Source organism: Pseudophryne corroboree, chromosome 9, assembly GCF_028390025.1.
Source record: "Pseudophryne corroboree isolate aPseCor3 chromosome 9, aPseCor3.hap2, whole genome shotgun sequence".
NCBI lineage: Eukaryota > Metazoa > Chordata > Amphibia > Anura > Myobatrachidae > Pseudophryne > Pseudophryne corroboree.
The window spans coordinates 51,668,296-51,778,032 of record NC_086452.1 but is presented as its reverse complement, the minus strand read 5'-3'; the positions used below and the strand labels follow the sequence as shown (position 1 = coordinate 51,778,032).

Below are 109,737 nucleotides of genomic sequence, written 5' to 3'. Positions count from 1 at the left end.
CTAGGGTCTGTATGTTTAAGGGAAAGAAACCTGAGGTGACGTTTCCTCCCTCTCATGAACTGAACGCTCTTTTTCAAAAAGCTTGGGAAATCCTGACAAGAAGTTACAGGTTCCCAGGAGAATTCCGGTGGCATATCCGTTCCCCTCTGGGGACAGGGAAAAGTGGGAGTCAACCCCCACGGTGGACAAAGCTCTATCGCGTCTGTCTAAAAAGGTGGCGCTTCCGTCTCCTGACACGGCAGCCCTAAAGGATCCTGCGGATCGTAAGCAGGAAAATACACTAAAATCCATTTATGTCGCTACAGGTGCGCTGCTCAGGCCTGCCGTTGCATTGGCATGGGTGAATAGCGCTATTGAAAAGTGGGCAAATAATTTGTCATCTGATATAGATGCCCTGGATAGGGATAGCGTTCTTTTGACACTGGGTCATATCAAGGATGCTGCAGCCTATCTAAAGGAAGCTGCGAGGGATATTGGCCTTTTGGGATCAAGGGCCAATGCCATGGCAGTCTCGGCTAGGAGGGCATTGTGGATTAATCAATGGAATGCTGATGCTGACACTAAGAAGGCTATGGAGTCTCTGCCGTATAAAGGTGGTGTCTTGTTTGGTGACGGCCTCGCTGACCTGGTATCTACGGCTACCGCGGGTAAGTCATCGTTTCTACCTTATGTCCCTGCACAACAAAAGAAAACGCCACACTATCAGATGCAGTCCTTTCGGCCCAATAAATACAAAAAAGGACGAGGGTCTTCCTTCCTTGCTGCAAAAGGAAGAGGAAGGGGAAAAAGGTCACAGGCTGTGGCAAGTTTCCAAGAGCAGAAGTCCTCCCCGGCTTCTACCAAATCCACCGCATGACGCTGGGGATCCTCTGCGGGAGTCCGCACCGGTGGGGGCACGTCTCCGACTCTTCAGTCAGGTCTGGGTTCGCTCGGCCCTGGATCCTTGGGTATTGGAAATAGTAGCCCAAGGGTATAAATTGGAGTTTCAAGACGTGCCCCCTCACCGATTTTTCAAATCGGCCTTGCCAGCTTCTCTTCCAGAAAGGGAGGTAGTATGCGCTGCAATGTTAAAGCTGTGTCAAAATCAAGTCATTGTCACGGTACCCCCGTCTCAACAGGGGGAAGGCTTTTATTCGAGCCTGTTTGTGGTCCCGAAGACGGATGGCTCAGTCAGACCAATTCTGAACCTAAAATCCCTCAATTTCTGTCTAAAAAAATTCAAATTCAAGAAGGTATCTATCCGAGCGGTGATCTCCAGTCTGGAGGAGGGGGATTTTATGGTGTCGGTCGACATAAAGGATGCCTACTTACACCTCCCCATATATCCTCCACATCAGGCTTATCTGAGGTTTGCTGTTCAGGATTGTTATTACCAATTTCAGACGTTGCCGTTTGGTCTGCCCACAGCTCCGAGGATTTTCACCAAAGTTATGGCGGAAATTATGGTTCTCCTGCGCAAGCAGGGAATCACAATTATCCCGTACTTGGACGATCTCCTGATAAAGGCGAGATCCAAGGAGCAATTACTGAAAAACGTTACGCTCTCCCTGACAATTCTGCAACAACATGGTTGGCTCCTAAACTTGCCAAAATCACAGTTGGTTCCGACAACACGGCTGTCATTCTTGGGTATGATTCTGGATACAGAATTACAGAGAGTCTTTCTTCTGGTGGAAAAGGCTCTGGAAATACAGAACATGGTCAAACTGTCACGATCCGGGTATCTGGACGCCATTTCTTACCCATCAGATGCCTCCTAAGGCTGGCTCAGCGCTCCAGGACCGGATCCCATCTGTTATCCTAATGTTCACATTCCTGCATCCTCTCCTGTCTCTCTGAGACGCTGTCACAGTAACGCCTTATTACATCTGGCATGGCGTCTCCCGCGGCCTCCGCCGCCGTCCCTGAGCTTCTGCATGCAGAGTGTCAGAGTGGCGATTACGTCAGCCGCGGCCTCCGCTGTGTCCGCGTGGTTGGATGTGCACTTGTCAGCCTGGCGTCTCCTGTCTCCAGTGGCCGGCGCCGCCATTACTGTTTTCATTACCACATGGATTACAAACCAAACTTCCCTCCAAGTGTCTGCATGGGCGCAGCCATCTTGGATTCTGTCAGCTGATCATTTCCTCCAATCTGTTGTCAGTATTTTTAATCTGCATAATTGCCAAGCCAATCCCTTCCTTGCTGCAGGTATAAATACACTGTGCCTGAGCAAGGAAGGCGTCAGTGCTTTGGTTGTCAAACCTAGTTCCTGTTTGTCTCTCTCCTGTGATTGTCTTCCAGGTTCCAGCTCCTGTCTCAAGACTTCCACCATAGAGACCCGCACCAGCATTCCACCTGCGGTGTAGCCTGACTCTCCAATCCATTGTGGATTCATCTGTTTCCAGCTACAACATTACCTGCTTCCAGCTCAGCTTCCAGCAGAGTACAGCTTCCCTTAAAGGGCCGGTGTCCTTTCTACACTTTACCACTCTCCACCGGTATTATTATTTCTCCGCTCTCAAGTTCTACATTTCAGTTCATATTTCATCGCTCCCAAGTTCATTTATTATTTAACTGGTTCCAGCCAGTGTCCACTCCGTGCTAGCAACGGTCTGGTTCCAGCCAGTATCCACAGCAGCTGTTTTATCTTCAGCAACCCAGCTTTTCCTGGAACACCAGCTGGCACAATCCTGGGTTATCTCCATTGCTACAGTCGGGCCTGGTAAGGACTTTCCATCTAGAAGATCATAAGAACTATCTCACACTACCAGTGCTCTGTGGCTCCTGCCATCCTGTAGTACCCAGGAACTGTATTTATTCTTTGCTGACTTTTACGTTTTCTTTTACTGCTGCTGTGTTGCGGAGTTGTCATAATAAACATCATTGACTTTTATCCATGTTGTCGTGGTCACGCCTTCGGGCAGTTATTATTCATCTTACTTACATGTCCAGGGGTCTGATACAACCTCCCAGGTTCCGGTACATCTCAGCCCCTACAACTGAGGCTGCCTCCCGTCAGCTCAGGCCCTCAGTTGTGACAGTAAGCACTGACCTAATGAATCCAGCCGGAGACCAGGATCAAGCGGCCAGGCCGATGCAAGAACTGGCAGCCCGACTAGAACATCAGGAGGCTGCACAGGGCCACATCATTCGCTGTCTCCAGGATCTCTCTACTCGGCTGGATGGGATTCAGACAACTCTCCGTGGATCAGGCGCGTCTGGTGCGTCAACCACAGTGACTCCAGCTATAACCCCACCCACCTTACCCATTTCTGCTCCACGTCTTCATCTTCCAACGCCAGCAAAATTTGACGGATCTCCAAGATTCTGCAGGGGATTTCTCAACCAGTGTGAGATTCAGTTTGAGCTACAACCTGGCAATTTTCCCAGTGACCGTACAAAAATTGCCTACATTATTTCTCTTCTCAGTGGCTCAGCCCTTGATTGGGCATCACCGTTATGGGAGAGGTCCGACACCCTGCTATCTTCCTACACTGCCTTCGTGTCAACATTCAGGCGCATCTTCGACGAGCCAGGCCGGGTAACCTCAGCTTCATCCGAGATTCTCCGTTTACGCCAGGGGTCACGTACTGTAGGACAATATCTGATACAGTTCCAGATCCTGGCATCCGAACTGGCATGGAACGACGAGGCCCTGTATGCTGCATTCTGGCATGGCTTATCTGAGCGTATTAAAGATGAGTTAGCTACCAGAGACTTACCTTTTAAGTTAGATGAGCTAATCTCACTCTGCACGAAAGTTGATTTACGTTTCAGAGAGAGAGCAACTGAGCGTGGAAGATCATCTGCTCCAAAATCTTCTGCTCCTCCTCCTCGTCAACTGTCACCATCTAAAGATGAGCCCATGCAACTTGGCCGTTCCCGTTTAACTCCTGCTGAGCGCCGAAGACGTCTCTCCGAGTTTCTCTGTCTCTATTGTGCAGCTCCGTCTCACACCATTAATGCCTGTCCCAAACGTCCGGGAAACTCCAAATCCTAGCTCGCCAAGGAGAGGGCCGGCTAGGAGTAATGATCTCCTCTCCATCTCCTCAAGATTGTAATCTCCCAGTCTCGCTTCAAGTTGCTCAACGTTATCGGAACGTCATTGCCCTCCTTGATTCCGTAGCGGCTGGGAACTTTATTACCGAAGCCTATGTTAAACGGTGGTCCCTACCCACCGAGAGACTTCCTTCGTCCATTTCTTTAACTGCCGTGGATGGCAGCAAAATTTTTGATGCAGTTATTTCTTTAAGGACTCTACCAGTTCGTCTGAGAGTGGGAGTTCTTCATTCCGAACTTATTTCTTTTTTAGTGATTCCAAGAGCCACACATCCTGTGGTCCTGGGCCTTCCATGGCTCCGTCTTCACAATCCTACAATTGATTGGACGACTACGCAAATCCTGGCATGGGGTTCCTCCTGTGCTGAGACATGTTTGTTTAAAGTATTGCCTGTCTGTTCTTCCTCCCCCAGGTCGTCTGATGTTCCACCTCCTCCATATCAAGATTTCACGGATGTGTTCAGTAAAGCTTCTGCTGATATCCTTCCTCCTCATAGAGAATGGGACTGTCCGATTGATCTCGTTCCAGGGAAGGTTCCACCTCGAGGCCGAACTTATCCGTTGTCTCTGCCTGAGACGCATTCTATGGAGGAATATATTAAAGAGAACCTAGCAAAGGGGTTCATTCGACCTTCTTCTTCTCCAGCCGGCGCAGGCTTCTTTTTTGTAAAAAAGAAAGATGGTGGTCTGCGGCCGTGCATCGACTACAGAGGGTTGAACGACATTACCATCAAGAACCGTTATCCTTTACCCCTGATTACTGAGCTCTTTGACAGAGTTAGCGGAGCTACCATCTTTACAAAGCTGGACTTGCGAGGTGCATACAATCTCATCCGGATCCGTGAGGGTGACGAGTGGAAAACCGCCTTTAACACCCATGACGGACACTATGAGTACCTCGTCATGCCCTTCGGATTGAGCAATGCTCCAGCTGTCTTCCAGCATTTTGTCAATGAGATCTTCAGAGACATTCTATACCGTCATGTCGTGGTCTATCTAGACGATATCCTCATTTTTGCCAACGATTTAGAGGAACATCGTTTTTGGGTTAAAGAGGTTCTGTCCCGTCTCCGTGTCAATCATCTTTATTGCAAATTAGAAAAATGCGTCTTTGAAGTCAAGTCCATTCCGTTTCTAGGGTACATTGTGTCCGGTTCCGGACTAGAGATGGATCCTGAGAAACTACAAGCAATCCAAAATTGGCCGGTACCCTTAACCCTCAAAGGGGTCCAGAGGTTCTTAGGGTTCGCCAACTATTACCGAAAGTTTATACGAGACTTTTCCACCATTGTGGCGCCTATTACTGCTTTCACTAAGAAGGGTGCTAACCCGTCCAAGTGGTCTGAAGAAGCCATGCAAGCATTTCATCTTTTAAAACAAAGGTTCATCTCTGCGCCTGTTCTGAAACAGCCTGACATCGACTCTCCTTTCATCTTAGAGGTGGATGCCTCCTCCGTTGGAGTAGGAGCGGTGTTATCTCAGAGGGCTAAAGATGGCCATTTACACCCTTGCAGTTTCTTCTCCCGGAAGTTCTCCCCAGCTGAGCGCAACTATGCCATTGGCGACCAGGAGTTGCTAGCCATCAAGCTCGCTCTAGAAGAGTGGAGGTATCTGTTGGAGGGAGCTTCTCATTCAATCACCATACTTACAGACCACAAGAACCTTTTATACCTGAAGGGCGCACAATGTCTCAACCCTCGTCAGGCCAGATGGGCACTTTTCTTTTCCAGGTTCGACTTTAAACTCCAGTTCTGTCCGGGCTCTCAGAATCGCAAGGCCGATGCCCTTTCCCGCTCATGGGAGCAAGAAAATGAGTCAGAGTCTTCAGACAAGCATCCTATTATAAATCCGTTGGCATTCTCCACGGTAGGGATGGACTCTACGCCCCCATCAGGGAAAAGTTTTGTGAAGCCGATGCTAAGGAAGAAGCTCATGCATTGGGCCCATGCTTCCCGTTTTGCCGGACATACAGGTATCCAAAAAACCCTGGAGTTTATCTCTAGGTCCTATTGGTGGCCAACTCTGAAAAAGGACGTCTTGGAGTTTATTGCATCTTGCCCAAAGTGTGCCCAACATAAAGTATCCCGCCAGTCGCCTGCGGGGCAACTGGTTCCACTATCCGTTCCCCGTCGACCATGGACCCACTTGTCGATGGATTTCATTACAGACTTACCCATGTGCAACAAGTTCAATACCATCTGGGTGGTAGTTGACCGGTTCACCAAGATGGCACACTTCATTCCTCTCACCGGTCTTCCGTCAGCTTCCAAGCTGGCTCAAGTATTCATACAAGAGATCTTCCGACTCCACGGTCTTCCTGAAGAAATTATCTCAGATCGAGGAGTTCAATTCACAGCCAAATTCTGGCGAAGTTTATGTCAAGTCCTCCAAGTCAAGCTAAAGTTTTCCACGGCTTACCATCCTCAGACCAATGGTCAAACCGAGAGGGTGAATCAGGACTTGGAGGCCTTCCTCCGCATCTATGTGTCCTCCTCTCAAGATGACTGGGTTCAATTACTTCCCTGGGCCGAGTTCTGTCATAACAACCAGTATCATTCTTCATCTGCTTCAACACCATTCTTCACTAACTTTGGATTCCACCCTAAAGTCCCTGAGTTACAACCGCTTCCAGCAACTTCTGTTCCTGCAGTGGATATCACCTTGCATCAGTTTGCCAATATCTGGAAGAGCGTACGATCAGCTCTGCTCAAGGCATCGTTCAGGTACAAGAAGTTTGCGGATAAGAAGCGTCGAGCAGTTCCTGCTCTCAAGGTGGGTGATCGGGTATGGTTATCCACGAAGAATTTGAGGTTAAGAGTTCCCAGTATGAAGTTTGCACCTCGCTATATCGGTCCTTTCAAGATTGAACAAGTCATCAATCCTGTTGCTTACAGACTCCAGTTGCCTCCCTTCTTAAAAATACCCAGGACATTCCATGTTTCCCTGTTGAAACCGCTGATCTTGAATCGGTTTCATTCCTCACTTCCTCCAACTCCGAAAGTCCAAACTCAACGAGGCGTTGAGTATGAAGTGGCCAAGATCCTGGACTCACGTCACCGTTACGGTCAACTACAATATCTTATTGACTGGAAAGGTTATGGTCCTGAGGAACGTTCATGGACCAATGCTTCTGATGTCCATGCTCCTGCCTTGGTCCGGAGATTCCATTCCAAGTTTCCTCAAAAGCCAAAGAAGTGTCCTGGGGCCACTCCTAAAGGGGGGGGTGCTGTCACGATCCGGGTATCTGGACGCCATTTCTTACCCATCAGATGCCTCCTAAGGCTGGCTCAGCGCTCCAGGACCGGATCCCATCTGTTATCCTAATGTTCACATTCCTGCATCCTCTCCTGTCTCTCTGAGACGCTGTCACAGTAACGCCTTATTACATCTGGCATGGCGTCTCCCGCGGCCTCCGCCGCCGTCCCTGAGCTTCTGCATGCAGAGTGTCAGAGTGGCGATTACGTCAGCCGCGGCCTCCGCTGTGTCCGCGTGGTTGGATGTGCACTTGTCAGCCTGGCGTCTCCTGTCTCCAGTGGCCGGCGCCGCCATTACTGTTTTCATTACCACATGGATTACAAACCAAACTTCCCTCCAAGTGTCTGCATGGGCGCAGCCATCTTGGATTCTGTCAGCTGATCATTTCCTCCAATCTGTTGTCAGTATTTTTAATCTGCATAATTGCCAAGCCAATCCCTTCCTTGCTGCAGGTATAAATACACTGTGCCTGAGCAAGGAAGGCGTCAGTGCTTTGGTTGTCAAACCTAGTTCCTGTTTGTCTCTCTCCTGTGATTGTCTTCCAGGTTCCAGCTCCTGTCTCAAGACTTCCACCATAGAGACCCGCACCAGCATTCCACCTGCGGTGTAGCCTGACTCTCCAATCCATTGTGGATTCATCTGTTTCCAGCTACAACATTACCTGCTTCCAGCTCAGCTTCCAGCAGAGTACAGCTTCCCTTAAAGGGCCGGTGTCCTTTCTACACTTTACCACTCTCCACCGGTATTATTATTTCTCCGCTCTCAAGTTCTACATTTCAGTTCATATTTCATCGCTCCCAAGTTCATTTATTATTTAACTGGTTCCAGCCAGTGTCCACTCCGTGCTAGCAACGGTCTGGTTCCAGCCAGTATCCACAGCAGCTGTTTTATCTTCAGCAACCCAGCTTTTCCTGGAACACCAGCTGGCACAATCCTGGGTTATCTCCATTGCTACAGTCGGGCCTGGTAAGGACTTTCCATCTAGAAGATCATAAGAACTATCTCACACTACCAGTGCTCTGTGGCTCCTGCCATCCTGTAGTACCCAGGAACTGTATTTATTCTTTGCTGACTTTTACGTTTTCTTTTACTGCTGCTGTGTTGCGGAGTTGTCATAATAAACATCATTGACTTTTATCCAAGTTGTCGTGGTCACGCCTTCGGGCAGTTATTATTCATGTTACTTACATGTCCAGGGGTCTGATACAACCTCCCAGGTTCCGGTACATCTCAGCCCCTACAACTGAGGCTGCCTCCCATCAGCTCAGGCCCTCAGTTGTGACACAAACAGATTCTGAAACCGGCAAGAGTGTTGATTCTTCAATGCACTCGGTTGCTGGGGAAGATAGTGGCGGCCTACGAGGCCATTCAGTTTGGCAGGTTCCATGCCAGGGAATTTCAGTGGGACCTGTTGGACAAGTGGTCCGGGTCTCACCTGTACATGCACCAGAAAATAATCCTATCTTCCAGGACCAGAATCTCTCTCCTGTGGTGGCTGCACAGTTCTCACCTCCTAGAGGGACGCAGGTTCGGGATTCAGGATTGGATCCTGGTGACCACAGATGCAAGTCTCCGAGGCTGGGGAGCAGTCACACAGGGGGAAAATTTCCAGGGAAAATGGTCAAGCCAGGAAGCTTGTCTGCACATAATCATTCTGGAATTAAGGGCCATTTACAACGGCCTTCTGCAAGCGGAACATCTCTTCGCGGTCTGCCCGTCTTGATTCAGTCAGACAACATAACAGCAGTGGCGTACATAAACCGCCAGGGTGGAACAAAGAGCAGAGCGGCGATGGCGGAGGACACAAAAGTTTTTCGCTGGGCGGAGAAACATGCAAGCGCTCTGTCAGCAGTCTTCATTCCAGGAGTGGACAACTGGGAAGCAGACTTCCTCAGCAGACACGATCTCCATCCAGGAGAGTGGGGTCTTCATCAAGAGGTCTTTGCAGAAGTGACAAATCGTTGGGGAATTCCTCAAATAGACATGATGGCGTCTCGCCTTAACAAGAAACTTCAGTGATATTGTTCCAGGTCGAGGGACCCTCAAGCAATAGCGGTGGACACCCTGGTGACACTGTGGGTGTTTCCGTCGGTCTATGTGTTCCCTCCACTTCCACTCATTCCAAAGGTGATAAAGATCATAAGAAGAACAAGGGTTCAGGCGATACTCATTGTTCCAGACTGGCCAAGGAGGGCCTGGTATCCGGATCTTCAAGAATTACTCATAGAAGATCCCTGGCCTCTTCCTCTACGAGAGGACCTGTTTCAGCAAGGACCGTGCGTGTATCAAGACTTACCGTGGCTGCGTTTGACGGCATGGCGGTTGAACGCCAGATCCTAGCCCGAAAGGGTATTCCCAGTGAAGTCATTCCCACACTACTTCAGGCTAGAAAAGCAGTAACGGCAAAGCATTACCACTGTATTTGGAGAAAATATGTGTCTTGGTGTGAATCCAAGAAAGCTCCTACGGAATAATTTCAGCTGGGGCGTTTGCTCCATTTTTTGCAAGCAGGTGTGGATGTGGGCTTAAAGTTAGGCTCCATTAAAGTACAAATTTCGGCCTTATCAATTTTCTTTCAGAAAGAATCGGCCTCCCTTCCAGAAGTTCAGACCTTCGTGAAAGGCGTGCTGCACATCCAACCTCCCTTTGTGCCCCCAGTGGCACCATGGGATCTTAATGTGGTGTTGCAGTTCCTGCAATCTCATTGGTTTGAACCTTTACTTAAGGTTGAGTTGAAATTCCTTACTTGGAAAGTAGTCATGCTGTTGGCCTTGGCATCCGCAAGGCGGGTGTCTGAATTGGCGGCTTTGTCTGACAAAAGCCCCTATTTAATCTTCCATGCTGATAGAGCGGAGTTGAGAACTCGTCAGCAATTTCAAGTGGTTTCATCGTTTCACGTAAACCAGCTTATTGTGGTGCCAGTGACTACCGACGCCTTGGCGGAATCGAAGTCTCTTGATGTGGTCACAGCTTTGAAAATCTATGTCGCCAGAATGGCTCAGATTAGGAAAACAGAGGCTCTGTTTGTCCTGTGGGCTCCCAACAAGATTGGGGTTCCTGCTTCCAAGCAGACTATTGCGTGCTGGATCTGTAATACGATTCAGCAGGCTCATTCTACGGCGGGATTGCCGTTACCGAAATCGGTGAAGGCCCATTCTACCAGAAAGGTGGGCTCATCCTGGGCGGCTGCCTGAGAGGTCTCGGCATTACAGTTTTGCCGAGCTGTTGCTTGGTCGGGATCAAACACCTTTGCGAAGTTTTACAAGTTTGATACCCTGGCTGAGGAGGACCTCTTGTTTGGTCAATCGGTACTGCAGAGTCATCCGCACTCTCACGCCCGTTCTGGAGCTTTGGTATAAACCCCATGGTTCTTGAAGCATCCCCAGCATCCTCTAGGACGTATAAGAGAAAATAGGATTTTAATACCTACGGTAAATCCTTTTCTCTTAGTCCGTAGAGGATGCTGGGCACCCGTCCCTGTGCGGACACTATCTGCAGTACTTGTTTAATAGTTATTGCTTGTGTTACACAAAGGTTGTGTTTCGGTTATGGTCAGCCTGTTGCTGATTTTGTTCATGCCGTTGACTGGACATTTGCTAATGCCATGTTGTACGGCGTGTTTGTGGTGGGAGCTGGTATGTATCTCACCCTTAGTTTAACAATAAATCCTTTTCCTCGAAATGTCCATCTCCCTGGGCACAGTTCCTATAACTGGAGTCTGGAGGAGGGGCATAGAGGGAAGAGCCAGTTCACACCCATTTAAAGTCTTAAAGTGCCCATGTCTCCTGCGGATCCCGTCTATACCCCATGGTTCTTAAAGCATCCCCAGCATCCTCTACGGACTAAGAGAAAAGGATTTACCGGTAGGTATTAAAATCCTATTATCTATATAAAAATTCTGTACGGTCTGCCTCATGCATGGCGAGGGAGTGCTGTCTCCCCAACAGCTCCCACTACTGGTGTGGTAGTCCAGGGAATGGGACCCTGCGTGTGACCGGACAGGAGGTGGAGCCTCAGGAAAATGGGGCAGAGCTTCATTGCATCCCCATTCCCGTCATTGTGAGTGCGTGCCCAGGACTCTCCGAAACGCTGTGCTGTGCTCAGGCTCTCACCCTACTCGTCTGTGTCTTCAGGTGTTTATGCTTCCCAACTTCTTCAGAAATTCCTTTGGAAATTTCCACTAAAGCCTTTTGAGGGATGTTCGGTGCCCACTCCTAGAGGGGTGTAATGTCGCAGCATATAGGAAATGGGCTCTCACTTACCGGGTCCGGGTCTTCATTTTCTGCAGTGGGTCCACAGGCAGGCGTACCCAGAAGAAATTGCCACCCCCTCCCTGCCCCCAAACGGAAGCAGACTGTCAGTCGCTGACAGTCTGCTTCCAGACTGCGTCCGACGTCACACAGCCGTACTACACATACATTGTATGGGTCCGGCACATGCACAAAGTACCGAACATGACAGAGACTGTATTAAGAGAGGAGGGGGCCCATGTGCAGTCTCTGTCCTTGCTCCCTGACAATGACTCTGAGCACTAGGTGGTGTGCAGGTCTCCAGGAAAATGGCGCTCTGCCCATTTTCCTGGTGCTGAGCGGTCTGCAACGGAATTGGAATAAAGTCCCAGATAAAGCGGAACGATACATAGCGCAAACAATACATAGCGCAAAGCAGGATGCGGCTCACTCGTATTGAATTCTGTCTTTTGCCTATTTACCCAAGTTAGCATCTGAGTCACAGACAGCATCTGCATGCAGCGCCAGAGTCAGGGTACCTGATCATTGTCATTTTGTGGCATTGGCGATGTGACACATAAAAAAGTATATGGTGAGTCACATGGCATGGCTTAGTCACAAAGTCGATGGCGTGAGAAACTGGGCTACCTGACACGATTGGAGGATAGGTGTATATGGACACGTCTGTGTTTGGAATCTAGAACTATTTCTCTGTATCGACTGGCAGTTTCAGACTCAGTTGGATCCGCACCCCAGAAACTGTACCTCTATATGAGTATTGACCCACCATGCCAGGAGGGTCAGCAAGCAAGACCTGAGCCATGGAAAGAAGAGTTACAGCAGCTCTGAGCAGACAGTGTGCACACTACACACCTACCAATGCCACATGTAAACCAGGGGAGGGGGCAACAGAGGAGGTAAGGTCGACAAGTACAAAAGGTCACATGACCATGATCGACACAAGTTTTTTTAAATTTTGTTCAAATTTGCTTCATTTACCATTCACATGGACTATGATTGGGAATAGTAGCCTGCTTAAAGTGAGGTGAGCGAAGCGAGCCCGTAAGGGTCTACGTTTTCACGAATCATGATCACAGACTGTGAAATGGACACAATTTGAGCAATAGACCCCTCCTTGTGTCAACCTTTATTTGTATCGACCATTTTATGTCAACCTTTAACCATATCAACCATAGACAGTTTTCCTTTTCCCTGTCCACCTTTTGACCATGTCGATCTTGTGCATGTCGACCATAAGGGGTTGACCTAATGACTGTATATCTATTTGATGTTATGTAGATATATCCCACAACCACCCACTTGCTGCTGCTGCATACTATTCTCTTTATTTTCAGGTTACACATCTGCAGTCCTGGGTCCAGGACTATACATGCTAAAACATTGTTTATATCTTATATTGATGAGCTTTGACCAGGTGGTTGTATATCATAGATATCAGGATATAGGTAGTTCAGCGCTCACCTTTGTTTGCATTGGCTCAACATAAATATATAAAAAACACCCTTGTGTGCTGGAATCTATTTTAGCCAATAAATATGAGTAAACAGAGTAAATTCACAAAATCCGTATTTTATTGATAAAATAAATAATAGGTTTTTATTAAAAAGAGAGGAAATTAATGTATATATACCGGTATATCACTTACAAACATTAAACATATAGGACTAGACACACAAACAGGACAGTTCCCTGTGGGTACACTGAGTAGCGTTTTACCCCACTAAGGTAAAGAATGGTCTTTCCTGAATAACGTTTTGACAATCTCTAAAATCCCACTTGGGTATGACAGTACCTCCAAAGTATTACCAGAATGAATAACGTTTTGATAGTCTTTAAAGCCCCACTTGGGTATTGGGTTTCCTCCAAGGTGGGTTATATTTTAACAGTCTCTGTATGATAAATGCTGATGTTGTTACTGGTATGGATACACTATGAAGCAGTCTTTGCAGGGGTTAATGGTAGTATATTTAAATGGAATATATTTCTACCGTTTCTGTTGGTAAAGTTCAAAAGCACTTCCCCCACCTGTAGGTGACGTTGTTCACCCTCTGGTGTATAACTTCCGCGATACGGCGGTGATGCTGTCTGCCGGCAGACACCCGTCCGTGCGGCTCCGTTCTTCCTTGTTTCCGGGCGCTGTACGGAGCGGGATCGACTTCTCCACGATCTAGAGGACTCAGTATAGATATGGAGATCACACCCCTCCTTAATTATTTTCCTTCCACTGACAAGAAACGTTTTACTTTGCTCAGCGTCCGTTCCTCCTCATTCCATCAAATGATCATATTCTGCCAGATCTCGGGATAACATTGGCCCTCATTCCGAGTTGTTCGCTCGCAAGCTGCTTTTAGCAGCTTTGCACACGCTAAGCCGCCGCCTACTGGGAGTGAATCTTAGCATAGTAAATTTGCAAACGAAAGATTAGCAGATTTGCGAATAGACAGTTCTTAGCAGTTTCTGAGTAGCTCCACACTTACTCTGCCACTGCGATCAGTTCAGTCAGTTTCGTTCCTGGTTTGACGTCACAAACACACCCAGCGTTCACCCAGACACTCCCCCGTTTCTTCAGACACTCCCGTGTTTTTCCCTGAAATGCCAGCGTTTTTTTGCACACACCCATAAAACGACCAGTTTCCGCCCAGAAACACCCACTCCCTGTCAATCACACTACGATCACCAGAACAAAGAAAAAACCTTGTAATGCCGTGAGTAAAATACCTAACTTAATAGCAAATTTACTTGGCGCAGTCGCACTGCGGACATTGCGCATGCGCATTAGCGATTAATCGCTCCATTGCGAAAAAAAAATAACGAGCGATCAACTCGGAATGACCACCATTATACATTTATTTACACAAGTGTTACAATTTCTTTTTCATAACGCCATCTACTGGCCAATGTTAGTACTACAGTTAATCAGTACATTTATCATATTACTGTGGACAGTGCACAAAAGCCCTACTTTGCTGATTTCTGGCCCTCATTCCGAGTTGTTCGCTCGCTAGCTGCTGTTAGCAGCAGTGCACACGCTAAGCCGCCGCCTACTGGGAGTGAATCTTAGCTTTGCATAATTGCGAACGAAAGATTCGCATAATTGCGAATAGAAATTTCTTTGCAGTTTCTGAGTAGCTCGGGACTTACTCTGCCACTGCGATCAGTTCAGTCAGTTTCGTTCCTGGTTTGACGTCACAAACACACCCAGCGTTCGCCCAGACACTCCCCCGTTTCTCCAGCCACTCCCGCGTTTTTCCCAGAAACAGCGTTTTTCCGCACACACCCATAAAACGGCCAGCGGGGGGGAAGGGCGGTCACCGGCTTTGCAAGGTGTCAGCAGCAGGCACACACAGCTCCTCCTGACACTCAGAAAACGCTGTAGCAAAGGGGGAGAGCCGCTATTGTACACAGGGGGTCATTTCGACCCGATCGCAGCCTTGCTATGCAAAAAAGCCCTCCCCCTCCGGAGGCGTCAAGTTGATCGCACAGGCAGCAAAAAGTTGCTACGTGCGATCAACTTCGAATGACCCCCACAATCTGTGTCCTATTCAGGACAGAAATCATTAGTGTTTCACTGTGTTATAATAAGCTGTCAGCCTCACTGGGGCTATGTAGCTGGTGTGTGCTCGTCTTCTCTCTCTGTATGCAGGGCCGGCGCCACCATTAGGCAGCTTTAGGCAGCTGCCTATGGGCGTCGGCACTTGGAGGGCGGCGCTGTGTTAAGCAAAAAAAATAATAATTATTTGACAGGATGTGCAGCGCCTGTTCACTCGGTGTAGTTGTTTTTTCTTTTTGTGTGAACTTTGTAGTCTCTCAGGCTGCAGTGCTGTGTAACATGGCAGCTGCAGCCTGCAGGCACGGAGGATGTAGCTGTACCGATGTAACGGGGAGGGTGGGGAGGACCAAGCCTGGCCCGGCCTGCTCTGCCCAGCTCCCGCCCGGAGGACAGGGCAGTGCTGTGATTCGCGGTGATTTAGGGGGCGGAGCCTAATGCCGTGAAGTGCCCGCCCCCATCAGATGATCGGAGACCTGTGCTGCTGTGCTACTGTAGTAATCAGGTAGTGTAACTCAGTCTCTCTCTGACACTATCTCTCTCTCCCTGACTCTCTCTCTCCCTCACTCTCTTCCGGACTCTCTCTTCCTGGCACTTTCTCCCTCACTCTCTCTTCCTGGCACTCTCTCTCCCTGACACTCTCTCCCTCACTCTTTTCCTGGCACTCTCTCTCCCTCACTCTCTTCCTGGCAAACTCCCTCACTCTCTTCCGTGCACACTCTCTCCCTCAGTCTCTTCCTGGCACTGTCTCTCCCTCAGTCTCTTCCTGGCACACTCTCTCCCTCACTCTTTTGCTGGCGCTGTCTCTCCCTCACTCTCTTCCTGGCACTGTCTCTCCCTCACTCTCTTCCTGGCACGGTCTCTCCCTCACTCTCTTCCTGGCACGGTCTCTCCCTCACTCTCTTCCGGGCACTCTCCCACACTCTCTTCCGGGCACTCTCTCTCTCCCTCACTCTCTTCCTGGCACTGTCTCTCCCTCACTCTCTTCCTGGCACTGTCTCTCCCTCACTCTCTTCCTGGCACTCTCCCTCACTCTCTTCCGGGCATTTTCTCCCTCACTCTCTTCCGGGCACTCTCTCCCTCACTCTCTTCCGGGCACTCTCTCCCTCACTCTCTTCCAGGCACTCTCTCTCCTTCACTCTCTTTCTGGCACTGTCTCTCCCTCACTCTCTTCCTGGCACTCTCCCTCACTCTCTTCCGGGCACTCTCTCTCCCTCACTCTCCTCTGGGCACTCTCTCTCCCTCACTCTCTTCCGGGCACTCTCTCTCCCTCACTCTCTTCCTGGCACACTCTCTCTCCCTCACTCTCTTCCTGGCACTCTCCCTCACTCTCTTCCGGGCACTCTCTCTCCATCACTCTCTTCCGGGCACTCTCTCTCCCTCACTCTCTTCCGGGCACTCTCTTTCTGGCACTGTCTCTCCCTCACTCTCTTCCTGGCACTCTCTCTCTCCCTCACTCTCTCTTCCTGGCACTCTCTCTCCCTCACTCTCTTCCTGGCACTCTCTCTCCCTCACTTTCTTCCTGGCACTGTCTCTCTCTCTCTGACTCACTATGTCTGGGGCCTTCCCCTGCCTCCTACTCATGCATCGTTCGCTTCCCTGCCCTGACGACCAAGATTCGCTCCCTCCATCGGTTCTTGTGCATAGCTGCATGCCCTAATTTACCCAGTGCTGCAAGTATGGCGGTACGGAGTACCTGTAAGAAAATCCCAGCAGGTACGCCGTACCGCCGGGCCGCCACCTTGCAGACACACTGGGCCTTGGAGAGAGGAGAGCGCAGCATGCGCCTCTCCTCTCCTGCCTGCGAGTCCCGAGTCCGGCAGCAGCGGCGTGCACTGAGCCGGTTCGTGAGCCAATCAGAGCTCGCGCACCGGCAGCCAATCAGGAGCCACTGCTGCCGGACCGCAAGTCCTGATTGGTTCGCGGACCGGCGCCAGTTCAGCAGACCGGACTGAGGGCAGGAGAGGGACAGGAGGAGCGCATGCTGCGCTCTCCTCTCCCCAGCAGAAAATAGTGCCAGTCCCAGGCAGCAGCAACAACGGTAAGTTGCACTGCTGGGGCATATCTGGCACTCTGGGGGCATGTGTATCTGGCACTGTGGGGGCATATCTGGCACTGTGGGGACATATCTGGCTCTCTGGAGGCATGTATATCTTGCACTGTGGGGGCATGTATATCGGGCACTGTGGGTGCATATCTGGCACTGTGGGGATATATCTGGCTCTCTGGAGGCATGTATATCTGGCACTGTGGGGGCATGTGTATCTGGCACTGTGGGGGCATGTGTATCTGGCACTGTGGGGGCATATCTGGCACTGTGGGGGCATGTGTATCTGGCACTGTGGGGGTATGTATATCTGGCACTGTGGGGGCGTATCTGGCACTGTGGGAGCATGTATATCTGGCACTGTTGGGGCATGTATATCTGGCACTTGGGGGCATATATGTATCTGGCACTGTGGGGGCATGTGTATCTGGCACTGTGGGTGCATATGTGTATCTGGCGCAGTGGGGGCATATCTGGCACCGTGGGGGCATATGTGTATCTGACACTCTGGGGCAATGTGTATCTGACACTCTGGGGCAATGTGTATCTGACACTCTGGGGCAATGTGTATCTGGCACTGTGGGGGCATATATGGCACGGTGGGGGCGTATCTGACACTGTGGGGGCATATGTGTATCTGGCACTATTGGTGTCATAAGTGTATCATGCCCCCATTTTCATTGGCCACGTCCCATGTGGCATTTGACCACACCCATTTTTCCAGCGCGCGCACACAGTACCTCTAAGACATTTTTTCTACTTACACCACTGAATTTACCACAGTATTACTTATTACGTAAAATCAAGACGCTGTTGTAAAAATCAGTGGTTGAGTGGTGGTTGATATCGGTTACAGCCACATGTTCTGTTGCCCTAAATCCCTTCCCTGGAGGTTGCCTATTGTCATCTCCTCCTGTGCACAGTCTATGGTGGCGCACGGCCTCACACACAGACAGCAGGGCAATTGTAAAACCGACGTATGTGTTACGCATACCGGGCTATGAGTCCTGGCATAGTGTACTGTAGCGGGAACACACCTGCTTCACAAATTTTATGGAGGCGCACACCAGCCGCGGATACCGGGGAGCGATGCTCCCGCTACCCGTACACAGAAGGGGAAGCCTGCAGGAGTATAATCATGTGGGTAGCAGGAGGGTATGCGCCCACTACCAGTAGATATAAATGCCGGATCCGTCGGAGTCAGCGGGCTATTGTAATGTGGGTGCTACGCTGTGGCGAGATGCATATTTATCATGGCAGCGCCAAGACAAGATTTAAAGTGACACATCTGTAGCAGGTGGCTATAGTCCTCCCATACCTTCCACTGTATATTACACAGCAGTATACACCCCTCTCTCCTGGGTCACTAGCGGCTGGGCTGGCACACAGTCTATAAACAGTATATATATATATATATATATATATATATATAAATGTATGTATAGCGTTCACGCCTTCATAACGTTGGCCAGATGTGACCATCTTTTGCACTAATACAGAAGTTGTTGTTTTATCAAAATCCAGAGTGCTGCAGCCTTCTTGACTTTTTGTACTATCATCTGCTGCGGTGGGCAATACACAAAAGCCGGCATGCCCTATATACTGTATGCTTAGGGAAGTTCTTAACTGGTTGCCTTCACAGTAGAACTATATATATATATATATATATATATATAAGTCGCAGGATGCGGCACTCCAAGCATATAAGAAGAACACATCAGTGCTACCATTGAAGTGTTATTATACGCTTGGAGTGGCGCATTCTGGTACTTATATATATACACATCTAAACCTCTCCCTAATCATAACCCCAATACAGTACCTTAACCCAAACTGATAAGCCAACCCTAATATCCTTCCTATCCCTAATACCCTAACCCTAATCGCTAAAACAACCCTAATACCCTATCCCTAATATCCTAACCCAGACTGGATGGCCCTATTCGGTTCTTATCTGCCGTCAGATTCTATGTGTAGAAAATTTATTTGTTGTTGCACACACATTTATCAATTGGGTTGGGTATGGGGTGGGGGGGCGCTGAAGATTTGCCTAGGGTGCTGAGAAACCTTGCACCGGCCCTGTCTGTATGTCTTCCTCTCACATACAGTAAGGGCAGGCTTGATAAGTTTTACTGTCTGTATATATGTGTATGTCATTGTGATTTACTGTGAACATGGGTAAACACAAACTATGCAGTGTGTGCCACACTCGATTCTCTCCCTTATCATCTGATTCTGTTTCATGTGAACAATGCAGCCAATCTTCACATCTCAGTGAGGGGGCTGGGGGAGAGGGTCCAGAGCCCTCCTGGCTAGAGGCCCTTAGGAATATGATGTTTGATATGTCATCACAGTTTAGTGCTAATGTTCAGAAAACTCAGCTGCTACAACAGGCTGCTAGGGCAGATGTTACACAGCCCCCACCCTCTCTAACTCAGGACCACAAAAGCGTGGGTTACCTGCTCTACTCTGTGATTCAGATGAGGATATACAGGAGGATGGGGATGACTTGGATCCCGTTAATGGGGATTCCGCTTCTGTTCAGGGTATTGAACCCCTCATTCTGGTTATACGGGATGTGTTAAAGCTCCCTCTAGAGGATGCTGCGTCACAGCAGTTGTTTTTCTTTACGCAAAACAAGCCTAATGTCACTTTCCCTGATTCTGCATAGTTAGATGACCTATTTAAGTTAGCCTGGAAAAATCCAGACAAAAAATACCAAGTGTCAAAAAGATTTTTGCACACTTTCCCATTTGCTCCTGAAGGTAGGAAATTCTGGGAAGAACCCCCGGGAGTTGACATATCAGTCTCTTGACTGTCAAAAAAGGTGATACTGCCTGCCCCGGGCTCCTTTACCATAAAGGACCCTGGGGACAGAAAAATAGAGACTACACTAAAGACTATCTACACAGCAGCAGGTGTATCGCAAGGGCGGGTTGTTGGATGACCCATGCTATTCACACGTGGGCTTTTCAAATTCAGGAGGGCCTCTCCGGGGATATGCCTCTGGTCACTACGGTGACTCTCCTGAAGCACATTCAGGACACCGCACACGTCCTGTGTGACTCGCTCAAGGAGATAGGCAATATTAATGCTAGGACTCCTGCTATGGCAGTGTCGGCGCACAGGGCCTTGTGGTTGCGTCAATGGATAGCGGACGCAGAATCCAAGCGCAGTGTGGAATCTCTCCCATTTTCTAGGGAATGGCTTCTTGCAGGGTCGTCTTTTCATATGGGCTCAATGGGCTCTTGCCCAAGGGCCCCAAGAGTAAAAGGGCCTTAGGATGATAGCTGAGGGTCCCCTCTTGTCAGGGGAACCAGATTTTTGAAAATCGGCCCTAGGGAACCGGAGAAATCCAACTTCAAAGCAGTGGTCCCCATCAAAGTCTGTTAATTGCTCTTCCCTGCAAGATATCTCAGGTTCTGTATGACTTAGAGCAGAGGTGGCCAAAAGGTAGACCGCTATCTACAGGTAGCTCGCGGAGTATCTGCCGGTAGATCGCGACAGACTTAACATAAAATAACTGTAAGTAGCCTGCCGCTGCTGCTTCTCTTCACAGTTCCCTGGGATGCAGTGTGCGGGTGCGCGGGTGACGTAAGGACGTTACCTGCAATGTGAGGAGCCTGGGCCTTAGTTGGATCCAGCCGGCGGTGGCGATGACAAGAGAAGCAGCCAGCAAGAGGCCATGCTGCATGAAAGCGGGAGCCGTGATTGCAGGGAGAGGGAGGACTGAAACTAGGCAGCAGTACAATTTGTCAGGTGAGTTATGCAAAGGGTGGTTTCTTCACAAGGGAAGGGACAATCTGCAAGGGGGGGGGGGGTCTGCACAGAACGTGGTATCTTCACAAAGGATTTTTTTTTACACAGGGGGGGAATCTGCAAAGTGTGGAGGATCTGCACAGAGAGAATTATTGGTTGGGGGCTATTATACAGGGGACTGGAAGGGGGGGTATCTGCACAAGGGGAGGGGGAATCTGCAAAGGGGGGAATTTGCACAAAAAGGGGTTATTTGATGTCATTCTTAATGCTATTTTTAAATGTACGCATTATTATTGGTGCTGTTATTTGATGGCATAATTATTATTATTTTTTAATTCAATACTTTTTTTATTGTTTTTCAGACAAACATACAAACCTTAACATCAATTAAAATAAAAGAAAAAATCCAAAGAATGCGCCATGTGGATACAAATCTGGTCGACACATGTTGTATACGCCAACCTAACAGCATATATAGAGTTGCAAACAGCCATATATTATATAAATCAAGCATCACATTTCTTTACCTTAGTACATATAGTGTCATTGCCAGGGGTGACCAATTAAGAAAAACATACATAAACAAGAGCAGCAAAATTAGGCAGATTCATGGGTGTAGCGGTACATCGGGGACGATAACCATCTATCCCAAATTTTGTAAAATTTATCCGGGGCTTTGCTAGAAATATAAACAAACTTTTCATGGGACACAATTTGGATGTGTTTTATTTAACCAGAATATACAGATACCTTTTAAAGATTCATTTTTTCTATGCTCTGGTAATTTCCCATCTACCACCTTTTGCTTGCAGCAACTGTTTTACCAGTATTTTGTATTGTCAGTGTATTAAAATATTGTGAACATACTACACTATATATCTCAATTTTCTCTTCTATATATGGACCCATGACATTGGAATCTCATGTTAAAACCCACGAAAGAGGTTACATAAGGGAAGTACCAATTTTCTGATTATTAATCGTCCCGATAAGCGCACATCTTCTGGTGAAACTTCACTGTATTACATTTCTGTTTGGGGATTGGGGCTATCCCCTTTACCAGTTGAATTGCAGCATATATCGGTTGGCGCCACGACTCTTCTCTATTTCACACTTAACTGTCCTAGAATGGATACACCCCGCGAGTGCGACGTATGGGTGGAGTGGTAAGCCCATCCCACCCATGGTTTCTTAAGGGCCAGGACTTTTGCCCCCACTAGATGGGTCTCCATGAGACAGATAACATCCGCGCCATATTGTTTAAAGTGCCGAAGCACTAGTGAACGTTTGACTTTGTCGTTCAGCCCCCGGACGTTCCAGGATAGAAATTTAAGTTGATTAGAGACCATAAGTCAAGACACAACAAAATATTTGGTCGGTCCCGCGTAGCCCCACCAGGCCGCTAACCGCAAAACTAGATGCTGTTGTAAGAATCAATAAACCCATGGCGTCTGCAACACATACAAAAAAAGAAAAAAAGAAAACAAACAACAAAATACAATCCCTCCCATCCTGTCCCCCCTCCCTGTATACCAGCCCGAACTGAGGCATACCTTTTCCTAAAAACCGTTCCCCTTTAGCAAAGAAAACTCAAACTATACCAACATAAAAGGGCAAAGAATAGAGTGACCCAAATAACATAAAACGTTGGTCTCCCTCCTGCATCTTAGAAAGGTGAGGAAATCCCACCCCAAGCCCTAAACATAAACATCAGTAGCGTCAAAAAATAATAATGATAACATTAGCAGTGGTATTGCAGTATTAAACGAGTAACTCCCTGCGACATGGATATCCGCTAGTAATATCAGCCTAGACATAACAACATATCAGACATTAAGGATCAGGATCAAGCGCCCGTCTGGCCGGGGCCCATCGATCCAGCCACTGGGCAGCGTCCCGGGGAGTAGCAAAGAATTTTGATTCTCCGTCCGCTACCACCCTCAGCCTAGAAGGAAAAAGCATTGCATACTGTAGATTAAGTTCCCTGAGGCGTCTTTTAATCGGAACAAATTGTGCTCGGTCCTTTTGCACCTCCAGCGCGAAGTCAGGAAACACAGAAACCTTGGAACCGTTCCACAACAGGGGCCCCTTGGTGCGGGCCAGAGATAGAACAGCGTCCCGATCTCTATAGTGGAGAAATTTTGCTATGAGTGTGCGCGGCGGCGCACCCGGCGGCAGCGGCCTGAAGGGGATTCTGTGGGCCCGTTCAACCGTGAAGAAAGGTGTGAAAGAGTCAGCCCCCAAAAAAATTTTCAGCCAAGATTCCACAAACTGTTCCGGGGTAGTGCCCTCCTCCTTCTCCGGGAGCCCCACAAAGCGGATATTGTTCCTTCGCAGTCTGCCTTCCATATCCAGCATCTTGCCTTTTATATCAGACAGCTGGCCATCAATGGCATTGACACGGGTGCTGAGTGGAGAAATCTTATCCTCCAACGTGGATGTTCGTGTCTCGACTTCCCCGACCCGTTCTCTAACCTTTTGGATATCGTGATGGATTATGGTCAGGTCAGCCTGTACCTGGCCTATCTTGTCAGAAAGGCGTGATTCGCTAGCCGCCAGGGCTTCCAACACTTTTTGTAGCACATCATCGGAGGCGTCACCCGAAGAGGATGATTGACTGGGGGACCCCGGTGGAGGGGTATTCCCATCCCCATTTGGCGCCGCCGCGCGCCCCCCAGGGGTATGCGAGTATTGAGCAAGTCTGGTTGCAGCAGATTTATGATGATTCCTCACCATGTTGGTAGAAATCTTATAGCAGTGCAGGAGTTGTGGCTCAACTAATATCAATCAGCAACACAGAGGGCGTATAGCCCAGAGCAGTGGTGGTGTGTGTGCACCCTTAAAGCAGTAGAGCACAGGCACAGCACCCCATGTAACTACGTATAGCTGTCCAGTGCACAGGAGCTTGGCAGGATCAATGTGTTAAGAAGGAACCCGACTCCCAGTCAGTGTGGACCTCCCCAGTATCCCCAGGCCACTCACTCCCCGTCAGCACAGATAAGTAGAAGGGGGGGGGGGGCACGAGTACCTCAGTTCACAGCAGCACAGGGGGATGTTATAAGGGTAGTGCACTAGCTCCAGCAACACAATATTTCTCCAGGAGAGGGGGGGGGGGGTGCGCGGGTGTCACAGCGCACAACAACCGCCAGCAGACCCGAAAGGATGATCCGCAGGCTCCGGCAGTGTCAGGCAGCCGTCCCCCGTGTGAGCGGCTCCCGCTCAGCGTGCACACAGTGAAGCCGCGCCAGAGAGCCGGGACTGGAAGTTAGGCGCCATCTTAGGTGAGGAGACAAGTCAGGGGAGAGAAGCTTCGGCGCTCGGATTCCTTGCAGCCCGCGCTCGTTCAGCAGTCCTCCACGGCTCAAAAGCTGCCCGGATCTCTCATCCACCAGCTGGGGTAATTTGGGCTCGGGGGGTCCCCGCAGGATATGTGTGTCGGATGTTGGGGAGTGGAGAGCACTCACGCCGAGCTGCTACTCCATGTCCCGCTAGGCCACGCCCCTCGATGGCATAATTATTAATGTTATTTTTAAAAGTGCGCATTATTCTTTGTGCTGTTATTTGATGGCATCATTATTAATGCTATTTTTCAATATGAGCGTTATTATTGGTGTTATTTGATGCCAGTAGATCACCAGTAAGTAGGTGAACAAAAAGTAGATCCCAAGTCCCAAAAGTCCGGCCACCCCTGACTTAAAGTATTTCTGAGGGTATTCTCCAAAAGCTGGGACTCCTCTCTTTTGGTGGACACTGGCAGCTTGTCTCTACTATGCCTAGAACCAGAGATATCAGCCTTGAACAGCTGGTCCCTGCTCCAGCTCCACACGTTTGGTATGCAGTTTTATATTTTTGTTGGTGGATTGCGCTGGCTCCTGAACTCTGATCCCTAAGTCCCCAGTACCTCCTGAAAGGTGCCCCCAGTACCTCCTGAAAGGTGGGACTCTATAGTTTTTATCTCATTTAAAGCTAAGAAATCTATTTTCAGGAACTTCAGATATCTGTAGTCAAGCAAGCCGCCCTCCCACCGGAAAATTAAGCCCACTCCACTATCCATCCATACCCTACGTATTAAGCATCCCCTACCACCCTGGAAGTCATGTACCAGGGCCCATTCATTCAGCCAAATGCAGTAAAGGAGTAATTAGCAGAAATTACTGCTCCAGGTCCTACATGCTGGGCAGTAGGTAGAACACCCCCTACCACCCGCGGCACATCAAAGCTGCCGCTGATAGCACCCCCGACCCCTACCGCTGGAGAATAGGTAGGGGGCCCTGTGCATCGCTGTGCCCAAGGGCCTACATTGCTCATAAAACGGCCCTGGCTCCTTGGGATTCAGTTGGATATGTGGATTTCCAAAGTCACTGCAGGGAAATCCACGTTTCTCCCATCTGGGGCCCCGCCTGCTAAGCGTTCCTACCCGGGGCCGTCTGTTCAGTCCTTTCGGTGTAACAGATTTCAATCTAGGGCCAGAGGTGCCTTGAATGCGGCCAGAGGCACCAGAGCTAAGACAAGAAGACCTGCAAACACCGGTTCCCAGAGCAGCAGTTCTGCTTCCACTAAGTCCTCAGCATGACGGTGCCCACCCACCCTGAGGGGATCTTGAGGTGGGAGCTTGACTGCGTCACTTCAGCAGCACCTGGGAGGTTTCCTGCCAGGATACCTGGGTTAGGGACCTAATTTCTCAGGGCTACAAGCTGGAGTTCGACGGTGCTCCTCCCCAATGGTTTTTCAAATCAAGCTTACCAGCTTTGGCGGATACACAAGTTATGTTGCAACAGGCCATTCAAAGGTTGGTCCAGTCCCACGTCTTTGTTCCAGTACCAATCCCACAATGAGGAAAGGGTTATTACTCCAACCTGTTTGTTTTGTGGTACTGAAACCGGACAGTTTGGTAAGGCCCATTTTGAATCTTAAGTCCTGGAACCCTTACCTAAAGGTTTTCAAGTTCAAAATGGAATCCTTGAGAACAGCGATTGCGGGCCTGGAAGAACAGGAATTCATGGTTTCCTTGGATATCAAGGAAGCCTACCTTCATATTCCAATTTGGCCATGTCATCAGGTTTATCTGAGTTTTGCCCTACTGGACAATCACTACCAGTTCCAGGCACTGCCCTTCGGCCTGTCCACAGCTCCAAGGTTATTCACAAAGGTGATGGCGGAGATGATGTTCCAGCTCTGGGTCCCGGGGGTCAATGTTGTCCCTTACCTGGACGATCTGCTGATAAAAGCAAGACCCAGGGAGCTTCTATTGTTCCATATTGACCGCACTATCCAACTTCTGTTACACCATGGGTGGATTCTCAATTTACAGAAGTCCCACCTGGAGCCAACTCAGCGGCTCCTGTTCCTGGGGATGTTACTGGATACTGTGTTCCAGAAGGTGTTCCTCCTGGAGGACAAAGTGAGAACACTTCAGGAGATGGTCCGCATGGTGCTCCGACCTGCTCGAGTATCCATCCATCTTTGCATAAGATTGTTGGGGAAGATGGTTGCCTCATACGAGGCGATCCAACATGGGAGGTTCCATGCCAGAACATTTCAATTGGATCTCCTGAGCAAGTGGTCCGGATCACATCTACAGATGCATCGGATGATACGGCTGTCACCTCAGGCCAGGATTTCCCTCCTGTGGTGGCTGCAGTCATCCAATTTACTGGGAGGCCGGAGTTTCAGGATTCAGGATTGGACCCTTCTCATGATGGATGCAAGTCTGAGAGGATGGGGAGCTGTCACCCAAAGGGCTCAGTTCCAGGGCAGGTGGTCAGTCTACAATGCTCTGCTTCAGGCCTTTCCTCTGCTCAAGGACCACGCGATCCAAGTACAGTTGGACAACGCCACAGCAGTGGCGTATATCAACCGGCAAGGAGGGACAAAAAGCACAAGCTGCATGCGAGAGGTGTCAAAGATTCTCCTCTGGGCGGAAAGAAATGCAAGAGCAATATCAGCAATCTTCATTCCGGGAGTAGTGGACAACTGGGAAGCGGACTTCCTGAGTCATCACGATCTCCATCCGGGGAAGTGTGGACTGCACCATCAGGTGTTTCAGCAGATCATTAACCGGTGGGGCTGCCCACAAATAGACATGATGGCTTCTCGACTCAACAAGAAGCTTCAATGGTATTGCTCACAAACCATGGACCCTCAGGCGAGGGCAGTAGGTGCACTGACGTTGCCTTGGCCTTACCGGCTGGTCTACCTGTTTTATCCGATTCCGTTGCTCCCAAGGGTGCTCAAGCAAATCAGAAAACAGGGAGTCCAGGCAATTCTGATTGTCCGTTGAAGACCCTTGGCCTCTACCACTAAGAAGAGATCTTCTTCAACAAGGGCCATTCGTCTACCAGGACTTACGGCGACTTTGTTTGACGGCATGGAGGTTAAGCGGAACATCCTACCTCACAAGGGCCTTTCCATGAAGATTATTGCTACCATGGTTCAGGTGCGAAAACTTGTGACGTCAAAACACTATCATATATGGAGAATTTCCACTTGGGACGTTACTTATGTTTCCTGCAGGCTGGTGTGGATAAGGGGCTTACGTCTGGGTTCCGTTAAGGTCCAGATTTCAGCTCTCTCAATTTTCTTTCAGGAGAAATTGGCAGTGTTGCCAGAAGTTCAGACCTTCTTGCAAGGGGTGCTCCACATACAACCTCCTTTTGTGCCGCCTACGGCACCCTGGGATTTAAATGTGGTGTTGGATTTTCTACAGTTCTCCTGGTTTGAGCCTCTGATGATGGCAGAAGACAAGTATCTCACGTGGAAGACGGTGATGTTACTGGCCCTGGCTTTTGCTAGACGTGTCTCAGAATTGCGGGCCTTATCGTGTAAAAGTCCCTACTTGGGGGTTTATTTACTAATATTCGTGTTGTTGTCATTTTTAAGGGTGTTTGAACTCGAATGGTATCGGGTGCATTTTACTGCAACTTTTTGAATCCTGATACGATCATTCACTAAGCTGCCGAGTTTTGCACATTCGTTTTTTCCGATGTCGATATGATTCGTAATGTCAGGCAGTGTTTTATGGGAGTGATGAGTAAAACACTGCCTGACAAAACACAAGGAATCCTGGCCGGATCTGTGAGATCCGTGCAGGGCTTCATTGTGTACCTTAAAAATGTGTTTTAATTGTTTTTAAATTTGAAAAAAATTGCGTGGGGTCCCCCCTCCTAAGCATAACCAGCCTCAGGCTCTTTGAGCCGGCCTGGTTGACAAAATATGGGGGGGAAAATTACAGCGGTTCCCCCATATTTCATCAACCAGCACCGGGCTCTGTGCCTGGTCCTGGTGCAAAAAATACGGGGGACAAAAAGAGTAGGGGTCCCCCGTATTTTTTGTACCAGCACCGGGCTCCACTAGCTGGACAGATAATGCCATAGCCGAGGGTCACTTTTATACAGCGCCCTGCGGCCGTGGCATTAAATACCCAACTAGTCACCCCTGGCCGGGGTACCCTGGAGGAGTGGGGACCCCTTCAATCAAGGGGTACCCCCCCAGCCACCCAAGGGCCAGGGGTGAAGCCCGAGGTTGTCCCCCCCATCCAAGGGCTGCGGATGGGGGGCTGATAGCCTTGTTGAGAATGTAAGAATATTGGTTTTTGCAGAAGAACTACAAGTCCCAGCAAGCCTCCCCTGCAAGCCGGTACTTGGAGAACCACAAGTACCAGCATGCGGGGGGGGGGGGACAGGCCCACTGGTACCTGTAGTTCTACTGCAAAAAAATACCCCCCAAAAAACAGGACACAGTCACCGTGAAAGTACAACTTTATTACATTCATTCCGACACACACATACTTGCCACAGGTGGAGCTAATTATTTCACTTGCGATTTTGTGAGGAGACCTGCAAAACATGCACTGTGTGGGGTCCTGAGGGCCGTGTTTGATAACCTGTGCAGTAGACGTATACAGTAGCTCACAGGTTCTCAAACTCGGTCCTCAGGACCCAACACAGTGCATGTTTTGCAGGTCTTACAGAATCACAAGTGAAATAATTAGCTCCACCTGTGGACCTTTTAAAATGTGTCAGTGAGTAATTAATACACCTGTGTACTTGCTGGGTTACCTGCAAAACATGCACTGTGTGGGGTCCTGAGGACCGAGTTTGAGAACCCCTGCTGTAGATAAATGCAACAAAATAGCACACTGCAAACTACTTTGTGCAGGTAGTGAAAGTCACTTCCATCTGCAATAGATACTTATGCAGGCAAAGAGTAATGAATAGTCCATTCACCAATTTGAATTCATTGAACTGAATGATATATTATAAAAGTTAAACGTCTGGTCAGGCAGAAAGATCAGTCTCACCGCTCCTTCCAGCCCTTAATTGTAGAGAAATCCTCCTGGCTGCTGGTGCTTTAACCTTTGTAAGCAGTCATCTCTGGAGGATCGTATCCGTGCAAAGGATGTACTACGGCTGGAGCTGCGGCTGGCGGTGAAGACCTCCGGTAGCAGTTTCTCCGCCTCCCTCCGGGTTCAGCGGCTTCATCAGTCTGATGAAGCCGCTGAACCCGGAGGGAAGCGGAGAAACGTGTTAAAGACTCACTATAACGTCACCCATACCACTGTTACCGGAGGTCTTCACCCATGCCAAATTTTTCTTCTCTAGACCTCACCGGTTTTGAGATATAGTAAGTAAAAATTTTGAAAAATTGCTCGGAAATGCCACTCCTGATTCTGTTTTTTTCTGAGGTGTATTTTGAAAAAAAATCACATCTCACTGCCTAATCCACGTATCACTTTGAAGTTTTGACTCTTTATCAATCAAAATATGGAGATTCCAGTAAAAAAAATCAATCTTGCCTGACTGCGAGAGCTCATTATACATTCCTTTATTTCATACTTAATCATTTTGTTGGTGCAAAAAAAAAAGTGAGTTATGTCCCTTTTTTGTTTTAATTGAACATTAAAATATACTTTGAAAGGCTATGAAAGTAAAATAATGGGATTTTGGTGCTTTTTGCCCATATTGCGATCACATTTACCCATAGCTCTGGGCACTTGGGGGTCTATTTACCAAGCCTTGGATGGAGATAAAGTGGACAGAGATTGGGGGAGATGTACTAAGCAATGATGAAAGTGGAGAAGTGAGCCAGTGGAGAAGTTGCCTATGGCAACCAATTAGCATTGTCATAACATTTATCATTTGCATATTATAAAAGTGTACAGAGCAGCTGATTGGTTCCCATGGGCAACTTCTCCTCTGTCTCACTTCTCCACTTTTATCACTGCTTAGTACATCTCCCCCAAAATATCAGCCAACCAGCTCCTAACGGGAATTATTCAAACCCAGCCTGTAACATGGCAGTTGGAGCTGATTGGCTGGTACTTTATCTCCATCCATAGTTTAGTAAATAGACCCCTTAATCCTGAATCTACTGTATGGGTTAATGTAATTTAGCTGTGGGTTTACCATCGGAGGAAATGGGCTTAAAAGGTAATAGCTCCGGGCTATCCTTCTTCGGTAAACCCAGAAGATAATTGAATATGCTCCCTAGAATGGCACAAGGCAGATAAATGACATACAGCTAGGTATAGAGAGTGATAGCAACAGTTGTAATATCTGCAAACAGTCAGAAGAGAACTGGTTTTTATCATCGGAAATTCAATTTTGTGCTTTAGTGCGGTATCAAAGAAGCTTCTCCCCGGCTATAAAGATACCGATATGATTGTACAGTTTGAAAGATATAGAAACCAGCAATATATCATACACTATAACTAACTTAAGGTGCATACACACTGGTCATTTTTGCCCAGCGTATATGCACAGCGATGATGGCTGACATCACTTGGCTGAACATCGCTCAGTGCATACCACTGAGCACTTTTCCCCCTTCCCAGCGATGTCAGCAGGGGTGAGCGGCTTTCCATAGCAGGACGCTATGGAAAGCCGCTCACCCCGCCGTTCATCTACTGGTAATACCAGCAGATGGACGGCGGCCGCTGGCGATGAACCGGGGGCACGCATCAGCGCTCAACGTCGGGGCATACACACTGGGCAGTCTTGAGCTGAAAGCAGCTCAACACACCAAAAGTGATCTGCTTTCAGCTCAACATCGCCCAGTGTGTATGGATGGGCCTTTATTTTTCTGATCAATGTGTAAAACATGACAGGTTTTTTTTTTTATAGTTATTTTATTTATTTATTTTTTAAGAAACAATTAGACTAAAATATTATTTTACAACCAATATTAGTATAATCAAATGATGCATTAAATAAAATAATAAAGAAAATGTGTTATATAAATATTATAAATGTAAATATAAATACATTGTTTTAATAAATTAATATAGTGCTTCAGATAGTGTAACATGGCAGTAACAGGCATCAGGATTCCGGAAAGGAGGAGATTGTGGTTCTTTATAAGAACATGTGATTTTATCAGAGATCTCGTATGTGGAACGTACGGGGCTGAGTTCATTCTGAAAAATATAATGTAATAATGTATTTATTAGTATAATCATCTGCAAAACGACCTAGATCCATCAGAGACAATACAGCTCACTGAAACCAAAGGATACATTCTATTTATAAATCAAGCTATATTCATCTAGATTGTAGTCAGTACTGGGATGTCACTGCAAGCCACGTGACCTTTTACATTATGGGCCGTTTTCACGAAGCTGGCAGCAAATACATATTGGTCCATGAACTTATGGATGAATTCTATGGGTTTTCACCCGAAAATAGATATTTTTCTGGGGCGCCAAAAATGGAGGCTATTTGAATAGCACAAGAAAAAACCCCAGAAGTTAAAATAATGAATGAATTACTGAATAACCCCCTAAATGCAGATATTCACCAACACAGATGTGTCCTCATACACGTGTCCTGCTTGCGCCATAAGGCGTAAAACCCGTGGCGCAATTTCCGTAAAGTGCACTTTTTCCTCAGTTTTGTATCTCAGGGCCTGATTCAATTGTGGCGGCTAATGCAATCACAACTGTGAATGTTTCGCGCAGCTCCCATGCGAAAATAAGCTAATGTTACAGCCACCTGGAAATGTATTGAGTCACACACCAGCGGCCTCACATATCCTGGCAACTGCATACAAACATGCATCGGTGCTCGCAGATCTTCCACTAATCCACCATCTGAGTCACAAAGAATGGCCGCGGGAGTTCAGATGCTGGTGCTAAGGTTTCTGTGTACGGGATCGCAGATGTAGGCAGATACATGCCCCAAAAAATAATCACAACGCACCCCTGTTTTTTACGACACTCTCCAGTACCTTCCACCAAATCTGTCAAACCTTTTACTAGTCGCATTTGATTGCAATTTAATGCGCAGTCCATGATCATCGCTCAACTGCGTAAATATCGAAATAGCAAGCACATCTGACTCAGGCCCTTAGTTTGCATATAAGCGTGATTTGAACGCAGACTTTTCTGGACCCAGCTGACTGGTTTCGAGTGGCAGTTGGAGTAAGCTTGCGCAGACTGGCTTAGTGCTGCGGCCTGGTCACGATGGTGATCTAAAATCCTGCGTTGTCGGACACAGTACTCAGATGCTGTCAGGAGACGACTCCTACTGCATTTGCATTTAATTGTACGATATTGCACAGCCACATCCCTACGCTTCCCTGCGGCTGTGCAAAAAAGCTCAGATTAGAATCAGGCCAATATTGTACTAGTTATTTAGGATTAGTATTTTTGTAGCAAACAAATTGGAATAAAGACGCAGATAATGCATAACGATGCATGGCGCAGGTCACGCTAACCGGAGCTGGATCCAGCGGCCAGTGTGATTAGGATACACAGACTGATCACTGTGTAAAAAATATAAAATTATACTTAACATGGACCGGTGATCGGTGCTCCAGTGAGGGCTGCTGGTCATCGGATCCCTGTGTTCCTGCTGCGACCACCGATGCAGTAGAGTGATGGACATAACATCTCACCAGAACCTGAGCAACCCCTCTACTCCATTTCCCACCCCCCACCCGCCTCTCCTTCCCTCCTACTGGAGAGGAAGCCATGGTCCTCATCCAGTCCTCACCCCCCTCCACCTCCCCACTTGACCCTATTCCCTCCTGCCTTCTCCACTTCTTCTCTTCTGCCTGTTCCCATCTTGCCCATCTACTCAATCTTCACTCTCATCAGGCACTGTCCCTTCTGCCTTCAAGCATGCACTACCCTTGATCCAACCAATCTCTCCAACTACCGACCCATCTCTCTTCTCCCTTTTGCCTCCAAACTGCTTGAGCGTATTGTCTACAACCGCCTCACTGTCTTTCTTTCTTCCCACTCACTGCTTGATCATTTCCAGTCTGGTTTCCATCCTCAGCACTCCACTGAAACTGCCCTCATGAAAACTGCAATGACCTCCTTGCTGCTAAATCCAGGGGCCACTACTCTGTACTTATTCTCCTTGACCTCTCTGCTGCTTTTGACACTGTAGACCACCCTCTCCTACTGCAAATCCTTTACTCCCTTGGTTTGCATGATACTGCTCTCTCCTGGCTGTCCTCCTACCTTTCTGACCATTCCTTCTCTGTCACCTCTCATGACTCCACCTCACCCCCACTTCCTCTACCAGTAGGTGTTCTGTTCTTGGGCCTCTCCTTTTCTCTCTCTACACATCCTCATTAGGTGAGCTCATTAGCTCTTTTGACTTAAAATATCATCTCTACGCTGATGATACTCAAATCTACCTTTCCTCGCCTGACCTCTCCGCTGCTCTCCTCATTTGTATCTCCAACTGTCTCTCTGCTATCTCCTCCTGGATGTCCCAGTGCTTTCTTAAACTTAACATGTCTAAGACTGGGCTGAACATCTTCCCTCCCTCCCGCATAACCTCACTTACCACAATTTCATTATCCATTGATGGCACAACTATCTCCTCTAGCCCCCAAGTGCGATGTCTTGGAGTAATCCTTGACTCCTTTCTCTCCTTCAAACTACACATTCAGTACCTCTCACAAACCTGCCATTTCCATCTTAAAAACATCTCCAGGATCAGACCCTTTCTCACCCAGGATGCTACTAAGACCCTCATCCACTCACTGGTCATCTCAGGATTGGACTACTGCAATCTCCTACTATCGGGCCTCCCTCGAAAAAGCCTCTCTCCACTCCAATTTATCCTCAATGCTGCTGCCCGTCTCATCTTCCTCACCAAACGTTATAAATCCACATCCCCTCTCCTGCAGGACCTTCACTGGCTACCCTTCCCATTCAGAATCCAATTCAAGCTTCTCACACTCACCTACAAAGCCCTCACCCACTCTTCTCCCTCTTACATCTCTGACCTTATCTCTCTTTACATTCCCACCCGTCCTCTTCGCTCTCCTAATGCACGCCAACTCTCCTGCCAACTGATTACCTCCTCCCACTCCTACCTACAATATTTTGCACATGCTGCTCCCTATCTCTGGAAAGCTCTACCTCTCCCCATCCGACTCTCCACCTCTCTACAAAACTTGGGTTCTCAATACCCACTTCTTCACCAAACCCAGCCAACTCTCCTCCTAACCCTCTTGTCTGTGCTCACTGTCTACCCCTTCTGTGTCACCCCAGTCTGTTAGCCCCACACCTTTTAGATTGTAAGCTCGCAAGAGCAGGGACTTCTTTCCTCATGCGCCTTTCCTTATCTTACTTACACTATCTTATACGCCATACTCCCTTTGATGGCTCCTAACCACGGGTTTTCTATACCTGTTCTATATTGTCTTCAACTGTAAGTTCTGTTTTCTTGTTTGCTCATTTGATTATGTACTGTGTAATGGGCGCTGCGGATCCCTTGTAGCGCCATATAAATAAAGGATAATAATAATGCGAAACGAAAGCAAACTTTACATCACTGGGGGTCACAGCAGGAACACAGGATCCGATTATCAGCAGCCCTCCTGGATCACCGTGCCCGGGTCCCTGGGTTCTGGTGTGAATAATTGGCAGTAGGGGGGTCGTGGCATGGGGTGGGGTCATGCGTGGACATACACTCATGGTATTTTTGCAGTCAATGGATTTGCAGGGACAAAGGTTTCTTGCAAGCTCTGTCCCTGCTTGCGATAATTGATACATCCCTGTATTCAATTATTGCAGTGCAGATTGGGGCGAATTTATCGCATCACATCCGCATCTAAGATGCAGATTGTGATAAATATGCCCCTTTTTGTTTTGTTACGGCTAAAGCTGGGTATAAACCTATACAATCCAGGGCCAATGACGGCTTCCAAGTGGTCGTCACTGTTGAACCTCAGATTGTTTGTTGCTGATCTTTTTTCTACTCACCAGCTTGCCCGATCCTCGTTGATTATGTCAAACGTTTAATCCTCCATTTATATTCACAACGGCGCTAAACATCCTGCTCTGCACAACCTAAGGGCAAAATAAAGTATCATGAGCCATTTGTTGGAACAGCGGTTCTAATTATGCCAACAGCAGTTACTTGTAACGGAGCTCCCACCAGTTATCTGCCCCCTGGAACACACTTTAGTTTAAAGGCAAAGGAAGACTGTCCAGGATTAGTCAATAGAGCTGAGCAGAATAATGGGATGGATGGTCCCAGTTTGCTACTTGGAGGAGCTGGGCACATGAGGAACATGGGATTTTTAAAAAAGTGGAGAACCCATTTAAGATAAGCATGAAAAATGAAAGTATGTGGGGAACAGCAGAGAAGGGGCGGGGAAAAAGCCAAACAGGAGGGTGGGGACTAAGGTGACCCGGCTAACTGAAATGTGCACTCCTGTAGAAATCCCATATTATATTGAGTGCCAGAAATTTAGGTCAACATCAAAGGCATTTTAAATGGCACTTTGTTGGTATTGCTAGAACCAGAGCATGTATGAGGCAGCACATCATCCCACAGTTCTTCAACCCCGAGGAAGTCATTAGGTACGCATTGTTGTGTGTCAGGACGAAACGCGTTGTGTAACTGCTGTTTGGACTGGTGACTCTAGATGCTCTACACCTGATGTTTTACCAGATACGTCTTCTATATTTTATTGTAATCTACACCTGGAATTTGCTCAGCATACATTAAATACCAAGTTTTTTTTTTATAAGATGCACTATTTGTCTTTCTCTTACTTATGAGCACTGAAGATCCACTTTGAAGAGCTGTGGGGTGATATGCTCTGGTTCAGATGTGCTGTAAAGATTTATTTTTGTTACAGGGCTGATTTTGCTACATATATATATATATATATATATATATATATGTTTACGGGTGTGGATCATTGGGTCGACAGTCATTAAGTCGACCACTGTTGGTCGACAGTGAATAGATCAACACCTGCAATAGGTCGACATGGTCATTAAGTCGACAAGAAAAAGGTTGACAGGGAAAACAATCGACATATTTTTATTTTTATTTTTTTGGATGTTTTCTTCGTAAAGCAGCCGGGAACCCCAATTAGTCCACCCTGTCCCCTCGCATGGCGAGCGAGCTTCGGGCAAGCTGCTTCGCTATGCTACCGATGCGCTTGGCACAGGCTACTATTCCCAATCGTAGTCCACGTGGATCGTAAAGTATGAAAAAGTAAAAAAAAAATGGAAAAAAACGTGAAAAACTTATGTCGACCTTTTCATATGTCGACCTTTGCCATGTCGACCTAGTGAACATGTTGACCAATAGCGGTCGACCTAATGAGTGTCGAACTAAAGACCGGGTACCATATATACATACATATATGTTCACATTGGTGTATTATTTCAAAAATATTGCACAAACTAGTGCCCCCCTGTGGAGGAATGGCTCACTACATTCAAGTTTTATTCATTACCACCACAGTTTTGTATTTATATGTATAAATATATGTACAAATAATAAATTCTTCTTGATGTTAAGATAAGAACTAAAATGAGAATAAACTTACTCCACTTCTATGAAATACTTCACCATGAATGTGTGAACAGTGTTTTCAGAATGTAGTTACTTTTATAGCATCACTTTGCATTCTGTGCTCCTTAAAAATGTTTACAGTTACTTACCGCACACATAAGAATAGGTATCGCAACCACTGCTACTACTAACAGGCCAATCAGGGCTCTGGCATAGACGGGGATTGACTCCTCTGCAGCCACAACTCCTGTTCAATCAAAGACAATAAACAAATAAACACAATTATACAGTAGATTTGTAACATACATTATGAGTCTGTGTTGTTTTCTCCACAATGGGGGTCATTCCGAGTTGATCGCTCTCTAGCTAGTTTTAGCAGCCGTGCAAATGCTATGCCGCCGCCCACTGGGGAGTGTATTTTAGCTTAGCAGAAGTGTGAACGCTTGTGCAGCCGAGCTCTGCAAAAACAGTTTGTGCAGTTTCAGAGTAGCTCTGAACCTACTCAGCGCTTGCGATCACTTCAGCCTATTCATGTCCGGATTTGACGTCATACATCCGCCCAGCGAACGCCCAGCCACGCCTGCGTTTTTTCAGACACGCCTGCGTTTTTGCAAACATTCCCTGAAAACGGTCAGTTGACACCCAGAAACGCCCCCTTCCTGTCAATCTTCTCACGGCCGTCAGTGCGACTGAAAACTTTGCTAGAACCTGTGGAAAACAACAAATGCCTTTGTGCCCGTACGTTGCGCGTGCGCATTGCGGTGCATACGCATGCGCAGCAATGCCGATTTTTATCCTGATCGCTGCGCTGTGAACAACTGCAGCAAGCCCTCTCATATAGAAGTTTACAGCAATCTTTCTCCATATCGCAGACCTAATCATTTTAATTAATTAGTCTCTTACCTGCAGCTGGTTCTGCTGAAAAACTCGGCACCTGGGTTGTAGTGGAAGGTGCATTGTTTCCTTTGGTTGTGCTCCTATTCATTTTAGTCGTAGCTGTTATGGTACGAGGATACGCTGATGTGAAATTAGGGAGTGCTTTACTTACAGAAGTATTGCTGCCAGGTGTAGTAGTGATTGTGGTGAATGGTGTCATTATTTTATTATTATTAGTAACACTGAAAGTCTCAGGTGCCCCAGAGCTAGTGGTGGACCGGGCAGGTTCCTCTGGTGTAGTAGTTCCCGTAAAAGGAGTAGTTGTCCCAGGTATAGTAGTACCAGTGAAAAGGACTGTTGTGCCAGGTGTAGTTGTACCAGTCAAAGGAACAATTGTGCCAGATTTAGTGGTGCCAGAGACAGGAACAGTTGTGCCAGATTTAGTGGTACCAGTGTAAGGAACAGTTGTGCCAGGTATAGCAGTACCAGTAAGAAGGACTTTTGTTGCAGGTGAAGTGGTACCAAGTAAAGGAACAGTTGTGCCAGACTTAGTGGTATCAGTGAAATGGACAGCAGTTCCAGTAGCTGTGCTTTCAGCATTTGTCAGTGTACCTGCAGTTGTAGCAGTTATTGCCATTGTTCCTGTAGCTGTGGTTTCAGCAGTTGTTGGTGTAGCTGTAGCTGTAGCTGTGGTTTCAGAAGTTGTCGGTGTAGCTGTAGCTGTGGATGCAGCAGTTGTCGGTGTAGCTGTAGCTGTGGTTTCAGCAGTTGTCGCTGTAGCTGTGGTTTCAGCAGTTGTTGGTGTAGCTGTAGCTGTGGTTTCAGCAGTTGTCGGTGTAGCTGTAGCTGTGGTTTCAGCAGTTGTCGGTGTAGCTGTAGCTGTGGTTTCAGCAGTTGTCGCTGTAGCTGTGGTTTCAGCAGTTGTTGGTGTAGCTGTAGCTGTGGTTTCAGCAGTTGTCGGTGTAGCTGTAGCTGTGGTTTCAGCAGTTGTCGGTGTAGCTGTAGCTGTGGTTGCAGAAGTTGTCGATGTAGCTGTGGGTGCAGCAGTTGGTGTAGCTGTAGCTGTGGATGCAGCAGTTGTCGGTGTAGCTGTAGCTGTGGTTTCAGCAGTTGTCGGTGTAGCTGTAGCTGTAGATGCAGCAGTTGTCGCTGTAGCTGTGGTTTCAGCAGTTGTTGGTGTAGCTGTAGCTGTGGTTTCAGCAGTTGTCGGTGTAGCTGTAGCTGTGGTTTCAGCAGTTGTCGGTGTAGCTGTAGCTGTGGATGCAGCAGTTGTCGCTGTAGCTGTGGTTTCAGCAGTTGTTGGTGTAGCTGTAGCTGTGGTTTCAGCAGTTGTCGGTGTAGCTGTAGCTGTGGTTTCAGCAGTTGTCGGTGTAGCTGTAGCTGTGGTTTCAGCAGTTGTCGCTGTAGCTGTGGTTTCAGCAGTTGTTGGTGTAGCTGTAGCTGTGGTTTCAGCAGTTGTCGGTGTAGCTGTAGCTGTGGTTTCAGCAGTTGTCGGTGTAGCTGTAGCTGTGGTTGCAGAAGTTGTCGATGTAGCTGTGGGTGCAGCAGTTGGTGTAGCTGTAGCTGTGGATGCAGCAGTTGTTGGTGTAGTTGTACCTGTGGATGTAGGTGTGGATGCAGCAGTTGTCGATGTAGCTGTAGCTGATTTGAGTGCAGCAGTGGTCAGTGTAGTTGTAGTTGTGGTTTCAGCAGTTGTCTGTGTAGCTGTGGATGCAGTAGTTGTTGATGTAGCTGTAGCTGATGTGGGTGTAGCTGTAGCTGTGGTTTCAGCAGTTGTCGTTGTAGGTGTGGTTTCAGCAGTTGTCAATGTAGCTGTAGCTTCAGCAGTTGTCAATGTAGCTGTAGCTGTGGTTTCAGCAGTTGTCGATGTAGCTGTAGTTGTGGTTTCAGCAGTTGTCGGTGTAGTTGTAGCTGTGGATGCAGCAGTTGTTGGTGTAGTTGTAGCTGTGGATGCAGCAGTTGTTGGTGTAGTTGTAGCTGTGGATGCAGCAGTTGTCAGTGTAGTTGTAGTTGTGGATGCAGCAGTTGTTGGTGTAGTTGTAGCTGTGGATACAGCAGTTGTTGGTGTAGTTGTAGCTGTGGATGCTGCAGTTGTCAGTGTAGTTGTAGTTGTAGATGCAGCAGTTGTTGGTGTAGTTGTAGCTGTGGATGCAGCAGTTGTTGGTGTAGTTGTAGCTGTGGATGCAGCAGTTGTCAGTGTAGTTGTAGTTGTGGATGCAGCAGTTGTTGGTGTAGTTGTAGCTGTGGATGCAGCAGTTGTTGGTGTAGTTGTAGCTGTTGATGTAGCTGTGGATGCAGCAGTTGTCGGTGTAGTTGTAGCTGTGGATGCAGCAGTTGTCAGTGTAGTTGTAGTTGTGGATGCAGCAGTTGTCGGTGTAGCTGTAGCTGTGGATGCAGCAGTTGTTGGTGTAGCTGATGTGAGTGCAGCAGTTGTCGGTGTAGCTGTAGCTGTGGATGCAGCAGTTGTCGGTGTAGTTACAGCTGTGCTTTCAGCAGTTGTATGTGTAGCTGTAGCTGTGGTTTCAGCAGTTGTCGATGTAGCTATAGCTGTGGTTTCAGCAGTTGTCGGTGTAACTGTAGCTGTGGCTGCAGCTGTTGTCAGTGTAGCTGTAGCTGTGGATGCAGCTGTTGTCAGTGTAGCTGTAGCTGTGGATGCAGCAGTTGTCGGTGTAGCTGTAGGTGTGGTTTCAGCAGTTGTCAATGTAGCTGTAGCTGTGGTTTCAGCAGTTGTCGATGTAGCTATAGCTGTGGTTTCAGCAGTTGTCGGTGTAACTGTAGCTGTGGCTGCAGCTGTTGTCAGTGTAGCTGTAGCTGTGGATGCAGCTGTTGTCAGTGTAGCTGTAGCTGTGGATGCAGCAGTTGTCGGTGTAGCTGTAGGTGTGGTTTCAGCAGTTGTCAATGTAGCTGTAGCTGTGGTTTCAGCAGTTGTCGGTGTAGCTGTAGCTGTGGTTTCAGCAGTTGTCGATGTAGCTGTAGTTGTGGTTTCAGCAGTTGTCGGTGTAGTTGTAGCTGTTGATGCAGCAGTTGTCGGTGTAGTTGTAGCTGTGGATGCAGCAGTTGTTGGTGTAGTTGTAGCTGTGGATGCAGCAGTTGTCAGTGTAGTTGTAGTTGTGGATGCAGCAGTTGTTGGTGTAGTTGTAGCTGTTGATGTAGCTGTGGATGCAGCAGTTGTCGGTGTAGTTGTAGCTGTGGATGCAGCAGTTGTCAGTGTAGTTATAGTTGTGGATGCAGCAGTTGTTGGTGTAGTTGTAGCTGTGGATGCAGCAGTTGTCAGTGTAGTTATAGTTGTGGATGCAGCAGTTGTTGGTGTAGTTGTAGCTGTGGATGCAGCAGTTGTCGGTGTAGTTGTAGTTGTGGATGCAGCAGTTGTCAGTGTAGTTATAGTTGTGGATGCAGCAGTTGTTGGTGTAGTTGTAGCTGTTGATGTAGCTGTGGATGCAGCAGTTGTCGGTGTAGTTGTAGCTGTGGATGCAGCAGTTGTCAGTGTAGTTATAGTTGTGGATGCAGCAGTTGTTGGTGTAGTTGTAGCTGTGGATACAGCAGTTGTTGGTGTAGTTGTAGCTGTGGATGCAGCAGTTGTCGGTGTAGTTGTAGCTGTGGATACAGCAGTTGTTGGTGTAGCTGTAGCTGTGGATGCAGCAGTTGTCGGTGTAGTTGTAGCTGTTGATGTAGCTGTGGATGCAGCAGTTGTCAGTGTAGTTGTAGCTGATGTGGGTGCAGCAGTTGTCAGTGTAGTTATAGCTGTAGATGCAGCTCTTGTCGCCAGAGTTTCTGTAGCTGTTGTTTCAGGAGTAAGGGTAACAGTTGGAGATACAGTGGTTGCACTGGTTGTTACTCCTGCCATGGTGGTTCTTAGTATTGTACTAGATGTAAGTGCTGAAGTAGGTGTACTCAGTCTGGTAGACCCAGATGTGCTTATCTCTGTAGCTGTAGTTTGCACAGATGCTGTTGGAGCTGTAAAAGTAAAGAGAAAATCTTCTTAAACATTTATAGCTGCAGTTCCTCTGGCAAACAGTAATTATTTTTCTAATTATCATTATATATTTAATCTTGTTACCCCATTACCACTGAGGGGTCTCATACTCCTATACTGCGTCTGTTTTACCACTTGTTTGTTTGGTTATAAAAACTGAAAGAAAACAGTTTGGTCCTCACTTTGGCATTAATCTAAATTTCCAAAATAGCACAATTACAGATTCTATGTGTCGGATCCACTTATCTGTGAGCTGCCATCAGTCCTTATAATGGGCAGGTGTGATAGGCTGACTCTACTCGCAGCTTCACAGAGCAGAATCAGCCTTACGTTAGGTAATGTGCAAAGCCGCCAAAAGCCATTACAGAAGCGTCCGCCCTTATTTTAATCATATGTGCTTGGTTTACCATCTGTAGTAACGAAATCGAACGGATGTGTCTTGCAAGTATTAATAGTAAACACCTAAGTCACATTACCCGGCGTGCATTCAATATCCCGGCTGTCGGGATCCCGTCGCTCAACATACCGGCGGTCGGGATCCCGACACCTATCCTCCCTCTTATGGTGTCCACAACACCCCTGGAGGGAGAATAAATAGTGTGGTTGCCGTAACGTGCCACCGTGCCTGCAGCGTGGTGAGCATAGTAAGCCCACAAGGGGTTCTTTTCCGCTCGCTACGCTGCCGGCATTCCAGCGCCTGGCATCCCGCGACAGTCTGTCTGTGACTGGACAATGTTTTAAAATGCTAAATTTGCATTTACCATGCAGCATACAATTAAATATAGCACAAATACAAATAAAACAACAACTTAAATTCCTTCTTTACTCCCACCCCTCTTTTTTACTTTGTTTTACTGTTGTTGTTGTTGTTATTCTTTTTATTTTTTGTGCTCGTTGTCTTCATCTTTTATATATACTGTACTCTTTTCAGTTTTTGTTTCTGGGGTTTTGGGTGATCTTGTCTCACCTTGAAACTTTATATATATTTCGGTGTATTCACACTCTCTGATGGTTTTATATATATATATATATATATATATATAATAAAGTGAGGACTGGCACTCCAAGGATCCAAAACCAACAGCGTAGGTGCCCAGGTGCCAGAAAAAAATACAATAGCAGAGTGAGAGAATCCGGCACTCCAAGGACTAAATCTAAGCAATAAGCTGATTCAAGCAGTGAGCTGACGGCGCAGCATCAGGAAGTCAACGTTTCATTTATTTAACATAAATTTCGTCAGGACATTCTTGTCCTGACGAAATTTATGTTAAATAAATGAAACGTTGACTTCCTGATGCTGCGCCGTCAGCTCACTGCTTGAATCAGCTTATTGCTTAGATTTAGTCCTTGGAGTGCCGGATTCTCTCACTCTGCTATATATATATATATATATACACACACACACACACACACACACACACACACACACACACACACACACACACACACTATGCCTGGCTTTGTGTCTGGAAATGAATGTTGCATTTGTTTCCTCTGTTATAATCTAATAAAAGTATTTTGCACGAAAACTTCAACTTAAATGTAACTTCCAGAGTGTGAATGCAGATAGCAGTTTCGTAATGAAAATAGTTCATATAACATAGCAGCCACACTAATAATTTATATATAGAGGTGGGCTGGGCTGGGTGGCAGGGTGCCAAATGCCCCCCTTCCCCCGTGCCAGGCCCATTTTTTGGCTCTATGGGCTGGCTGCCGACCTCTGGAATGAACAGTGTTGTAGCATTGACTGTGCGCTGCGAATTGCCATGGATGGGTAGAGTGCAGCCATATTGTTGCCTATTGCCATGGATGGATAGAGTGCAGCCATATTGCTGCCTATTGCCATGGATGGGTAGAACACAGCCATATTGCATTGTATTGTGTGGCACTACAGTGCTGCTCGCCGAGTGCCGACTTCAGGCACATCCTCGGCCCCGCCCCCATCTCTTTCTTTCTGCTGCTGGCAAGTGGCTCTGTCTCTGCTCTCCATTTGTCTGGACTGCTTGACACTTGCATGGAGGTCAGTGTGGTTGACTTTCATTTGAGTGCTTGCCCGGCCGTCTGCTCTGGTGGGAACTGTTGTGGCACTGCGGTAGGTGACTGGAGAGCTCTACATCTGTTCCCAGCCCGGCCACACGTGGTCCCGGGTGCAATGTATTAACACCCTCCCCTCCCTCGCTCACGCCTGACTATTTATGCCCCTACATGCTTGTCTGTCTGCTTCCCCATCCATCTGCTCCAGCCATGTGTGCCTCTGTTCCTGCCCATGTCTCTATCTGTGTGTGCCTCTGGCCCTGCCGGTGTGTGCCTCTGACCCAGCGTGGTTGTCACGAACAGTGGCCATATTGATGTGTTGGGCAATTGGAGAACAACCCCTTTGTGCCAGTGTGGGCATTGTTTTCCGACAGCAGAACTGCTTTTTATGTTTAATGAATTGGCCCATGTTCAGGACCTTGGTAAGTCTTTTGGAGATGGGCTTCTCATAGGCCAGTACTCAGGCCTTGCCTTACCCCCCAAGGATAGAATTCACCAGTCATCCCTGTTTAAATACTTTAAGTGGAAGTGGTCTAGACACAATCATCCAATCAGAAGTGGCTAATATTCATCATTATAATGATTGTGTATTTTGCACCAGGGGTCGAGTAATTGTAAAGCACCCTTGCCAGGCGTATATGTGTCTGGGTCGGACTCAGTTTCAGTTTCGGCAATATACCCTCACTGTGCTCAGGGTCTGATTAAGGTCCCTATGCTATTGTGACAATAATTGCAATGTTCCAATGTTTGGTACATTATACATGTGCCAGACCTGTACTGCACATGTGCCGCACTGGTCTCGCGTCATTGGACGCAGTAACCCTGCAGACGTCAGTAGATAGACCGCCTGCAGCTGTTTGGGGGAGGGCAAGGGAGCAGCAAAGTGCTCACATGTGTCCTCCATTTTGTCGGAGTGCACAACCCAGCAAGTGAGCCCATTTCTCAGTTCTGATGTACTATGGGATGTCTCTATATACCAGATGTATGTAATGTGTTTATGGGACGCTGATGTCTCACCTGTAGTTGTGGTATTGGAAGCAAAGATCACAAGGTCACCCATCCTCCCACCATTCTTCTTTATTTGATTAAGAAATTCTTTCTGCAACGTTTCACTTAATGGCGCCACTGAGCTATTTGGGAATGCGGCTTGATTTACTGTCTCCACGGAGCCATTCCTGGGGAGAAAAGCACAAATGCTTGTAATTATACAACTAGCTTCTTACCGTCCTTGTTATCAATATTATTTTTTACTAAAAACTGGTGTTTTTACTCCCTTTTCACATTATTTTAGTTTCGCCGAAATGTATTAAAGGGCTTTTGGAGCAGTTTCCATGAAAATCTACTCCAATCCCTTTAATTCGAATTTTGTAGTCAGCAGATTGCAGTTCCCATACTTGTAATGGTGAATGCAATCTGGCCACATTTAGATAAAAAAAAAAAAAAAAAATATCGTAAGGAGCACTGTGATAGTAATGCTATCCTGAGACGGCATTATCACAGCTTTCCTCTAGGTCCCTGGATCCTTCTCCGCTCTAACAGGCAGAGCAGAGACAGGAGTCAGCGCCTGTGATCAGCTATGTGTCTCTAATAAGAAAAAAAGTTTTAAAAAATTTCACTTATAGGCATTATCAGTGCGCTCCTCCGTGACTCCGGTCCTCTGATCACCAGCTTCCATCTCTTTGACCCCGGTAACCTGCTGTAAACCGGCATCTCAATTCATACCCTCCAACACTTTACACATAAAAACCGGTACAAATAAGGAAAGGGGCGTGGCCAAGCTATCTTTCCTATACTTTCAATGGAAATTTGAACAGTCAAAAATCGTTACAAAGTCCTTTTTGGCAGGTACAGACCATAAAAAAAAGGTACTGTACCTGCCAAAAAGGTACAGTTGGAGGGTATGTCAATTTACAGCAGAGACATTAGATGACGGGGGTCACAGAGCTGAAAACTGGTGATCAGATGACTGAAGTCACAGAGGAGCTCACTGTGGGTCGCCGATCACCAGTAAAGTGCAAGGGGGGGGGGGGAGGGGGGCGGATTGTGATAAATATGCCCTGTACTCCCTTGCAACAATGAACTGGAGGTGCCTCTAGGAGTTCAGTTTGCATGGAAACATCTGAAGACATGCGCAAAAGTGTTAATGCCATAACAGGATTCAAAATCCGACCGCATAAGAACCACCTGTTTCAATAAATTAAATATCTGCTTTTCTTTTAACATAGAGGCTCATTCAGGTGCTGTCACAAAACGGCTATTGTACGCACTTACTGCACATGCATCGTGAGTGGATTGTGACTCCGGTCGCAACTAGGAATTAGTCGCAAAGTGAGTGACAGGAAAACATCGTTTGGGGGTGGAAACGAAGAGTGATTGGGTAAATGCAGGCGTGTCATTGCGGCTCAGATGGCGTTTTCTGGGCGTGCATAAATTAGCAGTTGTGATCTTACTTACTACTGGAGAGTCCCCTGCGTCCCGGTAGAGCAGCTCAGCCTGCGCGTCTACTGAGGGACTCAGACTCTGCCACATGACCCGATTTGCGACAATAGTTCTGATGTATCAGCAAATACACACTGTCGGGTGGAAATGATGCAACAGCAATGGCTGTCCCTATGCTCAGGTTAGCTTCTGCCCATATTAGCATATAATCGGAATTGCGTAATGCAAAAGACAGCAACGGCAGCAGCAAGAACAGCTGCACCTGAATGTGCCCCATAGTGCTCAGTTTGTGACTTTCTAAAATGTGTGCAGTGTCACCCGCTCTGTTCAAGGACATCCGCATTCTCCCATCCTCTGGGCCAGTGCGCTAGTGCAGGTCCCATTCTGCACGTGTGTGACCCAGGGCAATGTGAACGCATCACATTGCTGCAAATGCCTCTGCTTGATTGACAGGCAGAGGAATTCGCGGGGCGGTGTTGTTGGGGCGTTTTTGTGTCGACCGCGTGTTGTCACATGAAAATGGCGGCGGCCCGACTGCTTTGTCAAGCCAGGCTGCGCAGGCAGTGTGCTACCCTAAATCAGTGATGCAATTACAATTGTATCGCAATCTCATCACTAGCCGCCATTAGCATGCTGAAACTGTGAGTGGCGAAAATGTGAGTGACCATCGATGGCCACCAACTATGCTATGGGTGACCATCGGTGGTTTTACCCATCGACGGTCATACCTGTTATTACAATAAATGACCCACGGGCCAATCACAGCTTGGGGGTGTGGCTTCATGGGTGTCAGGGGTGGAGCTATGCTCCGTGTCCCAGCACCCTGCAAAATAAAAATGAAAAAAATATTTGTTTATGCTACTATAAGCCATCGATGGGGGGGAAACCATCTCCCAATGATGGCAAAACCATTCGACATCGGCCTTACACTATCAATAATTAGGAATCATTGATGGTCGATGGCCATCCCTACCCTGTGCTGGGCGGGCCCCCAGCAGGTGATAGCAGCAGCAGATTCTGCTATTTGAAGCTGAATAGGGTCCTAGACTTGGTTGTATTTTATCTGCATGTTCCCCTATATAATAGCCCTGCGATTCTGTGCCTGGGTCTCTAACGCTGGGCGTGGCTAGGAGCTCTCATTGGGTTAGTGGCAGGTCTATCACACCCAGTCCACAGCTGATTGGGTCGAGAAACGCCCTCCCACACATGTTACATCCAATAGGAGGCTCTGCCCTTTGCCTACTGTGTGTTCCCAGAGCAGGATTAGCAATGGGGCTGATGGAGCTGCAGTTCCAGCCCCACACCCCAAAATAATCCCACTGCATCTGCAGCAACACACCCTCCAACAATTTACACATAAACATTGATACACATTCGAAAAGGGGGCGTGACCACGGGTACAGCGGCGTGGCCACGCCCCTTACCCTATACTTTCAATGGAAGCTTGGAGAGTCAAAAAACGGTACAGACCATAAAAAAAGGGACTGTACCTACCAAAAAGGTGCAGCTGGAGGGTATGACACTGCACCTGCAGCAAGTCTCTGCGCTGTAGATAGGGGGAAAAAACAATCCTTTTACTGCAGCGTCCTATGGGGGTCATTCCAAGTTGTTCGCTAGCTGCATTCGTTCGCTGTGCAGCGATCAGGCAAAAACTCGGCACTTCTGCAGTGCAATGCGCACGTGTGGTGTACTATTACAACGAATGATGTAGTTTTATACAGGGTCTAGCGATGATGCTTTTCAGTCGCACAGGCAGCCGCAGAGTGATTGACAGGAAGAGGGCGTTTCTGGGTGTCAACCGACCGTTTTCAGGGAGTGTTCGGAAAAACGCAGGCGTGGCTGGCCGAACGCAGGGCCTGTTCATGACGTCAAATCAGGAACTGAATGGTCTGAAGTGATCGCAAGCGCTGAGTAGGTCTGAAGCTACTCTGAAACTGCACAACATTTTTTTGTACCCGCTCTCCGATCCCTTCGTTCGCACTTCTGCTAAGCTAAAATACACTCCAAGTGGGTGGCGGCATAGCGTTTGCACGGCTGCTAAGAACTGCTAGCGAGCGATCAACTCGGAATGACCACCAATGTCTTGCTGCCAGTCCACCTGCCCCCTCCGGCATCAACAATCCCCACTCCCTAGCCGCCCGCAGGTGGAACAAAAGCTGCTGCGGCCACTGGTATAGATGTGTATGAAAGTGGCGTAGTGGAAGACTTTCAAAGCCCTCCCTGCGCCGGATACTCTCTGAGCCCCGGAGCCTCCTCTGCGTGTGATGTCACAGAAGTGCCTCCCAGCCACAGCCGCGCCCAGATCCCCAGAGGCCCTGACTCCGCAACACAGCACCTGGCCTACCGGCCTGGAAGCCCTGAGATGGCTAATGTAATTAATAGAGTTGGGGATATCGCGGAGGGTAATGTCTGTACGCTGAATCAATGTAAAAGGTTTTCACAGAAGGGTTTTGGATCCTGCACCGACCTAGATTTAAAGTACACACGTAATCATAAAGGGGCCAGGAATGGACAATAATTATTGGAAATTCCTATCTGTCCGTATGGCGGTGCGCCCAGAGTCACGAAAAGGAAAGCAATTGTATATGTACAAGGAGAAAAGTATGACTCTTGTTTGGGCGCACTCTTATTAAATTATCTAAGTGATAGTCGATAAGTGATGTGCCTAAAAATTGATAACGTAGTCTTTTAATTCTGCTCTTTAAAAAATACATGAGAACTCAACAAGACAAATTACACATAAGTAGCCATTGATATGTCTTACGGGAAGTATTTCTCCCAAAAAAATTTGTAAAATGTTCAGATCTTAATTATGCCTGGATAATTGCATATCGGAAGATAGCTACAACTTAAGCTGCTTCCGTCTGCCAAAGATCTGTACAAACTGTGTTTGTATTAATGCGGCCCTGAATAGGGTTAGGTTCGTGAGTAGAAGAGCCCACACACTAATTAACAATTCTAATAGTTTGCCACTATTGTAGATAAATAGATTGTGACGGATAAAGGTTCAAGAGGTAGTAGGATTGAGTATAAGTGGTGATGCTGCTGTTGGTGTTGTTTCTATAGGGAGGGGAGTCTTCCTACTTCACCGGGTATTCCCTAGCAGTTGCCTGTCTAGGTACTGACCCAGCCCACCTCTGTTTAGCTTCCAAGATCGGACGAGATTGGGCGTGAACGTAGGGGTATGGTCGTAGAAATAACTGACCCTATACCACCAATGAGAGTGCACTGAAACAGAAGGATTGGTTCCTCCTCAAGAAAGAATATAGGATGATAGGACTGTGTTGAGAAGAAATACTGCAGTAGGGTAGGTGTGAATCTGCTGTCCACGTTAGACTGGCGAGACGCGTCCCCTATGGGGACACGCTCACCAGAATCGTGGATGAGAGTTCACAGAAGGAAGAAAAGCAAGAAAATGGTTAAAGGGTAGAGGAGATAGTGGAATGAAAAATTGAATTTATTGTTGCAAGTTCCTTTCGGTCACCTCTGTTTTTTTATATTACTGATGGATCCTAGTATCTGTGACGGATGACCAGGCAGGTACCAAGAGGAAAAAGAAATGGTAAATGTAATAAAGATGACCATAAACATACGTTTGAATTCTTGTAATTGGTGCCAATTCCCTGAGTGTGGTACAGCGTTACTGGTGCATAACGGACCCTAGTCATATTTTATAGCCAAAGAACTTGTGTGATACACTAAAATACCTTCAAGGTCACTAGTGACAGTGGCAAAGTATATTACTGTCAAAAACAGTTGTTGCTATTTTTAACATGAGATAATGTGTGAGACAAATGGATTGTCACCCACGAAACAATCCCCTAGGTGACATGCCCTCAGAGGAACAAGGCATAATACACACAGTTTGAAACTGCCTATGGCAGACTAGGTGCGAGATCGCACAACACCTGTCCCTGTTGCATTAATATGTAAAGAAATAATGTTTTTTAATGTGCATAAACAAGGAATTAAGCCAGCCTAGCTGGAAGATATTTCAGCCAGAGCATGAGTGCTTGATCAAAAGGGCAAATATATCACCCAACAATACAAGAGTCATACTTTTCTCCTTGTACATATTCAATGTAAAAGGTGACAGTGCTGTGCAGTGCAGTGGGTGTGCAGTCAGGGCTGTTGCTAGAGTGTTCGGCGCCCCCCTGCAAACTATAAATTTGCACCCTCGCATACTTTACAAACGCACAGCGCACATAATGACCCCTGTAGTAGACACACTTACACATGTAATGCCCCCTGTACCAGAGACGCTTACACATGTAATGCCCCCTGAACCAGTGACGCTTACACATGTCACACACCCCTGTACCAGTGACGCTTACACACGTAATGCCCCCTGTAGCAGTGACACTTACACACGTAACGCCCTCTGTACCAGTGCCGCTTAGACACGTAACGCCCCCTGTACCAGTGCCGCTTACACATGTAACGCCCCCTGTAGCAGTGACGCTTACACACGTAACGCCCTCTGTACCAGTGCCGCTTACACATGTAACGCCCCCTGTACCAGTGATGCTTACACACGCAACGCCCCCCTGTACCAGTGACGCTTACACACGTAATGCCCCCTCTACCAGTACCGCTTACACACATAACGCCCTCTGTACCAGTGGCGCTTACACACGTAACGCCCCCTGTAGCAGTGCTGCTTACACACGTAACGCCCCCTGTACCAGTGACGCTTACACACATAACGCCTCCTGTACCAGTGACGCTTACACACATTATGCAGCAGTCACACATACACACACACACACACACACACACACACACACCAGACACACACACACACACACACACACACACACACACACACTGTACATACATTACACACATACACAGTCACACATATATACAGTATACATAGACACTGTATATACATACACACACTCACTCTCTTTCCAGACACTTATCCAATGAAGTCTGGCTGGCCGAAGCTGTAGCAGCTCATCCTCCTGCTGCAGCTCCGCCCCTTACTCCCATCTAGCTCTGCCCACTTTGGCTCCCTCCCGGCCACTGAATGTCACACAGGGGAGGGGAGGGGGGAGAGGAGGCTTTGTGCTGCCGGCGCCGGGGGGAGAAAAGGTTTTGTGCTTCCGGCGCCGCTGCATGTGTGACAGCAGCCAGTAGCAGCAGGGATAGCAGCAGAAGCTCAGCACAGGGATGCAGAGCAGGCAGAACGTCTCTCCTTCCTGGTGCCTCCCTGCACTGCAACCCTTTGCTGAGTGGCTAGCGCCGGGCCTGTGTGCAGTGTCACTGACACTGCACAGCACTCCCACCTTTTACATTGATTCAGCCAGTCATACAGTTCTGCCAGCCAGTCGCTATTGTTATCACCAGTGTCCCAACGCGCCGCATTACAGGGAAGTAGACACACTAAATAAACTACAGCTCCCAGCAGCCCTTAGCGCCGAAGCATTCCGCCCCTTAGGGCTGCTGGGAGCTGTAGTTTATTGCGTACATCTTCTTCCCTGTAATGCGGCGCATTGGGACACCGGCGCGAACAATAGTGACTGCGTGCTGTGCGAGTCTCTGGGAGAGACACTGCCAAAGGGAGGACAGCAGCTTACCTGCTGACAGGAGGAGAAGCAGGATAAGCATTACCCGCCCCTCCCCCACTCACAGTACCTCCGGGCCCCATCCGCGGCACCCACACACACCCCCTCCAGCACCCGCGATAGCTCCGGACCCCCTCTCCCACCCGCAGCGACCCGTACCTCCCGCCGCACCACCATATCCGCGCCTCCCCCACCCGGGGCAACCCCGCAACTGCTCCTCCCCCACCCGCAGCGGCTCCGGACCACCACCCGCGGCTCCCACGCACACCCTCCCCCACCTGCGACACCACCGCAACCGTCCCTCCCGTGGCACCCCAGGATCCCATCCGCCTCTTCCCCGCACCCCCTACTCCCCCAACCAAAGCACCTACTAGGTGATTCAACAGGCCCTGTGTGTGCTGTTCACCCCATTGCAAGGGGCTTCCACCCCTTAACCATTGCACGCCCTTTGTCCGTGCAATATTTAACCACTCACACAATTATGATTGGATGTAATACCCCATATAATAAAGATATTGCAGGCAACAAAGGGTGTGCAAGGGTTAAGGGGGCGTACGACGGTGTGAAGAGCGCCCGTAGTGCGCGATAAATCACCTAGTATCCATTATTTTGTGTATCCGCCACTTCTGGAGCAATGACGGCAGGTATGATTTAGTAGGTGGTACAGAGCAGCCTGTGCAAAGTCATATAGTAAGAGTAGTCTGGAAACAGAATCCCATTTAGTACAGGTCACTGATGATGCAAAGAATTTACAGGCCTAATTCAGACCTGATCGTAGCAGCAAATTTGTTAGCAGTTGGACAAAACCATGTGCACCGCAGGTGGGGCAGATACACATACCTCCCAACATGACCCTCTCCAGGAGGGACAGAATGCTGTGCTCCTGGACTTCTCTCTCAATTTTTGATTGCCGTAACCTGTGCTGAAACACCTTTCTTATCCATCTACCTGTTCAAAACAGGTGCCAGTAATCATATATTAAGAGAAAAGTCCAGAAACAGAGCATTTTGTCCCTCCTGCATAACTCCCAACTGTCCCTCCCACTATTCGGACCCTGTCCCGCTTTCCCACCCTCGGGCAGCAGTGTCCCGCGGGCGGGGGGGGGGGGGGGGGGGGGGGGAGAGGGGCAGTTTGGGGAGGCTTTGATCACCCTCTGCTCTGCAAAGCAGCCGGTGATCACTGGATACATGCTGTGCGCATGGCATGTATTCAGTGCTAGGAGGGGAGCGGGGGCTGCCCAGCTGCTCGGGGAGCGCTGGGCACGCCCCCATAAAGCTGGAAAATGGTCCATTTGGTGAGGCCATGCCCCTCATGACCGAGGCCACGCCCCTCTTTGGGTCAGCACGCGGCGAAGCCGCACGGTAGTCCCAATTACCTCCTAGCTAAAGTTGGGAGGTATGCTCCTGGAGAGGGTCATGTTGGGAGGTATGCTGATATAACATGTGCAGAGAGAGTTAGATTTGGGTGGGTTATTTTGTTTCTTTGCAGGGTAAATACTGGCTGCTTTACTTTTACACTGCAATTTAGATTTGTTTGAACACACCCCACCCAAATCTAAATCTCTCTGCACATGTTATATCTTCCCCCCCTGTAGTGCACATGGGGGGTCATTCCGAGTTGTTTGCTCGTTGCCGATTTTCGCTATGCTGCGATTTGTTGCAAATTGCGCATGCGCAAGGCACGCAGGGCGCATGCGCTTAGTTATTTAACTAAAAACTTAGCAGTTTTGCTGTGGATCCTGCGGCGCTTTTCAGTCGCTCTGCTGATCGGTGAATGATTGACAGGAAAGGGGCGTTTCTGGGTGGTAACTGAGCGTTTTCCGGGAGTGTGCTAAAAAACGCAGGCGTGTCAGGGAAAAACGCGGGAGTGTCTGGAGAAACGGGGGACTGGCTGGCCGAACGCAGGGCGTGTTTGTGACGTCAAACCAGGAACTAAACGGACTGAGTTGATCGCAATCTGTGAATAGGTCCGGAGCTACTCAGAAACTGCAAAAAATTATTTAGTAGCAATTTTGCTAATCTTTCGTTCGCTATTCTACTATGCTAAGATACACTCCCAGAGGGCGGCGGCCTAGCGTGTGCAATGCTGCTAAAAGCAGCTAGCGAGCGAACAACTCAGAATGAGGGCCAGGGTTTTGCCCTTCTGCTAACAAATTTGCTGCTACGATCAAGTCTGAATTAGATGGCTAATTCAGTAAGGATCATAAAAAGCACAAATTTGCAAAAACTGCGACCAATTGCAAAATTGCAAAAGCACGCCCAAATGGAGAATCTGCAACACTAATTTAATGTTACAAAAAAAAGGTGGACAAATCTTACACTTAGCCGCATTTTTTGCGCAAAGGTTTCTGATGACACAATTTAACATCAGCCACACATAACATTGAGCCAACCATGCCTACTGACAGGATGCGTCGAACAACAAGACGAGCTGCTTCCGCTGGTGAATCCACAAACGCAGGTGGAAAAAGAAAAAAAAATAGTATTTTTTTTATGTTGAAAGTTTACATACATGACATATTAATGATTCTTTGTTATTATTAACATTCCTTATGTTATTTTTTAATGTGAAAATATTGAAGAAGAAAAAAAGTGGTGCATAATTAAAATGTCCACAAAAATCACAATTATTGTGGAGATGTTATTGAACATATGTTTCTTTGTCAAGGGGAAAAAGATTTTTGAAGATAATAATTGTTTGTTGCTTTAAATCATAAAAAAATTCAGCTTTTAAAAAAAAGGCCATTAACCAAACAAAAAAAACCAAAACTTGCTTGTAAATGTTATTGTACATGTTTGTAGGAAAACAAGTGTGTTCTTGACAAACCTGCATTTTCTCCGGCAGGGTCCACAGGTTATCCACAGGATAACAATGGGGATTATGATGAACCGACAGTGGATTTGCACCAATCGGTCAAAGCTTTTCCGGCCTCCCAGCATGCAACGGGCCCGTCCATATATCCCCGCCTCCTTGCTAAGGCAAATCAGTTTTTTGTTTGGTGCTGCAGGAGCCGGACCATGGTCAGAGGGCTGCTGGTTTTTAGCAGGCCTAAGCTTTCTTATTTTATTTTTATAGTCTTACTATTTTTTGAGTGATCTTTCTAAACAGCATCTTATACGTACCTTAGAAAAAGTCGCTCCAACAACTCTCCGCCGGGTCGCGACAACGCTTATCCATGAGTACAGTGCTGTTTCGGCGGGCGTCTGTGTTGGATATACTAGCAGGTCCAACACACGTTACCAGGCTGTGGCCGGAGCACAGGGAGAAGGTAAGGCATCGGTTCCGCTTAGAAGGGGAATATGGACACAGCCGCACTGTTCATCGCGGGAGACTCCTCCGGGTCTCCCGCCGTGAACTGTTTCCCGCTTCCGTCTCAGATGTTGTACACATAGGGGAACCAGTCGCAGCATAAGCGTCTGTGTGACTGGTGCGTCCGTGTTCACTGAGCATCTGTATTCACTATAGGTTCATGGAGCGGCAGTGTACTCTAGTAGCGTCTGGGTCTACTCAGCGTTCGCTAACGTATTGATCGGTCCTGGAAGCAAGGTGAGTCTCTCTGAATCCCACTATACTGAGTACGGGTTATACAGCACTAAGTCTCTATCTACCCTTTTGAGTACGAATAGTTAGATAAGTGCCTATTGCATATGAGTCTATACATTTACTGTTGTTTATTTCGCATTGTGTCTGAATACGTTAGATCTGTTTAACTTTAAACATGATGCAGTAATATGTTCTCCTACATACTTAAAATGTTGTTGTAGTTGATGATGTGCTCATATTGCTTAATATACTAATGTATAACATGTGACTGACTGCTAGTGTGATTGCTGACTTTACTATATTTCTGTCAGTTTGTTATTCCGATCCTCAATGCTGGTGCATGGGTGGGGTCTGAATTTATTTCACTTTAAGAAATTGAAAGTGATTACAGTTACAAATTGTGTAGTACATTGTGGAAATGTTGATTATTTATCATGTCTAAGAGCGGCAAAGGTGAGGAAGGTGCACTCACAACAACACCAACACTCATATCATGTTTGTCTTGCAAAGCTGTGTTATCCTCTCAGGATCTGGTTCAGGATGGTTTGTGTGCAAATTGTTTTAGTTTTCATCAGGGGTTAATGAAAAAAACAAGGCAGATTCAGTTGCAGATGGATCCACCTTGGGCTATGTTTGCACAGACTTAGGCCCTCATTCCGAGTTGATCACTCGCTGCCGTTTTTCACAGCGCAGCGATCAAGTGAAAAAGCGGCAATTCTGCGCATGTGCATGGTACGCATCGCGCATGCGCTAAGTACTTTCACACAAAAGTTTGTAGTTTTACTCAAGCTCGAGCGACATTTTTCAGTAGCTCGAGTGTTCGTAGTATGATTGACAGGAAGTGGGTGTTTCTGGGCGGCAACGCGGCATTTTCAGGGAGTGTGCTAAAAAAACACTGGCGTGCCAGGTAAAAACGCAGGAGTAGCTGGAGAAACGGGGGAGTGGCTGGCCGAACACAGGGCATGTTTGTGACGTCAAACCAGGAACTAAACAGACTGCAGTCATCGCAAGATAGGAGTGGGTCTGGAGCTACTCAGAAACGGCATGACATTTTTCCTGTGCAGTTCTGCTAATCTTTCAGTCGCACTTCTGCTAAGCTAAGATACACTCCCAGAGGGCGGCGGCTTAGCGTTTGCACTGCTGCTAAAAGCAGCTAGCGAGCGATCAACTCGGAATGAGGGCCTTTATCCAGTATAGCTGAACGGATAATTCCTCCAACTCCTGTACCAGGGATAGGTTACACTATTAACCCTTACATGCAGCTCCCCACCTATGGTGTATCACTTCCAGCAGCAGCTTCTCAAAAGAAACAAGCTGATAAATCAGTGGTAAGTAAATCTTCACCCTCACAGGCTACACATGATTCAGATGAGGATTCATCGGAAGATGAAAGCTCAATTAATTCTACTTCGGCATATAAAGAGGAGGAGGAAGGTCTCAGCTCAGTGGATATAGCTGAGTTAATTAAAACAATGAAAGCTATTCTATCCTTAGAGGATTCAGCAGAGCCTATGTTAAAAACCAAGGCACCTGTGTTTAAATGTCCCTAAACAGTTAAGACTGAGTTTCCAGGGCCATACCAGCTGACGGAAATTATGGAAGAGGCTTGGGCTATGCCCAATAAAATGTTTAGAATTCCTAAGAAATGGAATTCCAATTATCCTCTTCCAGCGGGGGATTGTTTAAAAAGGGAAGTGGCTCCTAAAGTAGACAAGCATGTAATTCGATTAGTGCGAAAATCTACATTACCTTTGCCTTCAACATCATTAAATGATGTCACAGATAGGAGAGTGGATGGTTGTCTAAAAAACATTTTTTCCCTGTCTGGGGCAGTCATAAGGCCAGCCATGGCTTCAGCTTGTATGGCAAAGGCAGTGGCTGCCTGGGCTGATGCAATGGAGGGCTTTTTTTCTATAGCTTCTAGATAGCAAAAATCCCATATAGCTCATATAAAACAGGCTGCAATGTTCCTGGAAGAAGCAGCATTGGATATGGGTACTATTGCCTCCAGGGCATCAGCTTCAACAATAGCTGCTTGCAGAGCAGTTTGGCTACATACGTGGAAGGCTGATTCAGAATCTAAGAAAGTTTTGGATCATTACCCTTTTCTGGAAATATTCTTTATGGTAAAGAATTGACAGATATTCTGGAGTCAGAAGCAGACTCCAAGAAGGTCAAGTTTCCTTCCACATACAATTTCAAACCTAAAGTTTCGGCTTTTCGTCCCTTTCGGTCTCAAGGAAAAGCTAAAGGAAAAAGTGATGACAAGCAGGCCCAATACAAGTCTGGTAAGACTAAAAAGCATTGGGCTACTAGAGGACTGGTTGGGAAAACAGATAATAAACCATCAGCTTGATGGTGCGGGCCTCCACCTGGGGGACCCCAGGGTGGGGGGCCAACTTCTTCAGTTTGCACAGATCTGGCAGCAGTCTACAACAGATGCCTGGGTGCAGGAAGCAGTATTTCTAGGTTATGCTTTTGCCTTCAAGAAGCACCCTCCTCAAAGGTTTTTTTGTACCAGCCTGTCTCGGGTAGAGACGAAGGCCAGGGCTTTGTTAGAAGCAGTTCAGAAATTGTTTCAGGCAGGAGTAGTCATTCCAGTTCCTCCTGCACAACGAGGATGGGTTTATACTCCAACCTGTTTATTTCAGAAGCCAAATGGGTAATTTCGGCCCATTCTTAATCTCAAAGTACTGAACAAATACATTTGGGTACCTTGGTTTCACATGGAGACGTTACGTTCCATCATTATGGCCACGGAGCCAGGGGATTATATGGTATCCCTGGATATACAGGATGCTTACCTACATGTTCCTATAGCACGGTCCCATCAGTGGTATCTCAGGTTCGCTATCCTCCAACAGCATTTACAGTTCCAGGCCCTACCTTTTGGGTTAGCCACAGCCCCCAGAGTATTTACCAAGATTATGGTGGTAATGGCAGCTTATCTCCGCCAGCAGGGGATAAGAATTTTTCCATACCTCGACGATCTTTTGATCCTGGCAAAGATGCAGGATTTGCTCTTATGTCATCTGCAGCAGACAATAATGTGTCTGCAGAACCACGGGTGGCTCATAAACTGGGCAAAATCATCTCTGGTTCCGTCACAATGGATGACTCATTTGGGGGCTGTACTGGATTCAGGTCTTCAGAGAGTAATTTTACCTCTGAACAAGATTTCCAAGGTCCAGTCAAGGATTCAGGACTTGTTACACAGTCAAAAGGTATCCATTCACGCAGCAATGTGTGTGATGGGTTTGATGGTGTCAACATTCGACATGGTGGAGTATGCACAATTCCACTCGAGGCCTCTGCAGCGTCTGATTCTTGCCAAATGGAATGGGTTGCATCAGATGATAAAAACACAGACTATGTGTCTTACGATAAAAGTAAGAAGGTCATTAGTCTGGTGGCTACAGACATCCCATCTGGACAAGGGGAGACCCCTTTGGATATCAGACTGGGAAATTCTGACAACAGACGCCAGTCTCCAGGGCTGGGGAGCATTGTCAGGAAGGTTGTGTTTTCAGGGGCAATGGACCAGGAAAGAAAGTTGCCTGCCAATAAACATATTGAAACTTCGGGCCATATACATGGCACTGATTCAGGCAAAGGACATTCTTTGGGGAAAACCAGTCCAGATACACTTGGACAATGCGACGGCAGTAGCGTACCTCAACCATCAGGGAGGAACTCGCATCCGAAAAGCGATGAAGGAGGTAAGTCATATACTAGAGTTGGCAGAACTTCATCATCCAGCTTTGTCCGCAGGGTTTGTTCCGGGAGTTCTAAACTGGGAAGCAGATTTTCTCAGTCGACACGCCATTCAGGCAAGCAAATGGTCTCTACACCTGGAGGTCTTCCAGACTCTACAAAGAAAAAATGGGTATGACTTATCCGGCGCTGTTGTTTTAAATGCAGGTTAAATGAATGTAATTCTGGTTTGACTTTCCCTTAGGGCAGAGGTTCCCAAACTTTTTTGAATCACGGCACCCTAGAGTATTAGATTTTTTTTTCACGGCACCCCTAGGCCAAAAGTTTCTCTTTGAGAAATTTAGAGAGAAATATTGACTGAAGTAAATTTTGTTTATGTGTCATCCATAGGTTCAGTTATATGGTGAGGGACAAGATTTGCTTCTGTTTGTCCACATATATTATTACTGACAGCCACCAGCACTTGTTTTTACCTATTACATTGACAATTAATAGTTGGAATTGGTCCTAGACCACCAACCCAGGGCACCCCTGCAAGGGTCCCGAGGCACCCCAGGGTGCCACGGCACACAGTTTGGGAACCAATGCCTTAGGGCAATGTCCAATGGTTCAGACGATATATGGGAAGAAAAGAAAAGTAATATAGTGAAGTACAGTTTCATATGCTTGTAATGACTTAAAAAAAAGGATTCTCGCTCCACACAATGCATATACAGCAGTCTGTCCAGCACAGGTATAATGAATGTAATTACCAGAGTCCTTTGAACTGAGCAAACAGTTCAAATCAGCATATACAGGGTGAGTCCCGGGCACCCTTGATGTTAGGCAATGCTGCAGTGGATACTCCGGTGTCACAGTCACACATCCGTCCTGGGCGTTCTTTGCTGTCACCTCCAACGCGTTTCCACCCCCTGCACTGGGGCCTTTTTCAAGGAGTTTGTGTATGGAGCTTCCAAAACCATGAATATTTAAACGTCCTCTGTCCAATCAGAGCTCCCCAATTACAGCTGATCTCTATTACAATCATTCCCTAATTGTCCCACGACCAGCTGTAACTGTAGCGCGTTTCCATGGTGACATAGCGTCACTTCCGGTTGCTGTCTGTAATACACTACGTTTCCCATAGTGCTCCACCAGTCCGCTGCGGCCATCAATGTGTTGCCGCGGTAACGTGACCTCACTTCCGCTGACTGACTAAAGGGACACTACATCTCCCACAATGCTCAGCGTAGTGAATGCCCGTTTCTATGGTGATCTATTACGTCACTTCCGCTCCGCGGCTCCCTCATTTAAAGCTGAATGTTCTGTCCATTGTCCTGGGAGACGTGGTGTTTAACTTATACTATGTGGACTGATGATCCCAAGTGCTGTTTCAATAAAATACACAGTATGTAAGAGGGCAATATTAACGAATAAAAACGTATATTAAAATGCACGTTGCAAATGCACATTAAACAATCCATTAAAAACATTCCCCACAAAGACCTCCTGCTACAATGTAATATATAGTATAAAGTGACAGTGCTTGTAATAAAGTGCAAGTGCTACATAGTGCTGATGTCAGAAAAAAAGGGGGGCAGGGAGGACATGTTCTATTAATTCCTCACAAAAATTCAGGATATTTATAAAAACCATTTAATTTCAAAATCTGAGTTGAGGCCCCCAGGCTTTAAAGTCCCCAACTCAAAAATGAATTTCATTTCAGACTTCGCTAATTGGGCCGCCAGGTCCCTTTGTCTGCGATGACCCTGTACATGTCTTAAGCCAAAAAATCTCCTAATTTCAGACGTTTTACTGTTATGCTTTAGTCTGAAATGTTCAGACAGGGCATGGGTTTGCAAGCCCTTCTTTACATTTCGGAGATGCTCGCCTATTCTTACTTTAAGCGGTCTTGATGTTCGACCTATGTAATATAGACCGCAGGTACATTCTATCCCATAAATTACATTCTTGATTTTGCATGTAATGAATTCATTGATTTTTTCTGTCTTGTTATTAATTGTTACCTCCGTAAGTTTTTTGTTATCCCCTTTGACTTCTTTACAGCCAATACAGGATCCACATCTGTAGAAGCCTTTTGATTTTATAGAACCGGGTTTGATTTTATCTGATGGAAGTAAACTCTTTACCACTTTAGATCCAATAGTGGGCGCCCTTCTATAGATACATTTGGGTCTGGTGGGCAGAAGTTTCCCAATGACGGGGTCTTTCTTTAAGATTCCCCAATGTTTTGATAGAATCCTTTCCAGATATTTATATTGGCTATTATAGGTAGTTATAAAGGCCCAATTCTGGAATGATGAGTTGTCTTTCGATCTCAATTTTTTTGTCAGCAGGGATTTCCTATCAATTTTTTCTACTAGGTGAGTAACTTCCTCAATGACATTCTCTTTATATCCTGAGGCCACAAATTTGTCCTTCATAAATTCTGCCTGTTGGATATAATTTTCGTTTTTTGAACAGTTGCGTTTCAATCGTCTAAGTTGTCCATCAGGGATTGATCCCAGCCAATTCGGGTGATGGCAACTCATTGCCTGGAGAAATGTACCCGAGTCAGTCGGTTTTGTGAAACACTTTGTTTGAATATGGCCATCTTCTACGTAAAGTGTGATATCCAAAAAATCGACTGTGGTTTCGCTGTTATTGAATGAAAATTTGATGTTAAAATCATTGGTGTTAAGATAGAGGAAGAACTTCTCAAGGGATTCTTTGCCGCCTTTCCATGTAAAAAACACGTCATCTATATAACGTGACCAGGACACCAGGTTCGCTCCGAAGGGGTTATTGTTCCATATCCTTTCGTTTTCCCAATACCCCATAAAAATATTAGCATAGCTCGGAGCGAACCTGGTGCCCATGGCGGTGCCCACCTTTTGCACATAAAAATCAGTGGACTGGTGGAGCACTATGGGAAACGTAGTGTATTACAGACAGCAACCGGAAGTGACGCTATGTCACCATGGAAACGCGCTACAGTTACAGCTGGTCGTGGGACAATTAGGGAATGATTGTAATAGAGATCAGCTGTAATTGGGGAGCTCTGATTGGACAGAGGACGTTTAAATATTCATGGTTTTGGAAGCTCCATACACAAACTCCTTGAAAAAGACCCCAGTGCAGGGGGTGGAAACGCGTTGGAGGTGACAGCAAAGAACGCCCAGGACGGATGTGTGACTGTGACACCGGAGTATCCACTGCAGCATTGCCTAACATCAAGGGTGCCCGGGACTCACCCTGTATATGCTGATTTGAACTGTTTGCTCAGTTCAAAGGACTCTGGTAATTACATTCATTATACCTGTGCTGGACAGACTGCTGTATATGCATTGTGTGGAGCGAGAATCCTTTTTTTTAAGTCATTAAAAGCATATGAAACTGTACTTCACTATATTACTTTTCTTTTCTTCCCATATATCGTCTGAACCATTGGACATTGCCCTAAGGGAAAGTCAAACCAGAATTACATTAATTTAACCTGCATTTAAAACAACAGCGCCGGATAAGTCATACCCATTTTTTCTTTGTACACGTTTGTGGTGGGGGTTGGAGGAATCCTCCAGTTGTTGGTATTATATATCTGGCTGCATATTGTTTTCTTTTTAGCGCACTACACTGTGGTCTCACGCCCTTGTTTTTCCTTCCAGACTCTAGTAGACAAGTGGGGGTTGCCAGAGATAGATCTCATGGCGTCCCGTCTGAACAACAAAGTTCTTGCATACGGGGCAAGAACAAAGAATCCCAGAGCAATCTTTGTGGATGCCCTGTCGGTGAGATGGGTCTTTCATCTGGCTTATGTGTTTATTCCAATCACCCTATTACCCAGGTTGGTGAGAAAGACAAAGCAAGGGAAAGGTGCCGTGATACTAATAGCTCCAGCTTGGCCCAGAAGACATTGGTACACAGATCTGCAGAGGATGTCGATGGATGTTTCACTTCTGCTCCCTCAATGTCCAGATGTACTGATGCAGGGTCCTTATCACAGACATCTGGATCGACTGTCTTTGACGGCATGGCTCTTGAAACCTCTATCCGGAAGTCAAGAGGATTTTCACAACAGGTAATTCAAACTATACTTAGAGCAAGGAAACCTTCCTCAGCTCGCATTTATCACTGAATGTGGCAAACCTATATTCATTGGTGCAGTGAGCGCAAAATGGACCCTAAGTCTTTCAGAGTTTCCAGGGTCTTAGCATTCCTTCAGGCAGGAATGGATAAAGGTTTGGAGGTGGCTTCCTTGAACGTGCAAGTGTCAGCATTGACTGTATGGTTCCAAAAGAAGATTGCCAATTTACAGGATGTGCATACTTTTTTCCAGGGAATGCTGCGCATTCAACCTCCTTTTGTTCCTTCTACAGTGCCTTGGGACTTAAATCTAGTCCTATAAGCCCTTCAAGTTGCCCCGTTGGAACCACTTAATAAAGTGGATCTTAAATTATTGACAGCTAAAGTTCGCTTTCTACTGGCAATGGCGTCAGCTAGAAGAGTATCAGATTTAGGGGCAGTATCATGTCGTTCCCCATTTCTGGATCTATGTGGATCGTACCAGTGCCATCAGAAAGACAGATTCACTCTTCATTCTCTACGGATTTCACAAGAGAGGATGGCCTGCTGATAAGCAGACACTGGCAAGATGCCACCACTAAATTGCTTTGGGAAATCCCATTGTTATCCTGTGGATAACCTGTGGACCCTGCCGGAGAAATATACGTTATGGTAAGAACTTACCGTTGATAACGGCATTTCTCCTAAATCCACGGGATCCACAGGGATCCCACCCTGACGCACCTGATTTGAGGATCCTTTTACTCACTTACAGATGACATCATCTTGATGAGACAGTAAAAAGTCCATTTGTAATGACATCAATAGGCTTTTACAGAGCTTACCCGGGTTAGTTTGAAACAGATCCGACACGGGAATAACCCGTGTCGAAGTGCAGTGGAAACGGAGGGGCCGACACGGGTTGTAGCCGGGTTATACATCCCGGATCGGACACGGTACTCAGGTGGAAAAGGGGTATAACCTCTTCCTTCTTGTACGGAAGGGTGTGCATGTGTGTTCTTATCACCTGATTAGGGCTATCTATGATGCTCCTGCCTTGATCTTTGGAATACAACTGATTTGCCTGAGCAAGGAGGTGAAGGATATATGGACGGGCCCGTTGCATGCTGGGAGGCCGGAAAAGCTTTGACCGTTTGGTGCAAAGCCGCTGTCGCTTCATCATGTCCCCATTGTTATCCTATGGATCCTGTGGACTTAGGAGAAATACCGTTATCAACGGTAAGTTCTTACCATAACGTATATGTTATTAACTTAAGGAGAGCGAAATGACAGGCATAGGAATGGAGAGAGTTAAACCTCCTGTGAGGGGTGGACCTAACTGTTATGAAAAGTACAGCCAATGGTAGAGAAGGGAGGGATCAGTATATATAGAGATGTATAGGCTAGTTAAGTCTCTCTTGCTGCTGGTTTGCCTTCTGGTGAGTGTTGCTGAATTGCACATGCACTAGTGTTTTTTAGCTAGCTACTTAGAGTATTAAATTTTCACTGTTTCACTGTTCACAGTATTCACTGTATAGCCTCACCCTCCTCTCTCATCTCCCCCACATACTGCTTGGGATAATGGCCGCCTCTCGCCCCCTCCGCTCTGCCGGGACCCCAGCTTGTTTCCACTCTGCTGGCAGTGAAGCTGGGTCCGCGGATTAGCCTGCGGGCTCATCTGCCCGTTCCCCGTCCACCGGCGCTGGTGCCCGCGCGGCGGTGGCTGGGCGGACCCGGTCTTCTCTGCCCCTGGCTTCGGATCCGGTGTAAACCTCCGGCCGCGGGCGGCAGGGGGGGGCGGGGGCACGGGGGAGCCGTCCGGAGGTGGCCGGGCATCGGCCTTCACCTCCACCTCTTGAGGGTGAGGCGCCGTTGCCCGGAGCGCCCTACGGGGGCTCCCATCCCATCTCCCCACCCGTCCCCCTTGTCACGGCCGCGGAGTGATGCCGGGCGAGGGGGCCGGGGTGGGCGGAGGGCGGCGGCGGGTCGGACGAGGCCTGTCGCGGGGCCTCGTCCGGCGGTCCCTGCTTGTGGGCCAGACGCTGGGAGGACGGTGGCGGCAAGCGGCGGGCCGCACGCACGGGGTGCTCGCACGCCCGCGCTCTCAGCAAGTGGCGCCATTCGCGCACATGTGCGCGCAGCGGCGCCGCCAGTTTCAGCGTCTCCCCTGCTGCCTCCCTTACAGCCGGAGTCCGGCGGGGAGCGGCGGCGGGGGGGGGGGGCGTTCCAGGATAGGGAGCAACAGCATTGAGCCCCGCAGAGGTGCCTTCCCTGCAGACGGGTAGAGCTCCGGCCTGCGGGGGGAGGGCACGCGCGGGGGGGCAGGTGGCAGGCACAGCAGCGGTAGTGAGGGCCAGCAGGCGCAGGATAGGTTAGAGGATTGGTGAGGGACCACGCCAATCGTGGTCAGGGGGGCCAGCGGATCGCCAGCAGGCCAGGCGGGGCTTTGGCCGTTGGGTCCCTTATCGGCGCCTGCCAGCCGACGGGCCAGGAGAGGTGCGCCGGCATCTGCGGGGGCTGCCGTCGGTGTCGGCTGAGATTTTTGGGGAAGTCAGGAGGCTTCCGGAGAGTTGGCGTCGTCTCTGTCGACGGTGGTGGCGGCATTGAGCCCATTGGCCGCAGCCGCATCCCCGGGGGCAGCAAGGCATGCCGGCGCGCGTGCTGAAGCGGGGGCGTACGGTACGCAGCAGGGGTCAGCGGCTCAGCGAATAGCGCTTGCTTGCCGTGACCTGGGGGCGGCCGCGGCGCAGTTGGGACACCGTTCAGTACGGACGGAGCGCGGACGCGAGGTGGGGACATCTTTGCCCCGGAGTGCCAGGCATGCCCCAGGAGTGGCTTCCGGGTCCCGAGCTTTGTCTTCTGTTTCAGGTGATCGCGGAGAGGTTGAGGTGGACGTGAGCGATGAGGAGGATTTCGAAGTTTCCACACCGGTGGACTCCCAGTCCGAACGGTCGACAGCGTCAGGTGAGGTTGACCAGTCGGCGTCAGGCTCCAGCGCGTGCTCCAGTTCTCTCAGTTCCTCCTCTTCTTCATCCCTGTCGTCGCAAGCGTCCGACGTCAGTAGCACGACTAGGGCAAAAAAGCGTGCGACGAAGTACGCTAAGAGGGCGGCGGGGCAGCAGGAGAGGCGGAAGAGACGCAAGCGGCTTAGCGAGGACGCTCGCAGGGCCAAGAAGCGCCGAGATTTGCCTGGGGTAGTCCACTGTGATTATACGGCAGTTTTGAGAGGGTTGCGGGATAGCTGCCGTAGGAAGATCTGCAGAGGCGATTACGTGGATATGTTCGTGCTGACTAAGGACGCGAAGAAGGAGTATAAGGCAGCGACAGCTAAGAAAGGCATCGGAGCTGAAGCTTTCCGTACTTTCGATAACTGGCTGGCCGGTTTTTGCGTCTTTGCGGCGTGTTATCTGGAAGATAGGCCTGACGAACATATGAACGTCATACGATACCTGCACTTGATACACGATATGCAGCGCACATCGTCGGGAATCGAATGGCGGATGTATCATGAGAAGTTCCGAGAGAAGCAGGACTGCTTACAGATTATTGACTTCGGTTGCAAGGACGTGGAGGTCTGGCTCCAGGTCACCCGGGCTTCTCAACCCGCACAGGAGCCCCGGAATCCGGGGGCGGACGGGCAACGCGCAGGGTCGTCCGCTCAGGGGAGTAGCGCGGAAGGGGGACCGGGTAGGAAAGGTAGGTTGGCTGTCCGCGGGGGTGGGCAGGCCGCCTCGAAGGGGAAGTGCTTCGCATTTAATAATGCGACCTGTTCCTTCGGCAAGCAGTGTCGGTTTCGACATTCGTGCTTGCAATGTGGCGGCTTCCACCCGGCCTCCAACTGTTTTAAAGGAAATAGACAAGGCGCGAGGGGGAAGCAAAGCTACGCAAGGCCCGGCGCGAGCGGGATCGCTCCGCAGGGCCCCATCGCCAATTAATTTGGACGCCATGTCCAAATGGTTGGATTGGTATCCGAATAGTACGGACGCTCAGTTTTTGTTTCGGTGTTTTAAGTTTGGTTTCCGCTTGCCAGTTGCGGGCGAAGTATCGGTCAAGGCTCTCCGGAATCTTCAGTCCGCTCGCGCCTTGCCGTCCGTTTTGCGCGAGAAAGTTGATAAAGAGGTGCGAATGGTTAGGATGGAGGGCCCGTTTAGCTCGGCCCCAGTGGATGACTTGGTCATTTCCCCAGTGGGGGTAGTCCCCAAGAAGACTCCGGGTGCCTTTCGGCTCATTCAACATCTTTCTTACTCGTCAGGGTCGTCGGTCAACGACGCGATACCGCTGGCACACTGCTCGGTGGTGTACCAGTCGTTTGACGAGGCGCTGGAGTTGGTTCGTAGTTACGGCCCGGGAGCTCTGATGGCTAAGATCGATGTTGAGTCCACGTTTCGGTTGCTCCCGTTGCATCCGGACTCATTCCGTTTTATGGGTTTTCGGATCGGAGCAGAATATTTCATTGACAAATGTTTGCCGATGGAATGTTCCGTTTCCTGCTCGTTTTTTGAAAGGTTTAGTACATTCTTGCATTGGTGCGTGGAGTCTTCTTCAGGGGGTCATGGAGTCGCTCATTACCTCGATGATTTCCTCTGTGTGGGACCGGCGAATTCGCCGCGCTGCAGCGACTTGCTGTTCAGCATCCGAGCGTTGTTTTATCATTTTGGCATTCCTGTGGCCGAGGATAAAACGGAGGGGCCGGTTTCCTGTTTGTCGTTCTTGGGGATTGAAATCGACACGGTGGCAGGCTCGTGTCGCCTTCCTCAGGCCAAGGTCGCGAAGCTCCGCGAGGTTATTTGCCAGTTCGTGATGTCGCGCAAAGTCACGCTGAGGCAGGCGCAGTCCTTGCTGGGCCTCTTGAACTTTGCTTGCCGGGTGATTCCGATGGGCAGGGTTTTCTGCCGAAAACTGGAGAGGGCGACGGCAGGGTGTGCCAGGCCGCATCATTTCATTCGTTTGTCCTCCGAGATTAAGAGGGATTTGGCCGTCTGGGCCTCGTTCCTGGAGGACTTTAATGGGGTGCGTATCTGGCTGGCCCCAACGATCGACAATGCTAGGTTACAGCTGTTTACCGATGCGGCGGGTTCCTCTGGGTTCGGTTGCTACCTAGAGGGATCTTGGGGCATGGCCTCGTGGCCTGAGAATTGGCATCGCGAAGGTTTCACTAAGGACCTTTTGCTGCTGGAGCTTTTCCCCATTATGGTAGCACTGGAGGTTTGGGGCGATCGTCTGGCTCATCGCAGCATTTTGTTTAGATGTGATAATCTGGGCGTGGTGCATGCGATCAATAACCAGAGGGCGAAGTCGCTGGTGGTTCTGAGGGTGCTTGGGCGATTGCTGCTGACATGCTTGCATAAGAATGTATGGTTCCGCGAGCAGCATGTGCCAAGACTTGAGAACGGAATTGCTGACGCGTTGTCCCACGGTCAGTGGGAGAAATTTCGTTTGTTGGCACCCGAGGCCGATGAGCGTGGGTTTCAATGTCCCGGTTATGTCTGGCAGGTGATCGGACCGGACTGGAGGGTCTAGCGATGCGGTCAGTGGCTCCGAACACGCTCAAGGCTTATGGTCAAGCTTGGAGCGAGTGGGAAGAGTTTGTCCGAGGACGTAGTCAAGAAGGTAAGAGCGGGCATCGGATGATGCTTTCTTTTATTTGGCAGCTTTTTGTCACGGGTAGGTCCAGAGCGGTGGTGTCCCGGTACTTAGCAGGGATTTCGTTTTTTTAATAAAATCAAGGATGTCCCTGACATAACAAAGAGCGGGCTTCTGGTAAAGGCGATGAAAGGGTGGGCGCACGTGGCGCCAACGCCGCCTGATAGGCGACGGCCCATCGATGCGGCCTTGCTACCGGTTGTCATCGATGCGGTAGGCAGTATCGCGTCGTCAATTTTTGAATCGCTTTTGTAGCAGTTGGCGTTCTACATGGCTTACCACGGAGCCTTTCGGGTTTCGGAGATGGTAGCGCCATCTAAGCGGGCAGACTCGCGCATGCTTCTGGATGACGTGGTGGTGGGTGAGAGGTCCTTGCTGTGCAGATTGCGTCGCTCTAAGACGGACCAAGTGGGTAGAGGGCGATGGGTCACTTTGGTACCGTCTCTGGAGGGGAGCATTTGCCCGGTGAGGTTGGCATCGAAATATGCAGCGGTTCGGCCCGGTGTGCAGGGGTCGTGGCTGCTGCATTATGACGGTTTACCTTTGACGAAATATCAGTTTCGTTGGATGCTGAGTCGCTGTCTGGCGAGCTTGGGCCTTTCACCCGCTGCTTTCGGTACACATTCTTTCCGAATCGGGGCGGCGACTTCGGCTGCGTCGGCGGGTTTTTGCGTTGCGGAGATTCAGGCAGTGGGGCGATGGAAGTCGGCAAGTTACAGACGATATATTCGCCCAGTTGCATGAGTTTTTAGTTTGATTAACAGTTCAGTTTTATTAGACGTTGTATAAGTTCATGTTGTAAGGTTAAGTACGTCCTTGTGCAGTTGTGTCTGTTTGTCTCCCCTGTTCATCCTACTCAGGGATTAGCCACTCACCGCTGCTGGCAGCGGGGGTCTGGAGTTCTTTTGCGATTTTTTGCCTGACTTGACGGACTGAATTTCAATCTACAATTCGGCTGATCAGTACAAATCAAAGTCCCTCAGCAGGTTTTTACTCTTTCACCTCCAGCTGAGTTCTTACATGTTTTTCCCATTTTAAACCACCCCCCCCTTTTATTTTCCTTATTTTCCTTTGATCTTTCCCGTTGTATTTTTATGTTATGCTTCGATTGGCTGGAAGCTTGTTTAGATCGGCTAGGCCGTGACTTATGCAAGACACGAAAACCCCTTTTTTCTTTTGGCAGATCCTTCAGGTTAATGCATTCAATAAGCTCCTGTTAGGATACTTATTAACCGATTTTTACTCCTTTCCTTCTCTTCAGGTTGGGTTGACGACGATTTGGCAATCTGGGTAGTTGGCCACTCTTATGTTTACTGGGCAGCCAGGTTTTTGGCCTCGGAGGGGGCGCATTTTTTTCCTTGTGCTCATGGCGTTCGTTGGCTTGGTTGGCAAGGGATGATGTGGCAAGATCTAAAGAGTAGATTGGTCAGTCAGGTCAGCGAGCATGGAGTCCCTAGGCTGCTGGTTGTCCATTTGGGTGGCAACGATCTGGGGAAGAGGACATCTTTGGAGCTGCGATGGGCCATGATGGAGGATCTGGCCAGTGTGGCCGCAGCGTAGCCCAATTGTGTTTTGGTGTTCTCTATGATGGTGCCAAGGTTGCGTTGGCAAGGAGTGGCGGACGGTCACCCGATTGATGAGGCCAGGCAAAAGGTGAAAGCGGCGGTGGCGAAGTGGGTGTTGGCTCACGGAGGGAAAGTGGTTCGCCATCCTAGGATTCGGTTTCGTGCCAGTCACCTTTTTCGGCCTGATGGTGTGCATCTGTCCAAGGAGGGGATGTTGTTTTTCCTGGAGGATCTGTTTCTGGTGTTGCAGGAGTTAGGTTGAGGGTATGGTGGCGGTGCGAAGACTCTGGGGAAGAGTCTTTCGCTGTTGGCGGAAAAGAACGTCAGGTTGTAGTTTGACTTGTTAGTTACAGTTGTTTACAGTATTGGTGTGGTTTAGGTGCACTCACCTCCATTGACTTTTAAGGCCGCTAGATCACCCATCAGGGGGCAGCGTCATCACCCATCAGGGTGGGCAGTCAGCGTGGAGGTCTGAGTCGGGCACCTATTACCTATGTATGGTTTGTGGTAAATTAGGATCATTTGGGTTTTAATGTTTTTTGAGGTTATCGTCAGTGGAATATAGCCGTTCTTTTTTCTGCCACCATATGCCGGCTGAATCGGCATGTTAACTTAAATTTTACTTTACAGGTTTTTTCTAATGGTTAGGGTACAATAAATAGCTAACAATTTTCTGCCAAATTCAAGTCTCCGTGTCATTATTTCTTGGTATTAAAGGTATTGAATGCTTTACTTTTGGAATAAGGGTCCACACATTATCATTAGGAGGTTTAAGAATTATTAGGCACTCCCGGGGAGGGTTAGTCTGCGGGGAGGGGGTGTTATGGTTTGGCTTCAGGGAGGGGTCCCAGGGGGTTAGGGTTAGGCACCTCCAGGGAGGGTTAGGGCAGGCTTGCCGACCCTCCCGCATTCAGCGGGAGGCTCACGATTTTTACATGAGCCTCCCGCTGCCCCGCAAACCTTGCCAGCCCTCCCGGATTATAGTGTTCCCTCCATAAAGATCTGGGCTGCGCATGCAGGAGAAGCGTCATAGCCGGCCATGCGGGTTTGTGGTGGGTAGCGGTGGCACACTGTGTCTTGCTGTGCACACTGTGTAGGAGGCAGTGTGAGCGGAGGCTTGCTCGGCAGTGTCAGGGCATAATCAGCGGAGCAGCTGTGCAGAGTATAGTGAAGCAAATGAGCCAGCTCGGCAGCCAAGGCTTTGCTTCACTGTGGCTGGCCCCGCCCACAATACTCTGAGTAGTCTGCGTGTATCAGGCCAGTTTCCTCTTCCTGCTCCTCTTACTGGTCCTGATTGTGACTGCCCTGGGCTGCCTCCTCCCACCTCACTGTCCCAGGGTCGGCTCCTGCTTTTCAGGAAAGAGCAACGAAGCAACAGTAAGTGAGTGGTATACTGGGGTGATGTGATATGCGGGAGTGGGGGCTCTCCATATAGTGTAATATTTGCTGTGTTTGCTGGGGTGATATAGGGGAGTGGGGGCTCTCTATATAGTGTAATATGTGCTGGGGTGATATAGGGGAGTGGGGGCTCTCTATATAGTGTAATATGTGCTGGGGTGATATGGGGGGTGGGGGCTCTCTATATAGTGTAATATGTGCTGGGGTGATATAGGGGAGTGGGGGCTCTCTATATAGTGTAATATGTGCTGGGATGATATGGGGGAGTGGGGGTTCTCTGTATAGTGTAATATGTGCTGGGGTGATATAGGGGAATGGGGGCTCTCTATATAGTGTAATATGTGCTGGGGTGATATGGGGGGGTGGGGGCTCTCTATATAGTGTAATATGTGCTGGCGTGATATAGGGGAGTGGGGGCTCTCTATATAGTGTAATATGTGCTGGGGTGATATAGGGGAGTGGGGGCTCTCTATATAGTGTAATATGTGCTGGGGTGATATGGGGGGGTGGGGGCTCTCTATATAGTGTAATATGTGCTGGGGTGATATGGGGGGGTGGGGGCTCTCTATATAGTGTAATATGTGCTGGGGTGATATAGGGGAGTGGGGGCTCTCTATATAGTGTAATATGTGCTGGGGTGATATGGGGGAGTGGGGGCTCAATATAGTGTAATATGTGCTGGGGTGAAATGGGAGCTATATATAGTGTAATATGTGCTGTGGGGGCTCTCTATATAGTGTAATATGTGCTGGGGTGATATAGGGGAGTGGGGGCTCTCTATATAGTGTAATATGTGCTGGGGTGATATGGGGGGGTGGGGGCTCTCTATATAGTGTAATATGTGCTGGGGTGATATGGGGGAGTGGGGGTTCTCTATATAGTGTAATATGTGCTGGGGTGATATGGGGGAGTGGGGGCTCTCTATATAGTGTAATATGTGCTGGGGTGATATGGGGGGGTGGGGGCTCTCTATATAGTGTAATATGTGCTGTGTGTGTGCTGGGATGATATGGGGTAGTGGGGGCTCTCTATATAGTGTAATATGTGCTGGGGTGATATAGGGGAGTGGGGGCTCTCTATATAGTGTAATATGTGCTGGGGTGATATAGGGGAGTGGGGGCTCTCTATATAGTGTAATATGTGCTGGGGTGATATGGGGGGGTGGGGGCTCTCTATATAGTGTAATATGTGCTGGGGTGATATGGGGGAGTGGGGGTTCTCTATATAGTGTAATATGTGCTGGGGTGATATGGGGGGGTGGGGGCTCTCTATATAGTGTAATATGTGCTGTGTGTGTGCTGGGATGATATGGGGTAGTGGGGGCTCTCTATATAGTGTAATATGTGCTGTGTGTAATATGAGGGGGGGTTGTGTATAACACAATATAACATGGTGCTGTGCAGCGCCGTAACTACATGTGTGCCAGGTGTGCCTGGCACACAGTTCAGCTGCCCTGGGGGCGCAACGGGCAGCGGCTTGTAATGAGTCAAATTGACTCATTACAAGCCGCCTCTGCTGTGTGCGTTGCGCTGAAGCCGGAGGCAGGGGAGGAGAGCAGCAGCACCGGAGGCAGGAGAGGAGGAGGAGGGAGGGGGACTGGAGCCGCAGCAGTGCTATGTAATTGGTAGAGGCGCCGCTGCAGCAGTCTCCTCTCCTTCCGTATTGGCTGCCCGGTGCTGCTGTGAATGCTGGGATGCGCTTCCCTCATCCCAGCATTCAGAGCGGCGTCAGCCAGCCAATGTGGAAGGAGAGGGGACTGCTGCAGCGGCGCCTCTACCAATTACATAGCGCTGCTGCGGCTCCAGTCCCCCTCCCTCCTCCTCCTACTCCCCTGCGGCTGCCCGGGATCTGCCAGCACCGAGGAGCCTGACTGCTAGTAGGGAGAGATAGTAAGTATCTCTCTCTCTCTCTCTCTCTAGTATGTCTGCCGCTGTCTGCCGTAATGTGTAAAAAGGAGGACGCTGTCTGCCGTAATGTGTAAAAAAAGGGATGCTGTCTGCCGTAATGTATAAAAAGGGGGACGCTGTCTGCCGTAATGTATAAAAAGGGGGACGCTGTCTGCCGTTTCTTGCACACAGCGCTAAAACACCATGTTACGGCACTGGTGCTGTGTGTACTAGGTGTAATAAGGGTGAGTGGGTGCTGTTTATTATATAATGTATTATGGCGCTGTCTATATTGGTTGTACTATGTATATATATATGTGTGTGTGTGTGTATAAATTTACACACAATCCCGCACTAGTGTACAGTGTATACATTTTCTATTTGTCCTTCTCTTGCCACAAATGTACACGGTACATTAATATAAAGTGCACCTACAGTCTATAATTACTCTTTATTTTTGTGTGTGTAGAGGGGGTGTGAAAATATATTTATTTATAGTTTGATAATATGAAGTTACGAGGCCACGCTCACTTTTCCAGAGGCCAAGTCCACTTTTCCAGGAGCGCGTGCACGCCTTCGGCGCGCACATAGCGGTTGGGGGGGGGGCACTTTTAAATTTTCCTACTCAGGGTGCAAGTAGGCCTGGAGCCGGCCCTGCATAGACTTTTCTGTTTGACACACCCCTGAGTGGCAATAAATACGCCCATAGGTGGAGCTAGACACACCCTTTGGGCGGACCATGGCACAACCTCAACGGCGCACCGCGGAGACATTCTGGTACCACCTGAAATCTCCCTGAAACTAGTTTTCAAAAGTAGGCAAGTATGGGTTAGGGTTAGACTGCGAGGAGGTGGGGCAGGGTTTGGGTTAAGCTGCATGAAGAGAGGGGCATTGGGGGAGGGTAAATATACTTACCTAACCCCTGTTAGGATTCTCCCCATCAGGATGCCGTGGTCAGTCTTCTGACCATCGGCATCCCAACCACCAGCAAAGCGGGTGTGGTATGGAGGTTGTGTCTATGTTGCCTTCGTGCAAAGGACCTGGACGTGACAAAACGAGTGGGCAGGAGAGAACTTCCGCCCTTACAGCTCCTAAATGTTTTCTTCGTTCTCCGTTCGTTTGGGGGGAAAAAAAAATTCTGTGCAGCATTGAACCCTCACGGGCTCGCTTCGCTCGCCACGCTTCGGGCTGGGTGTCTCGCTCCGCTTCGCTCGCCACACTTTTCTATTCCAAATAAATTGTGACATGGACCCAGGGGGTTATGGGAATGGTCCTCTGCACGAATAGAAACTAGACGCTACCGTGGTATGGTAGGTAGATAGTAACTAGGTCAACAGTGTCTAGGTCGACCACTATTGGTCAACAGTAACTAGGTCAACAGGGATGCTAGGTCGACATGTCAAAAGGTCAACATGAGTTTTTTAATGTTTTTTTTGTCTCGTTTTCTTCATAGAGTGACTGGGAACCCCAATTAGTGCGCCGTGTCCCCTTCCAGTTTTGGAAGAGTCCGCCCGCGCCCTCAGCAGCACTCCCCCTCCCAGCACCGCAGATATTGTGGGGGCATTTATGGATCGGGCACTGTGGGGTCATATCTGGCACTGTGGGGGCATTTATGTATCTGGCACTGTGGGGGCATATCTGCACTATGGGGGCATTTATGTATCTGGCACTGTGGGGGCATTTATGTATCTGGAACTGTGGGGGCATTTATGTATCTGGCACTGGGGGCATTTTTGTGGCTGGCACTGTGGGGGTATTTATGTATCTGGAACTGTGGGGGCATTTATGTATATGGAACTGTGGGGGCATTTATGTATCTGGCACTGTGGGGGCATTTATGTATCTTGCACTGTGGGGGCATTTATGTATCTGGCACTGTGGGGGCATTTATGTATCTGGCACTGTGGGGGCATATTTGCACTGTGAGGGCATTTATGTATCTGGCACTGTGGGGGCATATCTGCACGGTGGGGGCATTTATGTATCTGGCACTGTGGGGGTATTTATGTATCTGGCACTGTGGGGGTATTTATGTACCTGGAACTGTGGGGGCATTTATGTATCTGGCACTGTGGGGGCATTTATGTATCTGGCACTGTGGTGGCATTTATGTATCTGGCACCGTGGGGGCATTTATGTATCTGGCACCGTGGGGGCATTTATGTATCTTGCACTGTGGGGGCATTTATGTATCTGGCACTGTGGGGGTATATTTGCACTGTGGGGGCATTTATGTATCTGGCACTGTGGGGGCATATTATCTGCACGGTGGGGGCATTTATGTATCTGGCACTGTGGGGGTATTTATGTATCTGGAACTGTGGGGGCATTTATGTATCTGGCACCGTTGGGGCATTCATGTATCTGGCACTGTGGGGGCATTTATGTATCTGGCACTGCATATCTGGAACTGTGGGGGCATTTATGTATCTGGAACTGTGGGGGCATTTATGTATCTGGCACTGTGGGGGCATTTATGTATCTGGCACTGTGGGGGCATATCTGCACTATGGGGGCATTTATGTATCTGGCACTGTGGGGGCATTTATGTATCTTGCACTGTGGGGGCATTTATGTATCTGGCACTGTGGGGGCATTTATGTATCTGGCACTGTGGGGGCATATGTGCACTGTGAGGGCATTTATGTATCTGGCACTGTGGGGGCATATCTGCACGGTGGGGGCATTTATGTATCTGGCACTGTGGGGGTATTTATGTATCTGGCACTGTGGGGGTATTTATGTATCTGGAACTGTGGGGGCATTTATGTATCTGGCACTGTGGGGGCATTTATGTATCTGGCACTGTGGTGGCATTTATGTATCTGGCACCGTGGGGGCATTTATGTATCTGGCACCGTGGGGGCATTTATGTATCTTGCACTGTGGGGGCATTTATGTATCTGGCACTGTGGGGGCATATTTGCACTGTGGGGGCCTTTATGTATCTGGCACTGTGGGGGCATATCTGCACGGTGGGGGCATTTATGTATCTGGCACTGTGGGGGTATTTATGTATCTGGAACTGTGGGGGCATTTATGTATCTGGCACCGTTGGGGCATTCATGTATCTGGCACTGTGGGGGCATTTATGTATCTGGCACTGCATATCTGGAACTGTGGGGGCATTTATGTATCTGGAACTGTGGGGGCATTTATGTATCTGGCACCGTGGGGGCATATCTGCACTGTGGGGGCATTTATGTATCTGGCACTGTGGGGCCATTTATGTATCTGGCACTGTGGGGGCATATCTGCACTGTGGGGGCATTTATGTATCTGGCACTATGTGGCCATTTATGTATCTGGCACTGTGTGGCCATTTATGTATTTGGCACTGCTGAGGGGCATGTCACGTGTTGCTGGCACTGCTGGGGGACATGTCACGTGTAGCTGGCACTGCTGTGGGGCATGTCATGTGTTCCCGGCACTGCTGCGGGGCATGTCATGTGTAGCTGGCACTGCTGCAGGGCAAGTCATGTGTAGCTGGCACTGCTGCGGGGCATGTCATGTGTAGCTGGCACTGCTGCGGGACATGTCATGTGTAGCTGGCACTGCTGCGGGGCATGTCATGTGTAGCTGGCACTGCTCCGGGGCATATCATGTGTAGCTGGCACTGCACAATATGTGTATCTTGCTCTATACTGGAGACATTATGTGTATCTTACACTATACTGGAGACATTGGCCCTCATTCCGAGTTGTTCGCTCGCTAGCTGCTTTTAGCAGCAGTGCAAACACTAAGCCACCGCCCTCTGGGAGTGTATCTTAGCTTAGCAGAAATGCGAACAAAAGGATCGCAGCGCTGCTACAAAAAAAATTGTGCAGTTTCAGAGTCAGACTTACTCCTACCTTGCGATCACTTCAGACTATTCAGTTCCTGTTTTGACGTCACAAACACGCCCTGCGTTCGGCCAGCCACTCCACCGTTTCCTCAGCCATGCCTGCGTTTTTATCTGGCACACTCCCCGAAAACGGCCAGTTACCACCCAGAAACACCCACTTCCTGTCAATCACTCAACGATCAGCAGTGCAACTGAAAAGCTAAACCTTGTGTAAAACTGCATCAGCTTTTGTGAAAGTACGCTGCGCGTGCGCACTGCGCATCATACACATGCGCAGAAGTGCCGATTTTTTGACTGATCGCTGCGCTGTAAACGAAAGCAGCTAGCGATCAACTCGGAATGACCCCCATTGTGTGTATCTGACACTATACTGGAGACATTGTGTGTAAGGAACACTACTGTGGCTGTTATGTGTAAGGCTGCTAATTGTGTGCGTAGAGGGGGGGTGAAAATATATTTATTTATAGTTTGATAATATGAAGTTACGAGGCCACGCTCACTTTTCCAGAGGCCAAGTCCACTTTTCCAGGAGTGCACGCACGCCTTCGGCGCGCACATAGCGGTTGGGGGGGGGCACTTTTTAAATTTTCCCACTCAGGGTGCTAGTAGGCCTGGAGCCGGCCCTGCATAGACTTTTCTGTTTGACACACCCCTGAGTGGCAATAAACACGCCTATAGGTGGAGCTAGACACACCTTTTGGGCGGAGCATGACACACCGCTATAACAGCGCACCATTCTGCTACCACTTGGAATCTCCCTGAAAACACTTTTCAAAAGTAGGCAAGTATGATCTGTAGTCACTCAGAAACTGCACACCATAAATGTGCTTTCAGTTGCAAAAAATGCATATGCCCCACCTATCTAAAATCTGCATACACCCACAACACACCCATGCTCGTAGTTTTTGTGTGTCCACAGGGCCGGTTCTGGCGCTCTGAGCGCCCCGGGCGGCAATAGGGGCGTGGCTTCGTACAGGGGGCGTGGTCATTTACGCCCCCTGTACAGACTGAAATGATGTGCGGTGCGTGATGACGTCATCGCGCACCGCACAGCAAAGGTCCTCTGCACAAAGGGAAATTAGACGCGTAGCGTCTAGTTCCCTTCGTGGAAAGGACCTTTGCTGTGCGGTGCGCGATGACGTCATCGTGCACCGCACAGTAAAGGACCTCTCCACGAAGGGAAACTAGACGCGTACGCGTCTAGTTTCCCTTCACAGCGGCAGCGGGGGGACAGCGGCCAGCGGCAGCAGGCGGGCAGCGGGGGGCACACAGCAGCAGCGGATCTTGCCCTGGTGCGGCGCCCTCCGGATGGCGCCCTGCGCCCTCCGGAAGGCGGCGCCCCGGGCAAAAGTCCTGCTTGCCCGTGGCAAGATCCGCTACTGTGTGTCCAGCCCTTTAGTACACCCCCTACACGCCTAGTTTTCGTAGTGTATACGCAGTTTTTGCTGCGCCTCAGAAGTTGTATTTTTTGTCTCAGATTTTATTTCATGCATGACTGTTTTGTGTGTATTTTTGCAATTTTGCGTTCCTTGTTGAATTAGCCCCATGGCCCTTACTTCAAATAGTAAAATCTTACAAGTAGTGGTCAACAAATACACGTAGCAGCCTGTAACAGAATTTTTTGAGGGTCTCTCAACTATACCCTCTGCTAAGACATACTTACAAGAACGCAGTTGTAATCACATACTGACACAAGGGGAAATCCCGTTTAATCACTTGCAGGCTCTGCATGAAAATAATTGTATAGAAAGGCAGTTAGTCCAGATAATACAATGAAAACAATGAGAAAGACACTGTTGTACTGCACAAGAAGCTTTACAAATATATAAACAGCTGTATTTTATATTATACTATCACTTCCCTGACAGGACTGTTATAACATCAGTTTATCCGTATTGCTCAGGCAGATATATAGGTCTCTATCGCCTGAAGCCACAATCATTGTAAGCTTGCCAGCAGGGCCCTCCTACCTCTATGACTGTTTGTTTTTACCCAGTTTTGTCGTGTAATTGTGTCCAGTTGTAAAGCGCAACGGAATTTGCTGCGCTATATAAGAAACTGTAATAAATAAATTGCACTCACCAGTGTTTCAGTCTTGTTCCTCAGCATAATGGTGTATGGGTCTGTCCAGTTTAAAAGTCTTGAATCAAACTTCATATTAATGATTGTGTAGTTGAAGTTAACAAAAACCGTGGCTGTCTCAGTTGTTGCCTCAGTTTCCGTAGCTGGTGACAGCATCACAACTGAAGCTGGCGAAGTGGCTGCTGATGTAATTGTAGGAATAATTGTTGTTGGTAGTTCAGCAGTTGTGGATGCACTAGGTGTCACTGGTGAAGCAATGAGTGAAGTCAGGTTTTCTGTAGTTGTGTGTTTTGCAGTTGTCACTGTTCCTATAGCTGTGGCTACAGCAGTTGTCAGGGTTTGTGTCATTGTGGTCGCAGCGGTTGTCATTGTTTCTGTAGCTGCTGACAAAATTCCAGTAGTTGAGGGTGCAGAAGTTGTCTGTGCCCCTGTAATTGTGGGTCCAGGTGTTGTCAGTGTTCCTGCAGCTGTGAGTGCAGTTGTCAGTGCAGCAGTTGTTGTGGGCACAGCAGTTGTGGGTGTAGTAGATGATGTGGGTGCAGCAGTTGGTATGGCAGATGATGTGGATGCAGTAGTTGATGGGGGTGCAGCAGTTGTGGGTGCAGCAGTTGATGTGGGTGCAGCAGTTGGTATGGCAGATGATGGGGGTACAGCAGTTGAGGGTACAGCAGTTGAGGTGGGTGCAATAGTTGGTATGGCAGATGATGTGGATGCAGTAGTTGATGGGGGTGCAGCAGTTGTGGGTACAGCAGTTGAGGTGGGTGCAATAGTTGATGTCAGTGCAGTAGTTGTTGGTGCAGCAGTTGATGTGGGTGCAGTATTTGTTGTGGGTGCAGCAGTTTTGAGTGCAGCAGTTAATGTGGATACAGCTGTTGAGGTGGGTATAGCAGTTGATGTGGGTGCAGCAGTTGTTGCTGATGTAATAGTTGGGGGTGCAGCAGTTATTGTGGTTATAACAGTTGATATGGGTACAGCAGTAGTGGGTGTAGCAGTTGTTGGTACAGCTGTTGATGTGGGTGCAACAGTTCTTGCTGATGTAGCAGTTGATGTGGGTGCAGCAGTTGTTGCTGATGTAGATGTTGTGGGTGCAGCAGTTGTGGGTACAGTAGTTCTGGGTGTAGCAGTTGATGTGGGTGCAGCAGTTGTTGCTGATGTAGATGTTGTGGGTGCAGCAGTTGTGGGTACAGTAGTTCTGGGTGTAGCAGTTGATGTGGGTGCAGCAGTTGTTGCTGATGTAGCAGTTGTGGGTGCAGCAGTTGCTGATGTAGTAGTTGTTGCAGGTGCAGCAGTTGTTGTGGATACAGCTGTTGATGTGGGTACAGCAGTTGTGGGTGCAGGAGATGTTGCTGATGTAGTGGTTGTTGTTTGTGCAGCAGTTGTTGATGTAGATGTTGTAGGTACAACAGTTGTTGCTGATTTAGCAGTTGTGGGTGCAGCATGTGATGTGGGTGCAGCAGTTGTTGCTGATGCAGCAGTTGTAGTGGGTGCAGCAGTTGTGGGTACAGAAATTGTTGTGGGTGCAACAGTTGTTGCTGATGTAGCAGTTGTGGGTACAGCAGTTGTTGGTGCAGCAGTTGTGGGTACAACTGTTGATGTGGGTACAGCAGTTGATGTGGGTACAGCAGTTGTTGCTGATGTAGCAGTTGTGGGTGCAGCAGCAGTTGTTGCTGATGTAGCAGTTGTGGGTGCAGCTGTTGATGTGGGTACAGCTGTTGATGTGGGTGTAGCAGTTGTTGCTGATGTACCAGTTGTGGGTGCAGCAGTTGTCTCTGATGTAGCAGTTGTGGGTGCAGCAGTTGATGTGGATACAGCAGCAGTTGCTGATGTAGTAGTTGTTGCAGGTGCAGCAGTTGTTGTGGATACAGCTGTTGATGTGGGTACAGCAGTTGTGGGTGCAGGAGATGTTGCTGATGTAGTGGTTGTTGTTTGTGCAGCAGTTGTTGATGTAGATGTTGTAGGTACAACAGTTGTTGCTGATTTAGCAGTTGTGGGTGCAGCATGTGATGTGGGTGCAGCAGTTGTTGCTGATGCAGCAGTTGTGGGTACAGAAATTGTTGTGGGTGCAACAGTTGTTGCTGATGTAGCAGTTGTGGGTACAGCAGTTGTTGGTGCAGCAGTTGTGGGTACAGCTGTTGATGTGGGTACAGCAGTTGATGTGGGTACAGCAGTTGTTGCTGATGTAGCAGTTGTGGGTGCAGCAGCAGTTGTTGCTGATGTAGCAGTTGTGGGTGCAGCTGTTGATGTGGGTACAGCTGTTGATGTGGGTGTAGCAGTTGTTGCTGATGTACCAGTTGTGGGTGCAGCAGTTGTCTCTGATGTAGCAGTTGTGGGTGCAGCAGTTGATGTGGATACAGCAGTTGTTGCTGATGTAGCAGTTGTGTGTGCAGCAGTTGTTGCGGGTACAGCTATTGATGTGGGTACAGCTGTTGATGTGGGTGCAGCAGTTGTTGCTGATGTAGCAGTTGTGGGTGCAGCAGTTGCTGATGTAGCAGTTGTGGGTACAGAAGTTGATGTTGTGGGTGCAGCAGTTGTTACTGATGTAGCAGATGTGGGTGCAGCAGGTGTGGGTACAGCAGTTGTGGTTACAACAGTTGATGTGTGGGCAGCAGTTGCTGATGTAGCAGTTGTGGGTGCAGCAGTTGTTGCTGATGTAGCAGTTGTGGGTGCAGCAGTTGTTGTGGGTGCAGCAGTTGCTGATGTAGCAGTTGTGGGTGCAGCACTTGATGTGGGTACAGCAGTTGTTGCTGTTGTAGCAGTTGTTATGGGTGTAGCAGTTGATGTGGGTGCAGCAGTTGATGTGGGTGCAGCAGTTGATGTGGGTGCAACAGTTGCTGATGTAGCAGTTGTGGGTGCAGCACTTGATGTGGGTACAGCAGTTGTTGCTGATGTAGCAGTTGTTATGGGTGTAGCAGTTGATGTGGGTACAGCAGTTGATATAGGTGCAGCAGTTGATGTAGGTGCAACAGTTGTTGCTGATGTAGCAGTTTTGGGTGCAGCAGTTGTGGGTGCAGCAGTTGTTACTGATGTAGCAGTTGTGGGTGCAACAGTTGTTGCTGATGTAGCAGTTGTTGTGGGTGCAGCAGTTGATGTGGGTGCAACAGTTGCTGATCTAGCAGTTGTGGGTGCAGCACTTGATGTGGGTACAGCAGTTGTTGCTGATGTAGCAGTTGTTATGGGTGTAGCAGTTGATGTGGGTACAGCAGTTGATGTGGATGCAGCAGTTGCTGGTGTAGCAGTTGTGGGTGCAGCACTTGATGTGGGTACAGCAGTTGTTGCTGATGTAGCAGTTGTTATGGGTGTAGCAATTGATGTGGGTACAGCAGTTGTTGTGGGTGCAGCAGTTGCTGATGTAGCAGTTGTTGTGGGTGCAGCAATTGTTGCTGGTGCAGCAGTTGATGTGGGTGCAGCAGTTGATGTGGGTGCAGCAGTTGTTGTGGGTGCAGCAGTTGTTGCTGATGTAGCAGTTGTGGGTGCAGCAGTTGATGTGGGTGCAGCAGTTGTGGGTGCGGCAGTTGATGTTAGTACAGTAGGTGATGTGGGTGCAGCAGTTGTTGATGTAGCAGTTGTGGGTGCAGCTGTTGATGTGGGTGCAGCAGTTGTGGGTGCAGCTGTTGATGTGGGTGCGGCAGTTGTTGCTGATGTAGCAGTTGTGGGTGCAGCTGTTGATGTGGGTGCAGCAGTTGTTGCTGAGGTAGCAGTTGTGAGTGCAGCAGTTGTGGGTGCAGCTGTTGATGTGGGTGCAGCAGTTGTGGATGCAGCAGTTGTTGATGTAGCAGTAGTTGTGGGTGCAGCTGTTGATGTGGGTGCAGCAGTTGTTGTGGGTGCAGCAGTTGTTGTGGGTGCAGCAGTTGATGTGGGTGCAGCAGTTGATGTGGGTGCAGCAGTTGATGTGGGTGCAGCAGTTGATGTAAATGCTGAAGTAGGTGTACTGGTAGACTCGGATGTGCTCATTTCTGTAGCTGTAGTTTGCACAGATGCTGTTGGAGCTGTCAAAGAAAGATAAAATCTTGTTAAATTTGTAGAACTTAAAGAGGTGCTGGTAGCACCATTGACAGAATTATTCAACCAGTCATTAGCTACAGGAGTAATTCCAGGGGACTGGAAAAGAGCAAACGTAGTCCCACTGCACAAAAGTGGAAGCAAGGAAGAGGCAAACAACTACAGACCAGTGAGTCTTACATCAGTAGTAGGGAAATTGATGGAAACACTCTTAAAAGAAAGAGTTGTAGATTATCTCAAATCCGGCAATTTACTGGATCCCAAACAGCATGGATTCACTGGGGGGAGATCATATCAAACAAATCTTATTGACTTTTTTGATTGTGTGACTAAAGTGATGGATAAAGGTGGAGCCATGGATATAGCTTATCTAGACTTTAGTAAGGCTTTTGACACAGTTCCACATCGCAGACTGCTAAATAAACTTGAAAGTTTGGGATTGGATATTAGGATTATTGAATGGATAAGATCTTGGTTGAAGGATAGAAAACAGAGAGTTGTGGTAAATGGAGTGCATTCACAGGAGGGAAATGTTACCAGTGGAGTACCCCAGGGATCTGTACTTGGACCAGTGCTTTTTAATATCTTTATTGGTGACATTGCAAATGGCATTAAAGGGAAAGTATGCCTTTTTGCAGATGACACAAAGGTATGCAACAGGGTAGACACACCAGGTGGGGTAAAACAAATGATTGAGGATCTAGGTAGACTAGAGGAATGGTCAAGAGTCTGGCAATTACAGTTTAATGCCAAAAAATGCAAAATCATGCACTTGGGTCTCAAAAATCCTAAAGCTAAATACAGTATTAATGGCACTATACTGGAAACTACTGAGGAGGAAAGGGATCTAGGAGTCACTATTTCAGATGACTTAAAGGCAGGTAAGCAATGTAACAAGGCAATGAGGAAGGCTAGTCAGATGCTTGGCTGCATTGGGAGAGGAATCAGCAGCAGAAAGAAAGAAGTAATAATGTCACTGTATAGGTCATTGGTACGGCCTCATCTAGAATACTGTATTCAGTTCTGGAGGCCATATCTTCAAAAGGATATTAATACATTAGAAACTGTACAAAGGAGGGCAACTAAAATGGTGCATGGCCTACATCACAAAACATACCCAGAAAGACTGAGAAATCTCAATATGTATAGTTTGGAGCAGAGAAGGGAAAGGGGGGACATGATAGAAACTTTCAAATATATCAAGGGTTTTAACAAAGTCCTGGAGGGAAACATTCTCCAAATGAAGAGAAGCAATAGGACACGAGGACATGCACTGAGACTGGAGGGGGGGAGGTTCAGGGGAAATTTGCGGAAAAATTACTTCACAGAAAGGGTAGTGGACAAGTGGAATAGCCTCCCATCAGAGGTGGTAGAGGCTAAGACAGTAGAGCAATTTAAACATGCATGGGATAGACATAAGGATATCCTTACAAAGAAATAAGGATCAAACAAGGTTAGAGATAAAAATAATATAAAAAAAAAAAAAAAAAAAAGGGGCAGACTAGATGGGCCAAGTGGTTCCTATCTGCCGACAAATTCTATGTTTCTATGTTTCTATGTAGCCGCTGGTCCAAGCAGTAAGTTACACAGTCCCTCTGGCAAATATAAATTATTTCTCAAGTTATCATTACATACTATATTAATTTAACACCAGATTAATACCACTTTTGCACTGAAATCCTAGATCTGATCTCTGATTTGGAACCTGGATTCCTCCGAGTCTGCCAGTCCCGGACCATTTTTTCAATCCCGGGAATCCTGAACGCATACCCAGTGCTGTGAGTCATTAACCAGGGGGCGTTGTCACGGTGATAAGATTCTCGGAAGCTCACATAAAATTGAATTAAATACAAATATCCAAAGAAATCTTTCCTGATGCTTATAGGAGAGAGAATTGACAGCATAGGAAAGGAATGAGTTAAACATCTTGTGAGGGGTGGACCTAGCTGGAAGGAAAGTACAGCCCTTTGGGAAAAGGGGAGGGTTAGTATATATAGGGAAGGACAGACATATTGTCTCTCTCTTGTTGGTGAAATTGCCTTTATTGGTGTGGGTGAGTGCTGCATAGCAGGCTTCCCACATGTGATTGCGTTTTTACATTTAATTGAAACTGCGAGCTCTCCCCTGCATGTCTATGTGATTCTCCTATAGATCACCTCAGCCTTTCTCTTTACCATGACAGCCCGCCCTCGTCGTTCCGCCGGGATCCCAGCCCGGCACCGCGCACCTGGCGGTGGGGCTGGGCCCGGGGAAGGGGTGGATGGCCTGGGGGACGGGGCCCCGTCCTCCGGGGCCTCCACAGGCTCGGGTGGTAGGCCGTAGGTTCGGGCAGGCCGCCCGGAGGTGGGAGGGCACAGCCCTCACCTCCGAGCGCGGCATATGAAGGTGGGTGTCGCCCGTCGTTGGAGCCGCTCTCGGCTCCCTTTATGTCCTTTTCGCAGGCGCGAGGTATGGAGGGGCCAGGCGGGAGACGGCTGAGAGCCGCGCGAGGTCTGTCACTGGGCCTCGCGCGGCGGTTCAACAAGTGCAGGCAGCCGGGAGCTCGCGGGCGGTGAAGCGGTGGGGCGCGCGCACGAGGGGCGCGCGCACCCACGCTCGCTTCCGGCGGCACCGCTCGCGCACGAGTGCGCGCAGCGGCGCCGCCAGCCTCCCTGTCTCCCCAACTCGCTTCCCTGCAGCCGGAGTCCGGCGGGGGGCGGGGGAGGGTGGGGAGGCAGCGCCCCGCATGTTTGGTGGAATAAGTTAAAGGCAGCAGATATAAGTGGGGGGGCAGAGTATTTCAAGGTGCATTTAGCGGGGTGAAGACTCGGGGCGCGCGCATGATGTGCGCGCGAGCCCGTGCTCACGTCGGTTGGCGCCGTTCGCGCTCGTGCGCGCGCAGCGGCGCCGTATGTCTCTCTGTCTCCACAGGTCACTCCCCTAGAGCAGGAATCCAGCGGCTTGTGGGGGAGGTGCGGGGACAAGGAATGGGTAAGTGGCCGCAGGGCTGCTGCGACCGCTAACCGGTCTCGCCGCAGCTCCCTCCCAGCGGGCGGAGTGGCTCCGGTTTGCGGGGGGAGGGGGCGAGTGTAGCTTCAGGAAGCTAGGGCACCTACTTCCAGCCCTCCGATAGAGGCAAAGTTTGGGGGGGGGGATGGGTTCGCCGTCGGTCAGGGGCGCACCCTTTTTCCCCGCCAAGGCAGACGGGACGGCAGGCGTCGGGGCCCCAGATTCCGTTTGTCGGGCGTCCTGCGGGTAGGCGCACGCGGACCCCGGCTGGGGTTCCCTCGGTGTCCGGCGCCGGGTTTTTGGGGCGGTCAGGTCCCTCCGGAACGCTGGCGTCGGCATTGGCCACGGTGGCGGCGGCCTTGTGGCCGCTGGCCGCGGCTGCCTCCCCGGGGGTAGCTGCAAGCTCTAGCACGCCGGCAGTGGCAGGTGCGTCCGGTGTGCGGGCGGCGCAGCGGGTTGCCCGCGCCTGCAGGGAGCTCTGGGCGGGCGATGCGGACCTGGATCATTGTCCCGGACAGGTCGGGCAGGGATGCGCGGCAGAAACGCCCTCCTCACGAGTTGCTCGGCATACGCCGCGAGTGCCTTCTGGGTCCTTCGCTCCTTTCTCTGCTGCAGGGGATCGCGGTGAAGCGGAGATGGCGGAGTCCGAAGAAGACGACGTCGGTTTTGCCACGCCGAAGGATACCGTGTCGGGGCAGTCGGCGATTTCAGGTGAGGTGGTACGGTCGGTATCGGACTCCTCCATGAGCTCTAGTCCTCGTAGTTCTGCCTCTTCCTCCTTTTCGGCTTCTCTGTCGTCGCCGGCGGCTGACGTTAGTAGTACGACTGGGGCGAAGAAGCGGGCGACGAAATTCGCCAAGAGGGTGGCGGGATGGCAGAAGAGGCGGAGTATGCGCAGGCGGCTGAGCAAGGAAGCTCGCAGGGCTAAGAAACGCCGTGATTTCCCCGGGGTTGTTCGCTGCGACTACACGGCAGTTATGCGTGGGCTGAGGGATAGCTGCCGTAGGACGATTTCCAAGGGGGATTTTGTTGTTGTGTTTGTTTTTGGCAAAGAATGCGAAGAGGGAGTATAGGGCGGCGGCAGCAAAGAAGGGCAGCGGGGCCGAGGCCTTCCGTACCTTTCAATAACTGGCTCGCCTGTTTTTTGTTTGTTTTTTTTGGGTCTTCGCGGTTTGTTACCTGGAGGATAGAACGGACGAGTGCATGAACATAGTTCGGTACCTGCCTCTCATACACGGCATACAGCGCACATCTTCGGGCTCCGAGTGGCGTCGATATGTCCAGGAATTCAGGGAGAAGCAGGACGGGTTGCAAGTCATGGACTTTGGGTGTAAGGACGTGGAAGTCTGGCTCAAGGTCACTCGGGCTTCGCAACAGGCTAAGGAGCCACGGAACGCGTAGGCGGACGGGCACCGCGCAGGGTCGCCTGCCCCGGGGTCCGGCGCAGACGGCGGATCGGCCAAGCCAGGTAGGTCGGCCGCCGTGCAGGGGGGCAAGCCGCCGCATCAGGGAAATGTTTCGCGTTTAACAACGCGGCCTATTCCTTCAGCAAGCAGAGTCGTTTTCGCCACTCGTGCTTGCAATGTGGCGGATCCCACCCAGCCTCCTCTTGTTTCAAGGGCAGTCGTCAGGGGGCCCGGGGTAAGCAAACTTACCCGAGACAGGCCTAGGGCGGGAGCGCTCCGCAGAGCTCCAACGCAAGTTAATTTGGAGACGATGGGCCGGTGGTTGGATTGTTATCCAAATAGGGCGGATGCAAGATTTTTATTTCCGGTGTTCGTTTTGGTTTCGCTTGTCTGGTGCGAGCGAGGTGCGGTGCGGGCCCAGTGGAACCTCCGTTTTATGGGTTGCCGGATTGGGGCGGAGTATTTCATTGATGGAGATGACACAGTGGCAGGATTGTGTCGGCGGCCTCGGAACAAGGGGCGAAGCTCCGCGACGCTAGTTGCCGGTTTGAGGGGTCGCGTAAGGTCACACTGCGGCAGGCGCAGCCCTGCTGGGCATGGTGAACTTTGCTTGTCGCGTAATCCCGATGTGCGAGGGTTTTCTGCCGGAAGCTAGAAAAGGCTACTGCGGGGTGTGCCAGACCACACCGTTTCGTGCAATTGTCCTCAGAGATTAAGAGGGATTTGGCCGTATGGGCCTCGTTCCTGGAGGACTTCAACGGGGCGTGTATATGGCAGGCCACTATAGTAGGCAGCGCTAGGTTGCAGCTGTTCACCAATGAAGCGGGTGCCTCTGGATTCGCTTGCTATCTCGAGGGATCTTGGCGCGCGGCCTCCGTGGCCGGCGGAATGGCATCGAGAAGGTTTAACGAAGGGCCTTTTGCTTCTGGAGCTTTTCCCCATTATGGTGGCGCTGGAGGTATGGGGCGATTGGCTGGCTCATCACAGCATCTTGGTTAGATGTGACAATCCGGCAGTGGCGCATGCGATAAATAATCAGAGGCGAAGTCGCTGGTAGTTTCTGTGGGTGCTGGGGCATTTGCCGTTTGCAGGCCTACATCGGAACGTGTGGTTCCGCGCGCAGCATGTGCCTGGGCTGGATAATGGAATTTCCAACGCTCTGTCACGAGGGCAGTGGGAAAGTATTTGTTTGTTGGCACCGGAGGCCGACGAACATGGTGTTCAGTTTCCCGGTTATGTTGGGAGGGTATCGGGACGGATTGTAGGGTCTTGCGTTGCGGTCAGTCGCGCCAGCCACGCTTAAGCCGCAAGCTTGGAGCGAGTAGGAGGAGTTTGTTTAAGGACGAATTCAGCAAGGTAAGAGCGGGCATCGGAGGATGTTTTCTTTTATTTGGCAGCTGTATGCTTCGGTTAGGTCCAGAGCGGTGGTATCCCGGTACTTAGCCAGGATTTCGTTTTCAGCAGAATAAAGGGCGTCCCCGACGTGGCTAAGAGCGGGATTCTGTTGAAGGCGATGAAAGGATGGGCGCGAGTCGCGCAGACGCCGGCTGACAGGAGGATGCCCATTGAGGCGGCTTTGTTGCTGGATGTCATCAGGGCGGTTACAGGTGTCGCGTCGTCCATGTTTCGAATTGCGGTTGTTCTTCATTTTGGCGTGCTCAATGGCTTACCACGGGGCTTTTAGGGTTTCAGAACTGGTAGCGCCTTCTAAGCGAGCGGATTTGCGCATGCTGGTCGGGGACGTGGTGGTGGGTGAGAAGTCCTTGCTTTGCAGATTGCGGCGCTCTGAGACGGACCAAGTGGGGAGAGGTCAATGGGTCACCTTGGTTCCGGCTCTTGAGGAGAGCATTTGCCCAGTGAGGTTGGCAGTGCAATATGAGGCAGTACGACCCGACGGTCGGGGGTCATAGCCGCTGCACTATGACGGGCTGCCGGTGACGAAGTATCTATTTCATGGGATGCTGGGTCGCTGTCTTGCGAGCTTGGGCCTTCCACCCGCTGCGTTCGGGACGCATTCCTTCCGCATAGGGGCTGCGACGTCGGCTGCGGCGACGGGATTTTACATGGCTGAGATCCAGGCGATGGGGCGATGGAAGTCGTCAAGTTACAGACAGTATATGCGCCCCGTTGCATGAGATGTTAGCTCGCGCGTACTTGTGTGTCAATTCCAGTCGTTTAATCATGTTATTACAGTTCAGTACGTTATGGTGTTGTGCGTTTGTTTGTCTTCCCCTTTTTATCCTACTCAGGGATTAGCTACTCGCCGTTGCTGGCATGAGCCGGCAGCGGGGGTCTGGAGTTATTTTGCAATTTTTTGCCTGACTTGACGGACTGAATTCTAATCCACAATTCGGCTAATCTGTTCTAATCAGAGTCCCTCAGCAGGTCTTTATGCTTTCACCTCCAGCTGAGTTATTACATGTTTTACCCCCCCCCCCCCCCCCCCATTTTGTTTATTTTCATCTTTCCCATTTGTGTGTTCATGTTAGGCTTCAACTTGGCTGATTGCTCGTGCAGATCGGCTAGGCCGAGACTGCTGCAATTTACGACAGCAAAATTTTTCTTTTTGGCAGATCCTTCAGGTTAATACAGTAAATTAAACAATGGTATAGATGATTAGAAACCACTTTTACCCCCTTTTCCTCCTCTTCAGGTTGGTTGGAAGATGACTTGCCTATTTTGGTGGTTGGCCACTCTTATGTGTATTGGGCCGCCCAGTTTTGGCCTCGCAGGGGGCACAGATGTTTCCTAGGGCTCGAGAAGTTAGTTGGCTTGGTTGGCAAGGGATGATGTGGACGGAGTGGAGAAGTAGACTAGTGAGTCAGGCCAGCAAGCATGTTAGCCCTAGGGTGTTGGTTGTCCATTTAGGTGGCAACGACCTGGGGAAGAGGACTTCTTTGGAGATGCGGTGGGCCATGATACAGGATCTGGCAATTTTGGCCGCAGCAGTGGACCAGTTGTATATTGGTGTTCTCCTTGATGGTGCCAAGGTTGAGTTGGCAAGGTGTGGCGGACGGTCGCGAAATTGAGGAGGCCACGCAGAAGGGGAATGGACCACTTGTATATATCGGTGTTCTTCTTGATGGTGCCAAGGTTGAGTTGGCAAGGTGTGACGGACGGTCGCGAAATTGAGGAGGCCAGGCAGAAGGTGAATGGGGCGGTGGCGAAGTGGGTTGTCCCACGGAGGCCAAGTGGTTCGCCACCCTAGGATGCGGTTCGGAGACAAAGTCACCTTTTTCGGCCTGATGGTGTGCATCTATCCAATGAGGGGATGATGTTTTTTCCTGGAGGATCTGTTCCTAGTGTTGATGGAGTTAGGGTGAGGTTATGGTGGCGGTGCGAAGACTCTGGGAAGGAGTCTTTCGCTGTTGGCGGAAAAGAACGGCAGTTGGTGGTTGTATGGTAAGCTGTAGTGATTTACAGTTTGATTTGGTTTAGGTGCACTCACCTCCATCGACTTATTGGCCGCTTGACCACCCGTCCGGGAAGGCAGCGGCAGGGCACCCAGGAGCGGTGGGTAGTCACTGTGGGGGTGGAGTTGTCACCTATTACCGGTTTTTGATAGTTGTAGTAAAATTAGGATGGTTTCGAATTTTTAGTATTTTACGGTTAATTTAGGTTAGTAGAGCCGTTCTTTTTGCTGCCACCATATGCCGGCTGTATCGGCATCTTAACAAAGTTTTCATTTACAGGTTTGCTATGGTTAGGGTCAAATAAATAGCTAGCAATTTTTCTGCCAAATTCAAGTCTCCGTGTCTTTATTTATTGGGTTTAGAGGTAACGAATGCTTTACTTGGAATGAACGGGTCCACCAAATGTCACTAGGATGTTTAGGAGAGAGAATTGACAGCATAGGAAAGGAATGAGTTAAACATCTTGTGAGGGGTGGACCTAGCTGGAAGGAAAGTACAGCCCTTTGGGAAAAGGGGAGGGTTAGTATATATAGGGAAGGACAGACATATTGTCTCTCTCTTGTTGGTGAAATTGCCTTCCCGCCCTCCCGCCCTGTTGGTAAAGGTTTCTGGCACGGAGTGCCTTGGCATTAAATTGTTGGCTGGTTTTATCGTTGGCTATTTATTGGCGGAAAAGAACGGCAGTTGGTGGTTGTATGGTAAGCTGTAGTGATTTACAGTTTGATTTGGTTTAGGTGCACTCACCTCCATCGACTTATTGGCCGCTTGACCACCCGTCCGGGAAGGCAGCGGCAGGGCACCCAGGAGCGGTGGGTAGTCACTGTGGGGGTGGAGTTGTCACCTATTACCGGTTTTTGATAGTTGTAGTAAAATTAGGATGGTTTCGAATTTTTAGTATTTTACGGTTAATTTAGGTTAGTAGAGCCGTTCTTTTTGCTGCCACCATATGCCGGCTGTATCGGCATCTTAACAAAGTTTTCATTTACAGGTTTGCTATGGTTAGGGTCAAATAAATAGCTAGCAATTTTTCTGCCAAATTCAAGTCTCCGTGTCTTTATTTATTGGGTTTAGAGGTAACGAATGCTTTACTTGGAATGAACGGGTCCACCAAATGTCACTAGGATGTTTAACAGCAGATATCTGTGAGCCCCCTTACCAGTCTCATGGTTCCCCGGTACCCAGTAACGTCTGCACATACCAGGCACAATGACATTGCACATTACACCATTATGACCCCAGGACACAACGTGCCAGCAGAGCCCTTTCCTATAATATAGACCTCTTTCTCTGATGGCTAGGCAACAAGGACAGATAAGGATAGGCAATGTTCTGTCAGCCCATAGGACTATAGCTGGAGGGTGGGCTGAGTGTAATGTGTTTCAGGCACCCTGGTGAATCACCTGTAGTTGTGGTATTAGGAGCAAGGATCTCGAGGTCTCCCATCCTTCCCCCATTCATCTGTATTTGGTTATTAAAGTCTTTCTGCAGCACTTCACTTGATGGTGCCACTGAGCTATTCGAGAACGCGGCTTGATTTACAGTCTTCACGGAGCCTTTACTGCAGGAGAAAAACACAAATGCTTAAAGTTGTAATTATATGTAACTGGTTTCTTAGTCCCTTGCAACAATAAGCTACCCAGTCCATACCCTTGTGTTAGCACTCACACTTCGGGGGGTCATTCCGAGTTGATCGCACGTAGCAACTTTTGCTGCTCGTGCGATCAACTAGATACCGCCTATTCGGGAGTGTATTTTAGCACAGCAGGGCTGCGATCGCTTGTGCAGCCCTGCTATGCTAAAAAAGTTTTGTACAGAACAAGACCAGCCCTGCAGTTACTTACCCTGTGTGATGGATCCAGCGATGACGGTCCCGGAATTGACGTCAGACATCCGCCCTCCAAACACCTGGACACGCCTGCGTTCGGATATCCACGCCCGGAAAACTGTGAGTTGACGCCCAGCCTTCCTCCTGTCAACCTTCTTGCGGTCGCCGCTGCGACCGCTTTCTTCGTACGCGGCATGGCTGCGGGCAACGACACGCCTGCACAATGCGGCCACCGTGCATGTGCAGTTACAACCTGTTCGAACTGCTGCGATGAACCGCATCGTTCAAATGGGTCGTAATGACCCCCTACATACGGATGTTTTACTCTTATAGAGGCAAACTTTCGCAAAGACTTTTCACATCACACAAACTGTTGACCAAACGCACATTGGGGGTAATTCAGAGTTGATCGCAGCAGCAAATTTGTTAGCAGCTGGGCAAAACCATGTGCACTGCAGGTGGGGCAGATATAACATGTGCAGAAAGAGTTAGATTTGGTGGGTTATTTTGTTTCTGTGCAGGGTAAATACTGGCTGCTTTATTTTTATACTGCAATTTAGATTTCAGTTTGAACACACCCCACCCATATCTAACTCTCTCTGCACATGTTACATCTGCCCCCCCTGCAGTGCACATGGTTTTGGCAAACTGATAACAAATTTGCTGCTGCGATCAACTCTGAATTAGGCCCACTGTCTTATGCTGCAATTGTGTAGCGGAATGTGGGGGCACATTAGTTATGTATGAGTTATGTATGGTTATGACTAACTTTCTGAAATTGTTTCAACATTGGCATTTGAAGTCAAGTGTAAAGGGCCCTACACACTTGGCGATAATGATGACAGATATGAACAATATCATTCAAAAATGAATGACAAATCGTTCACATTGGTCAGTGTGTATGCATCAACAATGAACAATGGCCCTCATTCCGAGTTGATCGGTCGCAAGGCGAATTTAGCAGAGTTACACACGCTAAGCCGCCGCCTACTGGGAGTGAATCTTAGCTTCTTAAAATTGCGACCGATGTATTCGCAATAATGCGATTACTAACTACTTAGCAGTTTCAGAGTAGCTCCAGACTTACTCTGCCTGTGCGATCATTTCAGTGCTTGTCGTTCCTGGTTGACGTCACAAACACACCCAGCGTTCGCCCAGGCACTCCCACCGTTTCTCCGGCCACTCCTGCGTTTTTTCCGGAAACGGTAGCGTTTTCAGCCACACGCCCCTGAAACGCCGTGTTTCCGCCCAGTAACACCCATTTCCTGTCAATCACATTACGTTCGCCGGAGCGAAGAAAAAGCCGTGAGTAAAAATACTTTCTTCATAGTAAAGTTACTTGGCGCAGTCGCAGTGCGAACATTGCGCATGCGTACTAAGCGGATTTTCACTGCGATGCGATGAAAAATACCGAGCGACCAACTCGGAATGAGGGCCAATGTGCGTGCGATGAACGACTGATCTCGAGGTCTCCCATCCTTCCCCCATTCATCTGTATTTGGTTATTAAAGTCTTTCTGCAGCACTTCACTTGATGGTGCCACTGAGCTATTCGAGAACACGGCTTGATTTACAGTCTTCACGGAGCCTTTACTGCAGGAGAAAAACTCAAATGCTTAAAGATGGACGCGCAGTCGTTCATCGTTCATCTATCCTCGTTTATACATGCAAGTCAATTTGGACAATATAGATGTACGTACTGTCATATCGTCCAAATCGGCCATCTATATCGTCCAGTGTGTAGCCAAAAATTGTTGGTGAAACAAAATTGTTAAAATCGCTAAAATCGCCCAGTGTTTAGGGTCCTTAACTGCTATTCTCGGACAGCATTGCCCAGGATTCAAGCATTTTTGTACACAGCCCTATGGGCGTTACAACTCACGGATGGATAGTGGATGCTAACACGTAGCTTGGGATTGGCAGAGACCCTGAACAGAGGCGAAGAGTCTAACGTGCCGGTGATATTCACTAGGATCCCCCGAAAGGAGGTTTGGGCTTCCCTGCACCCGACACTCTGGTCTGGGTTCCCAGGTACAGTGGCTGGTATGCACTGGAGATGGTACTGGCAGTACACCAACAAGCGTAAGACACAGGGACAGCAGACTGGATTGGAACTGGATGATTAGACAGGTACCAGGTACGGAGCACAGGAGACAGGAACAAAGAACAGGAGAGAGGAACCAGGAACGGAGTATGGGAGACAGGAACCAGGAACGGAGCATGGGACACAAGAACAAGCACAGGGAGACAGGAACCAGGAACAAAGCATGGGAGACAGGAACCAGGAACGGAGCATGGGAGACAAGAACCAGGAAAGGAGCATGGGAGACAGGAACCAGCGATGGAGCAAGGGAGACAGGAACCAGGGATGGAGCAAGGGAGACAGGAACCAGGAACAAAGCATGGGAGACAGGTACCAGGAAAGAAGCATGGGAGACAGGGACAATGAACGGAGCAAGGGAGACAGGAACCAGGAACAAAGCATGGGAGACAGGAACCAGGAACAGAGCATGGGAGACAGGTACCAGGAACAGTGCATGGGAGACAGGGACCAGGAAAGGAGCATGAGAGACAGGAACCAGGAACGGAGCATGGGAGACAGGGACCAGGAACGGAGCATGGGAGACAAGAACCAGGAAAGGAGCATGGGAGACAGGAACCAGGGATGGAGCAAGGGAGACAGGAACCAGGGATGGAGCAAGGGAGACAGGAACCAGGAACAAAGCATGGGAGACAGGTACCAGGAAAGAAGCATGGGAGACAGGGACAATGAACGGAGCAAGGGAGACAGGAACCAGGAACAAAGCATGGGAGACAGGAACCAGGAACAGAGCATGGGAGACAGGTACCAGGAACAGAGCATGGGAGACAGGGACCAGGAAAGGAGCATGAGAGACCGGAACCAGGGATGGAGCAAGGGAGACAGGAACCAGGAACAAAGCATGGGAGACAGGTACCAGGAAAGAAGCATGGGAGACAGGGACAATGAACGGAGCAAGGGAGACAGGAACCAGAAACAAAGCATGGGAGACAGGAACCAGGAACAGAGCATGGGAGACAGGAACCAGGAACAGAGCATAGGAGACAGGGACCAGGAACAGAGCATGGGAGACAGGGACCAGGAAAGGAGCATGAGAGACAGGGACCAGGAACAGAGCATGGGAGACAGGGACCAGGAACAGAGCATGGGAGACAGGAACCAGGTACGGAGCAAGGGAGACAGGAACCAGGAACAGAGCATGGGAGACAGGAACCAGGAACAAAGCATGGGAGACAGGAACCAGACAGGAACCAGGAACAGAGCATGGGAGACAGGGACCAGGAACAGAGCATGGGAGACAGGAACCAGGTACGGAGCAAGGGAGACAGGGACCAGGAAAGGAGCATGAGAGACAAGGACCAGGAACGGAGCATGGGAGACAGGGACCAGGAATGGAGCAAGGGAGACAGGAACCAGGAACAAAGCATGGGAGACAGGAACCAGGTACGGAGCAAGGGAGACTGGAACCAGGAACAGAGCATGGGAGACAGGAACCAGGAACAGAGCATGGGAGACAGGAACCAGGAACAAAGCATGGGAGACAGGAACCAGGAACGAAGCATGGGAGACAGGAACCAGGAACAGAGCATGGGAGACAGGAACCAGGAACGGAGCATGGGAGACAGGAACAGAGCATGGGAGACAGGAACCAGGAACAGAGCATGGGAGACAGGAACCAGGAACGAAGCATGGGAGACAGAAACCAGGAACGGAGCATGGGAGACAGGAACCAGGAACGGAGCATGGGAGACAGGAACCAGGAACGGAGCATGGGAGACAGGAACCAGGAACAGAGCATGGAGACAGGAACCAGGAACAGAGCATGGGAGACAGGAACCAGGAACAGAGCATGGAGACAGGAACAGAGCATGGGAGACAGGAACCAGGAACGAAGCATGGGAGACAGAAACCAGGAACGGAGCATGGGAGACAGGAACCAGGAACGGAGCATGGGAGACAGGAACCAGGTATGGCGCACAGGAGACAGGAACCATGTACGGAGCATGGGAGACAGAAGGGAGCATGGGTGACAGGAACCAGGTACAGAGCACAGGAGACAGGAACCAAAAACGGAGCACAAGAGACAGGAACAAGCACAGGAGACAGGAACCAGGAATAAAGCACAGGAGACAGGAACCAAGAACGGAGCATGGGAGACAGGAACAAGCACAGGGAGACAGGAATCGGGAACGGAGCATGGGAGAAAGGAACCAGCACATGGAGACAGGATCGTCACAAAGAGAGCACTGGTAGCACAAGGCTGAATGTTAGAATAAGGTTTGGGAGCTTATACTCTGGCGCATGTATGTGGCTAGGAATTCCCTGTTATAGAAGAAGATTCAAATCTGGTGCCAAACGTGATGTCACATTTAGGTGCACCCCTATGTGAGCCGTAGCCACCTGACACTTGAGAAGCTGAAGCAGGAGAGAGGAGACACCGGCCAGAACAGCTACAGCACTGGGCGCCATTATCTCCCGCAGAAGAGTGCATCCAGACCCATTAAGTGAGCACCGGGTGCTGGTGCACTGTGACAATGGGACTGCAAACAAAAGACCTTGAGACCAGAGGCACTGTTACTGTGGTATAAAGGCGCAGTTACTTGCACCACAAGGAGCCACGTGAGTAATTGAATTGCCCCCTTACAGTTGATTGTATGTCTATTAAGTCAGATATGTGTTTCAGTAGGGTGTAAGTAAAGTAGGCATTTGGCCATATCCTGTATGGGAAGCAGTGAAGAACCTGCCGCATGGGATCCCGGCAATCAAAATTCCGACACCGGGATCCCGCACAGCGCTACAATGCTGGCGCCGGAATCCCGGCACCACAGGTTTTTCTCCCTCTATGGGTGTCCACGAGTGCAGCGAGCCACCGTGCCCGCAGCGTGGCAAGCACAGCGAGCCCGCATGAGGCTTACTAGCATCCTGGTCATCAGTATTACATAATGAATCCTCCTGTGTTGGAATTTTGTACACCTGTGATGTTCAGGATAATGGGCGTCATTCATGTTTGTGAGCACATGCAAACGCAATTGCGATATTTCAGGCTGGAACTGTTAATGTTAGCCAGTAAAACTGTCGCCCAGTAATGAAAAGAAATGCCCACCAGAGCTATTGCAACTTATTCTCAGTTGTGTACACATTCGCAACCTACACACAAAAAAGAGGAACATCAAGACTAAGGGTTGGTCTATGGCTACGCAGACTGGACACGGCAGTACAGATGCAGGCGCCATGTTTTTGCATATACGAGCTCGCAGGTGGCGGCAGATACACGCCCTGGAAACGGCCATTACACACCTGCGTTTTTCCAACCACTCCCCATTAACCTATCCACTTCCTGACAATCACTTTTCCTCGTTGCAAGCCAGATCACAGCAGGATCGCAACAGCACCTTGTATACACATTACAATCGCAGCACATGCGCAGTCTGCCGATAATTGCTCCGCTGCAAGAATATTATCATTGTGTACAAACATGAATTAGGCCCAAGGTACTGTATGTGTCTGAATTCATTGATGGATTACCTTAGGATTGGTCCTTGGCTTTGTTGCACCCAACACACAGGTCACAGCCCTCTGTCTGGGTTCCTAAGTACAGAGGCTGGCAAGCTCTGGAGATGGTACTAGAAGATTCGCTGCAAAGCGAATAGACACAAACAACATATTGGGTGGGAACTGGACGGGAGATAAGGAATTAGAACAGGGAGCAGACACTAGGATGGCAGGAACCAGGGACGGAGCACATTTTATGCAGGAACCAGGCACAGGGAAGGCAGTAACAAGGAGCGGCACACACAGGTAGAGCACTGGGAAGCACGAAGGATATAACGCTGGAGTACGGGATGGGAGATTATATCTGGCACAGGAACAGCCCCCGGAACTTCCTTATATAGGTAGACTTCAAATTTGGGCGCCAATGTGACGTCACCATTCAGGCATTCCGGAGAACAGAATGACAGACATGGGAATGGAGAGAGTTAAACCTCCTGTGATGGGTGTGGACCAAAATGACATGACAGGTTACAGCCAATTATAGGTAGGGGAGGGACCAGTATATATAGGTGATGCATAGGGCATTAGGGGTCTCTTCCTTAATTTGCCTTCCCGCCCTCCCATCCCGTTTTTAGTTTGATTAGGCACGGAGTTTTATGGCTTTAGGTTGTTAGTAGTGGTTTTCTCGTTGGCTATTTGTTTGGCGGAAAAGAACGGCAGGTTCTGGTTTGGTAGTCACAGTTTTTACGGTGTTGGTGTGGTTTAGGTGCACTCACCTCCATTGACTTTTAAGGCCGCTAGATCACCCGACAGGGGGCAGCGTCATCACTCATCAGGGTGGGTAGTCAGCGTGGAGGTCTGAGTTGGATACCTATGTATGGTTTCTGTGGTAGATTAGGATTGTTTTAGTTTTAATGTCTTTGAGGTTATCTTCAGTGGGTTTTTAGCTGTTCTTTTTTCTGCCACCATATTCGGTTAATATTATATGTAGTGATGTGCACCGGAAATTTTTCGGGTTTGGTGTTTTGGTTTTGGATTCGGTTCCGCGGCCGTGTTTTGGATTCGGACGCGTTTTGGCAAAACCTCCCTGAAAATTTTTTGTCGGATTCAGGTGTGTTTTGGATTCGGGTGTTTTTTTACAAAAACCCCTCAAAAACAGCTTAAATCATAGAATTTGGGGGTCATAGTATTATTAACCTCAATAACCATAATTTCCACTAATTTCCAGTCTATTCTGAACACCTCACACCTCACAATATTATTTTTAGTCCTAAAATTTGCACCGAGGTCGCTGGATGACTAAGCTAAGCGACCCAAGTGGCCGACACAAACACCTGGCCTATCTAGGAGTGGCACTGCAGTGTCAGACAGGATGGCACTTTAAAAAAATAGTCCCCAAACAGCACATGAAGCAAAGAAAAAAAGAGGCGCAATGAGGTAGCTGTGTGAATAACCTAAGCGACCCAAGTGGCCGACACAAACACCTGGCCCATCTAGGAGTGACACTGCAGTGTCAGACAGGATGGCACTTCAAAAAAATAGTCCCCAAACAGCACATGAAGCAAAGAAAAAAAAAGGCGCAATGAGGTAGCTGTGTGACTAAGCTAAGCGACCCAAGTGGCCGACACAAACACCTGGCCCATCTAGGAGTGGCACTGCAGTGTCAGACAGGATGGCACTTAAAAAAAATAGTCCCCAAACAGCACATGATGCAAAGAAAAAAAGAGGCGCAATGAGGTAGCTGTGTGACTAAGCTAAGCGACCCAAGTGGCCGACACAAACACCTGGCCCATCTAGGAGTGGCACTGCAGTGTCAGACAGGATGGCACTTCAAAAAAATAGTCCCCAAACAGCACATGAAGCAAAATAAAAAAGAGGCGCAATGAGGTAGCTGTGTGACTAAGCTAAGCGACCCAAGTGGCCGACACAAACACCTGGCCCATCTAGGAGTGGCACTGCAGTGTCAGACAGGATGGCACTTCAAAAACCTAGTCCCCAAACAGCACATGAAGCAAAGAAAAAAAGAGGCGCAATGAGGTAGCTGTGTGACTAAGCTAAGCGACCCAAGTGACCGACACAAACACCTGGCCCATCTAGGAATGGCACTGCAGTTTTCTAGCGAGAGGATGAGTGCTTCCATCCTCATGTGAAGCTGAACCTCTAGCCATGAACATAGGCCAGGGCCTCAGCCGTTCCTTGCCACTCCGTGTCGTAAATGGCATATTGACAAGTTTACGCTTCTCCTCAGACGCTTTTAATTTTGATTTTTGGGTCATTTTACTGAACTTTTGTTTTTTTGAATTTACATGCTCTCTACTATGACATTGGGCATCGGCCTTGGCAGACGACGTTGATGGCATTTCGTTGTCTCGGCCATGACTAGTGGCAGCAGCTTCAGCACGAGGTGGAAGTGGATCTTGATCTTTCCCTATTTTACCCTCCACATTTTTGTTCTCCATTTTTTAATGTGTGGAATTATATGCCAGTATCAATAGCAATGGCCTACTACTACTGTATATATACTGCGCACAACTGAAATGCACCACAGGTATGGATGGATAGTATACTTGACGACACAGAGGTAGGTAGAGCAGTGGCCTACTGTACCGTACTGCTATATATTATATACTGGTGGTCAGCAAACTGTGCAAAACTGAAATGCACCACAGGTATGGATGGATAGTATACTTGACGACACAGAGGTAGGTAGAGCAGTGGCCTACTGTACCGTACTGCTATATATTATATACTGGTGGTCAGCAAAATTATGCACTGTAGTCCTACTATATACTACAATGCAGCACAGATATGGAGCGTTTTTCAGGCAGAGAACGTATAATACTGGTGGTCACTGGTCAGCAAAACTCTGCACTGTACTCCTACTATATAATACTGGTGGTCCCCAGTCCCCACAATAAAGCAGTGTGAGCACAGATATATGCAGCACACTGAGCACAGATATGGAGCGTTTTTCAGGCAGAGAACGTATAATACTGGTGGTCACTGGTCAGCAAAACTCTGCACTGTACTCCTCCTATATAATACTGCTGGTCCCTAGTCCCCACAATAAAGCAGTGTGAGCACAGATATATGCAGCACACTGAGCACAGATATGGAGCGTTTTTCAGGCAGAGAACGTATAATACTGGTGGTCACTGGTCAGCAAAACTCTGCACTGTACTCCTATTATATAATACTGCTGGTCCCCAGTCCCCACAATAAAGCAGTGTGAGCACAGATATATGCAGCACACTGAGCACAGATATGGAGCGTTTTTCAGGCAGACAACGTATAATACTGGTGGTCACTGGTCAGCAAAACTCTGCACTGTACTCCCAGGGCTGGTGCAAGGTTTATTGGCACCCTAGGCAAATCTTCAGCCATAACCCCCCCCACCGCAACCATCCCTGTTGTCCTTCATATAATCCGGCCCTGCTCCCAGCTATATATACTGTGTAGATGAGTATATATATATATATATATATATATATAGTTTCCAAGCAGTCCACACTCTGACCTTTTAAGTGTATGCTGGGGTGACTTCCATATAATGATAGATAATAACCCATCAGTTTCCAATGTAAATTCACAACAGAGGAGCACTCACCAGTCTTCAAAGCAGTTTTTCTTTATTTTCAATAGATCATAATGGAAAAGGGTGTATCGACGTTTCGGTCCCAAGTGGGACAAAGGTCCCAAGTGGGACAAAGGTCCCACTTGGGACCGAAACGTCGATATACCCTTTTCCATCATGATCTATTGAAAATAAAGAAAAACTGCTTTGAAGACTGGTGAGTGCTCCTCTGTTGTGAATTTATATATATATATATATATATATATATATATACACACATATACACATTTATATACATATACACACACACACACACACACACACACACACACACACACACACACACACACACGTTTTATATATATATATATATATATATATATCTATCTATCCATATCCATCTATCTATCTATCTACACAGTATAAATACACATATACACACAGTGGTCGAAGTGGGAATTTTGAAGTGGGGGTATGGAAAAGTGAAGGTTGTAATTTAGTGCGCGTGTGCTCTGGAAAGGGGTGTAGCCACTCAAAAGGGTGTGTGTCCTTCAGTGTAGTTTACCACACCGTATACCCCTTATACACATTAAGCATCACAATAGTAGGACCCATTTTACTACCTAGTACCTGTGCCCCTTTCACCTTATACCATACAGTATGAGCCAAAATTCACATTATAGCACACGGTATGAGCCGAAATTCACATTATAGCACACAGAATGAGACGAAATTCACATTATAGTACACGGAATGAGCCGAAATTCACATTGTAGTACACAGAATGAGCCGAAATTCACATTATAGCACACGATATGAGCCAAAATTCACAGTATAGCACACGGTATGAGCCGAAATTCACATTGTAGCACACTGAATGAGCCGAAATTCACATTATAGCACACGATATGAGCCAATATTCACATTATAGCACACGGTATGAGCCAAAATTCACATTATAGCACACGGTATGAGCCAAATTCACATTATAGCACACTGAGTAACCTATGCAGTGACACAACAGTAACCTATACAGTAGCCTCTACAGTGACACACACACACACACACACAGTAACGTACGCAGTGACACACACAATATAAAATATGACACAATAAGATGCACAGTATATGACACACACTACATAAAATCAGCAGCACCCCGCCAGGAGCCCTTGTGCTACTCTCACCCAGGCAGGGGCAGCAGTGTAGAGGTAGCTGGGCAGCGTCCGGCGTATTACAGGCACAGCTTCACTCTGCACCCAGCTACAGACGCCCAGCTCCAGCACGGTCAGATCGCCCCTGTCACCCCGCGTACACAGGACGTACATTGTGCCGCAGCTCGGCAGCTGGGTCGTTCCTCTCGAACTCCCAGCGCGGCCGCTCCGCAGCGGATTTGTAATAGTAGCGTTGCTTAGTCGAGCACTATATATTTTTATATATATATATATACCCAGAGCCTGATATTAAAATTGAATTGGTAACAGGAGAATAAAAAAATAATACAGCCTGTCTTTTGCTTTGTTGATGGGAAAGACAGGCTGTGATGACCCATGCACAGGACAGAGAGAGACTGCACACTTTCCTCTGTCTGTCCCTTCTTCCCTGAAGATACAGAGCTGCAGGCTGCTAAAATTACTGCAGCGCAACAGGCAGCGGGAGCAGAGTCGCGGGGGGGGGGGGGGGCAGTGGATGCGGGTCGCGTAACAAGCAGCGGGAGCAGAGTCGAGAGGGGGGGAGAGGGGGGGCAGTGGATGCGGGTCGCGTAACAAGCAGCGGGAGCAGAGTCGCGGGGGTGGAGGGGGGCCAATGGATGCGGGTCGCGTAACAGGCAGCTGGAGCAGAGTCGGGGGGGGGGGTGAGGGGGGGCAGTGAATGCAAGTCACGTAACAGGCAGCGGGAGCAGAGTCGCGGGGGGGGGGGAGAGGATGCGGGTTACAAACTGAGGAGCCCAGTTGGAGCCAATTGGATGCAGGTAACAGGCAGCGGGAGCAGAGTCGTGGGGGGGTGGGGGGAGTGGATGCGGGTCACATAACAGGCAGCGGGAGCAGAGTCGCGGTGGGGGGGGGGGAGGGGGAGGGAGGAGAGGATGCGGGTTACAAAATGAGGAGCCCAGTTGGAGCCAAGTGGGTGCAGGTAACAGGCAGCTGGAGCAGAGTCGCAGGGGGGAGAGTGAGGGGTGCGGGTTACAAGATGCAGAATCCCAGTGGGTGCAGCCGCGGCAGTCTGAACATTCCACTATGCAGGGCAGATATATCTATGCCGGGTGGGTGCTATGCTATCGGCGGAGGTAGGGGGGGGCAGGATTGCAGTAACAGGAGTAAGGACAGTCGTGACAGTCAGTTTAGAAAGGAATCGATGCATAATTCACTGACTCACATTGAACACAGACTCGGTGGGCACCCACACCATCTCCTGCTGCTCTTACACTCATCTCTTAAAGAGGAGGAGCTTGGCTTAACTGAGGCGAGCAGGGTGATAAAGAAACCGTTTTATTTTTAATTCAGTGTGCGGTGCCGCCCTCCAGTGGTCGCCGCCCATAGGCAGCTGCCTAAAGCTGCCTAGTGGTAGCGCCGGCCCTGTGTACTCCTATATAATACTGCTGGTCCCCAGTCCCCACAATAAAGCAGTGTGAGCACAGATATATGCAGCACACTGAGCACAGATATGGAGCGTTTTTCAGGCAGAGAACGTATAATACTGGTGGTCACTGGTCAGCAAAACTCTGCACTGTACTCCTCCTATATAATACTGCTGGTCCCTAGTCCCCACAATAAAGCAGTGTGAGCACAGATATATGCAGCACACTGAGCACAGATATGGAGCGTTTTTCAGGCAGAGAACGTATAATACTGGTGGTCACTGGTCAGCAAAACTCTGCACTGTACTCCTCCTATATAATACTGCTGGTCCCTAGTCCCCACAATAAAGCAGTGTGAGCACAGATATATGCAGCACACTGAGCACAGATATGGAGCGTTTTTCAGGCAGAGAACGTATAATACTGGTGGTCACTGGTCAGCAAAACTCTGCACTGTACTCCTCCTATATAATACTGCTGGTCCCTAGTCCCCACAATAAAGCAGTGTGAGCACAGATATATACAGCACACTGAGCACAGATATGGAGCGTTTTTCAGGCAGACAACGTATACTGGTGGTCACTGGTCAGCAAATCTCTGCACTGTACTCCTCCTATATAATACTGCTGGTCCCCAGTCCCCACAATAAAGCAGTGTGAGCACAGATATATGCAGCACACTGAACAAAGATATGGAGCGTTTTTCAGGCAGAGAACGTATAATACTGGTGGTCACTGGTCAGCAAAACTCTGCACTGTACTCCTCCTATATAATACTGCTGGTCTCCAGTCCCCACAATAAAGCAGTGAGCACAGATATTTGCAGCCACCTGAATAAAACTGAGAGGACGCCAGCCACGTCCTCTCACTATCATTTCCAATGCACGAGTGAAAAATTGCGGCTACGCGCGGCTCCTTATATAGAATCCGAATCTTGCGAGAATCCGACAGCGGGATGATGACGTTCGGGCGTGCTCGGATTAACCGAGCAAGGCAGGAAGATTCGAATCTGCCTCGGAACCGTGTAAAACGGGTGAAGTTCGGGGGGGTTCGGATTCCGACGAACCGAACCCGCTCATCACTAAATATATGCTAATTTAATATTTTCTTTTACAGGTTTTTCTAGTGGTTAGGGTTACAATGAATAGCTAACAATTTTCTGCCAAATTCAAGTCTCCGTGTCTTTATTCTTAGTATAGGAGGTTTATGTCTTTTTACATTTTAAACAGAGTGACTCACGTGTCCCTACGAGAGCCGCGGCCACCTGTACTGCGGAGGGGGCAAGCCAGCCAGGAAGAAAGCTACTGCAGCAGGCACAGAGGACTCCCTGCCCGCTCCCCGCTGCAGATCCCAAGGACCAGCACTGCCAGAACCGGTAAGCGAATGCTGTGTTCTGGCACGTTGTGAAATTATGATTTATTCCGTATTGCAGAATGACATGTATAAGCTTATTAAATTAGAAGACACATTTATACAGACTCCTATATATTATCCTACTCACAAGATAGAAGAAGAAGGAAGAAGGAAGAAAAAGAAGAAGATCCAATAAACTTTAGAACAGTGATGGGGATCCTTTGGCCCTCCGGCTGTAGTTGAACTATACATACTAGCATGCCCTGCTACAGTTTCGTTATTTGCCCATGCTAAAACTGTTGCAGGGCATGCTGGGACGTGTAGTTCAACAACAGCTGGAGGGCCAAAGGTTCCCCATCCCTGCTCTAAAGTTTAGACACGCCCCCAAGGGTATCCGGACTCCAGGTCGACAACAAAAAGGTTGACACCTTAGGTCGACGCCAACTGGTCGACACACCTTAGGTTGACATGGACAAAAGATCGACCTGGACAAAAGGTCGACAGGAACAAGGTCGACATGGAAAAAGGTCGACATGAGTTTTTCATGATTTTTTTGGAACCTTTTTATACTTAACGATCCATGTGGACTACGATTGGAATGGTAATCTGTGCCGAGCGAAGCGAGGGGACGCGGTGCACTAATTGGGGTTCCCCGTCACTCTACGATGAAAACGACACAAAAAAACATAAAAAACTCGTGTCTACCTTTTTCCATGTCGACCTTGTTCCTGTCGACCTTTTGTCCATGTGCGAACGTGGTCGTGTCGGGTGCAGCTGCAGCGGCAGCCGATGCGACAACAAAAATGACGCCGGTACTCCTGCGGCCGCAGCTAAGCTGCGCCGGCAGGAGTCATCCTTAATTTCTGCTAACAAGCAGAAATTGCGTGCTGTTCACAATTTCTGCTTGAAGCGGGGGGGAGGCGCTGGTCAGCATGCTGGGCGGCCCCCAGCAAGCGTGCTAATGGTTAGCAAATTCTGCTGATTAGCACAATTTGCTAACCTTACTGAATTGGCCCCTATGGTGTTGCCTAGTTGCTTGCTTTTTGCTACACTTACAAACATGGGGGGTAATTCCAAGTTGATCGCAGCACGAAATTTTTTAGCAGTTGGGCAAAATCATGTGCACTGCAGGGGAGGCAGATAAAACATGTGCAGAGAGAGTTAGGTTTGGGTGGGTTATTTTGTTTCTGTGCAGGGTAAATACTGGCTGCTTTATTTCTCTGATGTCCTAGTGGATGCTGGGAACTCCGTAAAGACCATGGGGAATAGACGGGCTCTGCAGGAGACTGGGCACTCTAAAGAAAAGATTAGGTACTATCTGGTGTGCACTGGCTCCTCCCTCTATGCCCCTCCTCCAGACCTCAGTTAGAATCTGTGCCCGGCCAGAGCTGGGTGCTCCTAGTGGGCTCTCCTGAGCTTACTAGTAAAGAAAGCATTTATTAGGTTTTTTATTTTCAGTGAGCTTCTGCTGGAGCTTCTGCTGGCAACAGACTCACTGCTACGTGGGACTAAGGGGAGAGAAGCAAACCTACCTGCTTGCAGCTAGCTTGTGCTTCTTAGGCTACTGGACACCATTAGCTCCAGAGGGTTCGAACACAGGCACCTGTCCTCGATCGTCCGTTCCCGGAGCCGCGCCGCCGTCCCCCTTGCAGAGCCAGAAGAACAGAAGCTAGAAGACGACGAAATCGGCGGCTGAAGACTCCTGTCTTCATTAAGGTAGCGCACAGCACCGCAGCTGTGCGCCATTGCTCCCAGCACACTTACACACTGCGGTCACTGTAGGGTGCAGGGCGCTGGGGGGGGGGGGGGGGCGCCCTGGGCTGCAATTGAAGTACCTTTAGCATAAAAATACATATATACAGTCTAGCACTGTATATATGTAAAACCCCCCGCCATTATTTTACACTGAAAGCGGGACAGAAGCCCGCCACTGAGGGGGCGGGGCCTTCTTCCTCAGCACACCAGCACCATTTTTTCTTCACAGCTCAGCTGGAAGCAGCTCCCCAGGCTCTCCCCTGCAGTATCCAGGTACAAGACGGGTTAAAAAGAGAGGGGGGGGGGGCACATAAATTTAGGCGCAAAGAATACAAAAAAAAAAAAAGCAGCTATTGGGTATATCACTTATTAGCAGTGAAAATCCCTGTGTTATATAGCGCTGTGGTGTGTGCTGGCATACTCTCTCTCTGTCTCCCCAAAGGACTTTGTGGGGTCCTGTCCTCAGTCTGAGCATTCCCTGTGTGTGTGCGGTGTGTCGGTACGGCTGTGTCGACATGTTTGATGAGGAAGGTTACGTGGAGGCGGAGCAAGGGCAGATAAGTTTGGTATCGCCCCCGTCGAGGCCGACACCTGATTGGATGGATATGTGGAAGGTCTTAAATGACAATGTAAACTCCTTACATAAAAGGTTTGATGACGCTGCAGCCTTGGGACAACCGGGGTCTCAGCCCGTGCCTGCCCAGGCAACTCAGAAACCGTCAGGGGCTCATAAACGCCCTCTATCTCAGATGGTTGACACAGATGTCGACACGGAGTCCGACTCCAGTGTCGACGATGATGAGGCACATTTACAGTCTAAAATGACCAAGGCCATCCGATACATGATTATTGCAATGAAAGATGTGTTACACATTTCTGAGAGTAACCCGGTTAATACCAAGAGGGTTTATATGTTTGGGGAGAAAAAGCAGCCAGTGACTTTTCCCCCATCTGATGAATTAAATGAATTGTGTGAAGAAGCGTGGAGTTCCCCTAATAAGAAATTAGTGATTTCTAAGAGGTTACTGATGGCGTACCCTTTCCCGCCAACGGACAGGTTACGTTGGGAAACATCCCCTAGGGTGGACAAGGCGCTGACACGCTTATCTAAAAAGGTGGCCCTGCCGTCTCAGGATACGGCCGCCCTAAAGGAGCCTGCGGATAGAAAGCAGGAAGCTATCCTGAAGTCAGTGTATACACACTCTGGTACTCGACTGAGACCTGCTATTGCTTCAGCCTGGATGTGTAGTGCTGTAGCAGCGTGGACAGATACTCTGTTAGACGACATAGATTCCCTCGACAGAGATACTGTTTTGCTAACCCTGGGCCATATCAAAGACGTCGTCTTATATATGCGAGATGCTCAGAGGGACATTTGCCTGCTGGGCTCTAGAATTAATGCTATATCCATTTCTGCCAGGAGGGTCTTATGGACTCGGCAATGGACAGGAGATGCTGATTCTAAAAAACACATGGAGGTTTTGCCTTATAAGGGTGAGGAATTGTTTGGGGACGGTCTGTCGGACCTCGTGTCTACAGCGACAGCTGGAAAGTCCACTTTCTTGCCTCAGGTTTCCTCACAGCCTAAGAAAGCACCGTATTATCAAATGCAGTCCTTTCGTTCCCAAAAAGGCAAGAGGGTCAGGGGTGCATCCTTTCTTGCCAGAAGCAGGGGTAGAGGTAAGAAGCTGCACCATGCAGCCAGTTCCCAGGAACAAAAGTCCTCCCCTGCTTCCACTAAGTCCACCGCATGACGTTGGGACTCCACAGGCGGAGCCAGGTGCGGTGGGGGCACGTCTCCGAAACTTCAGCTGCCAGTGGGTTCGCTCACAGGTGGATTTCTGGGCTATACAAATTGGATCTCAGGGATACAAGCTGGAATTCGAAGCGACTCTCCCCCGCCGTTACCTTAAATTAGCCTTGCCAGCTTCCCCCATGGAAAGGGAGGTAGTGCTGGCGGCAATTCACAAGCTGTACCTCCAGCAAGTGATTGTCAGGGTCTCCCTCCTTCAACAGGGAAGGGGTTACTATTCCA

General features: G+C 48.9%; 1 protein-coding gene and 1 long non-coding RNA gene across 3 annotated transcripts; one reads left to right on the top strand and one right to left on the bottom strand.

Annotated features, from left to right (window-relative positions):
- Positions 1 to 14,187: 14,187 nt before the first annotated feature.
- LOC134956663 (uncharacterized) lies at positions 14,188 to 21,735 on the top strand. 2 transcript variants are annotated; one of them, XR_010186072.1, is made up of 3 exons: positions 14,188 to 14,248; positions 20,697 to 20,896; positions 21,259 to 21,735. It is a non-coding gene; the product is annotated as an uncharacterized LOC134956663 (long non-coding RNA). The 2 variants fall into 2 exon arrangements; XR_010186071.1 differs by lacking the exon at positions 14,188 to 14,248 and adding an exon at positions 15,537 to 15,595.
- Positions 21,736 to 31,071: 9,336 nt separating this feature from the next.
- On the bottom strand, positions 31,072 to 94,552 carry LOC134958718 (mucin-2-like). The gene is made up of 9 exons (XM_063941471.1): positions 94,494 to 94,552; positions 92,487 to 92,644; positions 79,281 to 83,266; positions 78,862 to 78,923; positions 44,573 to 44,730; positions 37,576 to 41,502; positions 36,822 to 36,919; positions 35,121 to 35,207; positions 31,072 to 31,310 (listed from the first exon to the last, which is right to left on the bottom strand). The coding sequence occupies exons 1-8, from the start codon at positions 94,550 to 94,552 to the stop codon at positions 35,148 to 35,150; spliced, it is 8,508 nt and encodes a 2,835-aa protein (XP_063797541.1). The 3' UTR covers positions 31,072 to 31,310; positions 35,121 to 35,147.
- Positions 94,553 to 109,737: the final 15,185 nt, after the last annotated feature.

Bases quoted from the DNA above. Each gene is read 5' to 3' on its own strand.
- LOC134958718 (XM_063941471.1), bottom strand. From the start codon at position 94,552: ATGAACGACTGCGCGTCCATCTTTAAGCATTTGAGTTTTTCTCCTGCA. The intron at 92,645-94,493 runs GTGAAGACTGTA...TTTCTCCTGCAG, and splicing joins TCTCCTGCAGTAAAGGCTCC to TAAAGGCTCCGTGAAGACTG. The intron at 78,924-79,280 runs GTGAGTGCAATT...ATTTTCATGCAG, and splicing joins GGAACAAGACTGAAACACTG to AGCCTGCAAGTGATTAAACG.